Source organism: Ptychodera flava, unplaced genomic scaffold (genome assembly GCF_041260155.1).
Source record: "Ptychodera flava strain L36383 unplaced genomic scaffold, AS_Pfla_20210202 Scaffold_44__1_contigs__length_1314385_pilon, whole genome shotgun sequence".
Lineage (NCBI taxonomy): Eukaryota > Metazoa > Hemichordata > Enteropneusta > Ptychoderidae > Ptychodera > Ptychodera flava.
The window spans coordinates 190,075-334,253 of NW_027248366.1; the positions used below are offsets into that span (position 1 = coordinate 190,075).

A 144,179-nucleotide genomic window follows, 5' to 3' on the forward strand; every position below is an offset into this window, starting at 1 on the left:
AAGCAGCTTTTGGTGTTCAGCCGTTTTGTGTCTCAGCTTTATTACACTGAAGTCGGGACTGTCTGAGTGAGACCCGAACGAGCCGTGCGTTCTAGTGCTATCCCGTTCAAAATGACACACATTCGTTCAGTTGAACTAGGATATCACGTTACAGTCGTTTACTTGGATGGGAAATACTGCAAATATCAAAAGTTACAGAAAGGTCCCCAACGAAACTAGCACTCTGTGGTAGGTTAACCTTTCCAGCTGAAAATCGTGGCGTGCTTTTTGTCAATCAATCGTACTGTTTTGATGATGTACTTTTGGATTTGTAACAGTTTCTCGTTGACCACTTCGTGTTCCTGACACGCGCGAAAATTCGGCTATGCTCACGCTCATAGTCTTGCTCTCTTACCACCTCAAACGATATATCGCTCCGCCGACACTCTCCAACATCTAATAATTCAGAACCATAAAGATTTATGCGATCTATTCGCTACGTTTGTTTAAAACGCTGACAGTTTAGTCTTGATGATGGTGTTGTGAGAAAACTCTGCTAAGAAACGCCCTTGTCGAATAAAAAAAATTGGTTGATTTTCAGATCAGGGGTTGACCGAAAGAGAATATTTCTGACGAAAAGTTTTAAAGGTCCTTTGGTTGTAACTTTTACTGTCTTTTAAGTATTTAACTTTTATTGGTAAAATGAAGTTTCTTGTTTTGCTCCAAAAAAATATCCATAAATCAAAAGGCCTTGTGCCCAACTTGTCAACACGGCCAGTGTGCGTGTCTGTGTGTCGGTGTGTATGTGTCCGTGAGTGTGTGCACACTGTCCAATCACAAACGAACTTCAGTCCGTACTAAAATTGAATCATCATCAATAAGACTGTCTATTGAAAACAGTGCGGTTTGATAACATGACGAATACAAGCTAATGCCATTTGATTTCACAAAATAATCGTTGACAATATTGTAAAAAAAATATCAACGGAGTCAAAATATCTTTGACGTGCAGTGGCCTTTAATGAGATCCGGTGGGAGCCCCTGAGAAATGAAGATTTCTTTCACCACTGAGATGATATTTCTTAGAGAATGATGGGAATATTTGAAAATGAATAGACATCCAAACAGTATATTCTCTCTTTATTGACGGGATGACATGCTCTCCTGTACTTTGATGCTGTTGATATGAAGTAACACATGGTAGACTTAACAGTGACGTTGCCAAGATTACTAGACAAGACCCGGATTTGGGGCTCAGTGGCATGTTGTTTTGATCATCCTCTGCCAGCGAGAGTAAACAATAGCCTATTGTTTATGCAGACAACAGAGACCACATAACAATAGATTGTTTTCAACTCCCCTATTGTTCACTTACTTCCGATTGGCCATTGTCGCGTGTGATGTAACCAGCTATATCCCCATGGCCGTCTGCTGAGGGTCGCTGGAAAACCTGCCGAGACATGCCGGCGAGTGTCAATCAAAATCCGACTTGAGACGCAGGACCCTGCGATTTTGTCGGAAGGTGCTGAGGAGCCGAGATTTCAAAGGAGGCGGTTAATTTACGCTGACTATTTTCGGAAATAATAAACTAAAGCGGGCCGAAAAATGTTTTAGAGATACCGAAAGACCACAACAACAAATGTATCCCCCATCATAAATATGTCAAACCTTTACCCATGCGATCTCCCAACGGTTCCAATAGACTAAACCCCCCCCCCCCACCCGGAACACACTATTCTTGCACAGGTAGCGAGGAAAACATCCGACACGCAAGGACGACAGACATTCTTGAGACCCAAGAAACAAATAAGAGCGGTATTTTTGTTTGATTACTTCAGTCAATGTTTTCATATCGTTGGCGTTGACTTTTGGTCTTTTTATAGACCATCAGGTGTGATTGCTACTGATAAGAAAGAGACGACAATTTTAGTGAAAGTAAGCCCTCTTCGCAGACTGTCCAAGGACATTGTCCGTCACGTCTTCTAAGCCTTCTTCAAGCTCCATTAGCTGTCATTTTTGATTTACTTTCCAGTGTTTCTCTTTTTGTAAAGTTTCTTGTTCAACTTTCCCTTGTCGTGTCGAATACCTAGTATTCCACTTTGTCTACACCGCCTGCATGTGTACAATGTGCACTGTTGACTACTGTATTTAGGTTTAACTGGAACACGCTGGCCAACAATGAAATCGTATATTGGACATATTAAGGTAGAACGCGCCTTTGGAACAGATATTCGGACTCATATTTCTACAATTATTTTCTGATATGGGGGCTTATTTCAAAGTTCTTGGAGAAAGAAAAACTTTACCGTCTTAGTTTTACCGTCTTAGTTTTTCGAAAATCCAAAATTTATTTTTACCCCATAGAGTTATATACAACACTGGGATGGCGGCCATTTTGAATTTCAAATATCGCTAAATGTTGGGTAATTTGTTTCACCAGTTCCAAACTTTGCACGGTGGCCCCTGATTTTTATTGTTGATTTGGTGAGAGAATGGTTGAAAGTTTTCATTTAGGAAAGTTTGAGCAAAAGTTTGTTTTTAACTTTCGAGGCGCGAGTCTTCCAATAGTTTATATTATGAAAATGTTCTTGTTTTTACAGAACAAAGATAGTGAAAATATCAAAAGTTGCCGCTGTTATTTCAGTTAAAAGTTATTGTTGCAGTTATTGGCGCTTTGGTGGTACCGCGCATCTCCTACTACGCCGATGAGAACTGTGAACGAAGACTTGTGTCTACATTAACAATGCATCTTCCACGCGTAGACACCCTCACATATCTGCCCCGTTCTGTTCCGACCGTTTTATGTCCTCGATAAAAACGATGACTTGATTTGAAAATCGATAAACAATTCATTTATCTCCCGTTTCATCTTGAAATGTTTAATACAGAAATAAAGCCGATGAGCCATGATAATATTTACTTTAGCTCGAGACGTTCGTCAGAAGTTCGATGTCTGTTTAGAAAACTGATCGTAGGAGACCATGACACGAATCAAATGTCGGCCATTTTGGTTAGGGTGATGAGCGTTTCCCACGTATTGAGTAACAGGCGCTTATTGTATGTGACTAGATGATACAGTTGTCGGTGGAAACTATCTTCTCGGGTTATGAAATTGAAGTCAGAGAGAAAGAGAACGAAAAGGAACGTGTATTGTCCTTAAACTGGGTCACTTTTCCCAATACCTTTTACTACAGTTTTTCTTCATTGATATCTGTCGTATTTGTTAGCGTGATATCAAAATTTGATTATAAAGTTTAAATCGTCTCGTTCAGAAATAATGCCTGTTTTGAAAAAAATGTTTCAAATTAAAGCAACGTGCATTTTTCATCGGATAAAGGCGTTTAGGCGCATTATTCAGCGGTTTTGCGACCCAGCACGTGTCGTTTTTACATAATCACCCTCATGTTCCAGGGTTCCTCCGAATTAATTACGCGGTGGTACGATGTTCTATTAGCACCCCTGGACGGGCAGACGGGATAATTGATGCCCAATAAATGAACAGTGAAAAAGAGGTACAAAAAGAATGAAGGAAAAATTTGCATTTGCGTCATTCTGTCACTGAGCTGTAGAAAAACGAATCGCAATATTGTGTAAGAGGTTTTGTAACTGTCGGTCTCGGTATGCGCAATGTATTCGGTTTATTGTGTAACCTTAGAGGCTCGTCTTATCAACATTGACTTAATCCATTAAATGAGAGTTTAAAGCTCACTAATTAAGGTGTCTTTATGTTTGTATTCTTATTTCCATTTGAATACGTACATCTGAATTATAAAGCTGGGCTTTAGAGGTCCCGCTGACCTTCATAAAGTTAGGTGGAGGAAAAGCCTAAAAGTCAGTTACGATCTTAGCCCGTATTTGAACAAATATCGCGAAATCTTGACGGCGAAGAGAGGTTTTTTTCTTGTCCAATAATCTGCTTGCACCTGCCCTGCATTAAAAATAAAAATAACGGAATAGCGAAATCTTGCCAAGTCCGAATTCTGTGTCAAATCTGAGTTCAAAGATTCTCAGATTGAAATTTTTTTCTGTGTTTCCGGAGATGCGAGTTGACATGTCTCGTGCAAATAACACGATCGGAACTAATTTGGGATAATTGGATTTTCATATTTTGCAAATTTCTCAAAAGTGTTAGGTGCCGTGTAGCTGAATGTTGCAATATCGCAAAGTACTCATAAAAACAAGCGTGTAATATAAAAAGAAAAGCAGATGCGATAACATTTGTAGATTAAATCGATTTTACTTAGCCATCCAGTTATCCTAAATTAGTTCCAATCGTGTTAAATGGAAAATTGTTGACTTGAAATATCATACTGCCTCTTATTTGTATGTAGAAACACACAGAGAGACAGCAAAGATAGTATCTAATAGTGTGTGCTTTCTTACAATAATGAAGAAAATGCGGATATTTTAGCCAAGAAAAATATCTCACAGTATTTATGATCAAGATAGTTTATTCTCCAATATATTAGCGATGTTAGTGGTCACTTGTAGGAGTCAGATGGCATTACGTAATGAACTGCTTACGAAAATAATGCTCGCAGCGTTGTATGCTGCAGCTGTAGGCGATACCACCATAGAGTTTGTCCGAATTCTGTGTCAAATGTAAGTTCAAAGATTCTCAGATTGGGGAATTTTTTCCGTGTTAGATAGAAGACGGAATCAAAACTTAACGGTCTGTAACGAGATTAAACGATGCAAACCATCACGGTAGGTGAAGGCAGAGATGAGAGGGTGTCAATTTTCGTTTGTTTTCAGCATTAAAGAGATGTCCTGGTTATGGTGACGTCTAGGCTTTGTCTATCTTGTCTCCCATCAATGCTTTTTTCTGTCTCTACCTCCCTCTGTCCGCGTCTATCTGCCCGTGCACATCTGTCCCTGTCAGCAAGTCTCTGTCTGTCTGTCTGTCTGTCTGTCTGTCTGTCTGTCTGTCTGTCTCTCTGTCTCTCTGTCTGTCTGTCTGTCTGTCTGTCTGTCTGTCTGTCTGTCTGTCGCTCTGTCTGTCTGTCTGTCTGTCTGTCTGTCTGTCTGTCACTCTATCTCCCTGTTGCTCTGTCCTTGTCTGTCTGTCTGTCTGTCTGTCTGTCTGTCTGTCTGTCTGTCTGTCTGTCTGTCTGTCTGTCTGTCTGTCTAAATTGTTTTGTTTTGTTAAGTGTAATGATGTTCTCTAACTTTGCATCCGTGACTTGCGTCCTGGTTTATCAACGTTATCAAAAACGTTGTGCTTCTTTTCATAAATCCTGAATATAGACACCATGAATTCATTAAACAAGAATTATTTTCTGACTGTATGCTGGTTGTGTGGACATAGTTTTTACGCTTGGGGTTTTTGAAGTTTTTGGCGTCTTATTTTTGTGAAAACCAATGGTTTTGATTTCCCCACAGTGTTAACATAGACTTTTTTGAAAATAAATTATGGGTAAATTTTAAGTAGTTTGTGTCTGAAATGCTAATATTGCACTGTGAATGCGATGCCATGCGATGCCATGCATCAAGGAGTACGATGTTGTAAACTTTTTATTTCATTTTCCTTGTCTTTTTCCACACATCAAAGATGTGCATTTATGATAATTATAATATCGAGTATGAAAAATATTACACATAGTTTATTAATTTCCTGACTTATTCCGGGATATTAATTCAATACGTATTTATTTATACGCTACGTTTGTATATTTAGTTTGTTAATCTCGATTGCGGAGCTTTTGGTTACCTTGAACTTGACAGGAAAACCATACACTTATCTCAAGGAAGGACATGTAATACTGGTTTGTAAAGAGTTACATGACAGTCAGTGTGTTGTTATAACTACTAGTATTTATCCGGGCAAATACGTGTATTGTGTTGCTTCCCTTTCATATGCGAGCTTCAGATCGTTACGGATGTCACAAATCACGACTCTATGTATCATCGCGACATTCATGTCATGGTCTGCCATTCTGTTCGCCATCCCTGAACTTGTAATTGACCTCCACCTTCTCAATAGCCAGCCAAAGCAAACAGGAAAGTATATAGGGTCCTGACGTCACAGCGCAGTGTAGCGTGTTTTCTTCGCTGGAAGCCCTATTTATAGTCGCTTCACGGTTGGCGAAACCCTTCTCCGATAAACGACAGTAACTTTACAGGGATTTCTTTGACGGGAAGGGACTCAACAAAAGACGTTCACGCATGTACCCTGACCTCAGGTCACCTGCGACTAAGAAGTAGCCCATTACACTACGTCACAGCGCGCTCTTAACTGGCAAACATACTGTTTTCTTCTTATTCATCGAATGAGCACACAGTAGCTTTATAGCTGGCAGAAGTGTGTCCGATATACGTCATAACCCAGTTACGACATATGGTCCCTAATAGATCTTTGGATACTTTTATTCCGGGAAGTAAACAACACGTGAACAGTGCGATATGTTGAACATCAAGAAGCTTCCTCGAAAAAAACAACACTGAGCAAAGAAAAACATGTTTATGTGCGGAAACCAAGTCAAAATAAACATGTTTTGAACATTTTGCCGATATGTTGGTTCCTCATGTTGAATGTTCGTTCCTTATGTTTTGTTCGGAAGGCTTCCGAAATCAGCCGAGAATAAAACACGGCAAGATTTGCATGAAAACGGCAGTCTCACCTGTATCAGGGTGGAAATCTTGGATATCGCTAAAATCGCACCGGGAAATTCAAAACTTGATACTGTGCTTAAAAGAGTCGGTCGGAATATGTGAACGCGGTCGTTTATAAAAACTGCTTTATAAAACAACGAATACAACTCCAAAACGGAGGTATTATGTTAACATTTTGAATACGTGCCACCAAATGATTTTTCTAAACAGTAAAATAATCACCGTCATACGCCATTTTTATAAAACCTCTGTATCAACCTTATACACATTGCAGGTGACTCTTACAGGTAGAACCACTTTATCACTCTAAAATCGTCGTAAGATGCCACCCTTGAAGTCGCATTTTTCCGGTTTTAATACTTAATTGTATATTTCATGTGGGCAAAGTTCACCCTTTCATACAAGGCTGTCAAACAGCCCAGAAGTACAAATGCGAAGATTTTAAACATGGCGACATAATCTCGCTTCAAAGTTCAGTCCTACGTCAAGACAGCAATATTGCATTTTACTTTTGTACGCTGTGTTACAAGATATATCGTTATATCGTTAGATTTGTATTTTATAATTGGCGGACGTGATTATGATCCAAAACGTCACACTCTTCTCGTATCAGGCCAAAGTAACTTAAGTTTTGAAGGTTTTCACTAAAAAAACACAACGAATTCGAAAGGACTTTACCGTGCAGCTTTTCTGCCCACAAATCTTTCGCTCACAAATTTTTTAGAGTGTATACTGAAAACGCCTGCATGCTTGCAGAATGTCATATTGTACACTGCAAACTATGGGGGTTAAGAAGAGGTTTTCTGTGTGTTTTTAAACCCGCATACCTTTCAAAATTTTCAATGAGCGCAAACAACGACTGAATTTAATTATTATTCCCTTTTGACATAGTACACTCCTTTAAACGTCCATTTTGCGTCGACTCCGGAATAAGACATCATTTACCTGCATTTCTTCAAAGAATGAAAAATATAAAATACGGAGAAATCTGAAATTTAACTTTGTATGCTCAAGCGTTAAGACGCTGTTCTTATTCTTATAGCTGACATCGAAATTTACTGATGGAATGAGAGGAGAGATATGGGCCGAAAATTTTTCGTCACTCGGTAACCGAACTTAAACAGTCAGTCCCATGCCTATTGCAGTATTTCACGTCCATGTGGAAAACTAAGGATTTTACGGCAGTTTACCAACTCTATGGATATTGTCCGTCCGTTTTGCAGTTTATGCATTTCAATCCAATCTTCATAATTATTCAGAAAGGTTACCTATCACATTCTGTCATATTATTTTCATCGTAATTATAATAGTTGCCCTCTTATCGCGCTTAAAACTACTAGAAACTACTAGAAAACGGATTTTGAAAAATGAATTGACTAAATGTATGAATTTTTCCAGTCTCTCAGTGGTGTTCTCTGCAGTATCAACTTGCGACATTTGTGAAGAAAACCAAAGTTTGTCGTTCAGTTAGAAAGAGGGAATTCAGAAAAATAAAACAAGATTTAAGTTTTCGTACAAAAGAATAGTTTTTACAGAAGGTATTCGCTTTTAGGTGATTTTTGTGTAACAGTCTAGTCTGTTAAAATAGCACTATAATAATCGTACAAGGCTTCTTTAACAGGTATCCTGGCATGCCTTTCCGTATACAGTGAAAGTCTCTATTGAGCAGATAGTTCCGATGAACATAATAGAGCAAGAGAAAATTCGAATGCAGCTATTGGCACACAGGAAACGTTATTTGAAATTGCAATTACACATGCTTGTTAATTTAATCAGGAATTTCACTCGCGATTCTATATGAGCTGCGCGCCACTCAAAACCGTATGACGTACATCGGGGTTTTCCCCATTGTTGGGCAGACAGGAGAGGTCCTAAAGACCTTACAATGCAACCCACCGCAGCTTCCTCCCCGCACTCGTGGGGCGAACACCCGAAGATCGCGACGGAAAATAAGCTGGAACCCCAGGTATCCGTGATTGGCACCCCATCAATGCACACGCCCGGCACGCCGCTGAATGCACTCACCCGGTCTTCGCAAAGAAAAGCCTTTGAAACATGTCAACGTCTTTTGTTGGTCGTCTCCACACACCGCGCGATCGGCCACATCCGTCGATGAACCTATACTGGTTCTTATATCACGGAGACAAATAACGCTATTCTATCTCTGAATAAACTGCAAATAAAAGGCCGGTAACGCATAGGAAGGCATTCATGCAGAGGGAGGTTCTCCTTTTTTGCCTTAAATTAGGAAAAATACACACTTGTTAAACCACCTCTAGAAGAAAACACAGCTGCCCTGTTCGTGAATTCGCTAATTTCCCTGCCCAACGACTCCACTGTAACTGCACATTGTCCCGTAAAAAAACAATCACACGAGAAACAGATAGAGTAGATATTTACCGCCTGCCGTCAAACGGATATTATTCTTGATTCATCGGCCTTTAAACGAATAAAAGAAACTGACACGCCTAGGACCCGCAATTCAAAATAAGAGGAAACTAATGAAAACTTGAAGGAAAATTTAGTTTTAAAAGAATTAAATGGTTTTTACAAATATAAATCACACTGCCATGGCCGCCCAAAGATTTATCGATGTATTTACTTTCCTTTTGAAGGTGACCGGAAAAATATTTCCGCTTTATGATTTAGTTGACCTAATATTTGAAGACACAATTTCAACAAAATTACAGAGAAAGTATTCTGTAAGTAAATATTAATCGTCGCTGTTGGATCAAACGGTTTTTCTGGGTCGATGTAGGTGTATAATGGTTTCTTTCTCTCTCATCAATGGACGTTTTGCAATATCATAAAAAACAACGAGTTTGGAAAATCATCTTTCCTGTTTACAAGTACGAAAAACTCTCCCGCCGACGGATTCGCCCTTTCCTGTTTGTTTCAGTGTATCGGAAGGGCTCGGCAAAAGTCGTCAGCCCAGCTACGGCGGAAGCCCGAACGCGATGCGCGCCATGAACTGGTAGGCCGTCACGCGCTGATTCGTCGAGCTAAATTGTTAGCGTCCCGTGGTCACGTGTTGGCAATTGCAAGGAGTTCAATTATTGTGTTAGTGTGTGTGGTCTTTTGACGGTAGCGTACTAGCACTCTACACATTACTTTATACTCAATATATCTCAGTGGATGCTACTGGTCATTCCAAACGTAGAAAAGTACCGCGAATCTTGGTACAAATATCAAATTAAACTTTATTTCTTAATGCTGGCACACCGAGAAACCGAAATTGGATGACACTTTGCCTGAATTTGTCAAAAAAAATTTGCAGCCTCTGCAGTGATTTTAAGGTAATAGAACGTCAATTTGCCGCGTAATTTGCCGCGTCAACTGCAGGCTATTTTTGAACAGCTTCCCATCCAGGCAGAAGAGCTTCGCGACAGACAAAGAGACAGACAGGTACGAAGATAGGGATGCGGATAAACAGACAGACAGATAGAGGTGAAGACAGACAGGCGGAGACGCATGCTAACAGCAAGACAGAGAAATAGATGCAGGGAGAAACGGGGCGAGACAGAATGGCAAACAAAGGTACCCGGGGATACAGACAAGCATTGCCAAGAGGAACAGATAATACACTCTGTATGGCAATTGGAGATTTTAAATTCAACCGACAGAAGAGACTATAAAAGACGGGTTTGACATCAAGTAGATAAACGCAACGTGCCTCCGAATCTTTGGCAGATTTTTTTCGCGTAGACTGTGGTGTCGTCTGCTGGATGGATGACTTGAAATTATGACAAAGTAGTGACTTATAGAAGTCATATCAACCGCATCACAGGAACTGCGAACTTAACAACCACACAAACAGACAAAAATACCAAAAGTGAGTGCGTGTCATATCGGATTTCGACAGTATCTTGAGGAATCAGAAAGAGCGACAAAAAGAAACAACTTTTGTCATGCAAGCCAGAAAAGCTAGCAGCTTTGAATAGGCAAAGCCACTCAATCAGAGACTGTGTAACACGGCCCACCTGCTCCTCGTCTTTGAGTTGAGATTGTTCACCTAATTTCTGTAAGCCCTAATTTGTCACAATCACCATTCCGCGCATGCCGTGCCGCCATTCTTTCGGGCCTGAGCACTGAGTTCTGCCATCCGAACTCCGCCAACCACGCTAATGTATTGACACATGTGATTATCTCATCTGGTCACATTCCGCTGACCGACATTTTGTCTTCCCCCAAAAAAAACCCAAGCGCCAATATAATTCGTTTCCAAAGCAACGCCACGAGTCCCGCAAAGTCCATAATGAACAATTTTCACCGTAGTCTCTGACTGTTTCAGCAATATATAAGAAGTAAGTATCGAAGTACTTTTAATAAAAAGTTTTTATTAGGTCGTTTCGGGTGCTGAAAATATAGGTTTTGCCCACCGCTGACAAGAATATTTTATCGTCAAAGGCTCGGAGACCACACACCGAAATTTTCTGAGGTTCATATGAACAAAGTCTCATTCTATTTGACTTTCTAAGTTTCGACGCCAGTCTGAAAGCATGTCATTTTTGCTGCTATTTGATTGGGTGGCGGAATTCCAAAGCGACACTCTGACAACTCCAGTCGCTTGTACGTTCCATTGTACGGTTCCCTTCACAATTCCAAGATTTGTATAGGGAACTCCAAAATGGTAGATTAGAATAACACTGTGCTATCATCGAATTTCCACAGATTGCATTCATATCAATGCGGGAGGCTGACGGGCAGCGGTGACTGACGTAAAAACTCTCCAATTTCTCAGCCACACGTCCCGACTCAAATCAAAGAAACGTTACTTCATAAAATTCCAACTCATAACCAAACGACACTGCGGTTTATTTGTACTGTAACTAGAGACCCCAACGCGCAGCCGCAGATGCAAGGATGAAGTCTGGGGCAGTAGTCGCTTAACCTACTTTTGTTATTGCAACGCTTCAGCATTTTTGAATCAATTACAAATGTTTTGGAGTAAATTCATGTCAATTACAACTTGAGGTCGCTCCTGTTTACTGCTCATTTTCACTAAAAGCGGATTTTTCTCTCGCGTTCCATAATTACAATTCATTACAAAAAAAATCGAGGGAGACGCGAATTGAATTTGAATAACCCAGTGTTGGTTGGGAGCCACGGGCCGCCAGTGGCATCCCACACACAATAGAGGAGTGTTCAGAAAGTATGCAATCGTGACCCTTTGCCGCTGAGGTCAACCCCCCAGCGAGGTGGGTCAGTCCTCCGACAGCTTTTTACAAAACGGCCTAAGTTTCTAAAATACCTACCCGAGTGACGAGCCACCAGACCAAAGACAAAACGTAAAAAGAGATCAACGTGGAAAAATAAACACTAGAATTTGATTTTTTATATTTCTGAAGCTTTCCATGAACTGTATGTGAACCACGCTATCAACACCGCAACGAAAGCCTCGTACAAAGTGTTCGACATTTGTCGGCTATTTTGCATCGTGCCCACCGATCGCAGCTTCAAATATGCAAACCGCAAAATGCGGTTTAGTATGTCAACCGAGCGGACTTTTTTCCCACGGAACGGCAGCTCTGCCGATGAATGTTCACGTTGAAGTACTCAGTGTACAGCAATGCTCTTGGTGCATGTAGAGTTTTGCCATGCGGTGTAGTTACAAACGCGAGAATGAACTTGAAGTTAAGTACAACACGCGTGTCCACTGCGTCGTGTAAGCTTAGACCTCATCGACTTCACCACTCCATTATAAAATTGTTCTCAGTTCAACTGATAAGTACAATTACAGCAATATCAGATTAGGATGGCATCGTAATATCTAGCTCAGAAATGTCTTGATTTGATGAAATGGTGAAAAAATTAATAACAGGTCGAAAAAGTTCAAATTCAGGCCTCAATATTCAACCATCGCATGGCATTAAGTTGAAATTTATCATGTTGCAACTTTTGGACGAAGCGGAGCTTTCCAAACGTGCAAGATTATACACTTATAACTGCAGGGGTGGTTTAACTATAAGGTGCTGCATATTTTTGTCGCTTTGTAAAATATTTCGTATATATTTATTTATTTATTTTTTAGGGTTTTGACGTCATTCCAGTAGCTTGGTTTACCGTCATCGGTTCATCATTTTAACGACGCGGTTTCACGTTTCGTGTCGGCGCGATGCATCAAAACGCACCGTAGTAAAATCGCATTTTAGATGCAATAAAACGGCTTTTAATCGACGTGGCGGTCCGATAGTCAGGGACGAGCCAGTTTCAAGACAGTGGGTAAAACAGGATGTTGTATCTCACATGTTTTATTCACTTCCCCCCATTTTCACACATTGCCGTGGCTTCCGACAAACGTTTTTGCTCGAGTCTTTTGAGCTTGTCCCGATCAGGTCACCATTCAGGTCACGTGACCAGCCCGCCTCCCCTCAACATCGTTGGATACGGTACACTTTCAACTCCCTTTTCCGCCTGGTGTCCCCAGCGCCGGAGTTCATCTCAGCGTTGGTGGACGCGTCATCCCAATCCAAACACACTCGCCTTAACCTTCGCAGCGAGAAAACAAATATGTCACCGCTGAGCGGTTCTATTCCTGGGACCAAAATACATTAATCTGCTTACTGCGAGTGGATTCCAAAAAAAGACCCGGCCATTGTGCGTTCAGTTGAAAAACAGAGAAATCGCAGCTCCACGGTAATGGGTGTTTACAGAACTACAACCGTGTTTGTAAGGAGAGTTCACAATGACCTGGTGGGGCTTTTCCAGTTTGTTGCCGTCTGTCACAAATTGTTATACACTCACCAGCTCGGATGAGGAATGTTTCAAAAAATACGATGTAAACACGCTTGATTTACATTGTCCCCCGAGTTGACGTCATCGCGGGTCACGTGACAGCGAATGAAGGGTCCCCCTCGGCTTGCATCACCCAAACTCGTAAAAGTAAAAGTAAAAGGGACGTGTGTATTTAAATATTGCCGTGGTCACGTGAGAGGAGCGTGCTCGCTGATCCATGATGATTGGCCCTGACCCAGGCCTTAGTCAATCACGGCTTAACAAATGACATTTTCCGGTGTTTTTCTATGATACTATAATGTTTATATTACAATCTGCCTCGGATGTGGAGCGAGAAATAGAATTGGCTTTAGTATGATCTGTAGCGAGGCAGTGCGGAAGCTGTTTCCGCCTGACATTTTCATTCTTTAACCTCTTCAGTTCCGAAAACCCTTTATCACAAATTGCCCTGCAAGTTGAGTGAATGGGGCGCTCTTGTGCGCTCACGGGCTGGTTTATGAGCCTGGACCTTGAGGAAACGGTAATTACACGCTAGTCTGATTAAAAAGTGCCGATATGGGAGCTGTGTCCATACGGAAAAAATAATTTTGAAGTACTTTCACATAAAAATATTCTACAGCATTACTTATAACGGCCGTAGCCTAGAAAACTCTGGTAAGGTAACATTTTGAAACAGGCGATTGATATCTCTGACGGTGTTCTCAAGCTATTTTTGTTTTTGTTTGTTGATGTTTTGTTTGTTATTGTGTTTGTGAAAGAGCCGTGCAACCAGATTACCATATTTTCACCCTAAACTATTCGCGAGAGGAGCAACCAGTGGCATAGTCAATGCGATGTGATGTGTGTTAAAGCAAGACTGAATGAAACTGGGTTCTCCCAAGGACATTTTACAATTCAACCTTTATTTTGGCGACATTTTCGCAAGTGTATGCTATCAAATACGCGCCAATACCAGTGGATTACTTTTATGAGAAAGAGCGACCCAACTCTTCACCTGGTCATCAAGCCCACCTCCTCCCATGGTGGTTGCTCGAAATCAGGTGTACTGGTGATTGTGTAGTGGTGTTGAAAAATGCACAACTAGTTATCGTCATCTCAGGCTAACCATAACACTTTTAACACGTACACTACGAAGATAAAATGAATAACCATTAAAAACCCGACCGGATTAAATTTACCGTCAACTCATTCATTACCTGTGAGAAAAAGTATCGATTTTTTTTCCAATAATACTTGACCCAATGCCACGTGACGCACTATATCCACGAAAACACTGCTAATTTTAATTGTTAAAGGTTAAATCTTCACAGCGGTGGAATCCGGAAGCCAAAGAGTTGAACACATTCGTTATGTGCGAAAGAAATATAGCTTTCGCCTGACGTTAGATTTACTTTGGAAAGTGCAGTCGATGAAAATATCGAACTTTCGTTTATTGCTTGGGGGCTGTGCGACTGCGCACAGCGTTACAGTAGCTTAACTTATACAGTCCGGAGTAAACTCACTGGATCGACATGACGGCTATTTAAAGATGCGTTCACGTGGAGACACATTTAACAGAGACAGCAAAGGCAGCTATACTGACAGACATACCGACAAGAAGGGCTGCAGCAACGTTGACAGAGGGGGAGGGACAAGACTTACTCACAGACAGACAGGGACGCATACAGGACAGCACACATAACAGCACAAGGTCAGGGAGACACTAATGACATTCGAACAGACAGAAAGGTCTTCATACCGACAGACAGACACGCCTGCCACCAGACAGACAGACAGACATCCAGACATGCAGAATTACAATTATTCAAACAGACCTGTGGACAGACAAGGGGACAAAAACAAAACGGAACTGGCGATAAGCGAGTAGATACCAAACGAACAGATAGACTGGTCGTAGACATTAATGCCAGCTTAGAGGGTTCATTCTAATCTATGGGGCTCCCTAAGAAGGGATAATAATGTATTTCCAGTATTTTGGCAATGTTTGTAAAATGTAGATTCCAGTTCTGCCAAAATTATGTCAAAACGCTCCTGTTCAACTTGTGAACACAACTGTAGTCTTGTATATGTGCGATGTCCAAAGAAAAGGTTGACCATAGTTACGTCAGGGTCAGCATGTATTTACCAACAATAAGATTTCATATCGTTCACAGAACGGTATGGGGACAAGGCCAATGGCTTGTATTTCACAGTTCTATCAGGAGACGAACAGAACACACACACTTTATTGAAAGAACGCAGTAAATATGTCACCAAATATTTCAGCCGTATTTCCCCTTTTAATAGTACAGTAATTATTTTGTGATAATAATGATGATGATGATGATGATAACGACGACGACGACGACGACGACGATGATGATGATGATGATGATTATCGTCATCATCATAGTCTAAGTCGTTGTCGTTGTCGTCATTACAAGATAAATGCAGATACATTCGAAGTCAAAATTTCAAAAAGAAAAGACTGTCACGTGATCACATCGCACTTTTTTCATTGCACATGCACGCAGATTTTTTTCACCAGAGAAAGTTCTGTTTAAAACGTGAAGTTTTACACGTTTATTTGAAAGGTGTTTATGGAAATCTTACGCTTTGGTAAATAATGTAAGACCTGAAAGATGCAGCAAGTAAGTGACATATCTTTCCGTCACGTAAAGTGATAAAATGTATAATGAGGTAATGTGGGTAAGAAAGTGTTTCCTACGTAGTGTTTATGTTTTCAATGTTTTTACGATAAATATTTCCGTGTACACTCGAGAACACTCGAGTACACAGAGGTACAACAGAATCAAAAGATATTTTAAACAAACAAAAGTCAATAACCATCGCTCGTAAACTTTCAAATACGTTGGGATCAATATTTGAGAGCTATATTGAACAGGTTGGTTAACGTATACCGACGCCGTACATAGGTCTACGGAATTGAAACCGCGATAGGCTATCGCGGCTGGAAAATTTAGCTCTCATGCATCGCCTACATATGTATAGTTAAATACACTTGCATACAAGAATGTTGCCTTGTCTTGGGGTTTTTTTCCAGAGTTGCCTGTGACCCTGAATTTTCTTTCAAGGCACTGTCGAGCCTTCATGGCCAAGTGCATTGAATGTAATCCCATCCGTGTCTCTCCCCCGCTAATCCTTATGCAAAGGTTAGTAATATATGACAACGAAAACAGGAGTGTTTACAGGTGATGTGAAGGTCCGTGCTGTAAAATGTGCTTTTGTTTTGGCGCGCTGTTTATTAGCGGACCTTGACGACAGCACCTGCGGCTATAAGGCCATTGTTAAGTTGAAGACTAACTCACACCCAACGTAGAAATGGAAAAAAGGTCAGTAATTACTTGTCGCGCGACCTTCGGTCAAGTTTCTGCTGCGCTCAAAAGTTCCCGCGTAGTTGTTCACACATTCTCGGTCGGTGAATAAATATACAGAATTTAACAGTGTTTATCATTTCCCATTTATTAGACAGGTTTTGTAAATTCACAAAACGCTCTAGAAGGGGCGTCAAAAGGTTAGTTCTGAATAATAGGTCGGGACTTCGCCATCGCTCTTTTGAGCTCGTCATCATGACTTGTAAAGGTCACCGCTTTTGAGCAACAAATTCGTTATATGATATAAAGGTTATTCGAGACATTCTTTGTCTGTCTGTGTTTGTTGTTGGTAACATTCAGGCTTGAATAAACTCCAATAGAAGGTACTTTTCATGAAACTCAAGTATATGATGTCAACAGTACGATCAATGAGCGGCCTTCTGTGTCTCAGGCTGTGACCTTTTGACCTCTGTCGTTCGATTGATAAAGCGACGGGTGTTTGGAACACTGTCGCTAAAACACCCGTTCGCGTATTTTGGGTTTCGCTCATTCAGTTTTTGATGAGTCATTTAACGTCAAAGTTTGATTAAAACAAGAAAAATAACGTTTTAACGGTATATTTGCTTAACTTTTTGGTAGGTGTACCCGTGCTGCAGTATATTTTTATTGTTTTCCTCAAAAATCGAATTTTTTACTGATGACTCAGCAAAACCTAAATGAGCGAAATCCAAAATACACTGTGACGAGCTGGTGTTCTCAGTAAAATTTTACTTTCAATTCAAAATCACCCTCGCTATGCAAAACATCGTGTGATACTCTTCAAAATTGATCTAAATCATGCACAATACTTACTTTAAATAAAATAAAATGCAAAAAAGAAAACGAAACAAGTCTTTCCGAAAATAATACCAGAACGGAGAGATGGCGATCGTCCAAAGTTCATGATTGCCGCCATTTTCTGAAATTTAACGACATCTCAGTAGGATGTCGGGATAGTGTGTTGACCGTGCCCTCTATGAAAGAATTAAAGTTGTAATTGTCAGAAATGGTCGGTCGATGGACATTGTGAGGGTTGGCATATTCATTCGCATTGACCACCGGCTGTAATCGAAGGTTAAAATTTTACCACTTGTTGTCAGAAGGTCAAAGGTTAAGGCTAACTAACCGTTATGAAAGCGTAAAGCTCAGTCCATTGGTTGCAACTGTAATTTTCTAAGTTCAAGATTTGTTTTTCTGCTATTCTCAAAATCATGTCGAAATTTCCAGCGTTCTACTCAACAAGGTCTGTATGTGTGTAATTTGTTATGTTGTTGTAAACAGCTGTGTAAGTCCGGACCAGAATTCACTATTACAGGTAAACAAATACATTTGCATATCATAAACAATGCAAAGTTTTGCCAAGGCTAGCACTCTGTGTATGACAATTCTTTGCAAGCTATAATATAAGATTGCCTCATTGTAAAATATTAATAATATTAATAATATTGGGTACTTATATAGCGCACATATCCACAAGTACATGTGCTTAAGGCGCTTTACAATTATTATTACCCCTGGTCACTGGACCTAATGTGATACCACTCAACTCCCTGGGGAGCAAACAACAGCTCACATGTGCAGCCAATAAGCGCAGCAGAGCTAAACGCACACATTACAACCACTGTCCTACCAGGTACCCATCACTCCTAGGTGGGGAGAAGCAATGAGGAATAAAGTGCCTTGCTCAAGGACACAACACCATGGCCATGCCGGGGCTCGAACTCACCATCCTGTGAGCGTGAGTCCACTGGTCTAGCCACTGGCCCATGATGCCTCCCATATTAAGAAAAATAGTTCCAGCTATTGTTCCTGAGACCTGGCCCACTCCAAGATGAAGTAAATATCCAACTCACGCTGTTAAGTTATGAATTAATCGGCCAAGGTCAAATTAAGAAATTGTTTTCCTTGCTTGAGGACGTAAAATCGTAGCTATGCTGCTGGTTTGCACGTACTTCTTTTCCGCTTAGATTTAAAGCGGCACGTCTGCAGAGTGATCTTTAAGTCACTTGAAAATCTCTCGAAATCTCATTGGTCCACTAAGCCACAGATCACGATTTGCTACTCGGCTAATCCATGGACAGTACTGACTATGGCTAATCCTATCACAAGCCTTTCCCGTCTTTTCAGCGGATAGAACCTCTCACACAGAAACCTGTTCAATTTGCCAATGGCAGCTCTTGGCGTAACGGTGAATGCACTGTTGATGTAAACTGATCTCCGACTCGTGTGCCAAATAGCTATAGTTCATCTAAGGTGAAATCGGTGACTCATCTCATAGAGAGCATCTTGTTGTTCAGTCTTACGGTAGAATACGCCTCGGGGACAGATATTCGGACTCTCAAACTTTTACAATTCTTTTCTGATATACCACTTGTGGGGGTTCATTTTAAAGCTCTTGGCGTGAGAAAGCTTTTTGCCGGCTTAGTTTTTCGAAATTCCGAAAATTTGATTACTCTTTAAAGTGTTAACACAGGGATGACGGTCATTTTGAAATTTAAATATCGATAAATCTGGGGTTATTTGTTTCTCTGGTACCAGAGTTTGCACAGTGACGCCCAATTTTTATTCTTGATTTTTAAAGAGCCAAGTTCAAAGATTGCTTAAAGAAAGTTTGAGCAAAAGTTTAAGTCTTTAACTTTCGAGGCGCATACTACCTTAAATCTCTCTGTAACTTTAAGACGACTTTTCTACCTTAACCGGAGGACAATATGTATCATCAGATTTTCTGCGGCCGTCAAAGTGACATTCAGAGAGATACCAGTATAACGCCGGAAATCGGTGCATGGCACGGACCCTCGATACTCCATCTCAGAACACGCGCACTGACCACTCCAAATGAGAAGAAAACTCGGCCGTTTTCATTGTTTTGAGACAGAGACGCTTTAAATCGTGTCTCACGACTCAAAGAGCCTGAAGGTGGCATACTTTTGAACAGTATAGATCAAGGCTGTGAAGTAAAGAGAAAAAAATCTTTTTATCGTTACATTATGTCTCGGTTAATCCAAACATCACGCTATTTCAATGGCCTCCGGTGCTATGGCATTTTACGGCCAACTCGTACGTCCGTAGAAGTCTAAGATAATGTCCATGGTCATCAAGTAACTTTCCCGAAACCTTACTCACGTTTTCTCTCTTTACACACATACGGTATTCAATATTCTCAAAGAATGACCAGAGAACGTCTCCCATGGATATGGATAAAGAAGCTTTCTGATTCGTAGTTTGACGACACCTCGAATGGCATCAAACTTGGGCATGTCCAATTAAAAGCCGTTTCAAAAGAAATTTGTCAATTTGGATATCTTGGTCCCAAGAGACGACATTTCGTCCAAGATGCGTGTTCAATTACCGCCAAACGTTTTGCCTCTTAAATGACCTTTCATTTCCCGGAGTACTAATACGCCTTGAAAATACGTCAAGAAGCAAAGGCCCATGAAGTCGAAAACAAATATCGTCTTGTCGGCGCGCAAAACGATATCAAAGTCAAACTCATTCAAAATTCATAAAATATAAAATGTTTGAAATCTAACATCATAATTATCATAAAGGCTAGCTGCTGTACCAATACTAAACGCCGTATATGTTCTGAATACTGGGTATCTTGAACACAATTTAATCACAAAAACCCTGATATTACCCATTGACGCATAGAGTACAGCGTAGTTGAGCTTATAAACAAACTTTAATCGACATTTGATAGGCAGTGCAGGTGAATAATGTACACAAAGGATGAATTGTAAACAAACTCTAGAAGTAATTCGCTAGAATAATAAGCTTTCCTTGTGCTTAGGCTTCCCGTCCGGAACGTCGTTTGTACAGTACCTGAAAAATTGATATCTGTCAGTCCTTGAGTGTTCTCAATCTCTGTCTGTTGCTGTTGACGTTTCGATCTCCGATCCATGTTCCATTTCCCTCTATCCATCTTTCCGTCTGTCTGTCTGTCTGTCTGTCTGTCTGTCTGCCAGTCAGTCTCTCTCTCTCTCTCTCTCTCTCTCTCTCTCTCTCTCTCTCTCTCTCTCTCTCTCTCTCTCTCTCTCTCTCTCTCTCTCAACTTCCAAATATTTCTCAACATTTGACATGCATAACTTTTTTTGCATTCAAATGAGTAATCCGTCAGTAAAATACTGTGTCCTGCATAAAAGTGACTCTTTCGAAGTCATCTGGCGGGAACTGAGCGAGGACGGTCAAATGAGGAGACAGGCTTGTATATACTCCATGCTGCCCGAGAGAAAATTTAGCCCAGTCAGCTTTCTATTATGCGCGTTTTGAAAAGAGTTGAATTGTATTTCGAAGTAACTGAAGGTGAAAGATAATAGCCGGGCCCGGGAGAGACTTTGCCAGCAACATCTGGCCTCTTAGGCTTTTAGCTTTGATATTATCATGATTTGTGCTATATTTAGTTCCTAGAGGTTATTTTTAGCCAAACGCCGATGGGCTGCATTCCGTAAATCTATAGAAAGTCCGGTCTTTTGTGTAGTCATTTTTTGCGATCATCGAGTCAAATGAATGTGTATGTGTGTTAAATTCAACCGAAAGTACTTTGTGCGCACGATATCGGTCAATGCGCCTTTCATCACGTAACCTCAATTTCCACCTTTTAAAAGGGTCAGGCAAATGATACATCAAGCCAACCAACAGCCATTCCATTATCCATCCATCCATCCATTTATCCAGCCATCCATCCATCCACCAACCAATCCATCCACCCACCGACCTACGGAAGCAATCGAATTTTCACTCATATGCTTAAACAATATGACATTAAACTGGTCCAATAATCATTTTCATTCAAGGTAATACATTACCAGGTCCATGGGACATTTGAGATTTACAAATTTAAGTAGGACCATCCTGAACCACTGATAGTTAGTGGTGGTACCAGGTGTCCGGAACAACACACAACACACAGGGGTGTGTTGTCTTAAACAACACACCCCTTTATCCCTTCACACCCATTTCCACGTGCATACGCCCAGTACTCTGGCAGAAAATAATCGTTTTGGACTAAACTATCGCTGTGACAGGGGCAAATGATCTAAAACTTCTGTCTGGTTGAACCCACTCCTGTTTTTCCAATCGATCCAACCTCGGTGCGTTCAAACCGTGTCCGTTTTCATTTGTCTCTATCGCCATAGAAACGCCCGTCATTCCCCTCATGTTTTGACCTCTGTCTGACCCCGGAGACCGAAAAACTGCCCTACAACAACTACCATAATATCTGCGCTTGATAAAGAGCAGATCCGATTGCCGACCAACTGATCGATCCATGACCTTTGTTCTGGTGCTACTGACCGTATTGAAACTCGCGCAGTCACGCTAGATGACCGACAAAAGCCCAGGGCAATTTATTTTCTTTTGAATGTCAGAATTAATTCCCATATTCAACCGATTTCATTGCATTGATCACAAACTACCTCAACAACCATTTTTTTCTGCTCGTCAGTTGTGACAGGGGCACGGTACGACGGACAGAGTGAGTGAGACTGACATAAAGACACGGTTCAATGGTTTATCCAAATCCGTCATGAGATTTGACTCCAGTTGAACTAAACCCTCCTCCCCCAGTGTTACCTAGCTGATGCCATCTGCTTGCCGGGGTACCGCCAGCAACAGCCAATTGTTTGCTCAGTCGACGATATCAGTCAGCTCACCTTGCTCGTCCTGTCACCATCTTAAAATGCAACGCCACAACTGTACTATGCATGTCCACCCAAACGTTGATTCTCATCTGAAGTAGACCCACCACAAGCTCGGGCCCTCAGCTAGAAGGTATTTTTTTTATTCATGGGTCTGGATATTATTGCCTGATAAAATAGCCCCGTCGCGTGTCGGCAGCTGTATGTCACACATGCTTGCGGTCACCACATTCATTTGCAGGGTCGTGAGCAGCAAAGAGGGTCATAATAAGGCCATACCGTTGACGAGCTGCTAGTGTAATAGTTACATGTCTAAGCACATGAAATTTTACAATCATAAACACACACAAACGTTGAAGTGTCCTCAGAAGTTTGTCTTCCAAAGTCGCAGATGTCCTTTTTTTGCTAGGCCACAGCGGCCTTTGCAACACCCAGCCATAAATCAGGATTGTTGAACTTTGGAAGTTCAGGAGAGCGTTGTTGTAAGGTCGCGACCCTTCCCTTCATATAGATATAAGTGGTTGCCGACAAAGGGTGTGACAAAGGAGCCGTAATAGGGTATGCTTTGTCGAATTGTCGGACAAGATGGCGGCCTGATAGTCTATTGTTGAGTACAGTTGCAAATTGTAGTGACGGCACCTGGACAATGTTTGGGTGCAAATAATTTCAAAGTATTTCGGAATCCGTATCGCGAAGAACGCGGACTTCTCTGCTAACTTTTAGTCATGGACGTTTTAAAGTGCCTGTTTTGTCAGGTATCTCTGAACTTTTCACGAAAACGACAACAAACCCAAAATACTGCTATGCCTAAAGATTTATTGATTTCGTGAGGAGAATGAATGCTTAATCTACCAGTTGCTATCACTGTTTTCAATAACACTTTAAGAATAAGAATAAGAAAAAACAGTGCTTTTCACAATTCCAGTTCATCACAAATACAAGGTAACTCCAAATGAATATATCCAATGTCGAAACAATCAAGTAGTTTATTCATAGCGATAGAATGAACAAGACCTCTCCAAGGTGAACGATTGGTTTCCGCTGGCCTTAACACTATCGCGCTAACCACAAAAATTGTAGAGATGGCATTCGGCCGGCATTGGGGAAAGATGTGTACAGATTTTAGCCTTAAGCATTACGAAACTTTGTTTTCTTTCTCCCGATGTCCTTATTTTTATTACATCGCGTCATTTAATTCTAACCTTTTCACTTTCTCTGTTCAAGTTCACAGCAAAACTGTCAACATAAGCATCACGAACGTCATTGTCGTTGTCATTCCACCTCCCCTTCTTCCTCCTCCCAACCATCACCACCACCATCATCATCATCATCATCATCATCACCACCACCACCATCATCATCATCATCATCATCATCATCATCACCATCATCACCATCATCATCATCATCATCATCATCATCATCATCATCATCATCATCTTCATCATCATCAAGATCACTATCATCATCATCATCGTCGTCGTCATCATAATCATAATCATCACATCATTATTATCCCCACCACCATCATTTTCATCATCTCATCATCACCGTCACCATTGTCATTATCATCACCTTCTCCTATCGTGTTCTCACCACTATCATCATCGGTCTCGTCGTCTTCCTAATCATCATTATCATCATCATCGCTTACCCATTATTACAACCACATCGACGTCATTCACGTTATTAAGTTGTAAGACAGCTAAATCTTCAAGGGACATGTCCAACCAACTTTCTAAAAGCAAATTGACTAACTTGATAAAAAATTTCAATGGTAACAACAAAGTGCTAACACTCGAGTACTCGATGTCATCGAGAACTAATCTGAAAACCAGGGATTGACAACTAACTGTCCCTTGAAAAGACGTATAAGCTCATTTTAGAGCTCCTCGTTGTCGATGGGGTTTATTTCAGGTGACTCTTGGTATCGGATGTTTTTCATTTCACTTATTTGTCAGAGAAAACCTCTTCCAAGATATATAACTTCCGCAGGGCACATATTTGAGGCTTCTTCCCTGGGCATGCCGCTAAAGACCGTGCAGTAATGACGCCGCGATGTACGCTCGCCACATCAAACGGACTGCGCGCTGTTGTTATCGCTCTGCTAGTTATATGACCAAGGCACGCGCAGGAATGGAAATTTCCCGCTTTACTGATCATGTGATCGTCGCTCACAAAATTTTAGCGCCAATTTCGCCGAACGATTTTTCTGAAGTCAAAATATCATGAATAATTTCCCGAAATTATCATAGTTTCTTCAAGAACATGCAACCTTGCATGACCTTTGAACTAGCCACGTGGTTAACAAGCCGTTAGTTTTCGGTCAACTTTTTGATATAAAACGCCGAACGTAACAAAGAGGCAAAGCCAGTGAAGCGATCCTTTCTGACTGTTGTGTGGAGCCGCCATGGTTAACGAGCGTGTCGCGCTCTGTGACTATAACATTACGCACTGCTCTGCGGTTTTTGAAGCTTCCGGAATCGACGTCGAATTACAAGTATACCGCACCGACGTCGTAAATCTTCGCCGTTTTGTTGCCGGGTTTTCAAAGAGTCGGCAGGAGACCCGCAAAGACACAGGCATGGCTAGGGTCAAGCGGTGTACGGGGTTTTGAATCGGGCAAGATGCACCGAGCGGAATAATGCACAGTTACGGCGAATTGTCTTCGGTTTTACGCACCGGTTTTGCAGCCCCTCGTAACAACAGACAAACCAGCCGTCCCGCCCTGGCTTCGAGTACTCGGGCTTTCATCCTCACACGAAACGTATTGATATGGGGCGGTAATGGACCAAAAACCAACAAATAAAATTTATCAGCTCTGTCCAACAAAAGAGCTCGAAGGGAGTAGGCCCTCAACCACATCAAACGCACCCTTTTCATTAATCCGACGTTTTTTGAAAGTTATTCAACACGCATTATCCAATTCAGCTATAAACGAAGGTAATTGAGGGGAATATGTACGTCAACAGGGGAATGTCCCACATCTTCAAAAGAATAAACAGTCTGTGTGTCAAATTTTACAACTGATAACGCGGGAAAAAGGTTCTGAAATTACAACGATAGACTATCAGAGTCGAGCGCTGAAGTTCCAAAATCAGCGCGGACGGTGGAGTGTCGTCTGCGCCTGAGCAGAGTTCAGCGAGAAAGGCGGGGTTAAATATGTAAATCAATTAACTTCTCTAGGGTGTTTGCCAGTGTCGTGAACTGGTCAACGTTTTATTGAAAGTAGCTGTGTCTTCGAAGTTTGGGTACTTCGTGAAGAGAGTAAAGTTTGGTCAATAAAGTTCTCAAACTTTTTAAAAAAAAAGTGACGTTGCGGGATTAAAAGTTTGAAAAATGATGGACAAGAAGGGCACAAGGTTGGACGGTTAGATTTCGCTGCATTGTACACCTGTACATGCGAAGGGGATTTGCAAAACGCGCAATCGATCGATCGATCGATCGATCGGTCGATTCTTGAGGACACCGAAGAATGAATTTTGTTTTCCGTGCACAAATCGTTGCAAAATCTTTCAGAGGCACACTGACAGGTGCCAAGAAAACGACCATAGACTAGGAGAGATTAAGACAGACACACGGACAGAGGGACAGAGAGACAGGACTTAGAACATTGGCGAATGACAGTGTCATGGAGATACTCTAACTGAGAGGGAAAACCGTGTCACATGATGACGGTGGCATGAACAGGCGATAAATTACGGACAGGTAGAAGAACTCAGCAAAATGTATTATAAACAAGAGTGAAAAAGTCGAACAGTGTTATTGAACAGATGGCGGTAAGACATCACAGACAGTGTGACGAGCCGAAACGTAGAAAGCGATCGAAAGAGAGAGTGCAGTGATCTATTTTGACAGAGAGCCAAGTATGTATAAATACAGTAAGGCACCTGTTCAGACGTTAGTGGATGTTGACTCTAGCTGACAAGGAGAACCAACAAATAAAAGTTCTTAAACAGAGAGACTAAGAGAGAGAGAGAGAGAGAGAGAGAGAGAGAGAGAGAGAGAGAGAGAGAGAGAGCCCTGTCGGCAGACGAAACTATCTCTGTTACCGACATGACCCTGTGACACAAGGCTGTGTCTCCAATGCTCGCACGGGCAGTCGCGGCGCTGTGACTCAGTCCTGTTGTTTACAATGACACAGGCATTCCTATGTACACTGCTGTGCGCACAGGTGTGTGACGGGGCCTGAATGATCGATATCTCTTTTATATGACTGTGTACAGCTCTTTGCGTCAAAATAAGTGATAATGGGATCCGACAGTATTTTAAATATCTTTCCATGGGAGTCATGATAGACATCTGGCGCTGTCATATTGTCAAATGTTTGAAACTCTGGCATCACCCGAATTTACAGATCAGACCCTTTGTCCCTGAAATTCATGAATGCATACATTTCTGTCCGTCTTTATGTCTGTCTACAGTTCTGTCCGTCTGTCTATCAGCCTGTCAGTCAGTCAGTCAGTCAGTCAGTCAGTCAGTCTGTCTGTCTGTCTGTCTGTCTGTCTGTCTGTCTGTCTGTCTGTCTGTCTGTCTGTCTGTCTGTCTGTATGTATGTATGTATGTATGTATGTATGTATGTATGTGTGTGTATGTATGTATGTATGTATGTATGTATGTATGTATGTATGTATGTATGTATGTATGTATGTATGTATGTATGTATGTATGTATGTATAGCCATGTACGTTTCATGCCTGCAGTCACAGCATCGGATACTGCAAAGAAATATCTGACTGCGCATGTACTGAAAATCCTGATAAAGACCTGTAATCTGCCCATGGAATACTAGTTATGTAATAACGACAGTGTGTTAAGGTAGAATACGCCTCGGGGATAGATATTCCGACTCTCAAATTTTTACTATACTGTTTTGGTCCACCACTTGTGGGGACTCATTTTGAAGCTCATGCAGAATTCAAAGTTTTAACCAGCTCATTTTTCTATACATCGAAACTTCAATTTTTCTCCATAGAGTTCACACAGGGATGGCGGCCATTTTGAATTTCACGTGTCGCTAAATATTTGGTAATTTGTTCCTCTTGTACCAAAGTTTGCATGGTGACCCCTGAATTCTTGGTTTCGAGGGGGAATGATTTCAAAAGTTTCTTCACGGAAAGATTTAACAGAAGTTTGAAGTCTTTCAATTTCGGGGCGGGTATTACCTTTACCTAAGTGTAAGACCATGTCGAACACAGAACGTTATCATGTACAGCTATAGATCTTTGTCCCCATGGTTACAGACAAGATGATTGGATTGTATAAAGCCAAAAAGTTCAGAATATCAAATAAGTGTTCCAACACAGTAATGTAGTTGGGGGTGAAACAACAATCACTGGAGGTTACGTTTGTGGTTGGCATGGCTACCAAGCCGTGGATCGCTTAGGTCTGCCCACGCTTGTCGTATAGAAATTTGAATTCATTTAACGCAAGGACGTGGATTTATTGACCGAGTTTGTCAATGCGTAGAGGACTTAATTCATTAACCAAGTCTTTTAGAATGGCTGGACTTCCAACATTTCTAAGCTGCCGACATCATGCGGTGTTGCCTCATAACAGAAACATACAAAAAAACCTTTTTTTTCTCACACAAACTTAATCTTCAAAGACCCCATACAGGCATCTTAGACACTGCCCTAAATCCGGGTCATCCTGGGATGAAATGTTTTACGTAAACTCGAGTCAAATACAGCGATAGGTCAGTGCTGAAAGGACGTTACGTCAGACAAACGCCGGACCCTTCGTATTTGTCGTTAGGGGCTGCGGTTGCAGTGTTTCAGAACGCTCCTCAAGCTATCATTATGTACATCGCTCTGTCATACTGGAATGAAGACGGTATGTTCGGGAACTAGCGCGAAAAACGTTATTTCCGATAAAAAATTATGCAAATTATCCAGAAAACAACTGATCTTGTCAAGAAGGCTCTATTTTATTTAAAACAGCGATAGTTAAAGAACTAATTTAGAAAAAAGATGTGTCGTGATCCCCTAAAAATGTCTATGCCGCCTAATTTGTCGAAAATTAATGAACGAGCGATCGTGAAAGTGGATATATGTCTCTTGTTGAAATTTTAGGCTGGGCCACTTTCAGTTTTTACTTTTTGTGATTTTGATTAGATTTCGAAGATAGAAGATAAAATGCTCTCACAGATTTCTTTCCTTCAGAATCGATCCAATTATTCATGATTCAATACACCACGCTCACTGACTGTTGTGTGTTGCTGAGAAATTCAATGGACGATATCACTGGCCCAGCGGCATGATGGAAAGTCAGAGAACGATAGAGGGCGCTAAATATACCACCATCCCTGAGTGGTCTCATGCTCACAGAGTTAATAAAAATAGATAAGTTAATATCAATAAATAAATAAATAAATAAAAATACACGGAGATTAATGTTTTGGCGCGAATTCCAAATTCTGTAGCCTTGTACCTCGTCGTATTTGAACCGATTTATAAATGTTTCTATTCATGGAGCGATAAATTCGATTCACAAGAGTTGGGGTTACTAATTGCCGACGGGTCGGAATAATAAGTCTGTGGAAATTTTAGGCAAAGAAGGCAGCGTCGGCAAAATTGAAGGAAACGACTTCTCTCGTCTTTTTAGAATATATAAATTATTTTCACCCAACGTCCTGGAATAAAAATTCAACGCTTACTGTTCGTGAACGATGAAGCTTTAAACATGAAAGACGAAGCTTTAAACATGTAAGCGATGGCGGAGAGTCACCTTTACAAAGTGAAAGATGAAGAAAAACGCCTGTTTTCAGATTCAACTTATTACAGAGAATTTTACCTCCAAATCGGTTCATTTTTCGAAATAAAATGATTTTAAGTAAAAAAAAAAGTTTTAGGCCAAGTAGACACTTAGCAGACATCTTTCCTGTTTTTTGCAAATATGAACAATAAAATTTGTAATCGTTTGAACATTTTTAAAGTCAAATATTGATAAAAGTCAACCACATTTAACGGACATGGAAGTGATCTTTTGATTACGTGATGAATCAACTATTCTAGGTCTGCCGATTGGAAGGTATGTGCTTTATGCTTTATCAAACAACAAGCTTTTTAAGTAACAAACCTTTCTAAGGAAAGTAGGTTCTTCCCCCATTTTCATGTAGGTTCTCACCATTTTCCCTTTTTTTCTGCCTATTTGGTCAGTAGACACCCATTTTTTCAATTGCAAGTTGGTAAACAAAATATTCAGAAAAAGTGTTTGTGAGACTGTCGCATGAGGGCGCAATCACTGTAGGCGGTGTCGCGTGTGCAAGATGTATTTTCGAAGAACAAGCATGCAGCTTGAGTAGTACAGTAATTTTCATCTATATTGTAACACAGCTAAGCCATTTCAGTAGTTAGAAGATTTAGACACCCAGAAACGTGTAGAGTTCTCGTGTTTGCAAGCAAATTTTCGCTGTACCACACGTAAATGTTTATGTCGATCATCAGACGAAGACGTGACCTTGATCAATAGTCATACTTTACCTCATCCAAACAGATGCAAATTTGTTCTTCATAAAGATTTCTAACTTTGACCGAAATGGAGTGCTGACCTCGTTACACATACAGACACACACACAGACAAACAGACACATACACGTAGACAGACAGACAGACGTAACATACATACATACATACGTACTTACGTAGATAGATAGATAGATAGATAGATAGATAGATAGATAGATAGATACATGCATGCATGCATGCATGCATGCATACATACATACATACATACATACATACATACATACATACATACATACATACATACATACATACATACATACATACATACATACATGAAAATATTAATGTTCATAGATTTTATTCAGTAGTATAGACTTACTCGCTAAAAATGTGTGACTTTGGACACAGAGTCAGGGCTGCTAAAATGAACGCAGATTGGATTTATTGACAAGACCGTGGAAAAGACACTCTGATTCGTTTTAGATTCAGAGTCACAACTTTCAAGACATTGACAAGACTCTATTTCGATATTGACACGGTGGGTAACAGTCTGAATGTCAGTTGTCAGCCTCAGTCAAAAGTTTCAATTAACGTCGTGGGAGTGGCCAACCCTTGGGACTGAGAATCTGCCTCTTTTACGATTAATGAATAATTGAAATTGCCAAGAGTTGCGACGCCTAGAGATAAAAAGTACATTCAAAAAGTACATTCAAATCCGATCTATTACATGCGTGTTATATATTTCATGATGAGACGCATACTCTGTAACTTGGCTTATACTTTCGTTTGTTTATCCTGTATTGCATTATTTTGATTCATCTCTTTAATGTTTGATGAACGGGTGAAATTGTCCCAGCCTGAGTGTAACCATGGAAACAAGAGTTGTTATAGTCAGGACGTATATTCTTCAATTTTCGATCGTGTACACATACACATACACACACGCACACACACACATACACATACATCCATACATGATACACACATACATACACACAGACACACACAGACATACACACATACGTTGCGTTTTGTCATTTCCCTTTATTTTCATTCGATGCTTTATTTTTAACTTTTCCCCGGTTACACAGTGGCATTATATATTTGACGACTTGACCTTTTCCCCTCGCAAACATACATGTGATGTGTGTGTGTGACTGCGAAGTTGAGATTTGGGTTGGGGATGATGTTTAAGTGTGTCGTCCAGGTAGTGACCTTCGAATGAACATCGTACAATCAACAGGGTAAGAGCAACCCAATTGCGAAAAGGGCATCACGTGGTATCATTTACGATCGTCGGACTGGGCGATCGCTCATTTTCAGAGATTACACTTTTTATTCCCTAGCACATTTCGTCTTATGTTCCCCTGGTGGCGCTGTCACTTAAGGCTATATAATAATTTTTTTCTCGATGGATTGCGCGAAAGCCAATTCGGTCGTTTGTCACCGGTGGCATAAATACAACTGTAACAATTTCGAAGCAACTGAAGTGATTTCGACGCGATTTTATTTTCTATTTTTGGCGCGTTTAAGAAATAATGGACTTCTTCAATTGTCGATGCTGTGCATCTCTCTTAGCAACAGGTATATGAGCTAGTACTGCTAGTTCTGCTATGAGAGTTTAAGTCAGTATGCGCCTCGAAAGTGAAAGACTTCAACTTTTGCTCAAAATTTCCTCAATGAAAATTTCTCTTGCCAAATCAAGAATAAACATTTGGGTGAAACAATTACCCAACATTTTGCGATGCTTGGAATTCAAAGTGGCCGCCATTCCTTTGTTACTCTATAGGGGGAAATTAAATTTTGGAATTTTGAAAAAACTAAGACGGTGAAAGTTTTTTTTCTCCAAGAGCTTTAAAATGAGCCCCCACAAGTGGTAGATCAGAAAAGAACTGTAGAAATTGGAGCGTCCGACTATTTGTCCCCGAGACGCGTTCTACTTTAAAACTGACGAAGAAGGGCGTGAAAAGGAACGCACTTCTTAAAGTAGATAAGTGTGACAAGTAAGACGTATTACGCTCAGCCTAGGCATATCGAGTTACATCATAATCTTGATATAGTATTTCAACAGAACCGGTCTATACCCCTGCCTGTCAACCTTATTCCCTTTGCGTTTTGTTTGTTTGGTGTTTCATTACGACAACTATATCTCAAACAACAAAGAACGCGTAAAAATAAAAGAATAAGGTAATACACACGAGGACGAAAACATGATCGATAAGAAAACTGATCGAAAACATTCTGAAAACAGTTTTTTGAAATCACACGGACTAAAAGCAGCAACAATGAGGGAATGGCCACTCTTCTTAACCTCCTATGAAATTTTGAATATGAAGTGCATTAATTGCATTTACAAACCATAATGTTATTCTCAACAAAAATATTGGAAATGCTCAATTGCCTATCGACACCGAAGAGTTCTCTATAAGCATTGTTATGAGCAATTTCATACATCCGCTCCCGGGGGGTAACTCCATGGCTAATAGTACGGGGGGGGGGGGGGCTCCGCACGAACATGGAAACCCAAACTGTTGTGATACCAGTTTTGAGCGAAAAAACCTACCCTTTCTGATACCTAGTTGTCGAAACGCAGCTATCTCTTGGCGGGGTAGCGTGGGGTTGACCTTTGACCCGCATAGCAACTCACGGTACCCCGCCAACATACAATACCATACGTATACAGAATGACTCACTCGCCTTGCGTACCAGGGGTACCAACAGTCGAACCGACAGATCGGAAATATTGATGGTAGATCTGGGATGTAGATACATGGGTTTCCAGTGTTGACAGCATGATTTTTTAACAAATGTCAGTTTGTGTTTAAAACCGGACCCTTTCTCATACCAACACCTCGTGAAAAGTATACCCTTTCTGATACCAAACTGCAAAAAAAACGACCCCTTTCGCGCGGACCCTCCCCGTATAGCCATCTGTGGGAGTTACCCCCCCCCCCCGGGCATCCGCTCCATGAATCGTGTGCAATGCCTATGGGAAAAGTAAGCTTCAAGTTGACCGATCGTAACTGTGACCAAAATATGAACATTTCGAAAAACTGTGAATCAAAGAATGAGGCCTATAGGCTTGCATGTAATGACCTCATTTGACGCTTCAAGGGGCAAGTAATTTTTCTTTTTCTCTGAGAAAATTATAACTAAATGTGCCCAAATTTCGAGGGAGAACAAAGGATTAAAGTCACATAAACAGGTCAACGTCAACAACTACTTATACGAGAACCAGGGATTGAATGCTGCCCCTTTAATATCATCGATGTCATTTCTATTGATTTGTAGAAAGCATGGCAATAACGGAAGTCTTTGTTGCCGTGCAGTACTGATTATCCCTCGTACCCGGCGTTCAGGCACACAACAAAGCAATGATTGGTATATAGATATTAGGCAAAAATAAATAAATAAATAAATAAATTGTGCCGTTCCGATAACATGGTTTTCAAAAATTTAGGTAGGTAGCTCGGCAGGATTTATTTCCAAAATATTTTTTATTTTTAAAGATGTATTTTTCAGGAGTTCAGGGCGGTCAAACACTGGCCACAACATTTCCAGAAAAATGTATCATACATACACAAAAGGAAAAAAAGAAACCATAAAAGACATCCTCATTCAAGCAAAAATCAAATGCCAAGTAACGAACGCGTGGTTTACGGGTTTTTTTTCTTTTTTTTTACTTCAGTGTTTATGTAGCTCTAAAAAGTTTTAGGGTCGGCAGGTAAAGAATAGGGTAGGTTGGGTTATCGGAACAGCACAATTTTTTTTGTTCGGCCTTAGAATGACGAAGATTGAAATTGGTTTCAGTTAAGCTTGCAAATTGTACATTTGGATTTGTAATTTTGCTGGTGCTAAACTCCTCCACCTTGAATATAGCAATCACCAGTAGCACGTGTTGTAAGACGACGACTTAGGCCAAACAGAAAAATGTGTGCGTTTCTGCTAACATTTTTCGAATTTTCAAAAATCACCCATGATTTTGCCAAATTTCTGTTTTTGATAGGTCACATCAAAATGAAGATAAAGTTCCCGCCTGACCTGACTATTACCAGGGGACATGTTAATGCAAATCTATTTCTATGCCTTGCGATAGGACACTCAAAGGAAGTCTGGTAATGTTGGTGTCGCTCGTTTGACAAAAAAAGACAAAGAACAAAAATTTTGGGTTTTTTTTTTGTTGGTTTCAATGTTGTTGCCGTTGCGGTTATATTCACCAGTCTCCACGCCAAAATTAGTGTACGGAGACTACAATTTGTACCTTGATTTTCCCGTGCCATGCCTGCTATCATCAATCAGCCTTGAACATTGTGTTTTTTTGTGTCTGGGAGTGCGATGATAAAGTGTGGAAGGCTTGGTAAGTTCTATTCCTTGTGTGGGTGTGGGTAGTGCGAGGTTGTTCGTTTTTTTGTTTTTGTTTTTATTGGCTTTCAGAACAAAAAAACAAAAAACAAACATTACAGAAAAGAAAACCCATCAAAAAACAAAAAAGCAGGACAGTGCTTCGGTTTAAAATCTCAAAATATTCTATTTGCAAAATAGACTTAATTTTGACCATTTTATGTTTTTCTACTGTTATTCTTTCTTGTACCCATATTGTAAATTGTCGAATCTTTGGTATTCTGTGCAATCTTCTGCAATCATACATGTATTTCTTACCTAAAATTACTAAAAAGTTAACAGTGAATGTATCATCTTTCGTTATAATTCCCAAGAAAACATTTTCTGTAATTAGTGTTATTGGAAAATTACAATTTTGGGGAGTGCGAGTTTGGACGTTCGCGCATGGAAGAACGAGCAAGAGTATAGGAAGTCCACCCTACGAATCTCAGTTGACCCTCCCCCATAATTGAAAAGGAGATAGAACAAACAAGAATTCAACAGGTAAGTAAGCGCCTTTAAATTCACATGACGTCCCGCAACGATCAGAGTCAGGGAAAATCGGCCGGTAGGAGGCGCTTGTCACTTTCTTTACATATTTATTTATGCCAGTTTATCAATTAAAGTTGTTTCAAATTGGCAATCCTGTGATAATGATTATTATCTATCGAGAACATTTATTAGACTAAAATTGCGACCTTTGTACATTTTCCGTCGCGGGGTTTAGCTAGCCGGAGAGACAGTTTACGCTTTCACTTCAAGTAAAATGATCCTCGGAAGCTGTTATCCGATTGGTCGGCAGAATCTTACCGTTGTAATTGAATAAATACAAATAATAATTGAATAAATACAAATAAACTCCCTAAGTTGCTGTGAATAGCGACGATGAACCAATCAGACATAACATTGCAAACACACTGCAAGTCAGCCCTATGTTACGATTATTTCATGATCTACCGCTTTTGTTGGTTTATTTTGAAGCCAGTGGAGGTAATATATAGTTTACATGGTCTTATTTTTGTGAAAGTTGAAAATTTAAATTTTCCCCATGGAGATAACATACGGACGGCGGCCATATTGAATTTTAAAATATCGGTCAATCGAAGGCAATATGTTACCAAAGTAGCAAAATTTGCGCGTTAAATGACTTATATTCTTGATTTTGATGGTTGAACGTATCCTTATGCAAAGGTTGAATAAACAATTGAGTCTTGAAGACGCACACAACCTTTATACGGAAGGGTATTTGGCGCACAGGATTCCTTGAGAGACTGATAAGATATTTGCAAATGACAACGTAGTCTGCTTCATCAGATGCAGATGTATCTGTTGAGGGAGACAACGTCTTTTTAAAGCTTACGTTCCAGTAACATTCAGATGATCAGAGTGTGCCACCGAACCCTAGATTATATTAACCAGATGCACGGAGTGTGAAGAAAACACACCCTTAAAGTAAAAAATACGTACACCTTGATCGACGAATATTTCTAATTGTCACAAAATTTTATTACAAACGTACAGGAAATAAAAATGTGCGACATCACAAAAATGCTGAAGAAACTGTAAAAGATTTCTCTCTTTCCGTGCTCTTGAAAATGTAAAGTAGTCCCTGTTGGACTTTCGATATGATAGCCGTTGACATTTTCTTTCAAACACACAGTCACGTGACATCATTGAAGTGAGGAAACACTTTAAAAGAACGAAAGAAATTCGCAAAAAGGGTTAAAAAGTATTTAAAAAACTCCTAAAGTATGCTGTTACATACACACCTTTGAGAGGAATGAGACGAAAATCTGCAAGTGTAAAACCGGCCACAATATCATGAAGACGGCTACTTACATCCGTCCCCATCTGCCGATGTATATCATTCATTTCTTTGTGCAAGAGTATGCTGGCTTTCGATAGAATTGCAAATTGCTAATTTGTTCCTCAAAACACGTGACAGATAATTCAAAATGTTAGAAACATGGATGAAGATTTTCTACCGATCAATTGTGCTACAAAATGAGGTCTACCTTTTTAGTAACAGCAAAAGTTTTGGGATTGCCAAAAGTGGAGAAGAAAAAGTAAGAAATCTCGGCAGTGAAAGACAAATTAGGTGTGTTAGTAAGTGGAATTACAACTGAAAAGCTGTGATATTTCAGCATAGTTCTTAAACTAGTAAATTTTCTGTTCCAAGAGGCAATGTTTAAATACCGAGTATTTGTCTCGTCAATACTGCGCATGCGTTGTTTTCCACTTATGAATTCTTGCCACACTATAAATCAGATCTGAACAGTAACGTTTGACATTGCGCAGGCTGTATTCACAATCTGGATGCATACGAGTTTAGGAGAAGATGATGAGTCGATGAGTCGGTACATTACCAACTACACAAAATAAGGTTGAAAATGCTGTACTTTTAAGGTTACTTGCTATTGAGCTTTTCAGGAGGCCAGCACGAACCGGTTTCTGATGCAGAGCAGACGATAAACTGTAAAAATACTTTTTAATCAGAGATTCGGCAGTGAAATATAGCATTCTGAACACGTCACGCGGTGCACTTTTCAAAACTTGTCACACCAGTGTGTCATTATCGAGGTGATAGTTGAATGATATGATACAAAAAGTGATTTAAAAATATCGAAGTTTATAATTCTCTTAGCAGCATTAAACTTGATTAAAAACTTGTAGCCCTACCTCTACCACTAAAACCCAGTCTGACAGTGTACAATATATCAAATACAGTTTAGCTAATACCAAAATATCAAAAAACATGTCTTTTGGAAGGTACAAAAATAGTTCAAAGATTTTTGGCTCAGTTAGCGATGGTAGGCTACCGATCAATCTGTGATATTTCACTCGTAATGACATAAACAGAATTCATAATTTCATTGTAACGAAATCAGCAACCCTTTAGATAAAATCTGACATTTACTATCGGCAAAGATATAAAATTTACAAAACTCAGCGCATATGAAAGATTATTGCTCAGGGCAAATATACTAAAGTAAATAGCTGCCGCACAGTGACCAGCGACGCCAATTCAAATCACCCGAAATCATAATTTCTAATCACCCTAGATATGATGATTTTGTTTTCATACAAATGAATTCCTACCTCAACAAAAGGCAAAGTAAACAGTTGGTTAACAACGGATGTATAACAAGAATTTGCTTGCAACAAGGTAGTAGCATGCATATTTTAGTAAGGAGTATTATATGTATCAGCTGATGTATATGAACAAACTCAAATTTACAAAAAAATAACAAAAGATTTCGAAACGGTACTCCATATGTCAGAAATACTTTGTTCTCCGCTAAAAGATTCAAGCGAAAATGGCTTGGTCGGAAGTTTCATTATCAGTTTCAAGTGCAGTTTTAGAAAGAATCTTATAAGTTTCCATGGCAATGTCTTCTTCGGGCTTGTGTTCGATTTGTTGGTCTGAAATAATGACCGCACCGTCTGTTCCACTTTCGACGGCATCCATGTCCGCTTGAACTCCCGCTGTTGACATCGTCTTCGCAGTCTCGTACTCGGTGCCGCCATTGGAATTTCTCGCGTGAACGGTGGCGCGCTTTCGACGAGATTCTCGCAGCTCGGTGACGATGGTGTAAATCTCGGTGACGACCGGCACGACTATGATAAAGATGGCGGCAATCCAAGCCCACGTCTGCGATACCACGACCCAGGCAGAAAACTGACTAAAATCCATGACTTGTACGGCGATCATACCAGCAGGCCAGACTATGATTAATATCAGTGTTAACATAACGCTGTGACGGTGCAATCTTTCGAGCAGTCTTGAATTTTCCTTCCATCAACTCCAAGGTCGGACGATTGTGTAACATCTTGGCATCATGTATACTCAGTTCCCTGGTTTATAAGAGATATTTCTAGATTTAATTACGTGCTACTCAACGTGCTCAGCTTAAAGTGTCAACATTCTAATGACAAGGTGTTCTGAAGAGAAGCATTGGCAAAGGAAAGCACAAATTTTCTTTCTTTACTTGTCAGGGAACTTTCAAAATGTAGCAAATTTGGGGTTTTCAGGGTACAGAAAGTTTTTTTTTCAGTAAACTGAGGTAATGGACGCTGCTGTGAATCAAAGTTCCTGGACTGTCTGCTACAGAAATGGTTGAATCTTTTCTGCCAAATCAGAGAGAGAGAGAGAGAGAGAGAGAGAGAGAGAGAGAGAGAGAGAGAGAGAGAGAGAGAGAGAGAGAGAGAGAGTATGTATGTATGTATGTATGTATGTATGTATGTATAATCTTGTATGTGTATCTGTAGGTAGGTGTGTAGGTAGGTGGGTCGGTGGGTGTGTAGGTAGGTGGGTCGGTGGGTGGGTGGGTGTGTGTGTAGGTAGGTCGGTGGGTGTGTAGGTATGTATGTAGGTAGGTAGGTAGGTAGGTAGGTTGGTCAGTGTGTAGGTAGGTAGGTATATGTAGGTAGGTAGGTAGGTAGGTGGATGGGTGACTGGATGGGCGGGTTGGTAGGTAGGTAGGTAGACTAAGTGTTTAGGTAGGTAGGTAGGTAGGTAGGTAGATAGGTAGGTGGGTGGGTGGGTAGGTAGGCGTTTAGATAGGGGAGGTGTTTAGGTAGGTGAGGTAGGTAGGTAGGCATTTAGATAGGGGAGGTGTTTTAGGTAGGTGAGGTGTTTAGGTAGGTAGGTAGGTGGGTCGATGGGTGAGTAGGTAAGTAGTTTAGGTAGGTAGGTAGGTAGGTAGGTAGGTAGGTAGGTAGGTAGGTAGGTGGGTCGGTGAATGGGAGGTGGGTAGGTAGGTAGGCAGGCGAGTAGTTAGGTTATCTAGTTATGTATCGTTGTACTTATCACTCTATCAACAATACTTCCATACCTGACATACAGCTCTGTCCATGGCACAAGTGGATTGTCAATATCTCGAGTTTTCTCCCACGTTTCCTTCCTCTCAGCCACTGTGAAGTTGTAATTCGTCACCCAGGTGACAATGACAGTGATAATGGCACCACTGCCAATGGCAACACAGTTTCCAACTAACATGCTAACTTCTTTCCCTGAAAGATTATGGATTCCAGATTAGTAAAAGTTGCAAGTTATGACATTTATTTTTCATTTTAAAAAAAAATTATATATTTATCATTAAAATTCACGCTTAAGACGACTGTCCCAAATTGTATCACATACGGCGGTGAGTCAGTCGACACTTGTTTGAAGTCATCATTCTTGAAGTTTCCCAACTGCTTAATGTAGTACGTACCTAGATAGTGAAATACTTAAACTTTTGCTCAAAATTTCTTAAGGCATCTTTCAACCATTGTCTTTCAAAATCAATAATGAAAATCGGGTTCATCGTGCAAATTTTGGAAAAAGAGAAAAAATATAACAAAATTTACCGATATTTAAAATTCAAAATGGCCGCTATCCCTGTGTTAACTCTATGGAGAAAAATAAAATTTTCGAATTTCGAAAAACTAAGCCGGTGAAAGTTTTCTTACACCAAGAGCTTTAAAATGAACCCCAACAAGTGGTATATCAGAAAAGAATTGTAAAAGTTTGAGAGTCCGAATGTCTATCCCCTAGGCGCATTCCACCTTGAGAAAGATTTTCTGAAAATGAAACCAGCAGCAACAGGATTTTATTTGAATGCTGAGTGTAATGCTCGAGAAATTCCTATTCTTCTTTCTTCTGTGCGCATGCGTTCTGAATGCGCCGATTTATCTATTTATTTATTTATTTGACGGGTCAATAGCCCAAAGGCACAACAACAGACTCCGAGAAAATAAATACAAACAAACAAACAAGCAAACAGTACAATATAAAAAAAATATAATAAAAATTTGAAATACAATATGTACAGGATGAATGCAGAGAATGGATCCTACGAATAAAAAATCTTAAAAGCAGTATTAGGTTTAAAAAATATCGACAGAAATGTCATTACATAGTGTAATAGACCAAGGGCGCAAAATTTTGTGAAGGTTTCGTTTATGATAAGCACCGTCGTCCTATAATTAATGAGGATGCTCCGACACGCAGTAGATGGGTCATTTAAGTCAATTGTTATTAATACTTCTATATTCGACGCCAAATTGATTTTTAGTGATATATATCACACGATCAATAATAATTTGCCATATTTTTATTTTTAGTACAGATTACATATGATGATCTTTTTTAAAGATTTCAGTAACAGACACACACAGACATACACACAGACAAACACACAAATATGTACTTGATGAATACTGACTTGAAATGCAGCAGAATTACCTTGACATTGAGGCCATTCTCACAGTCACTGTTGCAGGTTTCAATAAAGGTGAAATTTGTGAAAAGGCCAGACTTTCAAACAAGGAACGTTAAGTGATTGTCGAGACATGGCACGATACATCAAGAGCGACCTACATCCAATGCAAATTTAAGGGTAATAGTTTTTATTCAAGCTCGACAGTCTCTCACCTGTATTTTCCAAGAATACGTCACCGCGAAGCCCGCCCTCATAGGTCGAAGCGACGACGAGCCAGCTGATGATGCCGAGTACTGTCCCACTGACCGTGCCAGACACCATTGCAGGACCGGTGAGACGTGACCAGAATATGCTGAGCGCAATAGGAACCACTGCAGAGCCGATCAACACACCCATGAATAGATAAACCCAGCCAAGACTAACCTAGGAATGAAATGTTTTAGGGAATATCAGCCATTTTGGTGACCCAGACATGACCTCCATTAATGTATGTCCATCATCATATATATCAACAAGTTTGAACATTTTTGGAAAGCAAGCGCAATCAAATCTACCGATGGTTTAATGAACTGTCAATGAATCTTCAATCTAAGATTTGCATTTTTCCGCGGGAAAATTTCGAAATATGAATATTAAATTGCATAAAAATTTCCCGGATGTAAGGTCACCCTAGGTCGTGAAAGTTATCTATTGTAACATAATTCTATCTGATCATCCTTTGTGTGCTGATATCATAAAATTATCAAAAACGCAGCATTAGTTTGACTTTATCATCAAACGATGATGGACACACATAAAATGATATCAAATAACTCCTGTATTGATTTCATTCAGTCTTTTCAAATTCAACCATTGTAAACCACCAAGCCTGAATTCGGTGAACGTTGTCATTCTTCCCCTAAGCTAAGCGTAAAGTCACGTCGAGCAATGAGTGGATGACAGGTGTGTGGCTTGCGTGCTGATTCACGTACTAGGTCGAAGTAGAAATGAATGCATACATGGTTTCCATCGACCTAATCCATTAACGTAGAACGCGCCTCCGGGACAGATACTAGTACTCTCACATTTCTACAATTTCTTTTCTGATCTCCCACTTGTGGGGGCTCATTTTGAAGCTCTTGGAGAAAGAAAAACTTTTACCGTCTTATTTTTTTCGAAAATCCGAACTTTAATATTCCCCATAGAGTTAACACAGGAATGGCGGCCATTTTGAATTTCAAATATCGCATAATGTTGATTAATTTGTATCGCTAGTTCCAAACTTTGCATGGCGACCCCCGGTTTTTATTGTTGATTTCGTAAGAGGATGGTTGAAAGTTTCATTTAGGAAAGTTTGAGCAAAAGTTTAAGTCTTTCAATTTCGAGGCACATACTATTGAATTACAAGCAATACGTATATGTTTACGCCTGAGTCATACACAACGCGAAGCTTCCATCAATGTACCAGCCACTACTCTGGCTGATAATCGATCTCTGCTATCCTGCTTGTATGACGATCCCAAGAATCAGTACTGATACCTGTAAGGCTTGCAGGATCAATGTCAAAGGCACAATGGCGATGGACACCCAGAAAATGCACCAGTTCTTCTTGTGAATAAGCAGGTCCAGATACGTCCTGTAGGAACCGTGCATACTGCAGGAAAATGCTGGTTTGATTGCACGAACTGTATCAAGTCTGGCACTAATAAATAAATAAATAAATAAATAAATAAATAAAAAAAAAAATAAAGAAATACAGTCATTGGCAGACAATACATATAAAGATATACACATGTACAGGGTGATTTTTTGATTGATTCGATTGAGATAAAATTTTCCAGGAATGGAATTCCATCATCTTTGATGAAAATGCCTTGCGCAATGGAATCTTTATGGCAGCATGACGAGCTCAGAGCAGTTTTTTTAATAACTCTGTTCAAATACATTCTGGAAATTATTTTAAAGATGTATCTTTCAAAACGGACAAATGACTTTGTTGCGGTGAATATACGACAGACATACCAGTCATTTACATACTGTTTGTCAAGATGTGCGACCAATATGTCTGTTGAAAGCCCCACCTTAGGTGCAGCGGGATTTGCAATCACCATTAAGTGTCCGTAGTCTCTTTTATCACGGTTTCATGGGTCCGTGGTAATTGAGTGGGGCAGTGTGCATGTGGAGGGATTTACTTTTGTGGTGGATATTTTCTTGTTTGTCTTCGCCCCAGTTGTTGGGTCATTTGGGAATGATTTCAAAGTGCCAACCCCGAGTTGCGGGTTGTCATCGGCTGCCCACTTTTGATAGTGATCGCCCTATCAACTCAAAGAGAGGCATAAAACTACTAATCTGCTTCCCTGACCCATTTCTACCGCTGGCTGCACTGTTAACGAAAATAGTGTCATGTATGGCCTGATGTTTCAGTCAGAATTTTGACTGCATATATTAATGAGCACAGTCACCTGACAAGATCATGTGATCAGCACATCTGTACAGTGGCAAGCTCTGAAATTAGATGACGAAAAATCGAATGTTGAAGTTGTTTGCACAGATTCACTTTTAAGTCTCCGACTCTGGCCTTCTGTGATGGTATTTAGTGTTCTCAGAGGTGACCTGGTAGCCATGGTGACCTTTGGTATGTACGGCAAAAACTAACAAATAAATGATTTTTCGTTTTTCATGCGATGTCGACATAAGATGCTTGATTGGGGAAACCATGGAGGTACAATTAGAAATAAATTCAACGCCTCTCTGCACTCGTACTCGGACTCGTACTATTGACCAATGATAGTCATGGTTACAATAGCCCATATACCTGACCCTATTTTCGATAGCAGCGCAGCCAGTGGTTGAAACAAGAGTAAAACACCACAGGCTCCACAGTCACAACGAGGCTTACCTATCGTCATCTGTGCATTGCTTGCAATATGCCATACTGTAACAATGGCACTGTTCCCGGATGTTAGCCATACGGCCACGCTGTTTACCACAGAGAATACAACCATTGCTGTCGGTCACCCGACGGTAGGGTCTCCAATGGAGTTGATACATGTCATACACCAGTATTGAGGTCACTGCTATGACCTCAGCTGATCCAGTGGACGTCACAGCCATCAAAATCATCAACGTCATCAGAAAGGCGCCACCTCTACCCATCAAAGATTGTGCAACGATAGGCGGTACCCGACCTGTCAAAACGCAACACATAAATACACATAAGCGGAGTTATTGATTGCAGTATCTGCGCAAGATAGTGATATTATGTGGCTTCAAAATAGGCAATGTGAGAATTGCTTAACGCTATCCCTAAGCCCTAACCCTAACTTTTCACTGACCCAAACCATAAGCCCTAACCCTAACTTGTCAATTCGACATCAATAAGGCAAATTTGCCCCACAAGGTCAATAACGAATACCCAAGCCGCAAGTACTAGCTATATGGACTTATTGGCAAAAAGGCGAGCATGTGCGAATGGAAAGCCAGCGAAAAAAATCACAAATTTCTGATCCGAATACTGAATAACTTGAATACGACTTCATCTTTTCTGCCGTAAGCTACAACTGACGGATTTCTGCATCCTAGCATTTTTCTTGTCATCATTCTGTTAACCCCTCGGAAAATAATGATTTCGAAAACCTATTGATATTTCAATTATGGGATTCAGTTGATAGGAACAGACAATATCAGGATGGCTCGTTCGAATTCAATAAAGAATAAAAGAGAGTCATACAAGTCTCAGGAGGCAGACTGCAATTTTCAATATGGCGCATTTCTAAAGGTAAAACAAAGGTAAAGCACTGAAGATTATAGAAGCCAAAATAAAGGTTAAGGTTATGAGGGATTTCATCCCGAATGCCAAAAAATACTACCGCAATTATACGGTGTCTCTCAAATTTGATCAGAATTGGTACATACCAAAGATCAACAATAAGTGTTCTATCTGTTCAGTGCAGGAAAACTTTACGTTGATGTTATGACAATGATTTCTGCTCAGTACAACCAGAAAAACAACAAGAAATATTTAAAACAGAAAAACAAGAATGACAAAAGTAAATAAGGACTGAAACTTTAGGTAGTGGAGGTCAACTTTAGCAACATGCATAGCAGAAACAGCTAGTCCCTCTTAGTTTGAGCATAGACAGTCTTCTCCCTCTACTGTCTATGGTTTGAGCAGGTCTGTTAATATGTCACAGTTCATAAACAATGACTGGAAATGACCAATTAGCTGTTTCAGTTACTGCCACCACTCCCACACATAATAGGTACCCTGCATACAAATAGGTTAAAGGTCAAAAATCTCTTACTCAGATGTGTGTGCTGTTTCAGTTACTGCCACCACTCCTGCACATTGGCAGGATTTCCCCCTTTTCTTACCTCATTTGCATATTTTTGACACTCACATATTCATTTGAACAACGTCACATCTCAACCCCTGCATCTACCTTTACACCAAATACTGAGATGGTAGCTTTGGCGGTATGGGAGCCTTTGGTGTGACGGACATACCTCCGCACATACATACCCACATACATACAGACATACAGATGCCATCGACTCACCCATATGAGCTCTTTTTGGTATTTACATAAATACCAAATATGAGCTAAAAATTGGGAAAGGTGTATTTGTTTTGCTAGTTTCATGAAGAGACAGTAAAATGACGAATACATCAGCGTTAAAAGTTTTCATGCTTAGATCGCTACCACAAACAAACTCTTCCTGACTTTAAGACTGAAAGATCCGTCGCTTGAGGGCGCTGTCTGCACCCAGAGGATTGGCGCGCAGAGAGTTCTCGAGCGACTGATCTTTCTGTCTACCGAATTTTAAGACTTCAAATCTAGGGTCTATGGACTTCTCAAACTCTTGCTGCGCTGAGAAGTTAACTTTTTGCCCACAATACATTTCAATATCCCGTAGAAGTTGCCGCCTCGGCACAAGACAAAGGCTGCATGTAGTAGTGAGAATTGGAACTACACCAGATGTAAGCGTATATAATAACGTGTAAATATATTGAAACGTTAAACCTACTAAATCCAGATACTAAACGGGGGCGAGTGTGTGACTGGAAAGTTGGCAACAACTTTTTTTACAAAGTTCTGATCCGAGGTGAAGCAACTTTTGATGCATGATAATAGAATGACTTGTTTTTTTCTCTTGAAATGTTAAGCCTACTAAGTGTTAAACCTACTAAATCCTTCTAAATCCGGTTACTTTTGTTTCCTATATATCATAAAACTTTCAGAGAAACTCTTTCTGTCGGCAGATTTTCACCTTTTTTGCCAGAAGCTGTAATTGGCAGATTTCCGCTTTTTCAGGTTTTTCTTAAGTTTCTTTCTGTTAAGCCCCTCTCAAAATCGTGATTTGGAAAATCTATGGATATTCAAGTATTAGATTCAGTTCGAAGACCGAACACTGCTTGCTTGGATTCAATAAAGGGTAAAGAAGAATTTATGCCAAAGCTCTATTTTTAAGGCCCCCTAAAACGGTTTCAGAGCGCATGATCCGAATATTTGTCACGGTGTCTACCAGTATACAGTACCCGTAGGGTCCAAGTCTACGGTTGCAAATAAATGCCATACTTCTACACCCACACTACCCACCATGTTGTATCTGACTGTACATATGGCGGGTAAATCCAGAATCCATGGTAACGGGGATGTTTTTTCAGGTTAAGCAACGGCGCTGAGAAAGTTATATTGCTGCTTTCAACTACAGACAAACGAATGTACGGTGACCTCTATTTAGTAAAGTCAGTCGAAAAAGAGTCTTTGTCCTCTATACTGAGCGACAGAACAGCTAGAATCTCTTCTGTGTGCTGCATAACGAACGCCGTTAAACGTTTGCTGACAGATATAGTGGTTTCTCATGCGGCTCGTGTGTTGAGAAGAAAGACTGCATTGAATATTTTGTCAAGTATGGTTTTTATGCACGGTCACGTTAATCGGGTAGAGTAACCGTGGTTTAAGGCAATTTTTCTCCAGCAATGCCACGTGGACACGTGCTTTCAACACTTCGATAAGACAATAACCTGACTTTTTGGCAGGCTGCAAATTGTTTTGTCAAACAACACGTCTGATTTCTGGTCTTTTGGCACGTACAGTATGCCCCTAAGCAGCTCATAGTTTCTGAGCAACATGCGTTTGTCAGTCTCTGCGAAAAGATATGCAAGCTACAGTAGTTGACTGCCCGTGGCCATCGTGATGTATGACAATCAATGTTCACATTTTTTTTCTAATTCAGTGACGTCACTATGAAAACTTACACACAAGTTAGGCATAATTTGACCTCGATTCAACCTCTGAAAAGCAATACCCTAAAATCAACGGAGATTGGCCCGCAGAAACTTTTCTAATTTTAGAGTTTTCTCGTTGAATGACATTCGCGTTTAAATTTTCCAGGCGAGGTGTTCCATGGTGTTTTCAATTCACGTTAGGAAAGTGTGTTTGTTCTCCAATAATTTGGCCGCCATCCATGTGTTGACTCTGTGTTTCGAAAAACTAAGTCTGTCAAAAGTTTCCTTGCGCCCAGAGCTTTAAAATGAGCCCCAACAAGTGGTAGATGAGAAAAGAATTGTAAAAGTTTGAGTGTTCGAATATCTGTCCCCGAGGCATGTTCTACCTTATTCGTGTTAAAATTTTGTTCGCACTGACCGTTTTACCGATTTCTCTGGCTGTTATTGGTAACATAATAATCTAGAGCTGGTTTGGAAGTATGCGAATTAAGCTTACCTGACCTGGCACACGGTGCTGTCATTCTTAAATGAGTTTTAAGATATTTGATTTAGTATGAGAACGAAGTAAAAGGTTTGCCGTTCAACTTCATATGTTATATAAAATAGATACAGGGTTTTCAGTTACACTGTTCATGGACTAAGTTATACCACGTCCTAACTCCTTAGAGTACAAAACTTTACTCAACAGCGATAGTTGGTTTCATGTTTTGCAATCAATGTCACGTGACTTCTGTCATGACTGGCGTGCGTCTGCCAACGAGAATCAAGACACACTTACCCGCGTTGACGTCATCACCGCTCAGCAAATCTTCGCCATTGGCTGTGCTGAGCGCCACGTAAGCCAGCCCCATGGTGGTGGCGAAGGTGAAAGGCACGGCAAACCAGGTGAGGCCACCGGTGATAAAACCCCAAACACCCTGGCGGGGCTTCGCCGCCACACTACTCTGCCAGTAAGACTGGTCAACGAAGACAGTCCCGAAGTTCCCTTTAATATAAATTAAAAAAATACAGATACGGCGAAAAGAAACAGGATGAATAAATAAATAAATAAATAAATAAATAAATAAACAAACAACTGATTAGATAGAGGCATTCATTTTTAATAAAGATGACTGTGAAGATTGTTTACACTACTTGATGGACGAGTCTATAACAGATCAGTCAAACAAATAAGCTGTAAGTCTACAGGAGGTGTGAAAAATAGTTGACAAGACCCATCTGCTACTATAATACAATAGATGTTTATTCTTCCTAACGTTTCGGACGTACACGGACGACCTTCATTAGAGGCTATACGGACACCACAACAGGGCGAAAGTTACACGGTGTTCTACGCGGTCAAGGAATATGAGAACAACTGACGTGGATTTAACGTATATTAGACAATGCAGCGGTTTTTAAGAATGTAAAGTCTATAGTAGAAATGTAACTACTGTAAAGAAGGAACAAACAAAAATGAAATAGCTGAAAACGGCAATGAAGTTGAGTGGAAAATTAAACAAAGCAATATATTGAAAGGTGGATACTGTAAGTTCCAAAAAGAAACTTTGAAACCAGAAAAAAACTTACAAGTTTGCGAAACACGTCCGAACAGGTTGTCCGTGTACGTCCGAAAAGTTAAAAAGAATAAACACCTATTGTATAGTAACAGATGGGTCTTATAAACTATTTTCACACCTCATGTATCCATTATCTCCGAGTTATACATATGGTCTGTGGTTGGACTGACCCACTTGATATTCACCACTATCTAGAATTTTATCAACAAATCGAAATATTGACTAATGGGTGACGCACATCAAGCCAGTGACTGACAACCTTCGGGGAATACAACTACAAATAGCTCCAATCAACACCCGAGTCATTGCCACGGTTCAAAAACAATACAACGTCCATTATCACTATCCATGCAAAACAGCATGATGAACGCATGACGTATCAGAGCTATTTCACACTTTATCAAAACCATCACGAGTACTTGGATGCAGGTACTAAAACTGCGTTGTCTTGGTAACGAACACCTAACGAAATCAGAGGAGGGTTCAACCCACTTCATCCTGACTATGTGATGATGACCTAATCATGATTAAAATAAGTCGGTCCACGCGGAAATTGGAATGGCTGTGATGTGATATTTTATTCATATGTATGTATGTATCGCTGTTATTGCAAATTGCCTATAATTCGTTCCCTCCAATACGCCTACTTCTCGCTACCTCAAATAGCTTTTGTCTCGTGCTGAGGGGCAAACGAAATATTGCAATGTATTGTGGGTAATACGTTAACTTCTCACCACAGCAAATGTTTGAGACAGGGATAGGGATTATAATAAATATTTTTTTACAGTAATATAATTGCTTTCGTGGCAAACTTCTCTTTGCTCGTAAAACTAGCTAAACTTTTGCATCTTTTCAATTTTTAGGCATTTCTGGTATGCAATTCTTGAATGACAGATTTTTACTTTGGCTTCTGTAATATTATGTGTTTTACCTGTAAGAATTAGCCATATTGAAAATATGGTCGGCCCGCCAAGCTACTTTTATGACCCACTGGGTGACAAAATCGTATTTAAAGTACCGAGAATTCAACAGCATAATATTGAGTGTCCCACTGACTCAGCTGGAAAACTTCGCACCAAAAGTTTGATATTTATCATGGCCGTACTTACCGACAAGGTTAATGACACCGAACATCAAGCCGCCACTCGACAGAAACGTCAAATAACTGTTGTCTTTGTTTTCGTCCGGGCCGACTGCGCAGTTCAACAATTCGAACACTTTCTCTGGAGAACCTGAGAGAAAGATAAAATGTGTATCCTCGGTTAGAAATGCTAAAATCATAAACCCCCGGGGAATCAAGCTTACAGTGACCAAACTGAATTAAGATATTATACGCCTCGAAAGTGAAAGATTTAAACTTTTGCTCAAACTTTCCTCAAGGAATATTTCAATCATTCTCTTTCAAAATCAAGAATAAAAATCGGGGGGTCACCGTGCAAATTTTAGTACTAACTAGAGAAACAAATTACCCTAGATTTACCGATATTTGAAAATCAAAATGGCCACCATCCCTGTGTTACCTCTACGGAGAAAAAATAAAATGTTAGATTTTTGAAAAAAACTAAGCCGGTGAAAGTTTTTCTTTCTCCAAGAGCTTCAAAATAAACCCCCACAAGTGGCAGATCAAAAGAGAATTGTAAAAGTTTGAGAGTACGAATCTGTCCCCTAGGCGTGGTCTACCTTAACCCTTTCACCACCATGGTTTGTCCCAAATCCATTGTTTTCTATGGTAAAGTTGGACCTGTATACAGGGAACTGGGGGTGAAAGGGTTAAGTTGATAGTAGGCCTATGCTCAATGTAGAATAAACTTGAAGATCAAACACACACTATGTGCCACAAGTTTGATTTCGATTATTATTTGATCGATGCCCGTCAACAGTTTGTATGCGCAGGATTATTTTAAAGAATCATGATAACGCAATTATCGTCATAAGCTCGACTTTAATTTCACTATTTTTAAGTTCATGGGTAGACTTTGCCCCAAGTCTGTGGGCAGACAATTATCAAGAAAGGGTAAATTGAAAGCAAGTTGAATCACTGTACTTTGACTGGCTGTTTGTCGGTCGTGGACTGAAGGCGATGGACCGGCCAGTAACCGTTGCCGAGAAAAGCCTTGAGCTACTGGGCAAGTCTAAATCATGGGGTCAAATGAGTCTCCTTAACTCGGCAAAGAGTATAACCTTCGTTTTCAATGGGACCAGGAGCACTGTTCATTGAATCGAACAATTTCTTTGAAGAAACTGCCCGTGAGTAAACGTGTTTATGGATCGTCAGCATCCAAGACAACTCATTTCAAGTCTTACACGACTTGCAAAATAATTGCGATCGTTTGGCGAATGGACAATTCTTCAAGAGCGCAGTGCGTGCCTCGAAATTGAAAAAAAATCGACTGTTTGCTCAAACTTCCCCGAAGATAACTTCAAACCACTCTGCTTTATAATCAATAATAAAATTTACAGACAACTATGCAAATCTCAGCCACGGGAAACAATTACCTAATATTTACCGATATTTGAAATTTATATTGCTGCGTTTCCCTTTATTAACTCTATATGGGAACTTAATTTCCGCTTTCCACCGTAACAAGACGGTGAAAATTTTATTTGCTCCCCAGGTTTCACAACGCTAGCTGCATACCGATCAAGTATTGTACAAAATTTAGTATCTGAATATCTGTTCACGAGTCGCGCATCTACCGTTAAGGTAGAATGCGCCTCGGGGACAGATAATCTGACTCTCAAACTTTTACAAGGTTCGGTTGGCCTGCTACAGTGTTGGTGGCTCATTTTGAAGCTTACGGTGTAAATAAAGTTTTCACCAACTTGGTTTTGTGAAAATCGAAAATTTTATTTTCGTCAGAGAGAGAACACAGGGGTGGCGGCCATTTTTAACTTCAAATATCGGTAAATACAGGAAATGTGTTTCTCTAATACGAATACGCGCCTTGAAAGCGACGGTTTTCAATCCTTTGAATGCTGTAATTTTTCTCTCAAAAGTTTTAGAGCAAATTTTGCAAATTTTTAATTTTTTTTTTGTAATTTTTATTGTAATGTTAGACCAAATGGACATCATACTTCATTGTCTACACTTTTTTATCAAAATTTAGTAAAAATTCTGAAAAAATTAGACTGGGTATACTTTATAAAGGCAATTATAATTGAGTTTGGCGCTCAATGGGTTCATTAAACTTATATGCTTACATCTTGCAAAGTGAAACTCTATTCCCTGTCAAACCAGGGATCATCTTGTGTATGTTGGGGGAAGAAAACACAAACAAATTACCTCATTTGGGGAATAATTAAAATCGGCTGTCATTCTGGCGAGGGGCAAGTCAACTTGAAATTTCCGAGAATTACGAAAACCAGACAGTGATTTTTATTATCAACAAATACTTAGTGCGTTTCACACAAGCAGCGAATAGAAACGTCTTGTGAAAATTTGAGTGAGAACGTTTATCCCAGAGGCGCGATTCCACCTTAAGGTAGTATGCGCCTCGAAAGTGAAAGACTTAAACTTTTGCTCAAACTTTCCCACAAAAATGTTTCAACCATTCTCTTTCAAAATCAAGAATAAAAATCGGGGTCACCGTGCAAATTGTGGAACTAGAGAACACAAAAACCCACGATTTAACGATTTTTTAAAATTCAAAATGGCCGCCATCCCGTGTTAACTCTATGGGGAAAAATATAATTTTGGATTTTCGAAAACTAAGACGGTGAAAGTTTTTCTTTCTCCAAGAGTTTTAAAATGAGCCCCCACATGTGGTAGACCAGAAAAAAATTGTAGAAGTTTGAGAGTCCGAATATCTGTCCCAGAGGCGCGATTCTACCTTAACTACAGGAAACGAATCTTGATGAGTCAGTGGCTGCTATAACACATTCGAAATCTCGGCGCATGAAACGGCAAGTTTTGGCCGACTCTCATTCTGAGCACGATCACCATAATTTGAACTCTCTCTTGATTTAAAGGATGCATTTGGAAAGAAAGAAACCTGAAAAGGGCGAATATGTCCCTGAAAACCCGCCAATAAAATTCCCACGTGATATTTTAAAAGTCACAATGTAGAGATAACGCTCAAAGGCAAGGACTGAAATTGAAAGCTTGCCGCTCGCTCCTGTATCCATTCCCAAATACTTCCATGCGCTCTGAATGAATTGATAGAGCTGTTTGAGGTATTAATACGATGCGTATAGAAAGATTTACGTGCGGGAAAGCGTCTTCTCTAAATCAATTTAATTTTCTTGTCATCGAAGGAATAGGCAGCTTTCGAGGGTGCGGCTTTACGCTATCAGCAGTGAGATTAACGAGCATGTACTCGACATCAAACGAGATGATTATTTTCATTTGTGGACGACTGGTTTTTCTACGTCTAAGAAGGGCAGTCAATATCAACGCAATATGTATATAGTGAACGATTCTAGGCAAATGAGCAGTCGCCATTCGTCTTAAATTCGATTGGCATATTGAAAAAGTACCAAGTAATACATATATAAACATGATTATATGGGACACATTAATAACACGAATTCAAATGTGAGCTTAGAAGACTCCGTTTCGTTCAATTTCAGTAACAGTTTCAGAGGTAGGGACGTAGCTATAGCTGTTCTGATAGTCGCCTTTTTTGACAGGCAAGTAGGTTCCGATACTATAATAAAATCACTAAAATATTCGTAAAGGTGTTTTAGATCGGCCCGTTTATTGTATTTCCCTGTCGGGTACTGAAATCGACGGTAAAAAATATACAAGATGATCCCTGGTTTGACAGGGAATAAAGTTTCACGTTGCAAGGTGTGAGCATAAGTTTAATTAACCCTTTGCGCGCCAAAGTCAATTTTAGTTCCCTTTATAAAATATACCAAGTCTAATTTTTTTTTCAGATTTTTGCCAAAATTTTAATAAAAAAGTGTAGACAATGAAGAATAATGTCCATTAGGTCTAACATTATCCAAAAATTACAGAAAGATTCATAAAATTTGCAGAATTTTGCTCTAAAACTTTTAAGGGAAAAATTACACCACTCAGAGGGTTGAAACCGTCGCTTTCAAGGCGCATATTCGTACTAGAGAAACAAATCACCTGTATTTAAAAATGGCCGCCACACCTGTGTCGAAAATAAATTTTCGGTTTTTCACAAAACCTAGTTGGTGAAAATTTGTATTTACTCCATAAGTTTCAAATGAGCCACCAACACTTTAAGCTTACCGAACGTTATAAAAGTTTGAGAGTCCGATTATCTGGTAACCAAGGCGCATGCTACCTTAACGGTAGATATGCGACTCGTGAACGGATATTCAGATTCTAAATTTTGTACAACATACAATGGATTTTGCAATACCACTGAATAATTAAGGTAGTATGTGCCTCGAAAGTGAACGACTGAAACTTTTGCTCTATTTTTCCTCAAGTGATCTTTAAACCATTCACTTTCAAAATAAAAGATTAAAAATTATGGTCAATTTTTGGTACCAGAGAAACAGATACCCAAGATTTCCTGATCCTTGAAATTCAAAATGGCCGCCATCCCTGCGTTAACTCTATGGAGAAAAAGTAAATTTTTGATTTTGAAAAAGCTAAGATGGTGAGTTTTTTTACTCATAGAGCTGCAAAATGACACCCCCCCGTAAGTGGTAGATCAGAAAGAAAGTTTGAGAAAATAAAAAGTTTGAGAGTCCGAATGTCTGTCCCCGAGGTGTATTCTATACCTTAAAGAACGACATCACACTATATACAAACTTCGATAAAATTGGTACAGTCTACGTATGCAAATTTACAGGCAACTTGTCAACGCTGGTGCACACCCATGTAGCTCCTATCAGCTAATAGATAAAACACTTCTTTAGTAAGACGAGAAATCAATGAGGCGACCCTGTTATCGGAATTGTTGCTCTCGGTTTCCTTGTACCGTTCAATTCAGTATACTCGATATGTTATATTATGATATTCATTTATGCAATTTTTATTGTTTGACTACGCAAATCTAATATCTCTACGACAATACAGAAAGATCATATTCTTACGCTCTTAACGTATTTCACTGAGTGACGTCACTATACCATTGTTGGTTTTGTGCGCATTTACACAAACCATTCAATGATTGTAAATTGCCCCAGATCCCGCGTGTGTATGAATGTATTACTGGGCAGCTGCTGCGTTGCTTTGATGGAATTTCCGCAGTTTATCGCCACTTTTATAATTTTTTGATGCCGCCACGATTGCTTTCGAGCAAATGCACTTCATTATGATATATCTGCGAGCCACGATACCGTAATTTGTTGGTGAACCCATCATACTTGCGAGGAAGAATAAATTTTTTTGCAAAAAAATGTGCCCAAAGCATTTTTCCAAAACATTATATGCATAAGCATTTCCTCAAAATCGTGCACGGTTAATTTTGGTAACTGACGCCAGTGCACAATGCACAGCGAATCACTCCGCCGACAAATATCGTCTGCGTCACTGTAAAGGTTACTCTACCCTTCCTTATAAGTTATCAGGCGGCACGACAATCTTTCAAAATACTGGTGTTTTTGCCAATATTTTTGTATTCATTTTCACAGAAGTAATGTCGCGTTGTGCTTGCAAGAATTTACCCACGCTTTCATGTCGAGTTACTGGTATTCCTTGAATTATTAACGCCCTGCATTTCCCGCTCAATATTATCGGTGTCGACAAATGCTTATCGTTGTGTTTTCTTTACCGCCAATTTTACAGAAAAAAACCGTCCCATTGTCTTGAGCGTGTAAACTGTAATAGCAGGCGACACGTCTCCTGAGGGAAACTCATCGCGTGACGTCGACGTCCTGATACTATTGGCGATTTTATAAATAAAATATCACTTACATGACAAAGCACAGTAACATTGACTTTCCCCATTGTAGAATGTAACCGGCCGTTGCACTCACGTTTCAAACTGCAGTGCCTATTTCATTTAGCCCTCATAACTTTTCGTTAAGGTACATGAGGACAGATATTCGGACTCTCAAACTTGTACAAAATTCTTTTGGTCTGCAACTTACGGGGGCGCGCCTTAACCCTTTCACCCCCAGGTTCCCTGTATACAGGTCCAACTTTACCATAGAAAACAATGGATTTGGGACAAACCATGGTGGTGAAAGGGTTAAAGCTTATAGAAAAATACAAAAAAAAATATCACCGGCTTATTTTGCGAAAATCGAAAATTTTATATTACCAAATAGATTAACACAGAGATAGCGGCCATTTTGAATGTCAGAAGTCGGTTCATATTAGGTAATTTGTTTCTCTGGTACCAAATTTTGCACTTTGACCCCTGATTATTATTGATTTTGGAAGAGAATCCCTTAAGTTTCGGATCAGGAGAAGAGACAATTTTTATTGATCCAATCAAATAATGACAATATGATAACAACTGACCGAAACAAATCGGAGATAAATATGTAAATTTGTTGTCGATTGCTTTAGTAATAATAAACAAAAACAGCAGCCAATGAAGTGTAATTTGATTCCAAAGAAACCTGAAATATTCTCAGTATTCCATGGTAGAAACAGCATGACAAACCATGGTGGTGAAAGGGTTAAAGCTTATAGAAAAATACAAAAAAAATATCACCGGCTTATTTTGCGAAAATCGAAAATTTTATATTACCAAATAGATTAACACAGAGATAGCGGCCATTTTGAATGTCAGAAGTCGGTTCATATTAGGTAATTTGTTTCTCTGGTACCAAATTTTGCACTTTGACCCCTGATTATTATTGATTTTGGAAGAGAATCCCTTAAGTTTCGGATCAGGAGAAGAGACAATTTTTATTGATCCAATCAAATAATGACAATATGATAACAACTGACCGAAACAAATCGGAGATAAATATGTAAATTTGTTGTCGATTGCTTTAGTAATAATAAACAAAAACAGCAGCCAATGAAGTGTAATTTGATTCCAAAGAAACCTGAAATATTCTCAGTATTCCATGGTAGAAACAGCATACTGCACATGAAAGTTGTTTAAGTTGTTTAGCTTTCATTGAATTGTCGCCGTTTAACTTGTGCAAGTAACAGCTTGGCTTAGAATGACGTTATTATGGAATTCACGATTGTGAGAGAAGCTAAACAATGACATCTTAGCAATAATTATTGACATCATCGTGTATGATTTTGAGGCTATTTTGTTGTATAGAATAAATATCAAGATCAACAAATGTAGGAGCGGCGGTTCCGGAAGGTTTATTTATTTTGTCTGGCCTAAGCTTTGTAAGAAAATATTAATTATTCAGGACTCTAGAGAGGGTCGTTGGGTGAATTAGCAGCACAATTTCATTAAACTCTTTCATCCTATCTGACAGGAGGGTGAAAACCAATTATTGCCGCTGAAGAAACCGTGACAGCGAATGTAATTTTCATAGGAAGTTGTTGATGCGAAATGAATTACAAGGACTACTAATTATGTTTAGTGAGTGATAATAAATAATCGTTACTCATTAAAACGCTATCTTTCGTTTCAAAGGTGATACAGCTATTTATAAATTACCTACACAATCTCCTAGTACGCATGCGTGATGAAATGTTCTGCTGGCGCAGCTTGAAGTATCACGGCCACGAGTATTATTATATGAGGGTCCTTATGCAGAACTATTAATCTGAACTGATCGGTTTTAAGGGGATAAGTCGTGACGACGCGAGGGAACCCCTAATTCAGTACATATATACAGTCGACTTTGGAAGTAAGCCGCTGCGGCCGTAATTATCTTTGATAAATACTTTGTCGATATCTTGGAAACGTCAACAATGAGCCACTTCAAAAATGAAAATAGAAATCAGCTTCCATCCTACACGACTCGTTTACAGCATTCAATGAGAGTTGGATTCCTAGATACGACGTGACGTCACGCAGCATCCGCCCTCCTCATGGGCAAATATGCGGCGCTTGTGTTCGCGAAGAACATGCCAGAGGAAATGTATTCTGAAAATATTCCATGTTTTTCTGATCTATCACTTGTGTCGGCTCATTTTGAAGTTCTTAGAGGATATAAAAATTTATCTGTCTTATTCTTCTAGTGCTAATATGGGGATTGCGGCCATTTTGAATTTCAAATAATCGGCAAATTAAAGGCACTTTCGTTTCTCTGTTAACAACTTGCACGGTGACTCCTGATTTTTATTCCCTCGTGATTTTGAAAGCGAGTATTTGAAAGTTTCGCGGGGTATATAATCAGCAAATTTTAAGTTGAAGTCTTTCACTTGCGATGTGTACACTACCTTAAAGGTATACAGTCACCTGTAATCTAAATATGCCAATATATGGTCAAAGGGGCGTTCCTTGGTATTAAAAATGCCCATGTGAGGGTGCTGTTTCAAAAAAGCGGCCACCCGCTTAAAATCTGTGATTGTTAGATTTTCTCTTTCCATGGTAAATGTGGCAAAATTGGAACAGGTGACAGTATACCTTTAACCTGTTGTCATAAAAACAACACTTACAAAAACAGCATCCCCCCAAAAAACAAAAACAAAAACCCCAAAAAAACCCAAAAAACAACCAACCATCTCGATAGTCAACCAAAGGAACCATACGGCGTCAATATTCGATCTTACCTAATGGGTTGTCTTCATCATCCGGGCTATTGTAAATCTTGATGACGAAGATCAGAGTGATGATAAAAATTAGCGCTGTGTTGAAGTAGGACACGTAGAAGGTAGCTCCGAGGCCCCCGATGTACGTATATCCACCGATGACGGCGGCCAGAATCATGGCAGCCATTTCGACGCTAAGTCCGTCAACCAACGATGTCAAGACCGCTGCTCCGCCTAATGTGGTGGAATGAAACCAGAAGAAAGTGAAACCAGAAGATTTATTTATCACGAGTCGAAAATGCGTGAAATTTATCTTAAGGTAGTATGCGCCTCGAAAGTGAAAGACTTAGTATTATATTGTTTGCTGACTCTTGCGTACATCATTTTACTTGATTCGCTTTAATGATAACTTGCACCGCAATTCTCTGATCAACCTCAAAGAGAACGAGGGCAAAATCTAGAACCAAACCGAGCCATATTACAACCATTTTCAGTATTAGAGCGCGAAGCCACTGCAGTGAACTGCAATAAAACTGCTTACACTAATTAGTTTCAGCTGTAGCCGTGGCCACTTTGGTGTTGAACAAGGCTACTTGATAAAGACCAAAAAGTCTGCTTGTACAAATGCAAAACTAGCTCTGTCTGAGGCTCGGGTTGTAAATGAGAGTTTACGATTGGCACCCTGTGTTCAAGATTAAGATACAATGTAACATTACCATGCACTGGTCCATGTACAAATCTTTTTTATTTCAACTTCCCCAGACAAACTGTCTGCATGGGACATACAATGTTGTCGACTTTGCCAGCTGGCTACAGCTGAAACTAATTAGTGTGAGCAGTGTTATTGCAGTTCACTGCAGTGGCTTCGCGCTCTATTACTGAAAAGCGTATTATTTCATCGCTCAGAAATGATATGTAAATAAAGGTTGATTGCAATACGTGCTGAAAAGTGTATTGTATACTTTCCTTGTTCGGGAAAACATAGACCCTAGGGTCTATGGGGTATAGTATCGTATAGTTCTGTAAAACCCCTTATAGACCTAATTGAAATATCTAAATCGGATTTTGGAGTCGCGTCAAAACAAAGTGGTGACCATTACACACAAGTTTTGCGATTCAAATGTGAACAACTTTCGCCAGAAACGCGGCGCTGTCCCGTACAGGCGACGAACGTTCGGTACGCATAATGGTTATGTCGTACACGACTTTGCAACATTTTACGGTATCCGTTATATCTATCTATCTATCTATCTATCTATCTATCTATCTATCTATCTATCTATCTATCTATCTATCTATCTATCTATCTATCTATCTATCTATATTTCTATCTAGCAACATGTATGTATGAGTACGTGCCTGTGTATGTGTATACGATTAAAATTGGAAGAATATACGTCCTAACAACAACTATTGTAAGTTTCCCATTATTGCTCTTGGACAATTTAACCCGTTCATCAAACATTAAAGAGATGGATCTAAATAATGCAACACAGGATAAACCAACGAAAGTATAAGCCAAGTTATAATTATGTGTCTCAAGAATGTATAACAAGCATGTCAGAGATCGGATTTTAATGTACTTTTCATCTCCAGGCGTCGCAACTGATGTCAATAAGTGTTTTTGATCGTTGTCTTGGCAATTTTTAATTATTCATTTATCGTAAAGAGGCAGATTATCAGTCCCAAGGGTTTGCCACGCCCACAAAGCTAATTGAAACCTTTCACTGACACTGACATTCAGACCGTTACCTTTATTGTGTTTGTTTTACAAAAGCAGTCACCAGGCCTCAGAATTCACCACAAAGCAGACGATTTAACAATACCATTACCGTCAAACTTCAAAAATGCATGAAGGATTAATCACCCATCATGTCGGACCTAATTTCAGTCTGTCATCGCAAAATCCAAGATTTCATATGATCTCAAAAATTGCATTGACCCCTCTGAGCGAAGCAGAAACGAATTTACTGAATGCGTGTACTTCCATTGTGCTTACATTTCTTACCAGGGTGCAAGGACATGCGACGGCTGACAGAGTTGTGCCGGCGGGAACTGAAATGATATTGACATCCACACTGCGATTACACCATTCCGAGTGATATGAATGTGTATATTGTCGCAATTCAAATCCTTTACAGTTCAGACACTATGGCTCAGAATTATTTCTACATTGGAAAGGACATTTCACATTTCGTAAAATTTTTCTTGCATTTATTTTTCAAGGCTTTGTTGGTGAAGTCCCTATAGTAACGATAACAGTACCGGGATCGTGGAATTCAGTAAGCCATGTGACTGCGTGACTGATTCGAATGACCTTTCGCGGAACGTTTATTGCCGATTTGCTCACTGGAGTCAATTAAATTTAAAAAAAACCCACGTTTTTGCACCAGTGAGATTGAATAATTTTTCCATGTCCGTTCAATAGCTAGAGATTTAGAAAATATGCTTCGCTTTGACAAATTCGCATGTTATGAATGCGCTGCTAATTTTTCGCATATTGCCTCGAGGCACTTGATTGTTTTTTGTTCGGCTACAAATCAACTCTCCCCAAAGAACCCCGATCTTCGAAATACATTCTGTTTGACTTTGTGTTCAACGGTTTCTGATTCTGTAACGCCGCGGCTTTACGCGCTGGGATTCGTTTCGTTGACTGTGTGGGTCGTTTTTACCTTTGAGCGTTGCGAACGGTCGACACACTCTTCGATAATCTTCTCTAAAATCCTTCAATCGTGGTGCTGCGGAAGAGCAGGTTTTAAAAAGCGGATCGCGTCCCGTAATAAAACACCCTATTTCAGGACTCCAGACTTAGAATAGCATGCTACATTCACAGAAAATTAGCATTTTAAAAATTCATTATTCTTACGGAGAGTGAATGGATTGAAATTAAACTTCATCATGAAAATCGTCTGAAAAATATTCAAATTACCTCGCTTTCATTAAGTTGCTCGGACGATTTAAAGAGCACAAGAGTAATTGATTGACATAAATCTTCATACCATAGAAGCCAAAGATTAGGTTTTGCGGTGATACATATACAAATGACACATTTTCTCTCTGATGAACTTGGTCACGTTTGAAGACCAAATGCTTAAATGTGTTGGGGAGACTTCACATTAACCCTTTGAGCGCCGAAGTCAATTTTGTCGCCTTTAAAAAATATACCCCAGTCAATTTTTTATAGAATTTTGCCGAAAATTTTGACAAGAATTTGTAGCCGATAATATGTAATGACCATTTGGTTCAAAATTATCGAAAAAAATACAGAAAAAATCCTAAAAATGGTTAATGTTGCACTAAATTTCGATGGAAAACCTGTCGCACTCAAAGGTTTAATCTCTCAGGCTCGACTGACCCATGTTCAACTGCTTTTATTTCGACGAATGGTCGCGGCAAATGCGATATTTCAAAGTTTCCGTTCTAATGCGGGTATAACTAGCTGTAATAAGCCAAGCCGCTTCTGCGCCTACTCCTTAACAAAGGCACGCGTGGAGTAGCATTTGCAAAGGGCGTAAATACCTTCAGTCCATTGAACTGAAATATTGTCACGTTAAATTTCAAGGGATACATGGTAATTAGTGACAAACAACATCGTTAAAGGGAGGATTACTCATGGATATTGCAGTGTCAATCATTTCCATTGAACTCCATTATCGTAAATTGTCATTTCACCGACACTTCCACAAAAGACTCGGTATGAGGAGTCCCTTTGGAAATTCTTTTCAAACCGTGGAGTCACCGACGCGTGATGTCCACATCAACTGGCAAAATAACAAGCTTCTTTGCATAAGAACCTATGAAAAAAATGCTGAGTCAGTGATTTTTATTGGCGTTTTTTGATAAATATAACCGCCCCGCATATCTCTACTTCTCGTTCAGCAACCCACTAGGTTCTTCCGACATCCGAAAGGAATTTTGTAAAGACATTTGTAAAGGAGAGTTTCGCAATTCTAAACTGAAAAGGAAAGAGTGAAGCTCCAGGCTTGATCTAATCCATTCTTCCTGGTGACAGACATTTGTCTGAAAGCAAGGTGAGCTGCATAAAGTCTGAGAGTAAGATATATCTTACACGTTGCATTGGAACATCCATCGCTCTTTTCACATTTCTTGTCTACTTACAAAAGTATTATAAAGAAAATAAATGAAAAAAAATTCTTTTCGTTCAGTCACTCCTATTAAGATAATCACTGATTTAGAGATCAAATTACTTCATATTTCACGATCATGTCAAGTTAGTTAAAACTAGTGAATTACAACATGTCCCATAAGGTGCATTTTAACTTAAAAAATGAACAGTTGAAAGCCACTGAGAACGTAAATACGAAAAAACACGATTGTCATGGACTAAAGCTGCTATGATAGACCGATCAAAGTGGATGAAAAATTCGATATAGCTGGGTTATTACCGTTCTTTACCGACTTGGCAGATTGGAAAGTGATAGTATCTTGCAGGACAAAAGGGATCACTATTGAACTTGAAAATGATTACTCACCAAGCATAAGCATGGCTGTCACCACAACGTTCGTCATCAGGGCAAACGCACAGAACACCGAGTGCGTTCTTAACCCAAATCTGGCCTGCGTCACTTGAAGAAATGTCTTGGCGCCGGGAGCACGGATCTTGAGTTGGATGGACAGAACGGCAAACAGAATAATCTGAACCGTGGCGCCCGCTGCGTACCAGAACGGACCACTCACTCCATACTGAAAGTGAGCAAGTGTGACGAGTAAATTATAGTGTTCCACAAAATGTAGAATACAGTTAGTAATCGTCAATAATCAATAAAGAAAGAAATAAGGTGTGTCGAATATATTCTACCTCTTGGAACAATATTTTTAGAAGACTTCAAGAACAACCGTAAACTTCTGAGGAGGCAAACAGTGACAATCATTGCAAGAAACTATAGGAAAGTTCCAACACTATAAGGAAAGTTCCTGATATTTCTTTACATATGTAGAGCCTAAATAAAGCTTTGTGTTGTAGAGGTGTTCAATTTGCGGCCTCTGGTTGTTGAATCCGTATGATATCAAGAACAAGTCGATCCAATCATCATCATCATCATCATCATCATCATCATCATCATCATCATCATCACCAGCGTCGTCGTCATCATCATCATCGTCGTCGCCGTCGCCGTCGCCGTCGTCGTCGTCGTCATCATCATCGTCGTCGTCATCATCATCATCATCATCATCATCATCATCATCATCATCATCATCATCATCATCATCATCATCATCATCATCATCATCATCATCATCATCATCACCAGCGTCGTCGTCGTCGTCGTCATCATCATCGTCGTCGTCGTCATCATTCGTCGTCGTCATCATCATCATTATTATTACTAGAACTATTGTTTGTCTAGTGTTATAAAAATTCAGCCTCAACCGATCGAATGCGAAACTCAAAACCTACTTTACCTATTCATCAAGAAAAGAAGTCGGCGATCGAAGCCACTCCTGAATGTTAAGGTAGAACGCACCTCGAGGACAGACATTCGGACTCTCAAACTTTTACAATTCTCTTCTGATATACCACATGTGGGGGTTCATTTTAAAGCTCTTGGTGAAAGAAAACTTTTCACCGGCTTAGTTTTTCGAAATTCGAAAATTTTTATTTTTCTCCATAGAGTTAACACAGGGATGGCGGCCATTTTGAATTTCTAATATAGGTAAATTTTGGGTAATTTGTTTCTCTAGTACCAAAATTTGCACGGTGACCCCCTATTTTTATTCTTGATTTTAAAAGAGAATGATTGAAAGATTCCTTGAGGAAAGTTAGAGCAAAAGTTTAAGTCTTTCACTTTCGAGGTGCATATTGCCTTAATAAAATTCAAAATAATCTGGAACATTACTGTGAATGCAAACTTTTTGAAGATGCCCATCGTGTGAGTTCCTTGAAACAAAAAGCGGGGATTTTGGACATGGCGTTCTGTTCACACGAGACGTTAAGTGTGAATGGACTGGTCAGTTACAGACCGTAGTGGTCTTTTCTACCGTGAAGATTTTATGATCGAACCTGGCGAGTTCGTGAGGTCCGTGATACAGGGCCCATCCGTCAGGTGTTTGTAGGGTGTAAGGAAACGACACGTCTTAGTTACAAACGTGGAGCCCAAGTAAGATCTTTAGGTCTGGTGCAGCAGAATTGAAATGTCTATTGAATTATGACCTTTATGAACTCGTTCTCGCATCTCTAGATGAGTAAAAAGGGTAATTTAACTTTTTTTAATGAGAACATTTCGGAGTGGATATTATCATTCACTACCTCTCTGTACGTCAATATCATCCATAAATTTGCAATACTCTTCCTGTTTTTCACGGTGCACCGTCCCAGCAGAGTTAATTAGCCATTATGCCACGTGATTTTGACTTTTTTTCCTTTCACGTTTAATTTCCCTCCCTTTAATTAGTTTCCTTAATGTCTTAATATCTATTTCCCTTTTTTCGTCGAAGGACTGTTCTGTGCTGTTCGTATTCCTGGAAAAAAACCAGTGCGCATGATCCCTGACCCCGATATGCAAATGAATGAATAATCACCTTGGAAGCCACCGTTGACGACTGCAGCAGAGTGGCCGCCCATGTCCACTGTGATACTATGGTCGTTGCTGTAAGGCCGACAGAAACTTTCCCACCAGCGTCGAAATCTGTGTCAAGATTCTCCTAAAACAGAAGAGAGAAGAAAAGAACATGAATTAGGAGCGTACTGGCATAGAATTCATGGGGAATGTTTTTTATGTCACACAACAAAAAAAAGTATGGGGACAGTACACCATTAAAAGGTGCATGCCACGGTACGAAGTAATTTGCCCGTTTTCAAACTATGCGAGAAATTTTTTTCATTCGGTGTCTTGGGTTTGCACATTGTTCTTAGCGGGATGTGATGCCGTCTGCAATATCATGAAATTAACAAAATTAAATTTGAATATGTCCATTGTTCAGGAAATTAACCCGTGCCTAATTGTAATCTCTATAATTAAGGCCTCCGATGATGTTTTTTCTGACAACCCACATTTCATTAGCTTTAAAATATTTATCACAAACAAGTTTCTGCAATTCCAGAAGTACCATGCGAATTTTAGTAAATTTGCAGTTTATTTATGCTCGAAAAAATATCAAAAAAAATCTTTATTGCACTGTCAAATAGTTTATTGCGACCATTGCGTTTATGAGATGGCCAGCCAGGGGGTTACCCTCACCGTAATATAACGTAACCCATCCTGTATCATATTAAGATAAGTGTTCTTTGTGACGGGAGACGAGGTCGGGTGTCTGACAGTGCATTAATGACACGCATGTTGCTAAGGAAACCGCTGATGTGAGGCAACAGCTAACTTAAGGTGTGCCCATCATGAGTCAGAATTTTACAAACAACAGGAAAAGTATGTAAAATTAGGGGAGAGAGGGTCTTTGTGGGATATTTTCGTATTCGGTTTTGCGATAAAAATGCTATCTTACCGAACTATTATGTCAACAAAATTACGCTTGGATATTCCGATCAAGAATTTTACACGTCATCACTGCTATTAATGAGTTTCAGACAGCACGCACTGTTCTGTTTTAAATACCTGCCCTAAACGATTTTCCTACATTTTCTAAAAGCGCAATTTTTTCTAAATGATTCAGTTTTTGGTTCACGCAGAGTCCAAATCGATAAAACACCTTTTTGTTCAGCAAGTATTTTAAGTGCACTATGAATGTTCCGCTTCAACTATACGGTAAACACGCGTTTGAGAATTTATTTAATCCTTTTCCCGTCAGACAATATATCACTCCCTCATCTGCCAAGTCTTGAAAAGGCGGTATTTAGCACAAACCATATGGATAGTCACCCACTTGGCTTGGTCTGTTATAGCAGATTCAGTCCGTCGAATCATGTTTACAGTATCTCTGTTTAAATGGCCTTCACATGTTCAAATTTTCGTTAAAATGTACCAGGACATGACGTGTTTCACTAGGTTTACCAAACTTGACCTGATGGTGAAATATGAACTTGGCAGAATAATGTTTTTAAACAATATACCACGAGATTTTAACCAGTTTACGAGATATACGCACACACCTCACGCCGTACGGTGATGGGGGCGCCTCTTCTGTGGTCGCATGATTGCTGCACTCTAAGTGCTTTCAAATTTTTGCTTGATTGAACGAAAAGTTTTAACGACATTCAAGAAACTGGCGTGCGAGATACTTAAAATGCCATCACTACTTCTAGCCACCAAAAATATCCTTGCTACCCCTGTAAAATTAGCGCCGGCAAGACCGACAGCCATCTGGTTTGTGCACCTTGACGTGTGCAGTGTGGTATAACCGTAAACCATAGTCTATTTCTGCAGTCTATGCATGCAGGAACCGATGGACTTTACACGCACATTTCGAACGTTGCTAGGAAATATCACGGCTGATAACGGTGAATGTCACCTCAATTGAGCGATATAGGCATATGATAATTCCACGTTCACTTTTATCAAGTGGTCCCTTTCCCTACCATATGTAAGCCATTAACCATTGTTGTTGTCATGCGCAGGACCGTTTGGTTTGGCGAACGGAAAATTTCCGATTTTGACAGTAAGCCTTGTATCAAATATTACAACAAATAAAAGATGGCACGCCTTGGGGTTTTTATGACCGAATTAAGCTACGAGCAAATGTTACACAATTTACATGCTTGCAAACAGATATAAATGAATTGCCCTCCAGTGACCTCTCATCATACGGACGTCGGCACAACCTGTTGCATTCAGGTCGTTATCGCTGTCAGGAAAAACCGGATTTTAATATTTTGAACAAACAGTTCATCCATCTTTCATCCTGTTTGGTTAGTTGGCTTTCCTGGAAATGTTGTTGTTAATTGTGCGTTGTGTGGGCGCGATGTATCGGTACACGTACATATAATAATGAACATTCTCCAGACTTTGAATACAATCTATCAGGTTCAATTTTGGACGATGTGAGGGTCTCCACTTTCTGATTGTACATACATACTATTGTCTTTTCTGTAGTACGTAATAAAATATGTGTTCTATTTTTTCTTATGATTAAAAGAAGTTTTAGTCCATCGAGCACAGTCCTAAAACACATGCTGTGTGCAACACATCTCAATTGTATTTCTTATTAGAAAAAGCGATACACTTAATTACGTTGGAAATTTGCCCGTATAGAGACTTTCGTTGAAACTGGTACAAAGTTCCGTATATTTTCCGTAAACCTATTTTACGAATTTTAAGTGCGCCGACTTTGTGAATATTCGCACAGTTTTAAGCTAGTCGGACACAGTAACACACAACATCAAGTTGATTGTAAATTAGCAGCTTAGTGTCAGCTACTTTTCATAAATCTGCTGCATAGTCGGTACGTCCACATTCACTGGCTGATGTCAGTGCTCGTATAGACAAGTTGGAAGTTTGTTGGTAAACATTTGTCATAATGTCTCTTGTTTGCCCTGGTGGTTGGTCGATTTACAAGAGTTCTCCGCAAGACTAACTTGATGAAGTTTACAGTATTTATGTTTTCAACAGCTTTCAAATGTACAGTATTATGTTAAAATACACCATATGGAATATGTTGTGTTTCATTAATTTTAACCATCTTGACCTGGTGGTGAAATATGGACTTGGCAGGGAAAGGGTTAAGCGTGACTTTGACTGGACAGGTCAGCCTATTTGACAACTCGCCCGCTTAAAGGCGCCCTTCTCAATCCCAGGTTTTCGCATTAGCGAATGTGTCAATAGCCCATTAACAGTTTGTCATTCTTTTGTTTTCCATCGAATATTTCATCAAGTAAATAATATTTATATTAGATAAATCTGATAATTGAGTGGGGGATTTAAAGGTTAAAACCCCCTGAAAGGTTAAGATGTGAGAATTGTTGCCTTCATTATTATTGTGGATCGGATATGCCCTTATGATTAGCTTGTGGAGAGTATACAGTTAGATATTAGGTTTGGTGGAGCAGCTTTGTATTATCAGCAGGTCCCTGTGTAAGCATCTTCGTCGAAAAAAATATATAAAGATGCTTTTTTTGTCATCCACAAGTCACTACTCTGGTTGATCGTATACTATCGATCTCTGCTATCCTGTTCGCAAGACGATCGAAGAATCAGTAGTGATACAGTTACTAACATTTTTAAAAATTACTACAACATACTAAAAGTAGAACCCTTATTCTAAAATCACTGCAGTTTATATGTCATGAGAATTGGCAAAACTACAACTTGTCAGTCACTGGGTCTGCCTTTGATTTAGAAGCGCTTGTCTGTCGAGCTTTTGAAGAATGAACGTGATATATGAGATTACCCAGGCCATCGTCCATTAAGCGTGACTGTGACTGGACGCGTCAGCCTACTTGACGACTCACGCGTGTATGAGAAGACAAGCTAAGCAGCAAAACGACCTCAGGCACGCCGACTATGTAGGCGAAATAGTTCTACACCGTGCTTGATGCAATGCAACATGTTTCGCGGCAGATCTGCGCACAACAAAGATGGCATGTATGTTCAATATCCTACAATTTTTTAGCAGCTTCGACATATTCCTTTGGGCTTCAAACATAATTTTTTCTTTTATCCATCAGTTGCAAAGTTCCCTTCAAAATCCTCGTTACAGTGTCGATATCGTCAACAATGAACTTGTTTCACTGACACACAACATTTTCTGAGAAAAGTTCTTCATCAATACGACGACTTTACCCGTGCTGAAGATGGACAATGTACTTATGCTCATAAACCGCACTTGCAATTTTTATTGAAATCGGAGAGAACTGCTCCTGAACGTCTCCATGGAAACAAGAAAACAACAGAAGAATGTGATGAAAACACTCTTCAACTCAGTGATCAAAAGATCTGTTGTGGAAGGAAGGTAACGCAATTAGCGTAAACAAACTAGACACTCGTAAACGTGCCTTCTTGGGCATCCTAAAGAACGACATTTGATAATTTGACGCACGACAAAAACCATCTGTAAATGATTCGCTGATGTTAAAAGGCTGCTACATCAAAGCTAACATCTAACTTTATGCTCCACCCAACTTAGTTATAAGGGCATCTTCGGTCTGATTTTTCATTCTTTCTCACTCTTTTGGCATTTGTAGCATTTCCGTTGCTGTCGACAACCATTAGGACACCACACTTCTAATAATATATCAAAAATAATTAATGTACTGAATTCATTTGAATGAACACGATTTATTTCATACTGGAGTCCGCAACTCACACAGTCATAAAAGTATCGACTTGTCATAAATGATATGGATTTGATTTTCAGCTTTTAGGTGTATAGCTGTCTGTCTTTCTGTCTGTCTGTCTTTCTGTCTGTCGATTTGTCTGTCGAACTTTCTGTCTGTCTCTGTCTATCTACCTACCTACCTACCTGCCTGCCTGCCTGCCTGCCTGCCTGCCTGCCTATCTATCTATCTATCTATCTATCTATCTATCTATCTATCTATCTATCTATCTATCTATCTATCTATCTATCTATCTATCTATCTATCTATCTGCCTGTTTCTCATATCGACAGTATAGTTCTACGCGCGTGGGCTTTCAATTACGGTTTAATTATCGATTTCCACGAAGTTTGTCAATTGAAGCATGCGAACATCCATGTCAGATAGCTGTGGTAATTAAGGGTGTATCATAAAAGAGCGGTGATCATGAGTAGACCATGTAATCATCAAATGCATTCCCTCGGGTTCAGTCGCAATTAATTTCACTGTGACAAACGTTGTGACTTGATAGAAAGAAATATCAATTTAATTGTTGGAATAGATACATGTGGTATAACTGAAGGCGAGAGTAAAATTATCATGTTTCAGGTTCGCTAAGTCTAACATTCTAACTCAGTCTAATTATCAGAATTTGAAATTTCATGAATAAATGTAGGTTAAAGTTGACCTGCCTACTAGTTGGTTGGGGCATGTCAGTCAATAATGGATTTTCTAAACTTTATCGAAGAACAACTGAAATGCAGAACAGGATGTCTTGTGATTCAAGCTTAAGCAGCAGAAATATGGAACTAATTTTTTATTGTGTTATTCGCTGACGACAGAGACACGGACGAATCCTGGGGCATCTTGTAGCTGATCACAAGTTGTATTTAACCACGCCTATTGTGCGTATGGGTTCGGCATCGGAGGCGATACCAAAACGCCGCAACGATGAATGGACAGTTAATGAACCAGCCCTACGGCTGAACCAGCCCTACGGCACGGCGCCTCGTCACTGACCTGCCTTGTTTAATCGGCGGAACGGATATTCCCTATAAACGCCAAGATAATTCGGGCGATTATACTGATCTGAGTTTGTATCAGACCGCTTTGAGCGAATTTCAAATTCGCTTAAGTCTTCGGTAATTACGGGAACTGAAGTGATAAGGAAAAGACCATTACTATCGGGGGGAGGGGGTACATGAAACACGTACGCGACTTTTCGCGTTATAATATTTGGCAAATTATTTAGATTTCGTAAGGCTCCATGAAGTTTCTCTCTAAATTTACATTTTGTTTTATTAGCGGATCTTTGTGCGAATAATTTTCAAAACTCAGCATGGTTACGAACAAAAATTGGCAAGCTTTTCTCTGCAAACTGATTTGAGTTTGACCATGCGCCACTCCCGCTGCAAGATTGTGTGGTTTATCCGTAATTAGAGTTACCAGGAAGAATAAAAAAGGCATGTCCGTTCTAGATTCAGGACTTCAGCTCAATAGGCGATGATTGAAACGGGGCAAGACGGAAATATTAACTTGGATGTACTGAAAAATCACCCGGAACATGCGTGCAACTATGTATACAAGTGTGAATATTTCTAGTTGATCGACGGTAGTGAAAAGGGCGACATTTTGGCAATGGCTACATTTACAAATCTAGACAGCACATATGCTGCTGGCACTCTTTGTGTCATGTTACAATTCATAATTTTGTTCCAGGAAATAAGTACCCCTTCTCTTTCTTCTTGCTAAAGTATGTTCAATCACAAGGTACTGGCCTCGCAAATGCAAAATATATTCAATGATAATTCTGATAGATTGTTATTGTTTACAAAATTCTCTGCCGAATTAGAATTAATTCTCATAAAACCAATCGAAGACGGGGTAATTCATATGATTTTGGAAGTAGCAGAAAAGAAGCTGCGTTTTACGAAAAATGACTAAACGATAAATAAAGCTAGCTGGGCACCGACACAAAATGAACGACTGTGAAACAAACTGACAACGACGATATTAAAAAACACGCCTTTAATTTATCATTCACCTTGCGTTAGCTGCTCGTCTTGCCTGCCTTACTAGTGTTTGTGATAATATGAATTTCCTTTAAGTTAAATCGCAACATCGGTAGCAGAAGGAAATCAAAAACCCTTTAGATAGATTAAAAAGCGGGATTATATTAAATACGAATTTATGGTCCGAACGTCGTAGGGAAATGGAAAAGAGATAGCTAATATTAAGACGTAAGGGTATCGCTTATTTAGTTTCTTGCTTGCTTTTCAGTGTAATAGTAGTTTCAGCTCACGTGATACAGCCTCGTGCTGTGATTGGATACAGAAGTAAGGGTAGTGTATAAACCCACCACTGAACACCCACGTGTCATTAAGCTGCAAAACACGTGATCCAGTTGTTGAGTTTCCTTTGAAGGCGAAACGGTCTGGCAATGGAAAGCATGGATGTTGAATGGAAAAAAATAAAATGAACGTGTAATTCCTTTGGTAAATACTTATGACAGACTGCAAGGCTCACTACCTAGGTGACGCCGACACAAATTTTCAATCCCTGGAACTGGTGCCAACCGAAGCAATTAAATTTCGATTATTGAGCAATATTCAAAGGGGAACCGAGAATGAATTTGTTGAAAAATTCCATATTCCAGGACGTCAAAGCATAGTGAGTTCGCCTCAATCTAAAATCTTTGCTCTGATCCGATTAAATGATTGCTTACAAATATTTTATCGGTTCTCCTTACTTCGTAAACTTACATTCATATTTGATATCGCCAGAAATCTGTCTGACAAACCCAAAGAATATTGCAGAATCAATTTATTCAACGCTAGGCGTACACGTGAATGAGAATGAATATTTCGGTTAAAAATGTAGTGGATGGAAGAACTATAAATTTAATCGGTGCAACTTTATAATTCTAATGTCATATACAAATTATGTATACGTTGCAACTGACGCCAATTTTGTGTTGCTGATTTCAAAGATTTGTGCAAACCACAACGCGGATTCCTTTTATATATCGTTGAAACATTTGCGCACGGCAAAAGGTAACAGAGAATTAACATTTTATCCATGGAATATTGTCGTACCTCTGAGAGAAGTGGTTTAATTTCGCTTTACTTGAGGTCGAATGCACATCAGGAGGGGTATATATATCCTGATTTTTAAAATTGTTAATTTTTTTCAGCTCTGCTGTTTGAGTGATTTCGATTTACGCCTGTGGAATAAAAGTTTTCGTAGCCTCTTTTTGTGAAAATCAAAATCAAAACAAACGAAAACTAAATAAATATTTGATTCCTCAGATTTCAATGTTAATATCTGTGACTTTATGGTAATCTGTTTCTCCAGCCCAATCTTTCTTATTCTTCATACTGAAGCAAAATGGTTTAGGTTCTCTCAGAAAATCTTTAGCAAAATGAATCGTAGACTTTCCGTGTCGAGGTGTTTATCGTGGTACAGTAAAATATACGTTATGGCTATTTTGTTATAATGGCGCTGGCAATCATAGTTTTCGCTGAAACAGAAAATTATTATCACCACAACCTACTTGTATTCACAGATATATTTGTTGCATGCACCAATGTATATTATTATTATATACACAAATTTTACTTCGGCGAATCTTCTGTTATATCTCCGATCGCAATGCCTTTTTTTGATTTATCAAACTCAAAATGAATAATACAATAAGAAGACCGATATACCCGGATGCAGCATACAAGAACACTACTAGGCCAACAATGAAAAATGAGTTGATTATATATGTCTTAATGCAAGTATCTGATAATCATGGTTCTTGTGCCTAATGATGGCAAAGTCTGTTAAATCAGTTATATGGACATGTTTTGAAAGATTTTTATTCAATTTGAATTTTAGCAACAGCTGAAACCAACAGACAACTTGTAGAAGATTGATGTGCTAAACATTGCGATCATTCACCTCATTCAGTATCATTCAAACCAAATTCTAACAGCCGCTGGTGTTCCATTGAAATTTAAGTTCCCATTACGCCGTTTCCTTCATCAAGCTAAACGATATCGATCAATTGGCAACTTTACTCCTAACAAAACTCACAAGTGCGTCAGATTGTTACTACAAAAGCGCCTGCAGTCACTGCCTGCTATTATGGGCACAGAGCCGCCGCGATTTCCCATCGGCAACACATGCTGAAATTCTCAGATGAATCTACCCGTGAAAGTGCGTTGCTCGCGCATTAGTCACGAAATGACTGTATGGTCAGAGTGAAGATATTGATTGTGTCGAAAGTACGCACATTTCATCGAAGAACACTGGTATTTATCGGTTAGGCCAAAGTAATTAAATTCTTTGTTTTGCGTCCCCACCCGCTTAGGTTTTTAAGGTTTTCATGAAAAACACACACAGTGTATTTGAATAGGAAATTTTAGGACATGACCGCTTAGCTTTTCTGAACTAAAATTTTGTTACAATTTTTTATTTGCTGCAATCAAATTACATTGTGTTAATTTTCTTGTGTGTGTTTTTCAGCCGCTTAGACGCGTACCTTTTCCCATTTAGAGTGGACGCAAAACAAAGAATTTAATTACTTTGGCCTTACCTTCTCTTGCAGCGTTCTCCAAAAAAGGACTTTATGGAGAGGATCACCTCTGTTTTTTGTTTTGAGTACACTATTCATATGTTAATAACTGTACAAAAGAATATATTTCCACAACATAAGAATATGCAAATTGTTCATTGTTATGTAAATTGGCCGCCCTCTGGGTTTTTCATCTAATAGTTCGCTTCTTTACGTGATAATACGAGAAACTGTAAATGATCACAAACTGCTAAAACTCCCGGATGAGAGCAAATTCAATATAACGAAGCGATTAGCTGACTATAGGTTCAGTGAAAATATCTCGGGTCTTCTGGTGATTTGACGACGCGTTTAAAATTTGATATACATCAGACAGACAGACAGACAGATGGGCACAGACACAGAGTTTGTGCGTGCGTGGGTTGGTGAACAAGAGACTTCTGAGATGAGGGGCGCATTTTGACCGTAAATTCCGTGGTGATACATTTATCAAAGTGTGCATAAAACACGTCGAAAAGCAAAGTGTTTCAGGTGAAAAGATTGATTTCCATTAAACGTACCCCATTGCACCCTAGGGGAAAAATCATTACATTGCTTGAGTTTGTTGTGATTATTGGTCCCTCGGCGGTAGTTGTGGCGGTTCAGAGTAATAATTACTACGTTAATACCTCAATTCACATGACATTAAATGTTTACATTGTGAATAAGAAGGGAGTATAACAACGTGATTGATATCCCGGTGGAGAAATTTTAATTCAAACCACTGATTAAGCGAGAGATAAAAAATGAAAATTTTGTCCTGATTGCCAGAGGCAGAGTTGCATCAGTGAAATGAAAGAATGGGGTGTATGGTGTTAATCCTGTCTCCAAGTTACCTACTGCGCATAATCTCGAACGTAAGACTCATTAGAAATTAGGTCAATCTAAATTTTATATAGTTTTCGAATCAAAGAACATGAAACGGGCTTTCTTTGTTATACACCCAAAAAGAAATACTGCACAAGAAATTCCTTGAGTAAAATTCACCAGATTTTAATCAAATCACGTCTTCAAACTGGCGACACTTCTATATTCCTGAAGTTAATCCCCTTTCTCCTAAGTGCAATTTTATTTCTATGGTTTGTCCATGGAGTCTTGTAGTAAGGGGATTAATCTCGCTCTGAGTCAACACAATCTGAAATATGCTGCAACTATGCTATGGAATAAACTTCTAGTTCTATAAAAGAATCTAAGTGAAAGAAAGTATTTCATTGGTCAGTTAAGATTGTCTCCTTACTTATTGACACTACTTTTTTCCCAAAAGTGGGTGTTTTGGTCACGTTATCTTGTTGGTTTCTGAACTGTGTCTCATATCATTTTGTTTCTCGTTATACAGTTTTGATCTGTACTTGATTTGAAATATAATCTTCAATTATTGCTCCTGTTTCTGTCCATATCTACAGATTTTCACCTTATGTAATCTATATAGTATAAATATTAGGGGCCAGAACTCGACCAGTTCAGAAGAACTACATTGTGGTCCCCGCGTGGAATACTTGCTAAATTAAAGAACATTAATTTCGCAACTCTACAGATTTCTTATATTTTCATTTTTCTGTGTGCTTTTTGAGAAATTGTAATTTTATATTTCTAGCGAAAGAAATTGATGATGCTGGTGACCCTCAAACAAAATCACAACTTGAAAAGGACTGATCCCATAAGCTCGCAGTAAGATTACAAATTCCATTTTCAGTTGAAAGTGACTGTAGCAGATATAGCTCGTAGCAGATATAGTTTTGCAAATAATATTTTAAAGATAATTTCCTCCGTTGATGATATCGTTGGCTATGCGTACGCCTGGCAGCTCTGAGAGCCTAGCTACCCAGCGTGCTCTGCGCTGGGACGGTGACCCTTGACATATGTTATGACGCCTAACTCGAACGATGTTAACTTCACCAAATGTCCTTTATGTATTTCAAAATTTTAAAGCTATCTTAGTAACTTTTATTACTTTATCGCTTTCAAATCTTGATAAAGTAAAACATATTTGACTTTGTTGCAAAGATTTACTGGTCCATTAACCTGTTCACACCCCAATTCCCAGTAAACAGGTCCACACTCGCCATTTATTACAATGGGTGTAGGCTAAACCATGGTGGTGAAAGGGTTAATAACAAAACTTCACAATGTAGTTCTGCCTTTGATAGTTTTGGTTTTATAAGTAAGGCTGCATATTTATATTCCTAAAAAGTCGAATACCGTATTATATCATACCGGTATAATGATGGCGCAAATAGAGCGATCTGATTGGTCGAGACGTGAAAATAACCGTGCTATATTCGCGATATAGTACGGTTGGAACATGCACTATCTTTGAGCAAGAGACAAATTCCTATTTTGACATTTCACTCCAGAAATCCAATGTACTTGTTATGATACACAAGCAATAAACCACCTCAGCAACGGGTATACCATTCGGTTTGGACCAGTTCACTCCATATGTGCACTCGCCATCACTCGTGCACATATGTTGTGAAGTGGCCAACAAAATTAATATTCCGTCGCTCGGCATGGTTTTTGCTAAAATATCCAACGTTTGCTGTGATGAAACTCCATCGGCACGCTTGTATCAGAAAAGGGTGTCTTTAACTTGAAAGTCACCTGACCAAAACATACATGTTTTACATCGATAGATCTTGCAAAGGCAGCATACGTTCAGGATTAGCTACAATAATAATTTTCTCAGAATGAATGATCGTGAAATCCAGCGAGTATTAAACATGTTACTATCACGTCTGTAAATGAATACAATTCAACTCATGTAGACTTTCAACGAATTACTGACAGAAATTTCTTTGTTACTTTTATTTATCTACCACCAGGCTACAAACTATCATCTCAATGACACACTGCTTTCCAAACAGTCAGATTGCCTTTTTAAGTCTGAAATCAAAGTGTCCATCGAAACGGGCTTGTCATACGCGATTTCCTAAAGTAATATATTCATGTATGCAAAGTATATTGATTCATACTGATCGAATATGCAAATCGATTAATAACGGTTTATTAGCAGCGGATGAAATTGATCGGCCTCAAATCTTGCATTGTGTAGAAATGGGGACATTACTTATTGGTTTCCATTAACCCAATCTAAGTAAATTTGGCATACTTTTAGTTATGCATTACCAGTACTGGTAATAGAATGGAGTTAATCGATCCGTGTTCGTCAAACTGATAGAAGTCATGATTTAATAAACAGCAGCGGCAATATTCAATACGTGTATCTAAGCAATGTGAAGAAATCACATACAAGACTATCTTTTTCTCTCGTGCTATGGGCCATTTTCCATCAATAAAAGTTTCTGTCAATATTTTTATTTTTGATAGTCTACCCAATGCATGCCCATTCCAAATGTTTCTCTCAGCAACCATGGCGACGCGAAGGCGAAAAACTAATATCGGCTGTCTATTGAATTTAATATCCCCTTTGAAGAAGAGAAAAAGTTGAATAAAACAAATGATTTCGTTTCCTGTTCCTCGACCCTTCTATGATTGGGAACAGCTGCCACTCAAATATTATACCTTTCCAGTCAACCCCTTTGCTAGCTCATTTTGAACCCTCATGGGATGTATGTTATTTTATAGTGAAGATCAAAAAATATTTTTCCCGTAGGGCTAACACAGGGATGGCGGCCTTTGAATCTTAAATGCAGTTGCATAAATATTCAGTAATATGTTTTAGCACAGAAATTTGCACGATGGCCCGAGATAAGAGTTAAACGATTTCTTGAGGAAAGTTTGAATCTTTCCTCTACTTCCAACTATCATGTTATGTTTTCTCCGGATGGTGGAACTGACACTTTTATAAGGGATTTCGTTCCATGTGTAACAAATATCTTCAAAATGGATGTTGCTACAGGATGTTGATAGGCTCGTACACTGTAATCCAAACATGGACATGCTATATTTGTTTTTTAACGTACCAAAGCAATTTTCTGCAAAGACAGAAAATTATCTTCTATCATATATCAGTTGTCTTGTTTGCAGACGATACCGCAAACTTTGAGAACAATATCTGTACGCGGCCTTGACGGATGGCGCTGTCAATCTTATAAGAGTAACAGTTATAAGAAATTTGCCCGTGTGAGAAAAGGGTTCCAACTTTTAAATTGAATTGTTCTTTGCATTTATCATCGCCAAAAATGATGCATATCACGTGACCACAGATTGACGAATCACGGCTGAGATTATGGATGAGATGTGTTACCATTTCGTTGTCTGAAAGTCGATTCATTTTCAAAATAATCAGATTGGCCATGTTTAGGATACACGATTCTTCACAAAGTATCCATTCTCTTGTAAGTCAAGGTTACACTAACAACACTATTTCTGTAAACTAGGATAAACCAAATACAGTAGAGGGGGGAGACCGCTCTGCTGTCTATCGATAAACAGCGCGCATGTTAAATGCCATTTCGCGAGCTGACTGCTATGTTAACGGTTACCATCATGATCGCCAAGAGTGACTCAATTTACATAATATGCAAATAAGACATCCATCAGCAATCAGCAGACACTGCGCGGTCACGTGGAACTCGGTGAATTTAAGGTGCGACACGTACAAATAGAGCGCAATTTTGTAGATGACGTTGGCGTAATTTTTTTTTCGCCAGAAGGTTTCACATCCAATTATCTTAATGGAAAATTGGTTTCAAAAACAGAAATTACTGATTTTCAAATGCAAACCAAACATTACCCAAGAATGGCCAAATAAATATCGTAATTTCGCACGTCGTTAATCTTAAATGCTTGGAAAGTTGCAAATAAAAAAATAATGAATAAATTCATCTAGGAGGGATAGAAAGCATATTAAATTTTTATGATCATGGTTGGGTATTATTTTATTAGTAATTATCTTGTAGCATAAAATTCATATTGAGAAGAATTGCAGGTGAAGTGGGTGAGAAAATAATGCTGCACGTACTAGTATTAGTCGTTTCAAATAATAAAAGTATAATCTTCATTATTTGCGATTTGGATTCCATTGAAACGTTCTACTCATTTGTGTCCTTGTAGGAAATTACAGTGCTCGATGCTAAAAGTAGAGCGTTATAAATTATAACACACATTTCTTTAAGTACAAAATAATTATATCGGTTACTTCATAAGGTTCATGCATCTAGCAATCTTCAGACCTGAAATTTGCTAGATGCACGAAACTTAAGTATTTACTTTGTAACTTAAAGTAATTTGTGTTATTATCTGTCTGTCTGCCTATCTATCTATCTCTGTATCTCTCTCTCTCTCTCTCTCTCTCTCCTCTCTCTCTCCTCTCTCTCTCTCTCTCTCTCTCATTACGACCCGTCTTCGAACTCAGCTGTTATGGAAAGTCTTAGTGCAAAATTGTTTCTGTAGTTCATTGACCCTTAAAAGCAACGTGCTCTCAAACACTTGCTAGCCTTGAAATTACAACAATTTTCAGTAATAGAGCGCGAAGCCACTGCAGTGAACTGCAATAAAACTGCTTACACTAATTAGTTTCAGCTGTAGCCGTGGCCACTTTGGTGTTGAACAAGGCTACTTGATACAGACAAAACGTATGCTTTTACAAAGGCAAAACTAGCTCTGTCTAAGGCTCGGGTTGTAAATGAGAGTTTACGATTGGCACCCTGTGTTCAAGATTAAGATACAATGTAACATTACCATGTACTGGTCCATGTACAAACCTTTTTTATTTCAACTTCCCCAGACAAACTGTCTGCATGGAACATACAATGTTGTCGACTTTGCCAGCTGGCTACAGCTGAAACTAATTAGTGTGAGCAGTTTTATTGCAGTTCACTGCAATGGCTTCGCGCTCTATTACTGAAAATGGTTGTAATTCCCATGAATGCTATCATCACCTAATTTCCGACCATTAATGACTTATGGAATTATCATCACTGTTAAAAGTTACAGTACGCATATACGTGCATTGCTAATTACAGCACAGGGCGTTGTCTACATGTCCGCCCCCAGGGGTGGTGGGTGTTTCGTTGTATTGCTAATAAAGATATATTCTACCAACCTTTGGTGTTTTGGTCTTAAACTTAGCACTGCCCTTGACAATCTTGCGTTAACGTTTTATCAACATGCTGTATCTATTATCTGATGAGTTTGAGTGCATAATTAGCCAAAGTAAGCAAGGGTAAATTACTAATCTGTGGACGCTGTCACCAGATTATCACGGCTTAAATTTGACAAAACCTTGCTGGTGCGTTCGTTGTTGACTTTGTCAAATTTGAGCCGGTGATAATCTGGTGACAGCGTCCACAGATTAGTAATTTACCCTTGCTTACTTTGGCTAATTATGCACTCAAACTCATCAGATAATAGATACAGCATGTTGATAAAACGTTAACGCAAGATTGTCAAGGGCAGTGCTAAGTTTAAGACCAAAACACCAAAGGTTGGTAGAATATCTTTTAGCAATACAACGAAACACCCACCACCCTGAGGACGGACATGGAGACAACGCCCTGTGATTACAGTATCAACAATGCCACCTGTTTGTGTGTCGTTTCTCTCCCGTGCAACGAACCACATTTCCCGCAAAATATACAGGTATACAGTTTTGATTCTATTAAAATAGGCACTGCTTGCTGAGCCATCCCTTTCAAAGAAAGACCTCGAACATACCAGTTCTCAGATTTAGCAATATTAAATCACTTTCAATCACTTTATTGCATAACAACACACTTCGGAAAGTGCAGTATAGCAAGAACAAAACTAAACATTGCATAAAACATTGTTGTCTATATCTTTAACTGCAGCTGCTGGGGAAAACATAGTGTTTGTAATATATTTCACGAGAGACAGCGTATCATCTGAAGTTAAAATGTACAAAAACTTATCTCTTTCATTTAAACTATCAAATATAGGATAATACAACTTCATTGCAGAAAAGAGAACTTCTCTATCACTATTATATTTTTGACACTTCATTAAATAGTGAAATTCATCCTCGACGGAAGACTTACAAAACTTACAAAATCTGGATTCAGGTGGAATTCTTGGTTTTGACCTTCTGCCCAACTCGATTTGTAAACAGTGATCAGAAATACGAAGTTTTGTGACCAATTTTCTACAGCGTAAGTTCTTAATATCCAGTAAGTAATTCTCTAAACCAAACTTAGTTTTAAATTCTCTGTACGTTCTGAGCTTATTATTTCCCTTCCCAAGAGACTTATTATCATTGTGTAAATCACTGTACCAAGAAACTTGATAATGCTTGCGTAAGTTATTCTGTACAATTTTAATAGTGGCATTAATGTTACACACAGCTGACCAAATATTACCCTCGCTATAAGTATCTAGTATGTTTTGAATGAACTCAAACCACTTTGAAAGATACGCTGAACGTAACAGAGTGTCATCACTGAAAACTAACTTATGCCAATATTTTAATATGCGTTTGACTATTGCAATTTTGATAGGATATCTACCAAGTTCACCTATAATACCTGCCTGGGGAGCATGTTTTGAAACTCCCAGTAAATATCTGTAGAAAGAAAAGCTAACATCATTTAAGAAATTACTCTTATCATTAATTTCATTCCCCCAAATTTCACAACCATAGGTAAGAATGGGAACAATCAAATGATCAAAAAGATCTAAAGCAACTTTCACAGAAAAATTCCCATTATAAGAAATACCTTTACGAAGACTAAAAAGAGCTTTAGTAGCTTTCATCTTAAGATTGTGAAAATTTGCTTTAAATTTGCCATTGGGAGTTATAACAAAACCGAGATAACAATACTCTTTCACAACATCAAGGGCAAGTCCATTATAGGTAAGTAATGTACCTTTCAGTAAGTGATTACTTTTGTTAAAAACCATGACTTTTGACTTCTTTGTACTAATAGAAAGCTTCCACTTCAAACAATAAGAGTGTAATTTATCAAGACAACTTTGCAAACCTTCTTGAGTTTCTGAAATCAACAGCAGATCATCAGCATATGAAAGACAGTTGATGTGCAATGAATCTAATGTTATGGGTCTGTCCTCACTGGAGCCAAAAGTACCTGGAAGGTCATTTATGTAAATGTTAAATAACGTAGGGCTCAGATTACACCCCTGTTTAACTCCTACTTTAGATTCAAACATGTCAGTGAGGCTATTGTTAGATTTAACACAATAGTTAACATTTTCATACATAGACTTAATCACAGAAAAGAAATTACCATTGATACCATAATTCCTAAGTTTCCAAAGCAAACCTGATCTCCAAACTTTATCAAATGCTTTATGAAGATCAATAAAACAACAAAAAAGATACTTGTTTCTTAAGTTGCAATCAGCTTTGTTCATATACGAAGAATAAATATACTTATCAACAGCAGATCTCAAAACAAAAATATTATCAGAAGTAGATCTCATGACTCTGAAACCAGACTGAAATGGAGTGTAAATTCCCTTATCATTCAAGTACTTAACAAGCCGACAATTGAGAACGGAAGTGAACAATTTTGCCAGACAGCTATTAATTGAGATTCCTCGATAATTGGATGGATCACTTCTGTCACCTGACTTGTAAACAGGAACTAAAAAAGCTGATTTCCAAGAACTGGGAAACTTACCGGATCTAAGAATGGTGTTAAATAAAGAGCAAATTGGAGTACGCAAACTTTGTCCACCAAACTTCAACATTTCATTCAAGATACCATCTGCACCTGGGGACTTTTTTGATTTCAACTTACAGAGGGCTTTAAGTAATTCTGCTTCAGAAAAAGGACAATTGAGAATAGGACACTCATTATCATAATTACTCTTTACCATGCAATGCAGATCAGAAAGTACTTGTACAGAAAAGTTATCAGAAACATCATGACCACCATCAGCTAAATTTCTAAAATATTAAACCATTCCCCTTGAGAAATTGAAACGTCACTTCTGTCAGTAACACTATCGCCTATGATTTCTTTCCATAACTTCCAATGATTCTGCGTACTTTCAGAATGAGAATACTCTAAATATTCAAGCAAATTCTTTTTGTAAATATGCTTCTTTTGCTTGATAAGCATTTTATAATGTTTTTTTTAAAGTAAAGCATCTACCTCTAATGAAAGGATCACAAGGGAAACGACTTAAAAGTTTACAAGCCTCATTTAACTCTGTGCGTACTGCATAACAAGAATTATCAAACCAAGGTTTCTTTTTCTTTGCTTTTGATTTCGATTTTTTGGAACTAGGTCTTGGTGTAAATTTTTTCAAAGAACAATCAGCAACTTTGTGGATAATAGCTTCAAAGGTAGCAACAGACTCATCGCATGAAGTAGAACTATTACAGACAGTACTGAAATTACTGAGCTCAGCTTGAATGGATGAGCTCTGCAAAGATTCTAAAAATTGTTGTTTTGCATCATCATTCCAAATATATCTGCTTGGACATGGATTACAAACAGTGCTATCAACTGCGGAAGAGGAACAAGTACCTAAAACAATAGAAATACCAACTGGACAATGATCAGAAAAACGTGTGTAATCATATACTCTAAAATATTGAATATCATCAAGAAGGTTCTTAGCAGCAATACAATAATCTACTGTACTGTATCCATTATTTTTATAGCAAGTGGGTTTACCATTTAAATCTCCAACAGTTCTACCATTCAAAATTAATAAATTGTTCTTAAAACACAATTCAGAAAGTTGTCTACCAAAATAGTTACTACAAGATTTCCCATTATCCATTGAAATCCTTTCCTGAATAATGTCAGGTACATAACCCATAGGTGTGGGACAAAATTCTACATCATCATGTTTAATAAAATCTAGAAGCTTACCAGTTCTGGCATTAAAGTCACCAAAAGGATTATTTCCCTAAGTGAGAATAGTTTAACATCTCTGACTGAAGAGTCTCAAAGTAATCATTCGATAAATGCATAACAGATCCTTGTGGAGGTATGTAAACACAACAAATAAATATGTCTTTTTCTAAAGAAAAACATTTTTGTCTACTTTAAACCAAAGAAAATCAGAAATATTAGATCCAAGTTTATGAATGCCCTCTTTGAGGCAAGACTTAAAGAAAACAACAGTTCCCCCAGCAGCACGCTTACTACGTCTATTTTTTATAATACGATCTGATCTGAAATAACTATAACCATTTAAATGTAAAACATTAGACTTAGAAAGCCAAGTTTCCTGCATACAAACAATATCGAACTTATTAACGATAGATTCAAAATCACTATCATTACACTTATTTGATAAACCACCCTGAATATTCCAACTTCCAATGCGCAGATGAGAACGTACAGGTTGTTTTGGGCCACAAGGGCTCTTTCTCAAAGCAGTGAAACACATTAGTTAAAAAAAGTTATAAAAAAGACAAACAGCAACAATGCAACACAGTATGGAATAAACGACAAACTTACTCCTCTTAAATTTTCTAGTACACTGTGCAGTAAATTCCTTTAAATGCACAAACACAGTATGAATACCTATAGGCAACTATTTAGAATGCAAAGCGAACACTACAGTGAAGTGACTGTTCAGACTGGCCTCAAGGCAAAACCAACAAAACAAGTCAAGGGAATACAAAATTTCAAGGAAAATTACATGTAACAATCACAATATTGCAGTCAAAGACACTAGTAATATCTGTAAACTCGATCAGTATACATGTTGTTGGTATGAGTTTTACCATTACTACGGTATCGGGATATCTGACTTGTACTAAACATATTGAACTGGCGAGGACTATGACTATTATATTGAAATCCTCTATCATGTTGATCACTCCATGAATGATAGGCAGGTCGTCTGTGCCTACTCCGTAAGAAAGCTCTCACAGACCCTTTAAAATCACCAACTAGTAAACTAGTACCCTGCGGGTTGACGTGAACCCCATCACTGTGAAAAAGATGGCGGCTTTTACTCAATTTATTGTGAGTAACAAACACACAATTATCAACAGAAGCGCACACTCTTTTGACATGATCATTAATAAAAGCAATTTTGTCGTTCAGATATGAATCAGCACCCCAAAATGGCAAAATGCTTGAAATAACTACAATTGCATTTGGACACACTTGTTTGGCTGTATTGCATAAGGAAACCAACCCATCAATGATGAAATCTTCATGTTTGTCAGCAACATCATTTGAACCCACATGACAGATAACAATCTCAAATTTCTCAGCTGGACCATATTGAAAATTACGAAGACGTGCATGGGCATCGTCAATATCACTAGCTCTAACTTTGACAGAACTTCTATTTTTATATAACACATCTGACCGGACATATTTAATACTAGAATCACCTAGCAACATCACGTTATGAGTCTGTTGAGGATCTCTCGCATACGCGCCTGTAAAGTTGTTGTACTGATGACCACGACTCCGCTCTGAACTGCGACTAGCGCTGACATCAAAACCTTTCGAGTTCAATGTCGGGAATGAGGAGGAGGATGGTGATTTGTCCTGGCATACATCGGCGTTAAGCACGACTTCCGACATATAGGACTTCTGGACCAGCGGAGTAGACTTGGGATCAGAAGTCGTTACCCTATGTTCTCTAGATGATAACATGTCATCGTCGCGATCAGAAGCAGATCCACGGTTGTCAACGGGGAGTTGTACGTATTAAAATCTGTGCACTCACGGCGCTCGACGATGTGACCCGAGTACTGAACCTGCCCATCTGTGACGTCGGAGCGTTCACCTTCTCCAGCTCTGAGTTAACAATCGAGAGTCTTTCATCAATTTTAGAAATTCTGCTCATGACATCAGAAACACCACGATCTGCCACAGCATATTTACTCTCGACATCGGAAATTTTCTGGTTGAATAAAGTTTTCATTGAAGAAAGCTCACTTTTCAACTCACGTACTTCTGCCAACACTCTACCTTTGCACTGCGACTCCACAGCCAGTTGCGTGTCTGATAACTTGGTCTGAAAATTGATACACATCGCTCTCACATCTGCTTTCAACGAACTCATGTCCTCCAACAAAGAATTATATCGATCTGTCAAGGAAATGTAGTTATGCTGTAACTTCTCATAACTCTGTGAACATTTGTCGCATGCAAGACAGTTATCTTCCGCTAACTTTCTATCGGTACCACAGTAATTTTCGGTGACGTCACCACCACAATGAATGAAGCTCTCGTGGAGTTGCTCAGACGCGCGGCAAACTCTGTCCGTACATCAACTGGTGGACCACTCATGGTAAAGGGCTTCATAACACAGGTTTCAGGAGACGAAAAGTCCGTAACTTCAGTCACAGAAACGTGAGGAGCAGGGTCCTGGTATAAAATGGAAGGCGCGATGGGAACATGCATGTTCTCAGTGTCGACAGACTTGATGCTGTAACTCTGTACTGAATCTAGGTCAGATCTGGCTGATTTCCCGCCCACACCAGCACATGTGTTGAAATAGTTCCTCAGAAACTCTTCGGCGTCCTTTCGACTATTGAATCCCTTGAAGCACGCACCAGAATAACCATCTACCTGTTGATGACAGGCGTCCCAATCAGCGAAAACACCAGTTTCTCGACCAACAGCAACGGCATAAAATTTCTTACAGGAACGCTTCTTTGCCGAAGTCTTACGTTGTTTACGCTTACTTTTGCGATCACACGAGACCATCTGTACCAGTTGCTCATCGTCCGAACCGAAATCACCGTATATAAAGTCTGGATCACTCTTTCTCTTCTTATAACGTTTAACCATTGTTAATATGCAAATTGACGAGCTCGTAAAAATGAAAAATATAACAGAAAGCTGCCTGGGAACCACTGAAATCAGACCACCACTGAGAGCGCTAGCAAAACAGGTTTACACAGCAAGCGGCCATATTAAACGCAACCCTTTTACCTTTTTTCTGGATTATTCAAGAGTTTCTTGATGGGCGTCCAAATAGGTGTACAACGTCTGTATGTATGTATGTCTGTCTGTCTGTATGAATGTTAGACTTGGTTCAAGTCTGTGATGTATGAATGTTTGAGTGGAGTGAACGCAATGATTTGTATTTTGCTTTCATGTGAAACGCGCGCGTGGAGTGGACGCGATGAGTAGGGTGAACGCGATGAGTGGAGTGAACGCTATACAGCGGAGTTTCACCCGGAATCACGGCAGAAACTAACTCACTACTGCGCAGACTCAAACGTGACGCATTCAATCGCTGGGAAAACCTGGCGTGAGCTGCCAAATTCCTGATAGGTTTGTACGAAATAGGAGAGACACAAGAGAAACTATTATAAATGATTCTATTTTTTTTAAATTCACCGACTTGAACCAAGTCTATATGAATGTATGAATGTATATATGTCATTCTCTTTAATAGTCGCGCCAGCGGCTTACTGACTACGCATGCGCTTATTCATAATATACTATGCGAGTAACCGGAAGTGTACCCTTCTTTCATGGGCGCCGCCATGTTTTTTTTTTGAGTACTCGTAAATAAACAAATACGAAACAAATTACTATGATATAACATGCCTTTTATAAAATATACCTCTTTTATTAGCCAGTAAATGTTATTATACACCTTGTCGCTGATACAAAGTATCGTTGATATAGATAACGGAGAAAACTGTCTTGCATATGAACGGGGGCATACGCAAAGAATGCTGGGATTGAATTATAGAAGAGCGCCCCCTGTGTCAATAATTAGATTCAAAAATTGCAAGTTTTTAGACGGAACGCTATAGTTTTCAGCTTGCAAGTGGAAGGTGGGCAGTGCGGTTACCATTGCAATGATAATGATTGCATAATACTTCCCTTGTTTAACGCAATAGGCTGTTATCATTGTAAAAATTGCCAATTTTTGTCCAAAATTTTTACACGCTACAGAAAATCTATACCTGCCCTGCTGCAGGGTTTGACGTCGTGTAAGTACGTGAACTGCTTTCATCAGAGGGAAACTGGGCATAGTTGTCATATAAACGTTTATGAAGTAACAATTACAGTTTATCATGAATCAATACAAATAACATTGCCAATCTTAACCCCTGGCGCGACACAAAGGGCTGAGCCCTATATAATATTAGGTAGTACAACTTTTGCATATTGTCTGTGTGTCTCTGCCGTCTGCAAGATGTTGCGGATTTGATCAGCCGTGTAAGTTGAAACTCAAAGAATAAAAGTACAAGAGATAATAATTTCTTGAAGCCACGTCCGCCGTGTGCCGTTTTTTTAAAATAAGGACAGAAAATTGTAAAAGGAGATTGTCATGTGGCTCTTATCTTTCTCGAATGCATATTAGCAATGGCGTATAAAAGCACGCCGCCACAGGTACTTGTCAACTGAGGATCTTGCATGCATGTTCTATCGAATATCAAACACCAGAGCGTAAGGTACCGCAAATATGAAATCTCATCGACATCGTCGCGTTAAATACATGGCAAATATCACACAAGGACTTAGCCCGAAGGCTCGTGCAGCTGCTGCTCAGAAAATATTTAAAATATAATTTCAACAGGAAGTGGGAGTTCACTGTTCATATTAGATATTTTTTGATAAAAAATCTTCTTAAGAGACTGCTGATCGAAATATTTCACATCTTTGATTCTAGCCGCCATGTTTGAAGGTTTCTCTGCGGCTGTGAATTTCCCCGCGGCAGTCCTTGTCGCGCGTTTCTGTGAAGTGTTATACAGGACCAGAGCTTGACATAAACGTGAATGAAAATTATATTACGACGAGGAAATAAACAATGCACTCATTAAAGGGAATTCTGTTCAGAATTAATTGCAATAGTTTCCTTGGTGAATGATTCATACTACCGGTAGTTCGAACTATCTATACGGGATACGGTAATTACACAATATTTTATCTAGCTTTCGCTTTTTTTTGAATGCAATTATTTATAAGAAAGCTATTATAAGTATAGTATAGACGTAACACAGCCTGTGTGTTGGAGGACTGTGAATAGACCAATAACTTAGGCTTTAAAAGATAAATTTTCCCTCCTGACAAATGTTTTGGCAGGTTACAGAAATCAACGTCGAATGTGTAAATATTTCTACAGTCTTTGAACAACTTGGATATTTTTATAAAGAAATTTTCTTTCAAATGTCGTATGGGACCCATACGACCCATGTAAACACTGTATCCAAGGTACGATGGTGATTGATGAAAGTTAAAACATGTCTGTCATAATCTACATCGTATAATTTAAATGTTGCAGCTATGATGATGAGGTGCATCTAGATATCGTGCATGAAATACATTGCTTGTAAACAGAAACTCGTGCAGAGATAAACCCCATCTTACGAATTGTGGGACATATTTACGGTCACAGTGGTGATGTGAAATTTTCAACGTGTTATCAAATACGATGTTCAAGGTCACATCAGTGTCACTTGAATCGCAAACCATCGACCTTGTAGTTTTTGCTTACAAAACATATCACCACTGTTCTCTGTCGGTCTACTTGTAAGTAGGTCACCCCCGTAACCAAAGATCGACCAGATCATCTATAGGCTTATGGGTGATTAATACAAGACTATTTCTCAAACAAGTCTTCCTATACGAGCCTCGATAATAATGAAAAACTGACGTTTTAAAACAACCACTGACGGTATTGTTTTCGCACCGTGACCGTAAATCGACATCCATAGTTCATAGCCACGATAGGACTTGATAGCAATCTGTAAATAAAACTATTGTTTGGTTCAATGTGATGGAGTTATCGCGTCGCGCCTATTTTTGGTGAACGTATGATTCATATCTCTGAATACATCGTTAGTCGATCATTCAACTATGTGAAAACAGTGTAGGATCGATTGCATCATAGTCATCCGGGTCGGAGCATTTGCATAAAAGTAACACTTGCGCGTAATGACTCGCTGAAATAACTATATTTTGCAAAATCACCTGGTCGAACCGAGTATAAGAGAGGATAGATGGCCGCAGGTGGTTGACATGCTTCATAGTTCACGTGATGATTCATTTGCTTCAGAGCCAGAAGGCCTGAGTCATAAGGTCGTTGACCTCACTGATCTCTTATATAATGTACAAATACATTTCTGAAAGCAGCGAACTTTGAGGTTGTATGCGCCTCGAAAGTACACGGAGACTTGAACTTTTGCTCAAACTACGCTGACTTTCAACTGAGACACAGTTCACTGGCATCAAAACTAGTGAGACAGGGATAAACATCAAAAAGACTCGTTAGGACTTACAAATAAGTCTACCGTCGATATGACGACATTGTGGCCAAATGTGACACCTCGGTCACTCAAATGATTAGCGACAGCATTCCCGGCTTTGACTTATTACAGTAATTCATATACTGTATCACTTCGATATTTAGACAATTTTGGGACCAATCCTGACGGGTGTAGCATGCTAGCAGGGTACGCTTACCCATTACAGACATCTGGTACCACCACTAACTATCAGTGGTTCAGGATGGTCCTACTTAAATTTGTAAATCACAAATGTCCCATGGACCTGGTAAATTATCTTGAATGGAAATGATTGGACCAGTTTAATGTCATATTCCTCAAGGGATAATTCAATCATCCTCTTTCAAAATCGGGAATAAAAATAGGGGGGGGGGGCACCGTGCCAAGTTTGGTAATACATGAGAGAAACAAATTATTAAAGATTTTCTGATACTTGAAATTCAAAATGGCCGCCATCCCTTGTGTTAACTCTATGGAGAGAGCAAAGTTCGATTTTCGAAAAAGTAAGACGGTTGGAAGTTTTCTTACACCAAGAGCTTTAAAATGAACCCCAACAAGTGGTAGATCAGAAAAGAATTGGAAAAGTTTGAGAGTCTGAATATCTGTCCGCGAGGCGCATTCTATACTTAATGGAAAGCAGCAACAGCATAATCGCCTTCGAAGTTCACTAAGGTGGAACCTCCACGGTACAGCAGTATTTGCTACAAGGTATATCAATTTAACATCAAGATGGCTGCACCCAAAAGTATCTCGAGGATCACAATATCAAAACACACTGTTTCAAGTCGTCTCGTTCTTCAACATTCTTCAGCCATCTTAACACGACATTAAATATACCTGATATTATTGTAGGAAGTCGATATTGCAGAGAAGCTTCACTAATTTGAAGTGTTAAGCAGTCTGAAATGAAAGTTGTTCTCTACGGAAAGGAATTTTGGCACATATCAAAATTAAACATAATTTCTGTCCTGTAACAAAATAACAACCTCAAGTTAGGTTTTAGAGTCATGCGTTTCATCAAGATAATTGATGAAAAAGATGTTTTAAAGAAGCTGTATAGTTGACGTAAAAAGATGGACATAATTTGGCAATTGAACAAACACTAAAATGTTCGACTTACCCAAAAAAATCTGTTTTACTTAAAAGTAATATGCGAAACGCAAAACGACGAGAGTAAAGTTCAATATTTTTCTGCATAATCAAGACAAAGAATAGTAGTCAACATGTAAAGATCGTGATGACGCAAGCAATCCACAATTCACTGATATTTGATAATAAGATAAGTGCCGAGGAGGCATCATGGGCCAGTGGCTAGAGCAGTGGACTCACGATCAAAGGATGGTGAGTTCGAGCCCCGGCATGGCTGTGGTGTTGTGTCCTTGAGCAAGGCACTTTATTCCTCATTGATTCTCCCACCCAGGAGTGATGGGTACCTGGTAGGACAGAGGTTGTTATGTGTGCGTTTAGCTCTGCTGCGCTTATTGGCTGCACATGTGAGCTGTTGTTTGCTCCCCAGGGAGTTGAGTGATATCATATTAGGTCCAGTGACCAGGGGTAATAATAATTGTAAAGCGCCTTGATCACATGTACTTGTGGATATGTGCGCTATATAAGAACCAAATATTATTAAATATTATTATTATAATCAAAATGGCCGGGCGGGGATAAATTATGTGACCTCTTTTCTTTTCCCGGAGACATGAAACAGGGTTTGAATGATGATCATTTTAAAATTAAAACTTTGGTCATAGGCCTTCTCCTATCTATCCATGTGATATATTGTACAGGTGTGTATTGTTCGACATGAAATGAAAAACTAGCCGAATTTAAAATGAAATAAGAGTTACCCACGATATCACCATGGCAGAGATTAATTGTGTTTATTGCCGCTCTTGCAAGTGTTATTAATCATAGGCCTTGTCATCAAAAATGACAATGGCCAGGCAAGTCATGTTTCGAGCAATTTCCGAATCGTTATCGTTTGCACCTGATATCTCATTTTTGCGGAGGAGTGTTTTGATCTAATGACATTTCGTTTGCCGAGAACAATTCTCAATTATCCACGGTCGCTAATCCTTGTAATCACAGGGCACCGAGGGAAATGTATACAGTGATATACTGGTTCCGAGAAACAAATCAATTACGAAGGAAATGCCTGAAGGGGCATATAATGTTTTTTGATTAACTTTACATTCAAAGGACGGACCTGTAGAAAAATACTAGTGTTTGGCCGGTTTGACAATCGCTAAATCGCTGACAGCCAAAGGGAAGCAGTACAATAGAACCGGAGTCGACAAAGAGATCGCATTGGCAGAAATCTATTACGCAGCCTTTGAAACTTTACGGCAAATGTCCCTCTCCCCATTACGACTCAATATGCGAATATGTGAAGATACTGAAATGGGACTACATTACATGTGCCACATTTAATTAGACTCAGCATTGTACGACTTTATAAATATTGGAAAAGTAAATTTCAATGCCTCGTTTCAAGGTCAAATTGATATTATTAAAACGTGTGGTACATGACAGACTTCAAACACGTCGTAGAATAGAATAAATATGAAAATACAAAGACATGGCTGTTTGATTTATATGTCATGTTTAATATCGCCCGAAACTAAATTGACGGAGCTTTACAAGCTAAAGAAGAGCGAGCGTTTAATATCAACAATCATTAGAAAATGCCACTAAAGAGAGCCAATTTATTAACCCAAGTTCATAGTACACAACCAGGTCAAGTTGGGGAAAATTAACGTTTCGATATTTTTCTGAAAGAAGGGAGTGAAAACCCATTTCGCTCCATCGAAATCCCGACAATACATTGTGTCATTTTGTTCCCTGCAAAGACACTGTAGACTATGGTTACGCATGCGCAAATGAACCCAGAAAAGGCTTCAAAATACTTCACTCCTACCAGTACCATACTGTACTCCTGTCGGAACGGAGGGCGTTGTGCTCTCAATCAAGATTTCACGTTGTTATTATAGGAAGTCCGTTTAAGGCTTGACGGAACAACTTTTTTGCCAGTATTTCTGTTGTAAAAACCACGTCAACGTTTTCCTTAGTTCGGTCTAACCTCTCACTGGACTTCCTTGTTTTAAAAGACGGCCTGCCACAGTGGAGGATTTTTTGGTGTTTATACCCTGAAAATTGGGTGTAGACCCAAGTCTTTGAACACGCCCATGACCTTGCTTGGCAATCACACCTTGGTATTAAGGTAGTAGGCGCCTCCAAATTTAAATATTTAAAAGCTTCGCTCAAATTTACCTTAAGGAATCTTTCAACCATTCGCACTTTCTAAATTAAGAATAACATTGGGGGGTCACCGTGCAAATTTTGGTACCACAGAAACAAATTCACCAAGATTTACCGATATTTAAAATTCAAAATGGCCGCCATCCATGATCTCTGTAACAACCCTATGGAGAAGAGAGTCAAAATTACTCTTACTCAAAGACTTTCAAAATGAACTTCCACAAGTGGTACATCAGAAAAGAATTAAAAAAAAAATTGAGTCCAATTATCTGTTCCGGAGGTGCACTTTACCGTAAACAAAAGACGAAATTAACACCCCTTTGTGTTTAGTACCTTCTGAGGGCTTCGTGTTTGCATATTAATTTGCATAGTTGACAACGTGAATGAGCATGTTCAAATGCATACGAGATCTTTTGGTTGAAAATTCATGATTTTTTTACCAAAGAGCGCTACCATTTTTCACATGCGGCCGTTTTATTTTCACCCAACCCTTTTCTGAAACGAAATCTGGAAAAAAAAAGAACCATATGACACAATGATATGCAGGGCTGTACAACTGTCTTGTCACTCGATCACTGGAGACCAGACGATTGCTGTCACTGAAAGTTGCCCGACTACGTTTTGCACAGATGGTGTTTGCCTTTAACAATGTTGTCGCAGACAAAAAACGTAAAAAATGTACATCACAATATATTCATCATAACAGCAGCTACACGAACGCGAAGTCGCCTGAAATGTGCGCGCCACTTCACGACTGTTTATTTTAGCGACAGGGCGCACTCTTGACCGATATTTTGAGAGATATATGCATAAATGAGATTTTTTCAACAACGGTTTACATTTTTCATAGTCTACGTGATGAAGCGTTCTTACTTTACTGTAGCGGCATTATTTACTTTCTCGTGAAAGGAAAACGTTATCGTTCACACATATGGTATTTATAGCCTAGATTTTTGCCAAATGGGCTGAACTGGTCGTCAACCTCCGAAATGGTTCTCGTCAGTGACCTAAATAACAATAGTCGAACCGTCCTACATAATTTTTCTGGCCTTGGACTTAGTTTAAGCAAAATACCGTCATGGTCTTGTACATAGCATCGTGAAGGGTTTGCGCCAACTGCGTTCTGTGAAATCCCTGTGGAGGAAATATCCGTTTATTGCCACCATGGACAACCTAAAACATTTTAAAAACTGGCTGTCAGTGTGTAGTCGCGCGAGTATCATATTATACGCCGCAAGCATAAACAAAAATATGAAAAAAAATATTTACCTTGTCTTTGAAGACTCTTTTCCTTATAAGACTAAAACCCTTGGCAAGGAGGGCGGCGAATATTCCAAAGCCAATAATCAGGCATGTAGCTTCGGCTAAGTTAATTGTTTCTCCCGTCTGACTGTACTCGTAGATTTGCGTATCCGTAAGCAAGTCGGCCACGCACTGGCTGGAGTTTTTACACAGCACAGTCGGTAGGAACATAAAACACACGGCGAGTAAAGTTGCCTTGGCGTTCAGACTGCCAGCGGTGATGGGCCACCATCGGAGAGCCATCTTTCCTCTCGATACGTTGCGTGTTCTCTGCAAAGAAAAGCGATACAGCCGTTGCGACACCACAGTTAGTGTGCGACAGCTGCGTGTCAGACTGAAAAAATTGCAAGACTCTCTCGCGTGAGACGCAATGCATGCCGGGAGTATGTAACCATGGCAATTCACTTTGGTTATCAACAGGTGTGCACATTAGCAAGAACGCGGCATTAATCAGCGTGTGAATTGAAGAAAAATAGGAAACAAGAATGTGAAGTATTCTATTGTTTTCAACAATAGAGGCGTCTGTCTACGGTGTCTAATCCATGCCAACATTACAACTTTCCATTTTGAGCTTCTGAATTCAATTTTACAACTCCCACATCCTATTCTGAATTCAATTTTGCAACTCCACATTCTATTACTGAATTCAATTTTAAAACTCCCACATCCTATTCTGAATTCAATTTTACAACTCCCACATCCTATTCAGAATTCAATTTTACAACTCCCACATCCTATTCTGAATTCAATTTTACAACTCCCACATCCTATTCTGAATTCAATTTTACAACTCCCACATCCTATTCTGAATTCAATTTTACAACTCCCACATCCTATTCTGAATTCAATTTTACAACTCCCACATCCTATTCTGAATTCAATTTTACAACTCCCACATCCTATTCTGAATTCAATTTTACAACTCCCACATCCTATTCTGAATTCAATTTTACAACTCCCACATCCTATTCTGAATTCAATTTTACAACTCCAACATCCTATTCTGAATTCAATTTTACAACTCCCACATCCTATTCAGAATTCAATTTTACAACTCCCACATCCTATTCTGAATTCAATTTTACAACTCCCACATCCTATTCTGAATTCAATTTTACAACTCCCACATCCTACTCTGAATTCAATTTTACAATTCCCACATCCTATTCTGAATTCAATTTTACAACTCCCACATCCTATTCTGAATTCAATTTTACAAACTCCCACATCCTATTCTGAATTCAATTTTACAACTCCCACATCCTATTCTGAATTCAATTTTACAACTCCCACATCCTATTCTGAATTCAATTTTACAACTCCCACATCCTATTCTGAATTCAATTTTGCAACTCCACATTATATTCTGAATTCAATTTTGCAACTCCACATTCTATTACTTTTTTCACAACGTTCGAATAAGACTCAGATTCTAACGCAGATCTCATTCCTTATCCATATATGGCTCTTCTCAAGACGGCCTTTGATTTATGATCGTCTTTGTACCGGTCTGTGTGTTTTTCACGATTTCAATAATTCTGTTTCTGCAAGTTGACGGAACTGCAGAAATCAGTTCGACGGAAAGCAGAGGCAGCCGCACATAGAGAGTACGCATGGACCTGGCGCTGCATATGATGCCAGGTACCGCTAAACTGCATGACAGACCGAAAGACATCAAAACGAATGACAGCAGAATGACAGCCCGTACTGTGTGAATACGGCACGCCTTGTACTTTGACCTTTGCTGTGATTTTAACTCTTTTGCAGCCTTATAAGGTGTTCCAAACGACGTACTTTACTGTATTTTTTTTTACAATTTGAACAGTAAAGGACAGTTGTTCAGTTTCCGCCCGACAGCGCAGCATGGGTGCGAATCCCTTCTGTGATCGGTTTGCTCATGCAGCCCATACAGTCCGGGGCTGTCAGAGATGACCAGAACCAGGGCAACAGGTGCCGCCAACTAAGCTGTTCGTGCAAAAAAGATGTTCGTGCGACGTTTTTCAGCGGGCGGGCAAATTTCTCAAACTAATCAGCGGCGGGGAGAAAAAATCTATACTTACTGTGGGCGGGGGAAGAATTTTCACTATTTTCACCGGTCTTCCATAATATGGAAGACCGGTCACGACATGCGACATGCGACCTGCGACTTCAAAACTGCGACCTGCGTCCCGCGAGTTTGAAACATGCGACCTGCGACTTCGGCATTTAGACCTAGGTGTAACCTGCGACTTCACAACAGCGACCTGCGTGTTTGTCAAACTGCGACCTGCGACTTCACAACTGCGACATGCGACAACAATATACACATATTGACTGGCTATGAGGGCAACAGCATACGTCTGTACCCCGAGGGACTGTGAGTCACCCCCAAAAACAGACTGTTTCCCGAGGCCGTAGGCCGAGGGAAACAGTCTGTTTTTGGGGGTGACTCACAGGCCCGAGGGGTTAAAGACGTATGCTGTTGCCCTCATGCCAGTCAATATGTGTTTTGTAACACACCTCATCCGTAACCATGCATAAGAACGTACTATACACAAAACTTGTCGCATGTAGGTCTATGATGTAATATGTTGGAGTGGTTCAGTAAGAAAAAGTTTTTCCTAAAAAGACCTCAATACTTCTGCAAAACGTTCAATTCACCTTTGATTATAGTTTTTGTCCGTATCGAGTCCTTGTTGGAAACCAAAGCATTCAATTCTTCTTCAGAAAGTAGGATAAACCAGAAATTTCTGGATTATCGTTTCGATCGGCCGCAGACGACATATTTGTTTACATTCCAGTCCGCGTTCGCGTCAAATATCGTTTTTGACGTCAGCGGGCATCATTTTTCAGAACTGATGCCTGACAGGCAACAGTTCAAACGAATGATGCCTGGTGACGTCGTTTACGTGGATCAGCACAAAAAGAACGCATCCCACGTGACTATCAATTGGCGAATTAGAATACAGACTGCGGATGAGGTGTGTTAACAACACGTAACGTTTCATGGTGTTTTCCTCAGTATTAGATTGGAGGAGTCTTGCGTGAACTTTAATCCTTTGAGCGCCAAGGTCTATTTTTGTCCCCTTTATATAATAAACCCCTGTCAATTTTTCTCCAATTTTTGCAAAAAAATTGGGAAAAACCTGTAGCCAATGAAATGTGATGTCGATTTGGTCCAAAATTATCAAAAAATTACAGAAAATTCATACAATTGGTAAAATTTTGCACTAAAATTTTGGTGGGAGAAAATTACAGCGCTCAAAGGGTAAAACGTTGAAAAGAGATTTAACGCTCAACATCGATCAATTAATAAGCCATTGCTTTCGCTTTGGTAAATCGTTCACCAAGTCTGGCAAAACTCAATTCATGTACACACCAGTTCACTCATTTTCATCTGGAGAGATAATTTCATGACGGAAATGTTGACAGTACGTGTTAATGCATGGAAATAATATGCTACGTGATCTAGGCATTTATATGTCTATATAATTTCAAATTATTTTAGATATTCTTCGTCTGCCTACCTCGCTTCTTTCCTTATGTTATCGACAAACTTTTTGATTTTTAGAAATCTCTGGTATTTATCCTCATTTCACTGTGGTATAACCATCTAGCTGTCTGTTTAATTCATCAGTTGTCCCCCCTGTATCATAACTGCGTCAGTGTCAGTGCAAACATTCGAATTTCAGTTATTGTCGTTCATTTTCTAACATTTCCAGTTTTGTTCCAATTCTCCAGTGATTGATCATCGGATGTTGCCATCTTTTCGTCTAATTTCATTTTTACTTTTCGTCAAAAAATCGAATTGATCCAACTTTTGTTCAGTTGGAAAAATAAAAATATTCTTACTGGTTAACTTCGACTACATTGTCTACACAAATAACATATGCAAAGTAAAGCAGTTAAAATAATACTGATATTGACAGAAGTGCAAAGATATTTGCTAACCATGAATAGCCAGAGACCGACTCAAGTTCTTTATAGATAACGCAAGGTTAAAACTGTAAAACAGGACATAATTAAACCCTCCTACAATCATATTTTCAGTCTTTAAGCCTAATATGTACATACTATAATATGTACATATTATTTTTTGTGTGTATATAATATTTTAAATCATGTAAGCAGAAAAGTTCCAGAACTATTAAACACTGATGTAGACGTTTAAAACCCTATTGCTATTGCATTATTTCAGATCGGTTTGCCTTTCGTAAGAAGGAATGAATTTGTGCTCTTCGTTTGTGGAATTCTCTACCGTCACAAATTCGTGCACTTCTATCGCTGGTTGAATTCTTTCGCTGGCCGATTTTTGCGTAGGCCAGCGGTGCGAAAATAATGCTCTGGTCGCGAGAATGCGGTAAACCGGCTGTTTTAATATAGTGCAATGGTGTCCCTCGTGTTTTTCAGGCTCGTGTACAGAGCAATGGTGTGAACAAATCAAGACTGATATCGCAGTTTGACAAACACGCAGGACGCAGGTCGCTGTTGTGAAGTCGCAGGTTAGGCCTACACCTTGGTCTAAATGCCGAAGTCGCAGGTCGTATGTTTCAAACTCGCAGGACGCAGGTCGCAGTTTTGAAGTCGCAGGTCGCATGTCGCATGTCGTGACCGGTCTTCCATAGCGGGGAGTAAATTTTTGACAGTGGGCACCGGAAGATACGTAGAATGACAGCCCGTACTGTGTGAATACAGCACGCCTTGTACTTTGACCTTTGCTGTGAATGTAACTCTTTTGCAGCCTTATAAGGTGTTCCAAACAACGTACTTTACTGTAATCTTTTACAATTTGAACAGTAAAGGACAGTTGTTCAGTTTCAGCCCGACAGCGCAGCATAGGTGCGAATCCCTTCTGTGATCGGTTTGCTCATGCAGCCATACAGTATGGGCTGTCAGAGATGACCAGAACCAGGCAACAGGTGCCGCCAACTAAGCTGTTCGTGCAAAAAGATGTTCGTGCGACGTTTTTCAGCGGGCGGGCCAAATTTCAAAACTAATCAGCGGGCGGGGAGAAAAAATCTATACTTACTGTGGGCGGGTTTTTTTTGTCGGGCAGGGCAGATATCGGATGATTGTCCCGGGGACAGGGGTTGGAGAAAGACGAGGAGAGAGGGGAAGCTACTTTAAAACGGGACAGGGGAAGTTTAGCCATGGTGTTTCCGATAGAAGGCCACTACAGTATGTGTCTGCATGGGAATGTTAATTTTCAGGGGAAATTTTTTTCAAAGGGCAGGGAAAATCGACAGGTTTTTCATCTCAGGATAGGGTAGCTTCATGTCTGCAGGGAAATGGAATGACAAATATTGAGGGGAGTTTTTTTTTCGAGGGCAGGGGAAATAGGCAAGTTTTTCGCTACGGGGCAGGGCAGCTTCAAAAATTGACAGTGGGGAGGGAAAACAGGCAAAAATAAGTGGGGAGTGGGTAAAAATGAAGTTTGAGTGCCGGAGGGTAAAGTCGAAAAATTTTCACTGGGAGGGCAAATTATGAACAGCTAATTAATTACCCTAATGACTTAAAATAGTCAGTTCAGACTACTTGTCTAGACTTGGTTCAAGTCCGTGATTTGTGAATGTTTGAGTGGAGTGAACGCGATGAGTGGAGTGAACGCTATACAGCGGAGTTTCACCCGGAATCACCCGGTGAATCCGGCAGAAACTCACTCGGTAGAAACTCACTACTGCGCAGACTCAAAGGTAACGCATTCAATCGCTGGGAAAACCTGGCTTGGGCTAGCAAATTCCGAATAGGTTTGTACGAAATAGGAGAGACACAAGAGAAACTATTATAAATGAGTTTATTTTTTTTAAAAATTCACCGACTTGAACCAAGTCTAATTACTTGTCATGCACAATATATCTTGTCATAGTAAAGACCCTTTAGTCGGGAATTGTTCGTTGGCTGCACCTGACAAGAGTTATGATGTTAGTAATGCTTGGTTAACTTGTATATAATGTGTTCCCGGCGTCATACGGCCACCCGCCACGAACCTGCTAAGGTCCATAGACAAAACTGGATGCGACATGCGGTACCAAATTTTAATGTCCACACACACACACAAAAATTCAGCCGAATCGAAATCCTACACATCAATAAAACTACAGACAGATTTCAGTACATGCCTGTAACAGGTTCTGATCAGAAACCCTCAGCTGATGTCTGACCACTGTTGCAGGTCGTGATTCAGAAACAGAGTTTATTCCTTAGGGACTGTTACAGGTACTATGAACACATCTGTATCTAGGCTAGGTATTACAGGAATGTACGCAGTGTTGTAATTTCTGAGTGTATCCAGTGCTGGGACCACATGACTGAAATTCTGGTGCACAAATAGTGGTGGGTCAGTTTTGAATTTACAGGGCCCGTTACAGGGTCTGAAAATTTGTCAGATTTCAGGGGTGTGCATTTTCAGAAAAATGGGCTAATTTTGATGACAGAAATGAATACAGGCATTTGTACGTGTGCACATTGCTGTGTACATTCCTGTAAATACAGCGCTGAAACAGAAATTTCAGACCCTGTCACAGGTCCATGTCCACAACACTGTACACAGTCCTGTCCCCTTAGCCCTGGATACAGGCCTGCACATCAGTCTGTCACTGCAACGGGATGTCTTTACTGATACAGACCTGCACCACAGGGTCGTGTCAGGGTCTGTACAGGGTCTTGTCAAAAGGGCATTTGCTGTGTATGCCTACCCGAATCACTCAACCGCTCACAGACTGCAAAATAAATTGTCTTGATGACGTCACAAACCACTAGTTCGTCGTTAGTTGGCCGGCGATGCACGGTCAAGGGCTAAATGGGTAGGATTGCAGGATTAATGATATTCATTACTTTGTACTTGAAGTAATTTGTGTTATTTTAACGCTCTACTTTTAGCATTGAGCACTGTAATATCCCGTATGTTTGTATGTATACATATATATATATATATATATATATATATATATATATATATTATCTCATTATTTTCTACGTTACATTTCCACGCTACACAACACTGGAGAACCTGTCCTATTACAAAAACGTTTCTAGTTATATACATACATATAATATATATATATATATATATATATATATATATATATATATATATATATATATATAATATATATATATATACATAACTAGAAACGTTTTTGTAATACGACAGGTAGATATGTATATATATATATATATATATATATATATATATATATATATATTTATATATAATCCCATGGTATTTTTCTCTGTTTGACGTCATCGTATACGAGTGTTTTTCGCGGAGCCGTACAACTTCGAGCCGAAGGCGAGAAGTTGTGCGGCTCCGCGAAAAACACGAGTATACGATGACGTCAAACAGAGAAAAATTCCATGGGATTATATATTTATCACATGAACAGTCTTCTTATTTTTCTTTGATGTGGATGGATCAAAATTATTTTAACAAATTGCATGATTTTTATCGCGATTTTGTGTTTTATTTACGCGGATTACTTTCATTTAACGAGTAAAGCGGCCCGTCACCCAGGAGATGTGCAAATGTTTACAGGTATACTTTCATTCATAAATCCGATTAAGCTGAAATTTCGCTACAGCGAAAGGTATCTCCACCAATCAGACATCCGGATTCGGTCACGTGCGCGTGTCAATCATTGTCTCGCGCTGGAGCGATGCCAAGGCAAGTCTGCCATCATAGCTTTCACCGTACCGTGCTACCGACGGATAGGCATAGTATATGAGTTATTTAGAATATTTACAATTACATTTATGAAGTTAATACAATGGCACTATCGAAACAGTAGTTATCATACTTAGATATGCTGTGGCTTTTAAAATATCACAAGTTTACGACCTTATAGCGAGCCCGAAAGATTCAGATCGATGACACACAGAGTGTACGCTTGTTGTTGTTGGCACTGCCGTATACGTCACCGGTCTCCGCCGCGCCGGTGGCCATCTCAGTCGTCAATCAATGTTTTCGTTTTATGGACTTTGATGTTTGCTGTGACACGTATCGCCCGTAGGTGCATCTCAATTTTGTTACTTGATGGGAACTCTGTTCTGTTGTACAGTGAGTGTTGTCCGAGTCAACTTTCAAAATAAATCGGATTCTACAGCGCTGCACTGCAGAGTGTAGGCTATATGTCTTCACTACAGCCTTCCGCTGCAGGTTTGATCTCGATCGAGAAACGACGGAATAATTTGTGTGATGAAGGAAATTTATCGTTGTTCGTCGAATGACTTTATGCTTGTGCCTTCTATGTCGCTTTCCCGAAGATTATACGGTACTCATTTATTAAGTTGAACTTTCGTTGAGGTGTATCTTTAGGGTTTATCGCCAACCGGGATCGCCAGGTACGACGACGTCCACATTGAGCCTTACGACTGGAGCAGTGACGTTACTGAGCCAAATGATCGATGGTATCCTCATTCGATTCTTGCTGTTAGGTATATTCGTCCCAGATTCTTGGGAATAGCTAAAGCTTTAGCGACTTGGAATTTCGTTGGACATGCCTTCTATGTTTCCATATCTGGATTTATCGCGCCGGGTCACCTTTTTGTCAAAATTCTGTGTTTCAGGAAAAAAGTTCCGGTTGATGACGTACAACAGGGGTAATATGGATTTCTTATCTGTGCTGGTGTACGTCACACAGGTGGAGATACGGGCCATTCATGTGATAATATATATATAACCCGCCCTGGCCAGAATAACTGAGCCGTCCCTAAAAGCAGCCCCTCACCGAGGCGATCGCGTTTGCCATGCAATGAGTTTATATATCATAGTCCCATTCCAGTGGTTAATAAATCTTTCGCCCCACTGGGGCATACCTCGATACGGGTAGCTTTTCTTTCGCTGTATTGTCAATGATGAAGTATGTACAATGGTGGGAAAGACGGTACAAGGTTCAAACCTCCAAGCCGTCGGAAAGGCTCTCAATGGAGCCCTCTATTGAAAGGCTAGGTCATATAGTCCGTGGGCTAGAGGGGGTCTACGTGCACCCCCCCCCCAACAGGATAACAAACCTGTATTTTTCAGAACCCTTGGGATCCCTAGAATACGAAATGGAATTTTAACAGAAAAAATATAGGGACGCAATAGCTGTTATGGTCATGTTTTGAAGGGTACCGCAAAATCACGATTTTCCAAGCCAAATGCATTTCGTCAAATCTGTCTTCTTGTAAGTCATGTGCTGAGCTCATTTTTTAACATAACCTCACTTGTTTGGTATCATTAGAAAGGAAATTTATTCTTCTTTAAGATGACATATTGTATTATGCAATATCTGCTACAGTTTTTGTCAAATATAACCAAAACTTACCCCTTACCCCAAAATTTAACATTACAAATTACAGAAAATCTCAAATTCTACCAATTTTTTAGCTAGGCATAATAAAAAATGCAATGCTTTGTCTGAAATCTGTTTTATTGATACAGGGACATGTCAGAAATATAAATAGACTTTTAACAGAAAAAATATTGGGAATCTACAGCTGTAACAGTCATATTTTGAAGGGTACCGCAAAATAATAGTGTTGCAGATTTGCATGCATTTTGTTAAAACTGTCTTCCTATAAGTTATCTGCTGAGCTTGTTGTTGAATATTACCTGGCTGTTAGGTATCATTAGAAAGATAATTTACTAATCTTTAGAATGACATATTGTAACATGCAATATCTTCTATAGTTTTCATGATATGTAACCAAAACTTACCCCATACCCCAAAGTTTACATTGAAAATTTCAGTCATAGCTAAAACCAAATTCTACCATTTTTTTAGCTTGACACAAAAAATCTGGCCGTTTTTGCTATTAAATCTATTTTATTTGGTACAGAGACATGTCAGAATTATGAAATAGACTTTTAACAGAAAAAATATTGGGAATCTACATCTGTAACAGTCATATTTTGAAGGGTACCGCAAAATCATAGTGTAGCAGATTTGCATGCATTTTTGTTAAATTTGTCTTCTTATAAGTTATCTGCTGAGCTTGTTTTTGAATATAACCTGGCTTGTTAGGTATCATTAGAAAGATAATTTACTAATCTTTAGAATGACATATTGTAACATGCAATATCTTCTATAGTTTTCATGATATATAACCAAAACTTACCCCATACCCCAAAGTTTACATTGAAAATTTCAGTCATAGCTAAAACCAAATTCTACCATTTTTTTAGCTTGACACATAAAATCTGGCCGTTTTTGCTATTAAATCTATTTTATTTGGTACAGAGACATGTCAGAAATATGAAATAGACTTTTAACAGAAAAAATATTGGGAATCTACAGCTGTAACAGTCATATTTTGAAGGGTACCGCAAAATCACAGTGTAGCAGATTTGCATGCATTTTTGTTAAATTTGTCTTCTTATAAGTTATCTGCTGAGCTTGTTTTTGAATATAACCTGGTTTGTTAGGTATCATTAGAAAGATAATTTACTAATCTTTAGAATGACATATTGTAACATGCAATATCTTCTATAGTTTTCATGATATATAACCAAAACTTACCCCATACCCCAAAGTTTACATTGAAAATTTCAGTCATAGCTAAAACCAAATTCTACCATTTTTTTATTTTTTTTTTTTTACTACATAAAACTTTTTTTGTTTTTTGCTATTAAATCTATTTTATTTGGTACAGGGACATGTCAGAATTATGAAATAGACTTTTAACAGAAAAAATATTGGGAATCTACATCTGTAACAGTCATATTTTGAAGGGTACCGCAAAATCATATGTTGCCAACTCGCTTGCTTTTTTGTAAAATCTGTCTTCTTATAAGTTATCTGCTGAGCTTGTGGTTGAATATAACCTGGCTTGTTAGGTATCATTAGAAAGATAATTTACTAATCTTTAGAATGACATATTGTAACATGCAATATCTTCTATAGTTTTCATGATATATAACCAAAACCTACCCCATACCCCAAAGTTTACATTGAAAATTTCAGTCATAGCTAAAACTAAATTCTACCATTTTTTTACCTAGACATATAAAATCTGGCCGTTTTTGCTATTAAATCTATTTTATTTGGTACAGAGACATGTCAGAATTATGAAATAGACTTTTAACAGAAAAAATATTGGGAATCTACAGCTGTAACAGTCATATTTTGAAGGGTACCGCAAAATCATAGTGTAGCAGACTCGCTTGCTTTTTTGTAAAATCTGTCTTCTTAAAAGTCATCTGCTGAGCTTTATTTTTGACATAACCTGGCTTGTTAGGTATCAATAGAAAGGTAATTTACTAGTCTTTAAAATGACATATTGTAATATGCAATGTCTTGTTTAGGTTTCATGAAATAGGACCAAAGCTCTACCCCATACCCAAGGTTTACACAGCAAATTACTGCAAATCTGAAACTCTACCATTTTTTACAATTTATTAACTTTATATACCAAAGGCAATGCTTGTATGCAATCTATGAAATATGTGTTTTTGTTAAAAAGTATGTTACAAATATGAAATTAACTTTTAACAGGAACATAATAGGATTTTGTGGCCTTTTGGATCATATTTGAAGGGTACCCAGGTATCAGGTAAATTTGCCGAACACATACATTTGCAATATATGGGTTCCCCCTCCAAAAATTGATCCAAATGGCTACTAAATTGTATCATCTTAAAAGTTAAAAGTTAATTTTATACTTGTGAGATACTTTTGTAACAAATAAATCAGATTTTAAACAAGAATTGCCTTTTTATTATGTGCAGCAAAAAATGGTAGAATTTAAGATACGCTGTAATTTGCGATTTGAACTTTTGGGTATGGGGTAAAGTTTGACCATATTCCAGGAAAACTATGTATGACATTGTATATTACAATATGTTATCTTAAAGAAGAATAAATTTCCCTGCTAATAATACCTCACAAGCCAGGTTGTGTCGCAAAATAAGTTCAGCAGATGACTTACAAGAAGAAGAATTTAACAAAAAAGGTGCCAATTTGCGGTACTGCGATTTTGCATTCCTTCACAATATGGCTTTTACAACTATACAGTCCAAATATTTTTATCTGTTAAAAGTCTATTTCACATTTCTGACATGACCCAGTACCATATACAACAGATTCAATACCGAAACAGAGCTATTTTATCATGTCCAGCTAAAAATTCACGGAATTTGATCACGTTATCTATGACAGTACTTTCAATATAACATTGGGGTATGGGGTACGTTTTGGTCATATTCCATGAAAACTATACAAGATATTACCTGTTACAATATGTCATTGTAAAGACTATTTAATTACCTTTTCAATGATACTAAACAAACCCGGTTATAATCAATAACAAGCTCATTAGACGACTTATAAGGTGACAGATTTAACAAAAACGCATGCGAATCAGGAATACTGAGATTTTGCTGTACCCTTCAAAATACAGCTGTTACAGCTATAGAATCCCAATATTTTTCTGTTAAAAGTTCATTTCATATTTCTGATACGGCCAAGTACACAATAAAACAGATTTCATACAAAAAAATTGCCCAATTTTTTATGTCTGCGTAAAAAAATTGCTTGAATTTGACATTAGCTATGACAGTAGTTTTCGATGTAAATTTTGGGGTATGGGGTAAGTTTTGGTCATATTTCATAAAAATCTGTACAAGATATTGCATGTCACAATATGTCTTTTTAAAGACTAGTAAATAATCTTACTAATGATACCTAACAACTTACATTATATTCTATAAGAAGCTCAGCAGATGACTTAAAAGACGATAGATTCAACAAAAAGGCACGCAAGTCAGGAATACTGAGATTTTGCTGTACCCTTCAAAATCTGACTGTTACAACTACAGAATTCCAATCTTTTTTCTGTTAAAAGTCTATTTTATATTTTTGACATGACCCATTACCGAATGAAATAGATTTCATACAAATAAATGCCTGAATTTATATGTCTAGGTAAAGAAAATGGTAGAATTTGATTTTAGCTATGACTGCAATTTTCAATGTAAATTTTTGGGTATGGGGTAAGTTTTGGTCATATTTCATGAAAACTATAGAAGATATTGCATGTTACGATATGTCATTCTAAAGATTAGTAAATTATCTTTCTAATGATACCTAACAAGCCAGATTATATTCAACAACAAGCTCAGCAGATAACTTATAAGAAGACAAATTTAACAAAAATGCATACAAATCTGCTACACTATGATTTTGCGGTACCCTTCAAAATATGACTGTTACAGATGTAGATTCCTAATATTTTTTCTGTTAAAAGTCTATTTCATAATTCTGACATGTCCCTGTACCAAATAAAATAGATTTAATAGCAAAAACGGCCAGATTTTTTGTGTCAAGCTAAAAAAATGGTAGAATTTGGTTTTAGCTATGACTGAAATTTTCAATGTAAACTTTGGGGTAAGGGGTAAGTTTAGGTTGTATATCATGAAAAGTGTGGAAGATATTGCATGTTACAATATGTCATTCTAAAGATTAGTAAATTATCTTTTTAATGATACCTAACAAGCCAGGTTATATTCAACACCAAGCTCAGCAGATAACTTATAAGAAGACAAATTTAACAAAAAGCATACAAATCTGCTACACTATGATTTTGCGGTACCCTTCAAAATATGACTGTTACAGATGTAGATTCCCAATATTTTTTCTGTTAAAAGTCTATTTCATAATTCTGACATGTCCCTGTACCAAATAAAATAGATTTAATAGCAAAACGGCCAGATTTTTTGTGTCAAGCTAATAACATGGTAGAATTTAGTTTAGCTATGACTGAAATTTTCAATGTAAACTTTGGGGTATGGGGTAAGTTTGGGTTACATATCATGAAAACTACAGAAGATATTGCATGTTACAATATGTCATTCTAAAGATTATGAAATTATCTTTCTAATGATATCTAACAAGCCAGATGATATTCAACAACAAGTTCACCAGATAACTTATAGGAAGACAGTTTTAACAAAAATGCATGCAAATCTGCAACACTATTATTTTGCGGTAGCCTTCAAAATATGACTGTTACAGCTGTAGATTTCCAATATTTTTTCTGTTAAAAGTCTATTTCATAATTCTGACATGTCCCTGTATCAAATAAAACAGATTTCAGACAAAGCATTGCATTTTTTATTATGCCTAGCTAAAAAATTGGTAGAATTTGAGATTTTCTGTAATTTGTAATGTTAAATTTTGGGGTAAGGGGTAAGTTTTGGTTATATTTGACAAAAACTGTAGCAGATATTGCATAATACAATATGTCATCTTAAAGAAGAATAAATTCCCTTTCTAATGATACCAAACAAGTGAGGTTATGTTAAAAAATGAGCTCAGCACATGACTTACAAGAAGACAGATTTGACGAAAATGCATTTGGCTTGAAAAATCTTGATTTTGCATTACCCTTCAAAACATGACCATAATAGCTATTGCGTCCCTATATTTTTTCTGTTAAAATTCCATTTCGTATTCTAGGGATCCCAAGGGTTCTGAAAAATACAGTTTGTTATCCTGTGGGGGGGGGGTGCACGTAGACCCCCTCTAGCCCACGGACTAATACATGACATCACGTCCGTTGGAAGTGAATGTGCGCATAAAAATTTGCTTTGTCCATGGATCAATCTAGACTAACTCTCTAAAGTAAGCGACCGGAAACGAACTTGTTAGTGATTAACAAATTGGATCTGCTGTCTGACTTCACTGCACCCGTATGTACGTCCGAGATGAAGTTTAAAAGTGACCTCGTAATTATTTCACCAGTGATGAAAGATTTTGAACCATTTCAATAGTTTCTCTTTTCCTTAAACCATCATGGTCCGAACATGTCACCGTATCGCATTAGGCTTCGCTGCTTCTCTGGCTGGAGTACATATGTACAGGGAAACAAAAGAGCAATATAAGATAATCGATCATCAAAGTTCCAGGCTGCTCACGTTCATACAGATCTGCGTCTGCCCGCTCATCTGGGGTGTCACTGCACTTGCGCCGTGATACCATAAGTTTGAATGTTAATTCGTTTCAAATGCAGACTGACAGCAGATAGCCAATGACAGCGCCGCAACTTTCAGCTCCCTGCCCGCTGATGTTGTGAGAAAGTCGCGGTTTCATGTCGAAAGCGCGGGTCCCGTCGGCTATCGCATCTAAAAATGTACAGAAGATCGTTTTTGACGCAAAGAGGGTAGCAGGCATGAATTCGGAGATGTATAGGGAGCCATCGATGCTGGTTTATTGAATAAATTGCGCATTTTTGTCATGGGAAATCGCCTCTGAATTCGGCGATACGTGCGTAAGGCCATTCCGTTTACTAGCCTACTACTTTTCTTACGCACACGGCACAGCGACCGTCGCGTAACGACTCATAAATGATCTGTGTGTATGGGCCATAAAGTTGGACAAGAAGTCGGATCTACTTTGGACTCGGGGTCAAGGCAGGACACATTCCTTTTTGACGCATTTCCGATAGATTAAAGTGGTTTGGATTCTGCAGTAGTTTGACGATTTCCATTACTGTGGGAAGTCAAGGTTGATCTCGACGACGGTCGATCTTATGAATTTAGGGAACGCAAGCCTTTGCATGGAAGACACTGTTTTAAAGGGTCGCATATATTGCTGTAAGTAAAAGATTAAGCAGGCAAGCACTAAACACGGACATTAAACGTTGATGGAAGTACACTATACATTTATGACCTGCTAGTTCGACCTCTCCTCCAACCGTCTGCTCTGCTTTAGAAAAAAAATAAAGAAAAAACAAAAAAAAAAAACAAAAACAACATAAACTCGTCCAAAGCATTGTCAGGCCAATCAAATTTTCATAAAAACAACAACACTGATTTGTGATCAAGTTTCCTTCCCTTGTTGTTGTTCAAATATCCGATATTACACCCAACACCGTGCATACCGTTGCCAGTTTATTTTCGATGGACCTCAAGACTTTATAGTTCGATAATCTAGAACGCCGTATTATTCAATACTCACATTCCGAGAAAATTACTGCTGTCAACAGTGACCGAAGACGTAGTCAAAAAAGCTGTTCTTCTATCAGCTCCAGTTTTGATTCGTGTAAAAATTCTTCTAACCCGAAATTTGATTTTTTTTTTATAACACTCGACTGTAAGATCATAGCGCCGTGGTCAGAATGCGACACTCTTTTCACTCACACGTTAATAATGCAATAACGGTATTTGTACCATAAGGTAGAGGATTGACTAAGGCAAAAATGTCAGTCAAGAATATTGAATCGGGGGGGGGGGAGGTCACAGAAAAGAACGGCCAACGATTAAAGTGAAGTACTTGTAACAAGGCTTTGATTTAAAAAAAATCAATACAGCGTCTGGAAAATTAGCAATCTTTCGACTGCCCTGCAGCGATCATACAAAGTGGTCTGCGATTGGTCAATTTCGTCGTGAAACAAAGCTATGAACAACAGGTGGTCAAACTTTATAACCACGAGTACTTAGATTTGGACCTTGGCCGCAGTCGCTTGCCCTCGTTCTTGGCCGATGAAAGTGTTGAACAGAGGCGGATTCGTTTAGAATCTTGAATTTTTCAGCAACATTTCCCTCTGTTCTTGTGCTTTGATCGAGGTTACTCAATGTCATTTCCTTTCCTTTGTACTGGTTAATGACGTCACGTCAGTCGCGCTGTCTTTCACTTAAAATTACTTTGTGTATTTGCCCACGTTTGCGTGAATCGGAATCTCAACCGTGACGATTTCTCTGCGCACGTGCCCTTCTAAATTTGTCTTCAAATATTCAAGTTAGGGCTAAACCCTGGGTATTAGAAGCGAGCCGTTTCTACTGTCTGTAGTTAACTTTGCGATGTGGATCCTCGAACGTCCAAGCATGCAGTCACACTTTACCCAATCCTCGCCACAATTCTGCCGCTGAGGAGCTCAGAAGGGGCGGTCAAAATTTCTATCGGTAAACACCAGTACATTATTCAAACCCATTGTCACATTTGAATTCCTTTCAGGATCACCTTTTGCCGTTTATCGAGTTTTCCTATTCGTGTTGAGTTTTCAAGCATGCAGAACTGTGTGAATCGCTACTTTCTCCATTTAGCGTTATGGTAATGAACCTCGTACTCACCTCACTACAGGACGAACAGACAAGGAGAAAATAAAAGCGCGCGTTCACCTTGAGTTGACTGGGGACAGTTAGGGGTGGACCATTTGATATCCTGGGGGGGGGGGCTTGGAAGATTGGTGGAGAGCCATTATTTTTTTCCCCACGTGCTTCACCATGAATTATTTTTTTCTACAGGGCATATGCTGGCAACTTTTTCTTCTCACTTTCCTTCTTCGAGATATATATTTTTTTACCAAATTTCGGTGCAATGCTTGTTTGCTTGGTTTTTCACACCCAGTAACAAGATGCTGTTGTATCGCACACACACTATATTCAAGAAAACTAAATAAAGATATGTAAATACATGTACATTTTTGATTCACTTTACAAAAACATATTTGTAAAATCATGTACATTTATGGCATTTACTTGTCAGTGTTGTCCTTACATTGAAAGTAGCCGGGTAATTTAAGAAAGTAGACGGGTGGACTGCGAGGGAGCGAAGCGGCTGAGCGGCGAGTGAGCGTAGCGAACGAGGGGGGGAGAGCGCGAGAGGGGGGTGTCCCCCCTCTCGCAAGGCGAAAAATGAAATTTTGGAGTGGAAATGGTTTTCTCTGGTGGCATCTGAGGTGACATTTACAGACTGAAACAGTAGTTTTGTTGTGTGTCTTACGTGGCTCACATACAACAAAACAAACAAACATGATTTTGTTTGTTTGTATTATTTATGACACACTTATGGTTTTATTTGCAGTGAAGATGTAACATTTAATCTTAAATCACCCGCTGTCTGCTCATTTCATTGCCCATTTCCCATTCTTCATTACCACATAGTAGTTTCCCCAAAACCATCAAACTCATTCGCTTTTGTTAAGAAAAACATTGGTAAGATAATTCACTATAACAGTGTTCGCATTTACGAATAAAACATGCGTATAAAGAAACTCATAACAATGAAAAAATGTGTAGAGAGTCGATCCAATGTGTAATAATATTACGCATTGGATTGAGTCTCTACGCATTTTTTCATTGTTATGAGTTTTCTATACGCAAACGATAATAGTAAAATGTTTGCAGGCTGTCTCTCTTCTTGTGGTATTTTGACAAAATCCATACATTCAGATTTACACATTTCTGGAAAACACTGGTGAGCAATTTCAATTTCAGCATACTTCCTCTAATCATCAGGTCATGTATACTGTACAATTGTTCATATTCAGTTATTGTTCCTCAAGCTTGAAATGGTTTATGCTTTATAAAACTCCAGAGCTACTGCTTGATTTTTATTGATGCTGCAGTGTGCATCGAACAATTGCCAAGATTTTTTTTTCCGAGTCGCAATGGTCCATAATTTTTTTTCCATCAGCCACTTAAAGCCAGATTTTTTTTCGAGCAACTCCACCTGGCATCTTTTTTTTCCCCAAATCTTCCAAGCCCCCCCCCCAGGATATCAAATGGTCCACCCCTTACGTTCTTCACTCTATTGGTCAGCGCGACCTCAAAGTCAAGCTTTGCAACAGGACTATACCACGCGTCTGCAGGGGTGGGCAGATCCAGTATTGAGAGAATCATGATCGTCTTCTTGTTCCAGCGATACCTTAATTTACGATGTCACAAGCTCTGCTGGTTAGAAGACACTTTTTCCACAAACTGAACATTGAAGCACATGCCTTCATAGCCATATAACAGTCAGTTGTCACACTGTCGTGGTCCCCATGAACAACAGCACTACATTGGATTGCGCCACCCGTGGCCTGTCCTTATGCATGCAAATATCAGAAAGTGAAGTAACGTAAACAACCGAAGTACCGAGAAGGTATACGACATGAGCCAGACATTAAAGTTGCCGACTCTTTAATTATCGGTTGTGTGTGTGTGAGTGGTGAATGTTGTCCGTGTCAGCAGTCAATTGCCTTTCTGTTTACTTGAAAGAGGTCATACACTGGCACCCTGTGTTCAGGCAATAATGTCTCTGCAAAGACAATAATCAGGTGGTATGTTATAATTCTTTCCTAAAGACTCGAGATATATTCGTGTTTTTCTATCCAGTAATTAAATGAGTTCTCAACTTAAATGTCTGGCCTATCAACACACCCTGTGTGTACTTTTGAAGAAAAAGTGTGATGAACATTCAAGTGTGTAATTGGTCAACCTGAATGTCATGTTTTGTCTTTTTTGCCTTGAATCACTTACTAATGGCACAGAAGCTTCACATTCCTTGCGTTGCCGTCAAAATGACAATGTATATCACAGTAGAAAAACTGTCCCTGATATCACATAGAATTTTCGAGGCGCTGCACTTCAGAAGGTAGACTTAACGTGATTGGAACTAAATTGGGATAATTGGATTAGCATTATTTCTCAAGAATTTTAGAAATTTGTCTAAAATTACACCATATTTGCTTCCCATCCTAAAATTCTATTCAGAATTTACGATGCTGTTGAAATGTTATGAGTAAGAATCAGTGCATGGTAGTACCTAATGCAATATTGTTCAAGACATGTGAACGATATTACTGAAATACTGGTACTAATCTCAGTTTGTCACTTTTCCTCGACCAAAATGAAGTTTTTCGATTGATTTACAGTTAAGTCAGTCAGGGTCATTTAAATTGTGCCCTGACTCAATTTAGTGTTTATGAAGCCCTACATTCACGAAAAAGTCGGGAAATTTCAAAAGCGCCCCGACTTAAAAGTCGTCATTTAATAAAATTTTATGCATTTTGCCTCGTTTTTTTATAACATTTACACAAAAATAATTTTTTGTTCATAAAAATGAAGCCGATGACAGAGGTATGAAATAATCGCTGTGTTTTCGATGTTTTTGTTCGATGAAAGCAATATTTCAACTTTTACACAATTCTATCATTTTGTAAAATTTCAACCCTAAAAATTTCGATTTCGTTACACTTTACAAATAATTACTCTCATCATATTTTCCCAATTAAGTTACAATCAGTTACTTATAGATCCGTCGCTGGAGGGCGCTCTCTACTCGACGGATCTTCCAGTCCAATCAGAGGAATGCTGTAGCCGTGATCTCAAAGTTGACGCACGGTACATTGCTGTAATAGCCTTCCACTTTGCAAATATTTCACTTTTATTAACACCTAGGATTAAAGTCTTCTCCAATCAGCTGTTTTGCTGTCTAATAAATTCCTTCAAAGCAAATACCCGGAACTAATGTGATATATATTTTTACCTCCAGCATAGAATGGACAAAATTTTCTGGCAGTTTCTCTCATTTGCAGCATCTAAAAAGGGACTTTTTGACAAAAGTTGAACAAACTGTACCAAAAGAATGTGGAAACAATTGAGTGGTGTTATGGACAATTGCAAACTACCTGTAGGATCGCACTTTCGGATGACATCACGGCTTTAAAACAGAGCAAAAGATAATTTATGATGATCAATGTATTTTCAGTATAAACGTGTGCAAATTGATGGGTTCGTACTTTCAATTGGGTCATAGACTCCCCAGAGTCTATGTTTGGGTAGAGGGATTTCTCACTCAAGATGGTGTCGGAAGTTGACCATTGTTTCTTGTACAGGTTGGACCTAATCGGGAAAATCCGCATAACAACCAATTGATGTATTTGCCGCTTTGCTGCTTTGCCAAAAAAAAAAATCGACTAGACGCTGAAATAGAAAGTCTAGAATTCTTAAACAGAACAAAAATTTAAAAAGTAGCCCACTCTGCCATAAAGTTGCATGGCTGCCACTGACAGAAAAAACCCGAGTAACATTTCAGAATATTTATTGAAAATATCAACTGGTCCATAACATGAATTCACATGTAGGTGCTATGCTTCTGCTAGTTCCATTTTGGGCTTTTTATTTAATCAATTTCATTATTTTTCTTTTTTTAAACTTAAAAAAAAAAAGTGAGCGCATGTTTTCACATTACGCGCGCGATGACAGGAAACAAAGCGCTGTTTTTTGATCTCGGCGAACAGAGCTTGAAATCATCGGGGCTAACGTAATAAATGTAAATTATAAAAACAGAGCATTTCAATCAGATGCTTATTGATAAGTAATTATTACAATCTTAGATACAAATGTGTCTGGTCACCAGAACAACATTCCACTACAAAGTAATGTCTCTTCGCTCAGTCAACTTCACGCAAGACAATGTTTTCGGTGTATCTGCAGTACTCAGTCCAAGCAATGTACTTCGGAACCTCCAGACTCTCTCCGATTTGATTATTTTTCGTTCACTTCAGTAATTAAATCAGTTTTCCATGGAACAAGTTGACCGTTTGGAACGATTGCTTCAGTTAGGGGCACGGAGATTAAAAACAAAATGATTTGACTTAACGAATTCAATTCATGAAAGGTTGAAAACCAATGCTCAGATTCAGAACGATTCGCTGAAAGTAATTTGAAACTTATATGTTTGAAAAGTCACTAAAGGGACAAAAATCATGTATTTAAACGGATACAGTGGATATGAATGATCTGGGTTAGTCTCGGTTAGGTTACCCAGACTGCTGTGCGGGACTGTCTTCCACCCGCCCCTAGTAGTACGCCCTGTGTAGGGGCGACCGGAAGAAAGCCCCACAAAGCAGTCTGGGTTGCCCGGCGAAGACTTATATAGCGTGTACTGGTTCAAGACGCAGTGTTTTCTCTGCATGTGCACCAACTGTAGGTGGCAATTTCTGCCCCATTTATCAAAATTAGAGGTCAACCTTGACAATTTAGGGGACAGAAACAACAGCAAATTCACGAGTCACTACACTATGCGCTTGGGTCACCATCATATTAGCGTATTTGCTTACTGTGTTTTGTGCGCGATTTTCGCGCTATCAGTAACTTTTAAAGGGCAGAAAATGGCTTGAAATGCGCAATTTGCGCAATCGCGCAGTTGAGAGAAAACCCTGAAGACGGGTGTCTACAAATGGAATGTCGGTGACGATAGTTGGACCGACTGGTTTAATAAGAAAGTTTCTAAAATGCCAGAGCATCTTTAAATTTAAGCTTTGGATAGCAAAAGTCATCGACATACATGCACAAATCCCAAACAGTAAATTGAGGCGCGTTTTCGGCAAGACCCAGGCGATTAGTCACGAGGATGCTAAAATTTTCGGTAACTTGTTGACAATCAGTCTATTTGAATACTGCTCCGACTCGGTGAGGACAAAACATAATTATATCAGATATATGATGATTGAATAGCAACGTCAATACTTCAATCGGTGTAATTGTGGCACTCGGTGGACAATGCACATGAGGATGACATAAAATCGACAGCAATGCCTTCAGATGCTGATAATATGGCAGCTGGATGGTATCATTGTAGGCGTGAGTAGTAACACTGGTGACACTTTATCATCTGGGAGCCGCATTTCGGTAAAACTAACAACGTCAAGACTATATATTCTTCAAAATACTCGATGATCTTGTCGATTGGTTTATTTTTCATCAATTGACATTTTAGAAAAAAAATGAACGTTAAAAAGGAATGTCAATGACAACCATTTTTCTCTATTGTTATCGTCAGTATGGAGACTAGAATGGATTATGCTGACTCGCAAAATTGAATAACGATGTTGATGGTCTGTCGCAACAAAACGATTTATTGGGATTAAACGATGAGTCATCGCGACTGGAATATAAACGCTACTGCCAAGGTTAGAATACACATGCGCATAACCATTTCAAGTACTTGCAGAGACAATTACCTGTACCAAAAACCACATGGAAAATCATTTTTCTAGAGTCTATGACTGTAGCAAAAGCCTAGGCGAAAGGCGCGTTATTAGAAAAAATCGACGCAGGAGGGCGCTGGTCTCCAGACTTGAAATTGCCTGAAATGCATGCCTTGGTGGTTCAGTTCACACCGTTAGTGTTTGACAGATTTATATCCGTAATACAGCGTTGTTAATCAGTTATTGTGACCACCAGTCAAATTGTACGAGTAACGTAACTGACAAGTAACTTCCTTTTATACTTGCCGGTTTGAGAACGAAAGTTGACACTGACGTTTGTTTTATCCGCATTGGCAACTTCCTGGTACGTTTTTTTTTCAGTTATTTTCACAAAACACGGCAGATAATTCTAAATTACTGTATTTCTTTCATTTTATTTAAGGATTCTACTTATTTTTTAAGACAAATTTCCCAGAGCTATCTTGGCTACTACAGTTTTAGAATCATGGAAGCGAGGTTCTATGATAAGATTGGATGGTTGTCATGGCAGAATTCATTGAAATGTTGCTCAGGTGATTATCCGTTGTAATTTGCACTGTCAACAATGGACATCGATCAGTGATCTTCTTGTAGATATGATTTATTGCAAAACACGACATTGGTAAAATCAACGGGTTTTCTGAGATTTCGCTCTCAACGTGAATGGCTGGGGACTTTTTGGGACATAAGCAAACCACAGACTTTAATAGCTTATTGAATAGGGAACAGTCTGACTTTCACGGCTTTACGGATTGATCCCAGTCGTTTAAAGAGAGCAGCCTGAGCGTGAATTGTTCATTATTTACCTTTTGTTCACTTTTCGAAACCATGTACAAAATCATATCTCAGACTTCTAACTTAGCAAAGCGAAAGCCGTGGCTGGCTGTTCATGCAGACAAATGAACAACGCTGTCTCTTCTCTCCGTGCAGTGCAGTGACCTTCATGATGATGTCAGACATTTCAAAACACGCAGAAAACAATATGGCGGCCGAGTTACTGAAACGAGACCAGCGACAAGCGGCAAGCCCGAGACAAAATATCTCGACATCTTCCAACTTCTACACCTCCGGAGATGGCCGTCTGTTCTGTGAAAATCTTGGTGTAAAGCACGTGCAGTACGAGTTGTCGAGGAAGACGGAATATGCAAGCCCGTTTTATTTGTACAGTCGAGCCCAGATCGAGGACAATGTGAGACAGTACAAAACTGCACTCGAGAAACATGGAGTGAACCATTTGTTAGGTTTGTCTTTCTATCATTTTTTAACGATTGCAAATGACGTAAGCCTCACTAATTATAAGCTTCATGCCTACAATAACACATTTTCCAGTAAGAACTTAAGCGAAGTCATGTCTTTTAGGTATGACCTCAGATAACCTCGGCGTGACCTTACGCTGTCACAGCTCATTGTTAAGCATAACGCCTCGTATTTTAAGTAGTTTCTCAGGCAAGGTTATTAAATTCTGAAATTAATAAAACGTCAATGACAAAATTATTGCATTAATCGCCATTTTGCTGATGGACATAACACAATTGTCTGCAGTAAAATGCACGAAATTGCAAAAATGGTTGACGAAAGAGCCCTTCAATCAAATTCTGCAGACTAGCAGATTACTCATGGCACAATGGGTGGGATATTGGGGTCATCTCGGGGTCACTGTCACTAAAGCAACACTTACCTGGCGGACGTGACCCTTGATGATAGTATTTGAAATAAATGACCCTCCATCATAAGGCTGCACTCACAGCTAGCGATTCACTGGCAAACTAGGAGTAAATAGTCTAAGAAATAAAATGTAAATGTCATAAATATGAAATATTATGAAATATTAAATATCAATTTTACCAAGAAAGCCGATTGGGTATTGCATTAGGGTTGAGCTTCTTTTCTGCCCAGCAAAGCTTTGTGTAAAATCACTGAACGTGTGTGAATTATACTTGACGTCATAGTCTGCGGTGCGTTCTGTATAGTACACCTGAAGGGCGAGTCGTAGAGGGGCCGTTGACTACGATATCAAATATAATTTACACACGTTCATTAATTTTGTCAAGTATTGTTGAGCAGAAACAAGCTTTACCCTGATGTGATACCAAAACGGTTGTATTGATAATACATATATTTCATAAATTGTGATTTTAGTAAAATGTTCCTTAGATTATTTACTTCTAGTTTACCCGTGACGATGTGTCAACAAACTCCTTGGGGGCTTGGAGTGGAAGGTGATCGATTAAAATGCAGGCGACTATACTTATCTTGAAAACTGAATTGTAAGACGGTTTATATTTTTATACAGCTCAGAAGGGAATCACGTTATTTTCAAAACTGTCTACTCACATAAAAAGCCTGAAAGTTAAAGGATAAAGTTTCGATAGATCAAATTTATTCTGAATATAATTGGCATGGAGTAATAATGGTTGGGCCAAACATTTTCAGAATTTAATTTCAGGATCTACGATTCGTGAACGTGCGAAATAATCTGAAGAACAGGAAATAAAAATAGTGCAATCAACAAACATGTTTATAAGGTATCATACAATATAGTTTCTACAATAAACCCTACCATCAATTCAAAGTAAATTTTTCATTATTTACCATGAAAGGCAGACATAGACTCTTGAAATAAAGGCCTGTATACAACTTCCTACGAAAGATTTAGCATTTTAATTTGTCAAAATTGAGGTAGTCAGCGCCTCAAAATGAAAGACTTAAAGTTTTGCTCAATTTATTTTCTCCAGCAAACTTTTAACAATTCTCTTTCCAAAGCAAGAGTGAAAATTGGGGCCACGATGCAAATTTTAGAAACTAATGACCTAATCTTTACGGATATTTAAAATTCAAAATAGTCGTAATACCTGTGTTATCTGTAGGGAGAAATTCCAGATATTCACCAAACTAAGCCTGTAAAAACTTTATTTACTCCATACGTTTCGAAACGTGTTCCCGATAGGTGCATTCTACCTTGAATGAAGGAAGGAATTTTTAACACGTTGTAGTACTTTCTAGTACATAATGTTGCCTAATTCTTTTTACCTGTCTTCCAGGTTTTACAGTTCAAGCTAACAACAATCTAGAAATACTGCGACTCCTTCAAAAACTCGGATGTTCGGCGGTTTGTTCCAGTGGCAATGAGATGCGGATTGCAATGATGGCAGGATTCAATCCCAGTTTGATGGTATTCAACGGGAATGGAAAATTGCAATCTGAATTGGAATTCGCTGTCAAGTGTAACTCCATGATCAATGTGGATTCACTCTTCGATCTCCAGCACATCATCAAAGCTTGTAAAATGTTTCAGAAAAACGCAAGGGTGTTAATGAGACTTCATCCTGACCTGCAGTCGGTATGTTAATTTTAATGACTTGTTTTTGTTTACTCCAGTGCAGCAGATCTGAAAAGAAAGCCTGCAAGAGTATTTAAATGCCATATTGTCACAACATCTTCCTATAAAAAGATTATGTCAGGATATAAGGAATCACTCAGCATGCCTTTCAAGAACTCCATATTCATTTTGCGTCTTTAGCCTTCTTAAACATTGAGTGCCTGCTGGTGATCTGTGTGGCGCCTTATTTGCAAATGTACTATTGAAAGTTGGCTTTGACCGAACAGGTATATAAAGTTTCCCGAGTAAAGAGCAATAATGATGTTCCGGCCTGGTAGAATGAAAGGGAAATGCTATGATAAGGAAATACAGATGACAAGGCATCATTATTGTCGTCGTCGTCATCATCATCATCATCATCATCATCATCATCATCATCATCATCAAAACTATCATCATCTCTGTAAAATCATTGCAATCATAATCGTATTGATCGTATTATATTTCCACACGATATGTATATTTTCTGTGTTATCTTAGATTGTGTATATTATGTGTAATTATGCAAGAATAGTTTATGTACAGAACATGCACTTTCCGGGCTTTAATATGCAATTTTCAAAATATACAGAATAATAATATTTATTTCTTTAAAGCGCACTACACATACGTCTCAGTGCGCTTTACACATTTACAATTGATAAAATACCAGCAAAGCATGACAAACTAAAATGTAAACACAATCAAATTAGGCAAAAACATAAATGGTTAAAAATGATGAAAATTTCTGCGGAGTAAAAACAGTCAAAATACAAAAAAATATTATTAAAATATACAGAGTAAGTAGCAGAAAATGTTAAAATAAATCAAGCATCAGTGGTTACGGTAAAATGGTGACCTTCCAAAACATTAGTAATAGTGCTTTACAAAAAGGTGAGTCTTTAAAACGCGCTTAAAACAGTCAACGGAACTGGCATTACGAATATCAGGAGGCAATGAGTTCCATAGAGAAGGTGAGCAGACAGAGAAAGCTCTCTTCCCATATGCCTTGTTGAACATTCCACGCGGTGGCACTAAACGTAACGAATCACTCGATCTGAGATCTCAGGTAGGAGTGTATATCTCGATCAGATCCATGAGATAAAGTGGAGCAACACGATGAACTATTTTAAAGGTCGTCAACAAGATTTTGAATTTAATTCTAGCTTCTACGGGCAGCCAGTGTAGATCAATGAAAACAGGTGTGATATTATCAGAATGAAGCAGACAGATATATTTGTTAAAGTGAAGTATATTTTGTTTTTCAGGACTCTCTTCAAGACAATGCAGATGTTGAATCCACCAAGTTTGGCATGCACCAGAACGACTTTGATTCCGCCCTGCAGATAGTCAAAGATGAACCATTGATAGAACTTGTGGGTTTACATTGTCATCTTGAAGCCAGCATTGAAAATGTCGATCTCTTTAGAGTGAGTATGGTAACCTCATATTTCCTTCAGTCTTGATTCATAGGAAAATGAAAACTCATATTCAGATATTTTCTGCTTCTACTTTGAAGATTCGCCATAATTATCTATCTGATTGACAAAGTATAAATTAATTTGCTAATTATTGTCGTATTATAATATGCTGGAGCAAGTTTATATGAAAAATTATATACTAGTATATTGATGGCGTAAATAGTGCGATCTGAATGGTCGAGACTTGAAAATAACCGTGCTTTTCAATTTCAATTTTAATTTAATATTAAGGTATAATAGCATTAAACCAACTTAGCAAGGAATATACCACTCGACTTTGACCAGGTCAAAAAAGCTCCCGGAGTCTAAATTAAAAAGAATGGTTGGTAAGCTTGAAATAAAATTAGTATTTACATTTATAAAAATTAGAAAAGTGAGCAAAAGGAGTGCACATATGTTTTAGGCTTGTAAGAAACTAGTGTTATTCCGTCGCTTGGTGTTTTCTTTTAAATAGAGCACATTTTTAAAATCGACTCCTTTTCCTTCGAGATTTCCCTAAAATTCAACTTTTACGGATTCAATGATAAAGCTTTTTTGTTTCATATATATCTTCATTAATTCAAGAGACTACATTATACACACACTTTGCAATTTTCCTTTCACTGTAGATTAATGCAACACTATCCAGCTCACACATCTTGGTGGATTGTATCATCTTATGATCTTGTAAGGCAGCCTATAAACATCTCATATTTTGGGTCGAAGAAACCAACAGTTAAGAGTTCATTTCTTTGGACATAATCTTTGAGATTTGAAAACCCCTATAAGGGCAACTATATACTAATATCACAATTATCAACACCCTCATTTTATCTTCAGGTTTTCTGTCAACTTCTATCATGAGTTCAGTAACTCATGGTTACTTACATTAGTGGTATAGCCCAAACACTCGTTCAACTGAATTGTTGCCTATTCAGAGTGTCTCTTCATTTGTGAGCCACATCATTTGTGTGCCCTTGACCTTTGTGTAAGTGATACAAAGATGTCAGTATACAGTTATGATTTATTCACTAAAAAGGCAGGCCAAGTCATTATCATCAACAACCATACAATTTCAATGAAATCATCCAATTCCAATTAAATAGCTTCACCGTTATATATATGTTTTCATTGTTAGGGCATCTCTTGAACACATCATGGATTGGATTGATAAAGTTCGGGACATGGGATTTGATATTCATTATCTCAACATGGGTGAGGGACTCGGGTTAAACTACAGAAGACACATAGAAGTGAGTATATCTAAATAATTTTGGCAGAGACTATCGCAGGGAGGGACCCTAAGAATGAGAAAAGATGTTTGCGTTTGCAATGTGAATGAACAAACAGCGACTTCGAGCTCAACAGAAAGTCAATCACAAACTTTAACACGATTGAAACTAGTTTTTCAAAAATTGTACTATTTTGTTTAATATTAACCAATATTTTGCTTTCCACCTTCAAAAGTCTGATTCAAAATTTGAATGTTGTGCAAATGTTCCGTGTAAAAACAAATGCATTACACTATCTGATTCAATATGGATCTAAACTTATGACTAATGTTAACATTTTCATCAATATATGTGAACTTGTGTATATTTTCTTGGTCATGAACATATTAGCACTAATTTCAACTTGTTGTTTGCTGCAACCAAAATTACGTTTTTCTATAAATTTGCAGAGTAGTCAGTCAGTCAGGGACACGTCAAATATGTCCTGACTATATCTGACATTTTATTAAGACCTACACTGACGAAAAGTCAGGGACATTCAAAAAAGGCCCTGACTCAAACGTCATCGAATAAGGAATATTTTTGTATCATTTCATAGTATCATTTACACGAAAAATGAAACGGTTTCCAAGAAATGAGTTCGATACCTTTAAGTCATATGCATTAGTTGATGTGTTTTAGTATTGTTCGATGAAAACAATATTGCCATTTTACACCATTCAGTCATTTTGTAAAATGGAAGCTGTCAACATTTTGATTTCAATAGAATTTTCATATAATTAGTCACAACAAAATTCCGATCACATTAAAGGTAAAAGAGTTAACTTTTCGGGCGAAGAAATGTGACAATATTTATATGTATTATTCCATTTCTTTTTACAGGTTGAAGATAGCCAACTGAAGCCAAAGGATTTTGTGAGTTCAATAGCAGACATAGTTAAAGCTAAAGATATCTGTCTCATCCTGGAACCAGGCATGTCAATTATTGGTAACACTGGAATACTGGTCACCAAGGTCGTCGGAGTCAAAACAAATGAAAATAAAAAGTAAGGGGAAAATGGAGTTGCCAAACTTCGTGTACAGGTTCTCTAGTTTTATAATGGAAACAATAATTTTTTCATATAACACGATTGGAACCAATTTGGTTTTGATTGTTCAAATTTATCAAAAGTGTTAAGTGGGCTATAGCTAAACGTTACCATGATACAAATTACCCATAAAAACAAGTGAGTTGCAAACAAAAAGAAAAAGAAAATTGGATGAGGTAAAATTTGCAGCTTAAACCATGATTACTACAATATCCTATTCTCCCAAATTAGTTCCAATCGTGTTCTTTGGAAAAATGGTTGTTTCCATCATAAAACTGGAGAACCTGCACACACAGTTTTCAGTTCAAAACGATTTGTGTAATGCTTATTAGCATTAGAAAGCATGAACAAGGTTTATAAAATAGTCAGTTTCAAGATTTACCAATTTGTGACGTCGTTGATTTTTAAATAATTTATGAACCATTTCGACACAATTATAACTTTCGTGATGTGTCATATTTTGTTAACACCATCATTCATCTATCGACCTTCATGTGTGTGCATTGATTTTTTTCTATCAACAAGCTTGAAATGAAAAAACCTAAAACATTGTTGTTTTTTTTTCAGTTTTATAGTCATAGACGGGTCGATGACCGAAGTAATCAGACCCACTCTGTATGGAGCCTACCATTACATCCAACTGATCGAACCAACTCAGGTAATACTCCCATAAACGCAATTTATTAAAACTGTACGAAAAGTCAAATTTGTTTGGTGGGCACAGTTGACGAAGTACCACCTTTTTTACCATATTTGTCAGTATTACCCAGGCAAACATGGTGAAAACGTGGTCCTCTGTCGTATTTGCCGAGGTGGGTAAAGAATATGGCAAACTTGACTTTTCGCACAGCATTTCCTCTGCAAAATACTATCATTTTACATTCCTCGAAATTTAAGTTTTCATTGACAATAAGAACAGCGGGAATAGTGTTCTGTATGTCACTTTCCTCAACATTTTAATTTTTATTTGCAATAGAAATACCAGGCAGAGAGTTCAGCCCAAGGCTGAGTATTATTTATTCACCCAAAAAGTGATGACTGTACTTTACCCATACCGTGAGAATTTCCGAACGTGCTTCAGTTTATAGACGGACCAGCTGGCCATGCCTTGACTTGTTAACCTGCGACCCACTTTACCTGTCAATCATTTCCTCTGCGTTAGGTTACAACATTAAAAATTTAAAATTTAAAATCATTCATTGCCTGATAAACAGTCTAAAGCATGACTAGATAATCATACAAAGCATGAATTCCAATGTAGCTTTCTACTAAACCAATGTTATTCTAATCCCCAGAATCCCATTCCATATTCATATCAATTATCTGATAATCTCCTGATACAATTCAGTACATTACAACTGCATGCATATCTGCTATAATAGATGCAAATTTGTTTATATCTTGAAGTAACAAAGTTCTTATACTCTCCTGACAGTGTAAGAAGGAAGGCAGGAAATTTGACGTGGTCGGACCAATCCGTGAGAGCAGTGACTTTCTTGCAGAAGGCCACTATTTACCGTACCCTCATGAAGGGTGTGGTCTTGCAATAAGGGATGTCGGTGCATATTGCAGTACGATGTCATCCAATTATAACATGAGGGTATGTACATACACTGCATTTGTATTAAAATTATGAGACACGTCACTGTTGATAATCTGGAAGGAATTAAAAGATTTTCATCTTATGAGAATAACATGCACACTAATCTCAAAGGGGATACCTATATGTGAGAGCAAATATTGGGGAAATCATGGAAATAAGATATTAGAAAAATTTACAATGATAATTTCCTTTCGAAAGTAAAACGATAATACAATGCTTTCTTACGGCGTGAAACACCTACTGGAATATAATATGTTATATGCAATACGATCTGATCTAATTCGGGATAATTCGGGATAGTGAACTGATGCTGATTTAATCTGCATATGTTAACTCATTTACTTTTCTCTTTTAGCAGTTCACTTGTTTTATGATTAATTTGTAATATTGCAGCTTTCAGCTATAAGGCATGCAACACCTTTGAGAAATTTGAAAAATACAAAGATCCAATTCTCCAAAATTAGTTCCAATCGTGTTACATATCACATGATTCAAATTATTTTGAAATACAAACGACTGACACTGTATCTATGTTGTAATATTTACAGCAAAAACCGGCTGAGGTACTTGTAGAAGGAAGCACATGGAGAATTATTCGTCATGCAGAAACATTTGATGATCTACTAAAGCCTTACCTTGGTCTGCCATCTCTCGGCGTTTACAAGGAATACATCGATACCACTGAAGTCCATCTGGGAACGATGCATCCTTGGTTGACATGGATGCACTAGAGAGGGCGCTGTTCATCTTGCCGGATGAAAGTTAAATGAAAGTGATTGATAGTGTTGTGACCGTGAACACATCCGCTACTTTTCGCAATGGCGCTATTTCTACATGTATGTGAATCCCGTCTGGTCTATTTGTACCAAATTTACTTTTTATAACAGCGAGTACTTCCGAGTACCCGGTAGTCGTTCCTGTGACAAGGACATTTTGACAGAAAAATGAAGAACCTTAAATATTCTATCTGCTAACCGTCGGAGATAAATTTACAAACAGCTTCTAGAATTATTTTGCAGCGAGTTTACTTTGAAGAATGAATCATTTGCATTCACAATTTTTTAATGATACACAAAACCTCTTTACTCAAGTATGTCATATCGTAGAGAACAAATAAACTGAACTTTTGCCAGCACGCTCCATTTTGGTTGGATAGATCATAGCCATAGCATTTGGATAGATCATAGCCATAGACATTTAAACTACCTTTAGTAAAGTTTAAGTATGTTCTGTGTACTTTGAAAGTACAGTACTTATAACTGTACCTGTATATTATGTACAGATGGCTATCGCTGAAATTCATGCTGGCGACATTTATGGAGTAGCATATTTTGTACTCTTGTTTGAGAAGATTGTGATCTCAATTAAATGTTCATTTTTAGCTCTCAATTGTACATCTCTGTTTTCACAGTTACTTCGTACAGTATGTGCTCTGATTCAGAGATTTAAAAACAAAATGTGACTGAAAACAAAAACATATATTGCAGTCTATCATATAATAAAAAGAACTTGAAAATAATTGAAAATATGAATACAATGTCAAAGTTTTGTGAATGACGTTTTTGATTTTCTAACTGTCTAGTAAATAAATGTCTTACGGACCAGGAAATATGTTATATTACAACATGAAACAACTAGCTGGAGTCTCTTCCACTTAAAAAAACGTAGTCTTGTACATCACACTGTTAGTTAAAAGTAACTATCCCTGAATTACCTACTGACAAGAAGTAAATGTGATAACTTGTGACAAGTATTAAATGGATTTGATGCAGCGATGTATTATCTCCAGATTCTGCTTGTTCCTAGTGCCAATGCACCATTTCGATACTTTAAAGTCGAAACTTGCAAAGGATGTCCATAGAAACTCATCGCCTTTGTTATCTCAAAAATTTTGCCATCCGCTGTAACACAGCGTATGGCAATGAATGGTTCATCTTTCAGATATCTGCAAGGATGGTTTGAAAGTTTCCAGGAGGGAATTAAAGTTGTAGAACCACGTGTCGAGGGCTATGATTAACGTAGGGAGAGGGAGGTTGTAAGGTCAAATACAAGTTTTTTTGGCTTGCTCGTGTAAACGATTGGGACTAATATGAGATAATATGATATTGTAGTAATGTTGGTAAATTAAGCAAATTTAAGCTCATTGAGTATATTGCAATTTACTTGTTTTATGGGGAACACGACTAGAACTAATTTTGGATAATAGGATCCGCGTTTTTTCAAATTTCTCAAATGTGTTAGATGCCCTAAAGCTGATTGTTGCGATGTTCAAAAGTACTCATAAAAACAAATGTATAACTTAAAAAGAAAAGCAGATAAGCCTACATTCGCAGCAGAAACCGACATTACTTCACCATCCAATTATCCCAAATTAGTTCCAATCGTGTTGGGGTAATTTGTAATGTTGCAACTTTAAGCTATAGGGCACTTAACACTTTTGATCAATTAAAACTCCCCCTATTTAGTTTCAGTCGTGTTGTGTCTAAAATGTTTACTGTCCCCAGGGAGCATTTTATTATTGTTGTAGGGAATAACAGGTAAAATATTGGATTTTCATCATACCCTAACGACAGTTCACTTTTCACCAATCGCTGAGCGGAACATCGATTTCGTACTGGATCTATTAACATATAAACGAGCCATCAAAGCGGAAAATCTGTTGCATCAGATACAAGCGAGGTAACACCAGGGACATGCACAGTCTGCTAGCTCACCATCTCCTGACAATAGATCCAGTTTCCTGTACCACTTAGCAGTTGTTGAGTAAATCATATTTCAATATCAATGTAGCATTACATATCAAAACAATAAATATATTATCATAATACCTCATTATTTTAACATATTGAATGATATGACTATCAGTGCAAAACGAACAAAGTATATTTGTACATTCTGTTATAATTGGTGAACAAATAACCCGATGATAGATTAGATTCGATGGGTAATGATTGTTGAGAAATTGTGTAGTAAAATATAATGAGAACGCCACTCCAGTTTAAGCGACGGCATCAATTTACCGGTACAGACCTAGCCATAATTGCCTCCTTTCATTGTTTCGGTTGCTGCGTCATTTATCTAACCGATGCACATATCAGCTGTCGGTACATTATCGGCTTAATAGCTCAGAAATCCAGCGTTACGTACGGATTAAATTACCTTTATAAAGTGTTTAATCAACTAATTTGCATAAATTTCAAGGACACCCTGTTGGCTTGTTGTGTTATTTTTTTTTCTGCAGAATTTAGTCCGAGATAGTGTATCTGTCATCCACTGGGAACGTTCAGCTGGTGTAAAATCCCGGAATACAGGCATTTTTTCATATTCCTTCAGTTATATAACTGAAGGAATACGAAAACACTAAAAGACGATGGTAAAACTGTTTCAAGTCTGTTTGAAATTCTTCTTAATGATCCCTTAATATAGAATGACTTTTCTCAGTTCAGGACGTCATTCAATATATTTTTGATGGCGTATTATTTTTGACATCCACTTTCAATTTTGAAACCAATTATAACTTGTCACGGTCAACCTTAATCTACACTTATAGGTCAAAGGTCAAAAGGGATGTTCAAACTGGGCGTCCTTACAATATCACATCCGAAACTATTTGCGCATGCGCAACGTTTTAATTAGTTGGGCTCATTACATTATTATACTGTTTTAATACCATATCATAGTACAGATAGCGTCATTATTTGACGAAACATCTCTGTTTTCTGATCAGTTATTTTACTCTCTCCGTATCAAAAGGGTTCCACATTCTGCGTCAATTTTTTTTCCGGCGTATAAGAGTTATTATTAGTTATGGCTAACCTGAAAAGTATCTACCTAAATCCGGGATACATGGACAAAGCTTGGAACCAGTTTCTGCGATATTCTGATGAACGCGAAGTGATCAGTGGATGGATTGACAGTAATCTACCAAGACACGTCACAACGCAAGACGAAGATGAAGGAATAAGTATTCTAAGTATCGGAGGAGGTACAGGTATGACCTTTGAACTTTAAGTTATTGTTGCATTCTTTGAAAATATCGTTACTCAATGATTGCATGGTCCAAACAGGTGACATTCGAGGTGGAAAATTCGGAGAAACACGTCAATGAGAATATTTACAGTGACATGAGATAGCAGTGTGTGATAAACAAAAACGTGGAAAGCATGATGATTTTCAACGCGAAGAAATAATTTGCATAATTTACACACAGTGACTGTAACAGTGCATTGAAATGTTTACCAATTATCCTGGAAAAATGATGTTTCTGGCCGTGATACTTATAGAGAATGCTATTAAAGCCCATGTTATGCTGTAAGGCGGCAACTTAACTCTTAGCAATGGCTCTCGCCTCAAGCCAGAAATACGTCACAGTGTGTAATGACATTTTAACGGCAGCTCTTTGTCACAGCGATGTCAAGGTATTGATGACAGATTAGGCGTACAAAACTAGCAACAGATGAAGTCACTGATAAATAGCGAGAAGGAACAAGCAATGAATGAGGGAGCGGAGATGCTGAGAATATATGAGACGAGTGATAAATGGATAGTGTCAGAATTATCTGCCCCTACAGCCGTGCATAGCATACAGAAAATATAATCACTTTATGAGCTGATTATGACGCAAAATTTGATTTCATTTAGCTCAATTAATGCTGACACTTGATCACTTAATTACATGATTAATACATTTCCTATTTATACTCTAATGTATTTGCAGGAGAAGTCGACTCCCACGTGATCAAGTCCCTTCAAACGAAAACAAACAGGATCCTAAATGTAGCCGTTGAACCGAGCAGACGAGATCTAGAAATTTACAAAAGCTTGGTAGAAATCGAAAAGAATTGGAGTGTGTAAATTTTGAATGGAAGCAGATGACGTCGGGCGAATATCGAGTAAGTCTAAACATTGATAGAACTGAAAATAATTAAAATTCATTTCAATGTTGTTGATGAAATGATTGGCGATTGTTTCATATAATGACGTAATGTTCTAGATCTCTGCGAGAGAGAGAGAGAGAGAGAGAGAGAGAGAGAGAGAGAGAGAGAGAGAGAGATTCGTGGTGTCTTGAGGCCAAATTAGCAATTTCAAAGTATTTACGTGAGAAACAACATGTGTTATCAAACAAAATAACGTCATATCCAGTATCTCTGTCTATAGAACACACAATTAACACTGTTTTAGAGTTAATTGACGACAAAGTTCGTTAATAATTACGGTTTCAATTTGTACAGCTTTTCATATGATACATGGCATGCTGTATATAGAAATATGGTCTCATGACTAATATGTCATGAACTGCCGCTCAAGTGATTACCAATCACATATAATGATTTACAAAGGTAAAAAACCCATTCCATATCAGTTGAAATCAACTTGTTAATGTTAACAAACTTTATGTATTAAAACCCTTGAATGATGTACAACTAATTGAAACAGGCAAATGAATCATTGCGCATACCTTTCGCACTTTCAAGCTGAGGCCAGATATATATATATATATATATATATATATATATATATATATATATATATATATATATATATCTATATCTATATCTATATATATATATATATATATATATATATATATATATATATATATATATATATATATATATATATAAACCCTTTGACCCTGTACACCTGTTTCTGCATATTCAAAAATTCACTCATGAAACATGCCCCGACAAACTTTCGCACCCCTTAAAGGCGCCCTTCTCAATCCCAGGTTCTCGTATTAGCGAATGTGTCAAAAGCCCATTAACAGTTGTCATTTTGTTTTGCATTGAATATCTCGTTAAGTAAATAATAAATAGATTTGATAAATCTGATAATTGAAGGGGGTTTAAGTATTATTCACCGCGACAAAAACGTGGCGCTTAAAATTACCTTGAATACTAGTATCGGATTGGTAGCGACTTAGTGTCTACTTTTGGCCTTGTTGTTGTCATAACAACAGCTGGAGATAACATCTGGCAAACAAACCAGACTGATTTTCTATTCTTTTATGCAAAGTATGTTGATCAGTATTTGTCGACTATTTAAACACTGATGTTCGTGAAGATGGTAATTTGAAGTGACACGATGTTGTCAATCAGATGGGACGGTGATCAGATTGAAATAAAATCTGATATCGGCCTGGCGGGACAACGACGTAAAGCTGGCGTAAGTTGTCAATGTTGTAGCAATATTAAAAGTATGTTCATTTGTATCAGTAGACACTTTTGAACATTCATAAACACAAGCTGTGAAAAATCTTTCAATCGATATCCGATTTTGACAACAGTTGAAAGACACAATAGCGTAATTTCTCCACTCGTAACTGTCGTATAAGTATGCTAATGAGACAAAGAACGGCTGATATGAATAAGATTAAAAAGTATATTGTGAAATACCGCAAAATTGTTATTGCGTACATTGTATCATGCATTATCTTAGTTTAAACCAACCTTGTTCAGCAACAATGATGTCAGAGTTATAGGAAATCAAAATTAACTAAGCTTACTACACAGCTGTTTTCTAGTTTTTAGTCACGTGACCTTATTACCTATCATTGTCACAAATTCCGTGCGATTAATTACGCCATCTTTAAAAGGGAGATTAAAAATCACATATGTCGTCCTTTTCGACTTTTGATTGATTGACTTGTAAGACGTCCGGAGCAATTCAAAAGAAAAAGAAAAAATACACATATTAGGCACACGGTTACTCTACTGTGCACGATATCTCGTTTTGGTGTATAGGAGTATGTGCACGCGATGACAGGACATAAAGCTACTTTGTTTATCTTAAATTAAACAAGAACAAAATTCTTGAAATTTAAACAGGCATAGGCTTGCTTTTGTATAGTGACAGGAAATTATTTGCGATTCGGGTTCACTTCGGTATGCTCTGGTAATTTGTGAGCAAGCTATGAATTTCAAAATGCAGCCGTTTCACTGCACGTTGCTTAAATCAGAAAATACTTATGGGGCAAATTTCATAAAATGAGATGAAGTGATTAATGAGATTCATATTGTGAGGATTACGTATACAAATGATGTGCAAATTATTGTCCTCATTTCTCGTCAAATTGTACTTCATTTGGTTTATGAGTATACCGCCATCGGCAATGTGTTTTCATATCAGGTAGAGCATTACGAGCTTGCTCGTGCGAATGTGAAATTCCCTTCCATCGTCATTTAAACACGATGTAGGCACAGTAAAGAACTTGCAAATGATCTGGAGGGTGGGGTTAGTAGTAGATTTTTTTTTTGCACTTTGTCAGCACAAACTTGGTTTGCTGTTTTTCAACTTTAGAATTATTTTGATTTTAGTGTTCAGGTGGGGGAGTCGGGCCGAATATAATGGGCAGATGGCTTTAGAGGGCTTGTAAGAGATGAGCTAGAGGGGGTTTACGTTCTAAATTCAACATAGTAGTTATGACAGGTTTTAATCTGTCTTCCAACGATTGATAAACGTACATTTGAACAGAAAACGGTGACCAGCAACACAGAGTCAATGGTTAATTGACAAAGTTAACATTTTTATACCGGATATATCGTAAGTTCTGAAGATGTGAGTCATCCCCATAACAGTGCCATGAGGAGATGAGCGCCGTTAGTAGTAAGGGTATTTTGCTCATAGTGGCGAATTTCTGTTCCATATCGACAGGTTTTGTTGGACACACATAATATTATACTAAGCATTGGTTGTCGACTTCACGTTTTGCACTGTTTTAGTGAAAACAGTTATATTTCTGTTGCAGAAATCTTACAGAGATAAGAAAATAAAGTTTGATCTGATTCACATGATACAAATGATATACTACGTGGATGATGTAGAAGAAACCATTCTTGACTTTTACGAAAACTATCTTAAAGAAAATGGATGCCTGCTCATTATTATCGCTTCCGGTAAGTGACGTCAGAGAGATACTTTGCATCGTGTATTTACTCGTTTTCTTAGTCGTCAGTCTCTTTTCAGCATCACCGAAACAAACTCTCCTGCACTGCAAGTTGCCGAACCACCTGTCGTCTGCTAATTACACACTTTTGGCGCCTTTCCGAAATGACAAGTGTTCATGCGGGTCATTTAGGAAGAAGGAAATTGAATTATACTTTTTGCAGGTGCAGTTTGTTCATTTGCGAATTCCGGCGTTGATGTGTGTGTCGCTAAGATTTTTTTGCTATGCGATGATCTGGTTCCGCACAACGTATGTTGAATCTTTTCTTTCAGATTGCGCCTGTTTTCTGCCAGAGATTGTCGGTTTTCTTCAACTGATGAATGGGCTGTTTGTTGTTGTGAAAACTAAAGAATGCCGTCCGTGGCTATATTCGTTTGTACTTGTTAGCGTTAGTATTGTTTCGCAATTTGTCTCTTTAACGATCTGTGTTATTTCCTGATGTATGTATCCTCTGTTTTTTTATTTTTTTATGGTGTAAAAGTCGCTTTTGTTGTCACATGTTGAATGTTTATTTATACATTATGTGTAAGAACTGGAATATTACTCTTAATTTTGTGTGTCGGTGTTCAAATTTGACATGAAGTAAGCTTCATTGACTTACATACTGTTTAACACAATCTTGTCAAACAAATAGCTTTACAGGTGGTCATTAATATACATTTGTATAATGGCGGTTTACATATATCTGCGGGGATGGGGGTGCTGAAAATTTTGACATTTTATAGGCATCCTGAAGTTAGGCCTAACCGACCTCCCCCCCGTAAGAAATGGAGGCTCCTGAGTGAATCTATGTCACCTGATGAGACCCACTGACGTTTTTAGTTACACAAAATTACGTGATCTCCTTATTTCACGTTACTTTGACCGACGTTCTATTAAACTCCTAAATGTGTTTATTTTTGTATCCTTAAATTTTCCCTAAATTGACTTTTAAAAACATACAAAATTTAACAAAAGTAGAGGGAGTCAATAACCTGAATTGCCTCGAATTTATCGATATATGAAATACAAAATAGCCGTCCTTATGTGAATTAAATGAATATTTTGGCTCTTACACGATATTAAATCAGATTATCGGATTCATATTCTTCAAAGTACCAGGCTATGAGGTCCTATAAGAGTCATCAAAAAGGCCCGGCAAAATGTGCATTCAATCTCTGACCAGTCACCTAACCCGACTAAAGGTAGAACGCGCCTCGGGGACAGATATTAAGACTCTCAAACCTTTCCAATCCTTTTTTGACCTGCCAGTTTTGGGGACTCATTTTAAACTCTTTGTGTAAGAAAATATTTCATAGTCTTAGTTTTTTGAAAATCGAAAATTTTACTTTTCTTCATAGAGTTAACACAAGGATGGCTTCTATTTTGAATTTCAAATATCGTAAATGTTAGGTAACTTGCTTCTCTAGTACTAAACTTTTCACGGTTCCCCCTGATTTTTATTCTTGCTTTACAACAGAATCATGAGAGTTTCGGTTGGGAAAGTTTGGGCAAAATTTAAGTCTTTCATTTTCGAGCGAGGCGCATACTACCTTAAAGTTAATGAATTTTCTTCACAGATAACTGGAATAGATTCAACAAGAAATTTCATCAACAGCCAGTCTATCGTAACAATCTAGTGACTGCAGAAGACATTGTGGAAATCTTACACCGAAGACACATTGATTGCACTACATTCAAGTTACCGTCTCAAGTAGAAATCGACGAATGCTTGAAGAAATCAAAGATAGTCTGTTATCTTAGACATGATAACAGAGTGTGAGGATTTTATGAACTCGGCCCCGGCAGACCTATTTGATGACGTCATGACATACATGAAGACTGACGGTTCTGTCGCTAACAATGGCAATGTCATGTTTAAAAATGATCTCCAGGCCATCGTTATAAGAAAGTATTGATTAGCATTCCTTTATGCTTAGGTTAACACCCACTTTTCTTTTTAGAAAATTGAATAATAATTAGGGTTTTCTTTCCTGAAGTGAAGGCAGAAAGTGTCGGCGATGTTTACTTCTTTCCAATTATTCGAAGAAAACCAAACTTTTTAATTGAAAGCCCTGTTGTGTATAATCCCATGCTTACCTCACTGGCTATTCACAATTATGAGATTGTCATTTTGTAAATTTTATGATATATAGTACATGTATATAGCTTGGATCAAACAGGATTTGGAGAAAGTGTTTTGCCCATAACAATTAAAATAGAATTATCTACCTTACTCGTACAGATTTGACTTTTTTCCAAGAATGGGAAAATGCTTAAGACTTTGTGGATATGTGTAGAAACTTCCAGGCTATAGCCAAATACAATTGAAGTGCTTTCAAGTTTAACGCCATTGGAACTAATTTGTGATAATTGGATCTTGATATTGTTCAAATTTCTGAAAAATGTTAGATGCTCAATAGCTGAATGTTACTATATTACAAATTATTCATAGAACACAAGTGTATAACTTCAAAAGAAAAGAAGAATATCTTACTAGTATATTTGCAAACTAAACTGACATTACTTCACCATCCAATTATCCCAAATTAGTTACAGTCGCGTTGTTTATAAGTTGAGACACTGTACTCATTTTATGTAAATACTTTCTTATGTCATTATCTGTGATATTGTTACTCACTGGTATTCTTAAAAGCTTTACTGATTCCGGTATTTACAGACTTTCTGTTTATCTTGGTTCATGAACAAACCCATAAATACTTTTTGAAAGACACCTCGAACAAATTCATTGTGTTTGTTATTCATTTCGTTATTATTCTTCTGGTTGAAAGCAAGTCAAAACGTGAATTCCCATAAATTGAAGTACAGCCACTGTAACTAACAGTGATTTGCGTTGAACCATTGCAAGTCAAAGAGTGAATTATCATGCACTATTCATACAGCTACTGAAACTTACAGTGATTTGCGTTGAACCGTTGAAAATACAGTAAATCGACATACTGTGTAGCTTTGCCAACACTGCCAGATGTGACTATCATCCAGCGGTAATGTCAGTCGATCACTAGATATCAACTCTGCGAAAGATGAAATATCAATAATCTAGGAGGAGGTCAGACGCAACCGAAACAACATAGTCAGATCCGCACAATAACGTTTACAGATGATACGTTATGAAGGGGTGTGTGTGGACGTGTAGCGTTGTTTTAACAAATCGTTTTCTCCTCCCAGGCAATCTTTTAACTTTCCAAGCTAGTTTATTTCTTTGTTATTGACCGATAATACTGCCTAGTAGATAATAGATATACCTGACAGTATTGGCACATTCGTAATTTAGACAGTATGTCTAGTTCCCGTATTGCCAATTGTTCAACGCTGTATAGAACAGCACTTTCCATAATGTATCTGTACCTTCCTATGCTAATTGCTGTCACTCTTTGATCTATCAGAAAGGTAATGGTAGGTGCCTGACCCGTGATTCGTCATGGATAATTGAGTACATTCGTTATCTTGACAAGCATGCAAGATATCTCGATAACATCGATATATAGTTACCGACTAATAAAGAAAAAATAATTTCGAAAGATGTCAAAAATAATAACATTGCCATGACAACACTTATCAAACCTGGATTCCGTTGATACAATGTTTTATTAAGGCTGTCGATTATTTGAAAGTCTTGAGTAACCTATTAACCTATTACTAATGTTAATTACGAGAGATTTCTCCGTTAAACAAAGGTTTCATCGCTAACTTGACGATATGCCTGAATAGCTAGTTACTCTGATAGAACCATGATTTGTTGAATACCATGTTCATCGATTCGAAATCCTCATTATATTTAGGATAATGCTATTACAATTCTCTAAAGCTTTGGTGTTGAAAATTTGTGCGTTATCAGCAATTAAAAGGACAAAGTCGGCCATTTTTCATGCATTTTGTTTGATACTATTTACTACTTATATTGATTGACATGTTAAAAGATACTGAATGAATGGGTGACCATGCATATATTCGACCCCGGTTTTAGACACGAAACATGAAACCATCACGAAAATGAATTAATGGTCATGACCATTAATTCATTTTCGCGATGGTTTCATTTAATTTTTTTAAGACCGGGTCGAATATATGCATTGTCACCCATTCATTGAGTATCTTTCAACATTTTCAAACAATATAAGAAGTATCTTGCATCAAACAAAATTCATGAAAAATGGCCGACTTTGTCCCTTTAAGATTGTACAGTCAAACAGCATTGGAAATGCTTCCTCTGTCTTCTTGACAATAGTTTCCTTAAAACAGTTAAATTATTCAATGGAAATAGTGAGAAATTCAATTACAACTCCATCGAAAGAACAATTGTGACCCGTGTTTTACTTTACATGCATTGTTACCACACAATTATGGAGTTAACACGACAGCGATGGTGGCAGTATTGCATGTTCAAATATCGGTGAATTTTAAATGAGTTTATTTACGTTGTACGTATCAGAAGTTGCGGAAACCCCCGATTTTTATTTTTGATTTGGAGAGAGAGACTTGTGATTTTCTGGAAGCAAGTTTAAGCAAAAGTTTAGGTCTTTTAATTGTGAGGTGTGCAGTGTACCTTATTCTTGACCGTGGAGTGACGTCATTGTAGGTGAACTGCATGTGAGCGAGGTGAGTGAAAGATCAGACGGTACAGAAGAGCGAATGTAATGGTAACTATGTGAAAAAAGCAGAACTAAAGTCATGTCATTTATGTGTGCTGAAACTTTGAATATTGATGTGGTGGTTGAAAAATCCGAACGTCAATTGTTTGTTTGCACCGCTTTGTAAATGACGTAAGACCCCGCAAGTACCCGGATGGCCCGCGGTCGAGACTGTCGTGATATCAGCAAGTATTGAGTCCTTACATTTTGGAAGAAGTGATTTAGTACAACCATTATTGCAAATAAGAAAGTTCCTATTAACGCAAAAAGAATGCATGCACAAAGTTGTAGAGATACACTTTGTGTTCAGAAATATGTAGCCTATACCATATAATTATTCTCGATATAGGAAAAAAATCTGCGGTATGTATCATAACAATGCAAAGAAAGTAAAGACAAATATTCCCGTTCTACTTGTTCGGTTAGATTACAGATGATATATTTAGGCTTGCTACTTAATTTTCGGTCGCGTAAGGTGACGATTGACTTCCCATGGAAATTAACTCTGCCGTCGACTGAGAAGAAGTCCTTCTGTGTTCGATGCTGTTAGTTTATTCACGACTTCTCCATCAATCATGGTTTAGACAACTGGGTTGATGGGAATGATGACCATTAAATGTCATTGATTAGAGCAAGTTTCATTGGTTTGATTTTAAACCAAGCTGATAATCAACCCACTGTCAGGATTTTGTTTCATCATCATTGTAATCCATATATAGAATCAGAATGATAATCACAATGAAATATTAATATTCCCTAATATTTTCTTCGTTCAGCGAAGAAAAGTACGAGGACTTAACAACGTGTTACCACTCGTCTTCTACTCGTGGTGACACGGTCATTACGTCACGAGCGATTTCCGAGCTGAACGTAGAAAAGTATTAGAATAATAGAGAATAATATACTTATCACATGCACAGGCTAAGAATTTCTTATTTCTGGCAAAATTAAAGAAATTTTCTTGAACAGTTTCTGAGCTACCTTTGGAATAATATCAATGCGAGTTGTCAATCATTTCTAGTTGTCGGTCCCGTGGGACTGGTCAGTAATCGGCCGGGGAAGGGCGGTGGATTATTTTTTTCCGACGTCAAAAAGTAGCTGACCTCCCCTATTAACTTTAGAAAACAGGGTGACCCCTCTTCCAAATTTCGAAAACAGGGTGACCCCCGCTCGACAACGGTGAAACAAAAGGTCGAATATATAATTTTGGGGTATATGTTAAACATTCACTCATACATTCTATGTTTACTGAATGATATTGTTGTCATGTCAGTTGTAAGGTAGGAATTTCAAAGTGTCAATATTTTGATCATGAATGCGCTGTTGATGTATTCCACACTTTCTATGCATAACAAAATGTCCAGAACTGTCGTACACAAGGGAAGGTATGATTGCATTAGGACGCCTTCTCTGCAGCTCCCTCCATGTCAAATGTTCCATTGACACCCCGGGGTCAGCCATGTTGAGTAAGCTTATCCATTCATTAGGCCTAAGTACTTTACTGTGACAATAATCCAATAACAAAGTGAAAAACAACAACAAAGTTTTTCGAATTTCATTTTTACTAATATTATTAAATCACCTTAAAGCGACAGTCCTCAATCTCTAGTTCACCATTAACTTTTAATTCGATTTTAACGTTTACCGTTTATTCTCATCTCCAAGTCGTGTACAGTCCAATCAATTTGTTTTGAGATAAAGTTCATGCGTAGTCTGCCGCATAAAACAGAATGACAATAGTTTCAAAAAACGTAACTACTTGGCCAGGGCTAGGCTCGAAATTAGCGGTAGTCCCGCGTCCACAGACTACCAACTTTTCCCTGGGCTACCAAATTCCATGAAATGGTAGCCCACACGGACTACCAAAGCCTGGGACATGAAATTGGGCAACATGATGTTGATCGCTGTGAGATGACCGACGCTCATACAGTCAACCCATCTGGACACAGAAAGACCAGACTATGACTTTGTTATGCAAATTAAAAGGCGACCGAGCAGTCGAATTTGCTGGGACAAACTTTCAATAAAATATCTATACTGGCATACTTGGATGACAGGCTCGGGAAATGATGGCCAATGAAATTTCATTTTCATAGTTATAATCACAATGTATCAATGTTTCGCACAATTAAACACAAAGTTATTCAAACTGCAAAGAAAGAGCTGTCGGGCCATCCACAAATTACGCTTACCGAAGTTTACGAGATCATACCATGATAGTGTACTATGGTGAAGAAATATAGCCAAAATGCCACGAACGTATTAGGAACATGACTGTACCAAGTTGTCATCCTGAAATGCATAGACAATCCATTTTTAGCCATTTTAATTTTACGCTTGCCGAGTGAAAAGTCGTTGCTATGGCGAACATCAAAATTGGCATATAAGCTCTGCGTACGTGTGAATAGGTCGTCAAACTTTGAGGCGTCACCAATATCCACTACACATGCTATACCGTTCTCCCAAGGCTATGTATTTATGCTAAATGACTAGAAAATTCACTTCTTGGATAGAATTATGAAAAATAAATCTTTCATTGTCTAGATATAAATAAAAATATCCTTTACAAAAAAACTCTTCATTCATGCATGGGCTACCAGACGACCTTGTCACTGGACTACCAACTTCAGAAAATGGTAGCCCAATGGGACTACAAGGGCAAAAAGTTAATTTCGAGCCCTGTTGGCATAATAAATAACAAAGAGTTCCCCGGTTCTAGCTAAATGATTGTAATCAAAACGCTTATTTGTTTGATGATTCTGTAAAGACGTGAAAACATACATTGCAGTCACGGCCATCGGTCCAATAAGATATACTTTACTTCCATTGGCACTGTGGGTCATCGTAATGCATGATAACCTCAGCTGAACTTGTGATTTGATCGCCGGATTAACCGTTGAGGGCGCCGATGAACAACGTCTTACAGCCAGGTCAGTCGATACAGCTTGGATTTGACAGCTTGGACGCGAAAAAGCTGAGTGAAGAATGGAATACAATTTGTCCCCACCTGACTCAGTTTGTATGTCAGACGTTGCTGCACCTATCGATACCGTACACTTGATGCGACGATTTGATGAAGAACTGTAAATGAAGTTGTTACAGATTGCCGTTCATGGTATCATGTATGTCATCGTTACGTCATCCTTCAATACTTGGACTTGGAAAGGAGTTAGAGTTCAGAATCAATACTACAGATTGAGAGAGACGTAGTTATTTCATTTTGGTTGGAGGTCTAATGAATGGAAAAGATAAATTTTCAAACACGGTTAGTGTAATTGTAAATCATTTGTAAGACACTTTGTGTTTCTGATGTAAACAACTTTTTAAAATGGCCGCTTCCATACAGCGCCCACCCCACGTGAATTGTGTATTCTTCGACGCGGCAACACATTTTGTTTGTCGAATATGATTAAGTTGTCGGTAACGGGTATGTTTGATCTCAGAACAAGAGCTCTTGAACATACAGTGGCGCTATCTCTGTGTGGCAGGACTGTGTTGCTACCGACTATTTAAACGTTGGAGACGTAGCTGGTAACAACACACTCACAGCCAAGGTCCGGATGCACAGGCGCTCGTGGACTAGGTAGTCTGCTTGATCGATCGATCTTTTGCTTGATCTATCGATCACGTACTTGTTGCTGTACCCTCCACTGCAATTAATTTAGTTGCGGTGGAGGGCAGAGCAATGAGTACATGATGAATAGATCGGGCAGAATATCGATCGATTAAGCAGACTACCCAGCCCACGAGTGCCTGTGTCTGCATTGGTGGGCTGAGCGTTGCCAGCTGTGGTTAGAGGTGTAGCCGGTAACACACAGCACTGCCATACAGAGATACACACAGCGCTTTCAGAGCTAGCGTAGTTCCAGAGACGAAGTAGTTGCATTATGTCACAGTCGATGATACAATCACCTAGAAGGGGGAGGGGGATGTTGGAGGGAGAGGAGCACATCAGGCTTATAGTTATACAGGACAAAGGTCAAGGTTTATACATTCCTATTAAAAATAAACAGAGGCGGAAGTACAAATGCCTCATTCAGTGCCCTTTGTCAGTTTCATTGACCCACTGTACCTGGGCACAGATCACTGATGTGGGAGAGTGACAGTGTCCCCACGTAGAGACCTGTTATATTGTCTTGCCCCTGGGATGGGACATTTGGCAAATTTCAGATGACTGAATTCCAAATCCCCCAGTGTAAGCCAGTTTGGGTTTGCAATGACTGCTGCATTAGAAAATATCACATATAAACAAATAATAAAAAAGTAATCAAGCATATGACAATAATTTAGGCGCAAAATTAAAACATATATATAAAACAAACAAATAACTAAATGAACGAATAAATAGATAAATAAACAAATACACAAGGAAATGTTCAGGAGAATTGTCAGGGATCATGTTAGTATAATTTTATATTCACTGAATATCTATATTAATGTGCAACTTAATTTTCAAGTTGAATTATTGACAAAGATAAGTGTCACAGGTAACTCTCCATTAAGATTAGGTGCTTTGACACCATGCTATTTTGGTAGATGTGGCCCCAGCATGACCCTGTCTGAAACATTAATCATTTGCTGCTACCATTAACATTGTGATACTCACAGCATAGCCGTCATACTTAAAAAATATGATTTTCATATCCCACACATGGTTATCTACCTGTACCATTCCAATTTACTATCCCAATTACAATACAATGTTTATTCTCCTAGACAGCGCCCTCTGGTAATTTTGAGGGACAACTTTAGTTTCTACATGATCATATTTCAACATGATGATATCTGCATGATAGTTTAGAAATACTATTAAAACTGTTTGTTCCAATGTGTGCACACTGATTACTGCATTACTTGACGAGAGTTTAACGAAAACTCAAGTCAAGGTATACATATTTTCATGCCTATATGTAATGTTTTTGTCTTGTTTGTATTGACTAGGCATGGATTTTCCAACATGTAAGATGCTTTGATCCCATAACAGTGTGTCTGTGTGTGTGTGTGTGTGTGTGGGGGGGACATGATGTTTACTACAAACCTGAGGCATGGTTCTATATACATTGGACAATGAACTATGGCCCCTTGGTCTGACAGCCACATACATATATGAAACATTATTTCTTTCTGTATCTTTTTTCAACCAAAAATGTATTCAAAATTTAAATATCGATCTCACAATGGTCCATATACAGATATTTTTGTTGTTTAGATTGAGACCAAGTGTAGCCTTGCTTTGTGAATCAAAGTTTCTTTGTAAAGAGAACTGAGCAGAACTGCAGACAGATCTTACCAGTATACATATTTGTTTATTGAACTGGAGCAGAGAAGGGCGCCCTCATAGTCAATACTTTGTATTTCCTTTGCCTGTTGCGTTATCAATCAAAACAATGTGATAGCACACATATTGACGGTAGATCATTACCAGAAATTGCAAGTCATCCAAACAGAAAAATAACAATTGACAACTGAGAGTGTGAAAAGCTCTGTTCAGTAAAATGTATCATATTTCACAACAAAATAAGTTTTTCTTGCACATCTTCAGGCTAATCCTATAATTTGAAATGAATGTACAATTTTGAAATGGTGCATCATCCCTCTATACACTCACTCACTCTCTCTGTCCTGATTGGTTACAGCAAATGACAATTCATGAATTCACCTTCAAATTTTCAATTTGATGGTTACATTATTCTGTTCCTATTTACAGGGGATCAGCTGTTGCAAGAATTGTAGGAAACAATGAAAATTGTGTTGACATGTGGGTATAGGAAAAAAACCAGTGAATACGGTATGAAAATGTCAAATATTACACAGAATGTGGTTACTGTTTTAAAGGCCCAATAGCTGTATCTTTTAGCATTATTTTGTGATTTTACTTCCAATCTAAAACAAGTTCATGCACTCATTGAGGGGCATTTTACAAGCAGAATAAATTGTCCACTGTGACTGCATGTGCAATTTTGAGCAAAATAAATAAAAAATGTTTGCCCAAACGTAAAATGGCTC

At 38.5% G+C, this 144,179-nt stretch overlaps 2 protein-coding genes across 2 annotated transcripts; one reads left to right on the forward strand and one right to left on the reverse strand.

Annotated features, from left to right (window-relative positions):
- Positions 1–37,281: 37,281 nt before the first annotated feature.
- LOC139128122 (uncharacterized) lies at positions 37,282–94,500 on the reverse strand. The gene is given in 12 exon segments (XM_070693961.1): positions 37,282–37,922; positions 37,924–38,019; positions 39,000–39,177; positions 40,583–40,793; positions 41,889–42,051; positions 43,249–43,537; positions 47,360–47,566; positions 49,250–49,372; positions 57,709–57,921; positions 62,181–62,391; positions 64,228–64,350; positions 94,132–94,500. Coding segments are annotated over 12 exon segments (2,541 nt in total). The 5' UTR covers positions 94,408–94,500; the 3' UTR covers positions 37,282–37,471.
- A 22,572-nt stretch (positions 94,501–117,072) lies between these two features.
- Positions 117,073–126,939, forward strand: LOC139128130 (uncharacterized). The gene is made up of 9 exons (XM_070693967.1): positions 117,073–117,181; positions 117,787–118,097; positions 119,898–120,196; positions 121,483–121,667; positions 122,837–122,927; positions 123,789–123,952; positions 124,562–124,652; positions 125,430–125,594; positions 126,146–126,939. The coding sequence occupies exons 2-9, from the start codon at positions 117,800–117,802 to the stop codon at positions 126,326–126,328; spliced, it is 1,476 nt and encodes a 491-aa protein (XP_070550068.1). The 5' UTR covers positions 117,073–117,181; positions 117,787–117,799; the 3' UTR covers positions 126,329–126,939.
- The last annotated feature ends 17,240 nt before the right edge of the window (positions 126,940–144,179 follow it).

What these genes read in the sequence shown, in the direction of transcription:
- LOC139128130 (XM_070693967.1), top strand. Translation starts at nt 117,800, where the DNA reads ATGATGATGTCAGACATTTCAAAACACGCAGAAAACAATATGGCGGCC. An exon ending in TTCATCCTGACCTGCAGTCG is followed by an intron (nt 120,197 to 121,482) that starts GTATGTTAATTT and finishes TTTGTTTTTCAG; the next exon opens with GACTCTCTTCAAGACAATGC. An exon ending in AGTATGGTAACCTCATATTT is followed by an intron (nt 121,668 to 122,836) that starts CCTTCAGTCTTG and finishes ACACATCATGGA; the next exon opens with TTGGATTGATAAAGTTCGGG.